This window comes from Mus caroli, unplaced genomic scaffold (genome assembly GCF_978045245.1).
Source record: "Mus caroli unplaced genomic scaffold, Mus_caroli_1 scaffold_10, whole genome shotgun sequence".
Classification (NCBI taxonomy): Eukaryota; Metazoa; Chordata; class Mammalia; order Rodentia; family Muridae; genus Mus; species Mus caroli.
In genome coordinates, this window is record NW_028227265.1 from 21,918,510 (window position 1) to 22,062,688 (window position 144,179).

Here is a 144,179-nt window from a genome sequence, read left to right on the forward strand (position 1 = left end):
CTCTGATGTAAATAACAATAAAGCCACACAAAATAGAAGAGGGGGAAAAAGCCCACTTTAAAGCCTAGATCTTGATGCTTTCGGTCAGAGGCTGACTGTGCAGAGCACTAAGCAAGGCTCAAACTGGGGGAACTGGAAGCATTGATAATGTGCTGCTACACAGCGTAAGTAAAGGTAATCGGAAGTCAGGAAAGGGAAACCAGACACTGTAGCCCATGCCTGATGTGGTCACGGGTGTGTGGGGCACAGTAAAGAAACTGCTGACGTGACCTCTCCATTAAAGACGATTCGAAAGCATCTGGGAAAGAAATGAAAGCAGATGGGACATGGCCAGAGTTAGGAAGCAGGAGAGCGGGGTGTGTGTGTGTGTGTGTGGAGAGGAGAGGGAGGGGGGGAGGGAGAGGGGAAGGGAGAGAGCGAGCACACCAGAGAGCAGAGACTAGAGAATACTGAGAGCGCGCGCGTCGGGAGGGTTCTATGTATGAAGAGTAGCTGTGGCGAGGGACAGCCTTTGAGGGTGGAACACTCATTTCACAAGTCCCAGAGGTTTTCATTTCTCCACCAGAAGTCATCTGGAGGGCCTGAGACCTAACAATGGGGAGTCGCTGGTGTGGCGACAGGTCTGAATAGCTCCAGTACTGAAAGCAACTGACGGGGACCAAAATGGCTGAGGAACCAAAGAGTGTTGGGGACAGACCATTTGTGTGTCTGAATTTGAACATTTTACATTTTTAAAACAAAAGTGTGCTTGTGTGTGTGTGTGTGTGTGTGTATATGTGTGTGCGCGCGTGCATGCTATCCCAGTGGTTGGGACAGAGCAAGAAGATCAAGGCCCCAGCTGTGCTTCATGGCAAGAACGGTCTCAAAACCTAACAAACCCTCCGTGCACACCAATCTAGCTTCCAGGAGTGTCTCCTAGGGGCCCGCCTGAGGTCATAGGACAAAGCTACGCAGACACTGGCAAGCGGCTGGACCATCCGTGCGCAGCTCACCTCGGGAATGCAATGGGCCTGCTACAGAACGTTCACGGTATGAATGACACATGACAGTGAAGGAGTGAAACCCATGGTGACCAACATGAGAAGTGCCACCCACATCTCATTAATGAAAAAAGTCACTCAACAGCTTGGCACAACAGACGCAGAAGCAGGCAGCATGCTGTGGAGTTTGGCACTACCCTGGTCTATATAGTGAGTTCCCAGACAGCCAGGGCTATATAGTGTGACCCTATCTCAAGAAAACAAAACAACACAAACTTTACTATGAAACTTTTGTGTATCAGTGAAAGTTCCTCATAATTTTATCAAAATATAATGTTTCCTCAGCAAGTGGGAAAAAACCCTTTGGAAGGGCAAAGAGCTAGGTTTTGTATACTTAGCAAGAACACAGACCTGTTTTTAAGTCCTCACACCCCAAAATAAGACAGGGGTGAGGGAATGAGAAAGGGAGAAGGCTTTGGAACTGACAGAGGTGAACTGGTCAGTAAAACTGCAAGGCAGCCAGCCTCTGCCTCCTGGAATCAACACAGAACATGGGAGTCATTTGACATCTAGGCATCCGATGGTGATCTAGCCCATGCATGTTTGGCTTTAAAAAATTCTTTTGATACAAGTATGTTTTGTCTGCATGTATGTATGTGTACCGTGTGTGTGTGTGTGTGTCTGGTGCCTGTAGAGATCAAAAGAGGGCCATATAACCCCTCGAACTTCAGTAATAGATGGTGAGCGCTATGTAGATGCTGAGAACTTAGCCAGGGTCCTCTGCAAGACATAAACACTCTTTACTGCGCCCTATCTACTCCCTTCTGTCTTTTGTATTTATTTATTGAGGCAGGGGCATTCTGTATAGCCTAGCCTCAAACCTGAAGCAGTCCTCCCACCTCAGCTTTCTAAATGCTAGGATTGTAAGCATGAGTTACCATACCCAGCTCCATCTTTGAAGCCTTACCAGTCAAAACAATTGAGTGATAAGAAAGGTATGACCCTGAATTCTGCATCAGGGAACCCCTTGTCATGGGCTCATGCAACCTGAGCCATTTCCTGAATGGATGGTAGCCCTACCCAAATCTCAGCTCTCCTGCTCCAAAATGAACAACAGGTATACAGAAAGTATGACACAGTGACCAGAGGTCACTCGCCTCAGCTAGAAGGACTACCATCTATTCCAGAAGTCAGGCTACCTTGGTTACTGGTACTCAAACTCGCAAAGGCAGCAAGGCTGGAGCACTATTGTTGTGGAGACTCTCTTGGTCTGGAGATTCTAGAGGACCTGTGGGAATGGAAGTCTCTTTCTTCTTGCAACAGAATATGCATAAACAGCTACACTGACACCACCCATGGCTGCTGATTCTTTATTGCACAAGAAACTAGCAATACCGGAGGCAGAGCAAGCATCACAAAACAATCTGTCAACCAACTTGGTGCTAGCTAGCACAGGCCTCTCTGTACACACTTCTGCTACACACACATGCGCACACACACCCCTGTGAGCCTGATGCTTCCATACCTTGCTGGCATCTGGTCCCACACCCAGCCATGGAGCAGCCTTTGTGATGTATGTCGGGAGTCCTGAGGTGACTGCATGGGAGAGGAAGGGGTGTGCGACAGTGAACAGAGCCACTCAGATCAGCATGTGCAATGTGCCAGGGTCACAGGCTGTACCAGGGAAGGACAAAGGTAGGATGGGACTGTCCTCAGAAGGCCCCATGACTAGTTTGAGAGCATGCCTGGGGTGTCCCAGAGCTAGTGTATCTCGGGAAGCCCGGCTGAGGAGTGTGCTGCTATAACCACTCTGGTACCCGAGAGGGGCTGGGCGCCTACTTGGGTCGCTGTCAGGAGCTCCCCAAATGAAGCCACGCTAATGAGGCAGCTCAGGCCCTTCTGCTGGCTCTTAGTGTCTTCTTCCACAGTCAGATAAAGCCTCATGCTCACATAGCACAAACACTTGGCCAGGCAAGATGCTCTCCATTTTAAGCCACCATGAGCTGCAGAGGCCCTAACTGGGGGAGTCTAGCAAAGGAGTCTCGTCAGCATCTGAGCATAGCGGAGATGCATTGGACCACAGAGGCAGGCCTCTGAGCTGGCGCAAGTGTTAAGCAGGCTCCTGAGAGGAGCAGCTGCTTGGGAAGCTACTAGATCAAGAGGGCTGAGCCCTCCACTACCCAGGGCACCAGGTCCTTGACAGGTGAGAAGAGCATGCCTACAACACAACAGGAAGGAGCCCTATGCATGGATGTGGATGTGTCTTTATGTTTCTGTCAAAGGGCAAAGCCTGAGCTCTGCTGTCTCCTTCCCACTGACACGCAGGTGATGGCTTCTTTAACCCTTTGCTTGCTAGGAAGAGACGAGCTGGTGGCATTGGGTGCCTGCTGCTCAGTCCCCTTGGCTGCAGCCTGCCAGGAAGTAAAGCAAAGCCGGTTTTGATGCTCAGTTGTTCCCTTAGGTCTGTTCCATGGACTCCAGGGAAGGTCTACAAAAGTGAAGTCTCTTCCACTGGCAGAGAGCCTTGGCTTTCTGGGTTTAGTCAGCCAGCCATTCCACAAGGCCTAGATCCTCATGGGACATATGAGGCCCAGCTTCAGTGGCAGCCCTCTAAGGCAGGGCATGTTCCCTCACACTCTCACACACACCCAGACTCAGTTCTAGTGAGGGGGCAGTTTTGCAGAGGAGGGCAGCCCTCTGGCTTTGCAACAGGTAATAGAGTCAAAGGTGACAGTGCTTTATTCCAGACTGCCATCATCAGAGAGAAAAAAAGGGTCCCCAAGGCCTCTTGGGGTCAGACTCTTCAGTCACCGAAATGATCAAAGCACAGTCTCGTGCAGGGCCACTATCCAAAGGGGCCTTGCGAGGGCTGTACAGCCGGTGGCATCTCCGGCAGGAAGGACTCAGGACTACATGTGCTAGAGGGTGTGAGAGAGCAGCCCCAGCTACTCCTGTCCGAACCCCTCAGTCTCCTCGATGGCGTACAGCAGCTTCTCTTTCAGCTGCTCGTAGCTCTTATAGGGAGGCAGGTCCAGACGGTTGAAGCTGTGACAGAGAGAGAGGAGTAGCCCCGGGAGGAGGCCAGGGCTCTGGTGCCCTGCCCCCACCAGCCTACAGCTCTAGCCTGCCAGCTCCCGGCAAACTCACCACGTATGGCTCCTGGGCAGCCAGGTTTCCTTGCCAACTCTGTCGATGCAGAACTTCTGCGGGCCATTGCTCCCTGTCATTCAAGGCAACGTGTACTTTGTGTCAACACAGATGGCCTTTCCCAAAGTAACCAAGTGCCACAGCTCTTTCCCTCCCAGCTCCAGCTGCACTTGCCCCATGCTGTCCCTCCCCCAGGGAGGGCCCCAGAAGGGCAGAAGGAAACGCACCGATGAGCTCGGCAAATCCCCCAACAGGCAGGCGGCAGGTTCCCGTGACAAACTGCAGTAGCCGGATCCTCTTCTCATTGTCCATCTCCTTGACAACCTGGAGGTCCACAAGACAGACAGACATCCCCAGTCAGACTAATCGGACCTTTCCAGGCCAACCCGACACACACAGACACCAATCCGGGACCTTCAAAGATGCTTTCTCTAAGGATATTTGTAGAACATTTCACAAGGGTCCCATGGGATACCTGGGTCTGTCATCCCACCACTCCCTGTCCCCACTTCTGCTTTTAAAGACACTTAACTAAGGCTGGGAGTGGCTGTTTGGTGGACACCCACCAAAGGGCTTTTTTCTTGGGGAGATAAACTGTCCTGGAGGTGGCCAATGCTGCTGGTTGCACATTACAACAAAGGAGCTAAAGTCACTGACTGAACATCTTAAAATACCTGAGGTGATAAATCGCCTCAGAAATCCACTTGCCTCTGCCTCCCAAGTGCTGAGATCAAAGGTGTGCGCCACCACTGCCCAGCTTCTTCTCAAAAGTTTTACCTACAAAACTTTTACGTACACACACACACACACACACACACACACACACACACACGCCCCACAGGATATCTGTAGCTGCACACTCTCCTTGTTAACAGCTGTAATAAAGGAACCAGGTCATTCAGAGGATGGTGAGCTCGCTGCGTCTCCCTGGACCTTCTCTCTCACCCCATCTGACTGGAGGAGACCACACAGCCAACTGCAGCTCAACTTCCTGGACACAGGCCCCTTGGCTCCCAGCAATCAGGCCCAGACCAACTACTGACAACCTCTGTCACACAAGCTGGTGACAATTAGTCACAACAACCTCTATTCTGTCCAGAGGTATGTTTATTGCAGACTTCTCCACGTTGGGGAGGAGAGGAATGTGTCAAAGATGAAGGGCCTTGAGTTTGGGGTGTAGATAGGTCTCATGTCCCGTGGGTAACTGATAACCTGCAAGACTCTTGCCCCAAGCCCAGCAGGGGAGCTGGGACCCCAGACGCACCTGCCAGAACCACTGGATCTGCTTGCTGCTCTTGGTGTAGTGCCGATAGATGGCGTTCTTCTGCCAGTCGCTCATGTCTATCTCCTGCATGCCGCAGAGCATGAGCTGCAGGAAGGGACGTGTCAGCAAGCCCACATCACGCCCTCCCCATGGCACTGCCTTGTGCCCATGAAGAACTGCCTCTCTCACCATCAGACTCCCAAACTTTCTCAACCTGCTATTGTGCCAGGACATTTAAGGGCCCTGCCCTCTAAGCATAGGGAAATTTGGGCTGAGGACCCAGGTGATAGTTCCCATCCTGCTGCATTTAGCTGCCAAAATGTGGGACTTGGTGTGCGAGTTCTGTAGGTATGTATCGTGGAGCTGGGGCACCCTAAAAGCATTGAGGTCAAGGGCCCCCAATCTTTGGCACCCACCTCCAGCTCTTTTTCATCAAAATATCTCAACCACTCCAGAGGGGCCACCTCATTGAAGCCATCCAGGAAAGCTTTGGTCTGCTCTTCCACGCCTCGGGTGAATCGCCAGTCAGTCAGCAGCCTAAAACCAAAGATGGAGCCGGGGACATCATGCCTTTTAACTGCTGGACCTCAGACACCCAGGTAAGGTTTAATGGACTAGACCAAGAGGCCTAAAGAACCCGAGTGGGGTTGGGGTTGTATATCAGCATTAGAGAGCCCGAAGGCTGAAACACACTGGACAAAAAGAGGTCAGGAGAGATGGCAGTATCCAGGCCTTGTATTTCTTTACAAAGTTACCTGGAGCTGGGAAGCCTCTTGAATGCAGGAGCCCAACCGAGACTAGCACCCAAGGCCAGAGGCTCCACATCCCATAGCTCAAGTCATTACGGACCAACCAAGGCAGACAGGCCTGGGATATACCTGTAGTCTGTGGGGACTTTGGGAGCCTGGTTACACGCACACTGTACACACACAAGGGTAGATAGATTCCTTTCCTCTGTAATACGCTCCCTTCCCCAGGCAGAGGCTCACATGATATACTCCTCCTTGTTCTCCTCGGTAACTCGGATGTTCTCACCGCCCTCCTTCAGCTCATGGGTTGTCACCTTGCCCAGAATCTCCATGTCCTGGATGAAAAACAGCTCCAGACCACACTCTTCCAGGTTGTTCTCTCTAGGACACAGGAGGCCAGAGGGAAATGTCCATCTTACCAAGGTCTGTCCCGACTGGCCTGACTTCTCACTGCCCCCCCCCCCCCCCGAGAGGCACTAGGAGCTCACAGGTGACCAGGAACCCTGACCTTGGCACATTTTCTGCTGCAGGGAGAGAATTCTAGATCTGTCTGTCCTACAGGACAACTAGAAGCTCTATAGGCCTTAGAGAGGCTATGTAGGTACCTAGGAAACCAAGGCCAGGGGTGCCAACTGGCCCACGAGAGCCCCGCTCCATCAGCACAGGGCAAGCCAGGACTCACTTGATCCAGACAATGGAGTTGTAAAACTCAGGGTCAATAGACTCCAGGTCCTTCAGAGTCGGTCTCTTGTTGAGCATCCGCTTGTAGAAAGGGAGAGTAAAGCCTGTGTCGATGAACTTCCCATGGTACAGAGCCTGGACAAGGAGGAGACGGAGCAAAGGGCTTGCTTCACTTTCCTGGGACGGCAGCAGAGGAGGACTTAGGTGCCTTTCTGCTGATGGCTGCCCTCCTCCCTGAGAGCCAGCTGGCCTAGCTAAAGGGAGACCTGGGAAACACCACTTTCTACTTTTCTTTTTTTCTTTTGACTTTTTTAAAACTTGACACAGGGACAGATTCATCCCACACCAAAAACCACAGGGAAGGGCAACGTCGGCCCACTGTCTGCCTAGCACACCAGCCAGGCCACTCCTGCTTCTAGCAAAGGCCTATCCCCATTTCCAGAGAAAACTTGTTCATAACAGCTCCAGGTGGCAGCCCTGGCTCTCTGGCACTCTGAGAGGGTGGCACAAGGGGCCAAAAATAATGCAGACACTGAGGCTGGCGCTAGCTGGCCGCCAGCAGTGAGTAACAGTCTGGGACTTTCACTGTTCTGTCCTTGCTGGATGCTAGGCCAGGTAGGTCTCAGACCCAGGAAGAATGTGCCCACTTCTGGAGCCATTGCAAGCACTTAGTTAAGGCCTTTCAGATGATAAGAATGGCCATATTTAGTGACAAAGCTGTAGGTCCCTTAGCAATCCAGAGATGGAAGTGTGAGAAGACTTGGGACCTCGACTTAGAAAAGCTGGCACTGGAGCACAGTAGGACCAGAGCTTCGCAGGAGCACAATAGGACCACAGCTTCGCAGGCTCCCTGCTCATGTGGATCATAGAGGACATGGCAGGACTGCCCCACTGCCGACTGAATCGGTTGAGCCTATATTTCTAGATGACTCCCCTGGCTGTGTACCAGCCAGTTCACTGTGGCTCTCATCTAAGCCCATGCCGATATCTCTCTCTCTCCTCTCTCTCTTTCTCTCTCTCTCTCTCTCTTGAGAAGGCCCAGGGTCTCAGTCAGACATCCCCAAAAGTTCCTTCCCTACCGGTAGGGCTTTGCTTGGCTCAGTTCCATCTTTGAAGTTCCTACAGACTCAGGTGAAGTCCCTGAGCTTCTATGCAGTAAGTTCTACACAAAATGAGAAATGCTGTGATAGGCCTAGGCTGTCAGCCACTGTGAAATCTCTCAGTCCTCCACAGCCAGCCAGCTTGGGGTTTGGTTTGGTTTGTTTAAATTTCCAGGTTAGGAATGATGTGAGGAGAGAAGAGTCACAGTGAGTCCTGGGCAGGGGGCAGGACCCTGGTCCACGAGGGCTGCTGTTCATGTCACTGCTGACTAGACTGTGACTAGAGCCAGCCTCCTCTGGGGCTGCCCTTCCCAAGGTCTCAAAAGAGGAAGAGAAGAAGGGAGGCATCCCTGGGGGTTACCATGGCGATGAATCTGCCGATAAAGCGGAAGTAGGTGAGGTGGTCAGGGTTGATGGAAGAGGCCGGGTTGATCTGCAGGCAGTAATTGTTCTTCCCAGCATATTCAAACAAACAGTACATAGGGTTGAGCACCTCATGGGACAGGAGGAAAAACCACTCTCTGTGAGGGAAGAGAGGACAGGACAATGGGACCCTCTGCACAGCAGCTGGGGTTCTGCTGGGACAGACCACCTGAATGCACGGGCCCTGGGGGGTCAGTGAGCCAGCTTATCCCAGGTCTTGGGTGAAGAGGACAGCACCTGAAGTTCGTGCTCAGGAAAGCCCGTGTGTGTGCCTGTCAGCCCCCTGGGCACAGTTATGCTACAATATCTAGAGCATTGGATGGCAAAGTGGCTCCTCACACCCAGGGCTACCATGCATCACTGTGCGGACTGTGCACCATATACAAAGTTAATATTTTAAAGCACTGTAGGCTGTATTGGCAAGAAGGCTCAGCAGGTAAAGGCTCTTGCTTCCAAGCCTGACAACCCAAGTGTAATCCCTAGAACCCACTTGACATAAGATGAGAACTGAATCCCAGGAGTTGTCCTCTGACCTCCACACATGGTATACGATCCATGAGAACCCCTAAACACCTATGCCCCCAAATAGATAGATAGATAAATGTACTACAACAACATTTCTGCTCTATGACAGTAAGCGCCCTGCTCCACCCCATTTGGTATGCAGTGCAATGTAAAGAATACACAGTAGCATTTTCCCAAAAGCTGAACCTTCAAAGTTCTGTGACTCATTTGGCCTCGACACCTCATCCCTTCAGGGTACCCCATAGGTACCTCACTTGCAGGTTTCCCTCCCTTCACCCTAGAACCCATCAGCATACCCTAACCCAAATTTGGACCCATTCATCTCAACCAACACCCACCCAATAGATGCCTTAGCATCTATCTGCACCCTACATATAAGCCTCAAGCCAGAATTCAGGGTCCTTCAGAGCTTGAGCTAAACAATTGGGGAACAATCGGGGAATCGTAGTCAAGGGGGCCAGCCCCTGGCTGCTGGGCTTTGTGGCTGTGTAGATGGAGTCCTTCGATGCAGAGGGTGCTCCAGTACCCTGTCCGTGGTTCTACCCTGTGGTAGAACAGCATGACGTAACCTACCATAGGGTAAAACCACTGGCAGGACACAGAGAGAGACACACAGGGCGGGAGCCACACCAGATGCCCACCAAGCACAGCCTGGAGAGGTCACCACCGAAAACAGAACAACTCATCTGCAGGATGGGATGAACACAGAAGACTGCACCACCAGCAAGCAGGGTCAACACAGAAGACTGCACCACCAGCAAGAAGGGTCAACACAGAAGACTACACCACCAGCAAAGCAGGGTCAGAGGCGGGGAGCCCAACCAAGCCAGATGATAGCCCCACACCACAAGGTCAGCAGGATGAGAGGTCACCACAGCCAAGAAGCCCCTTCCCACTGCTAGGACTCTCTGCCTGTTGTCCACGGCAATGCTTTTCCAAAGAGCCTGTTAACTTTTGTAGGGTGAAGGTAACACAGTGCTCTGGGTTCTTTTAGGGTTTATACCAACTGTTTTAATGTTGTTGACTGGTACACATGACATGCAGCAGGAGTGGCAATGCTTAGACATACCAGATGTGCTCTGAGAAATCTGACTTAACCTACTCTGGCTGCATCAAATAGAAGGAAAGCCAGGGGCTGATTTTAAGGGACACTTGCAGACCTTAAAAGCTAGCCTCTGCCCACTGATACAACGCCAAGTTGTTTTTAACTATAGAAAAATGGCATGTAGGCTGGCATAGAACCACACACCATGCCCAAGTCTCTTGCATCCCCATAATCTAATAATGGAAAGGGCTGAGGCCTGGCCCTGATTCGTAGCTTACTGATATTAGCCAGAGAAATTTATGAATGGATTTTCTTCTTTGTTTTTGGGAACAGGGTCTCCTGAGACTCATGATGGCATCAAACTCACCACGTAGCCAAGGACAACCCTGAACTCCTATCCTTCTGCTTCTGTTTCTCAAGTGCTACAGCTACAGGTGTGAACTACTGTGCCTGGTTTATGTGGTGCTGGAGAACAAACCCAGAGCCTGCAGGGTAAAATAAAAAAGCCTGTCTTAACTGAGCTACACTCACAGCCCAAGAGATTCCTGTGAGTACCATGCCAGTGCCCTTCCTGTTGATACAGGAGAACTCAGGGAAAGAACAGCATCGAGGAGGGAGCTTTCTCAACGTGGGCCCTGAAGCCAGGGGACATGGGTTAGAGTACAGCGCTTTGGGCACCCTGGCTCACCTGGCGATGCCGCCGTAGTCCAGGCCCTCCTCACCACGCATGATGATGTAGAGCCGGCGGCGCAGGTCGTAAGGTTTCATGTTCATAATCTGGGGAGACAGGGCATCCGGCCATCCTGCCCCTGACCCCAGCACAGAAGGCAGGGATGTGGGGGCAGGGGACTCTATCTAAGGCTTACTGTCTAACAGATATTGTCACCAACGCTTATGCCATGAGACAGGATTTTGGGTGATGGACGGAAGCCTGCCCAGGATCCTGGCATCAGGAATATTCTCTAACCTGTTGGAAAGAATCCTCAAAGAGTGTCTGCCTGGAAACGCTGATCTTCACATGGCTGGGTAGGGCATTTGACTGAAAAGGAAAGGAAAATTTTTAACTGGGGCTTCCCAAGGGTGCCCACTCCAAGGGCTCTTCCATCCGCGATGACACAGCCCCATCCCCCAGGGTTAGAAGCCTACTCCTTCAAGACAACCAGCTCAGAGTGGGACAAGCATCTTGCTCCTACCTAAGGCACCCCCCAAAACAGTGGGTTGGGAGACCAACCCGACAGCAATTACCAGCCCTATTCACTCCCACAGAAGCCGCCAAACCAGAACTCACATGGCAGAGGAAACGGAACTGGTGATACTTCCACCGGAAACTGCGGTCATAAGCGCCAGGTGAGCCTTGCTTTGTCCTGGCGAGAGCAAAGGATATGTAGGAACCGACTGATTTCTTAGAAAATATACAGTCCATTTCTGAGAGCCCTAGGGAAAGTGGATGCTCTGCTCCATGAATTTAAAGAGGAGTATATTAGAGCAAGACACAGGAAAGGACTGACACTGAGACTCAAAGACGTGGGAACAATGCCCTGGGCCCATCACTTAGTGGTGACACATCGTATCAGTTACTAGAGGGCAGTGGTTAGAACACACACACATAAAGATCCCTCTTCCCCAGGTAGCTTAACAGGACGACTGGGGATGCACTAGGGGACAAGGCTGTGGTTGTAAAGGTCCTTACCCTGATTCGAACCCTGGGCGAGGATCCTTAAAGGTAGTGGTGCGGGTATTGTGGTCCACAAAGTACCGCACGCCCTCGCTGGTGTATTTCATCTCCCACCCTGGGGGCAGGGCAGGCTCCTGTATCATCCTGAAAACAGAAGAGGGGTTATTGGCCCTGGGCTTGGAGGCTGGGTTCTCTGCAGAGCCTTCCATCGGGGAAGGGACACCCTAAGGATATGTACCTGGTGAGAACCACGCTGTGAGAATATGGGGCTAGAATGCCAGTCCTGGGTGGGTAGCATCAGCCTCAGTGTTCACTAGCAATTCCAAGACTTCACATGTCCCTGTCCTTCTTCTGAGGGGCAAGAATGCCCTCAATGTTTGACAGTCAAGTTCTCAGTACCTACCTGTGCTAGCCTTCCATGCCCCCCCCCCCCGCCCCCACTAGGAAGGTATGGTACCTTCTTGTGTCCTGAGGCTCTTGAGGTATTAAGCACATTTATGGCCTAAAGGTCCCCTAATGTTAGCACTCTGAGGCAAATGTAAAAGCCATTTGGCCACAGCTGGAGTTAGACTGCACAGAGCCCTTAGCCCATCCCTCACAGCCCTCTGCCTTAGTTCTCACCCCTGGGTCCGTGGGTCCTCCCATTGGGTAGTGCGTGTGTTGTGGTTCACGTAATACACCCGTCCATTGTCCTGCCTCTTCTCTGCCACAGGAGAAGAGAGAGAGAACGCAATCAGATTCAAACAATCTATCCCTTGCTCTGCTGCCTGTGTGATGGGTTAGCATTTCTGTCCCCATCACCAACCTGCTCCAGAAGGTTAGGAGGAGAGAGCTTGGCCCACTCACACTTGCCAAAGAGCCTTTCCCCTGTTGAAGCACAGGGGAAGGGGTCACCCCTTCCCAACTCTGGTTGCTTGGCCTGTCAGAAGGAAGGTGGCACTGCGTTCTATATTTCCTGCTGCGCCAGGGATGTAGCTACATCCCTGGGTGTAGTACGGCTACCCTGACAGCTTCTTCTCAGCCTCAGAGAGTGGAATGGAGAGTGACCTACCAGCTCTAGGTGAGTAGAAAAGCCAGAGGTGAGCTCCAACAAGACCGCCTTGCCAGGCAGTTCCTGGGCCTCAAAGCAGTTTCTGTCCTGGCAGTAAGCAATACTAACAACTCTTGCTCTTTTATATTGACACAGTAAAATTAAAGAAGAACAATAATTAGGAGCTGGAAGAACCTACAAACTGAAAAGGTTAAGGAATGCAGAGCGAGCCACCAGCCCCTGCTCCCTTCCAGAACCACTCAGAGTAGTTCCCATGTCTAAGGTCTGCTCTGTGGCTCTGCCTTACCTGCTGTCTACACAATTGAGACTTTATATATAGACTTTGTCAACCAAACCCTCACAAAGCCAGAAAAACAAATAAAAGAAAGGACAGGAGGTGGCTAGAACCTCCTGAAGACTTTCAATGCCTAGCTAGTGGGTATGTCTGGTCTTGGAAACATTCCCACCCCGGGCCTCCCCCTGAGGTTTTTGAGGGGCTGGCTGCCCCAGCTCAGGAGCCACTGTTGTAAACTGCATCCTTCATGGGGGCGAGCCAGGGGACAAAGCCAAGACCAATAACAAAGCAGGGAGATCTGTGCAGTGGTCTGAGCCGCTGGCCATTTTGCTTCGCTTTATAGCTACAGTGTGGAGGCCTACGTACCCACCGGAAGCCTTCAAAGAACAGCTTTGTCGTTGAATGGGAGCCGTTTGTGAACATAGCGGCACCAGAGTTTAGGGGCCAACAGACTTGTAAACATTTGTCACATCTGTCACATGTTAAGGCTGTTCAGGATGTGTCCCCCCTGAAACCGTAGTTAGGGACAGCCATGAGGGCTCCTTGGAAGAATACATCAGCGCCTGAGACCTCACGCCAAATGAAGACCAGCAGGCTCAGCATTGCAAGATCTCTCTTCTGGCCTTGCTTTTCCACTCCACTCACCATTCTGGAGGAAGAAGCCCCTGCTACAGCCCTGAGACCCCAACCCGGAACCCCAGACACTGTGTTCTCATCACAGGATTGTCTTCCAACTCTTGCATTCGCTCTTCCTACCCCAGTCTCACTGTGCTGCAAGTACAGGCAAGTGCTGCCATGCCCAGCCAAAACTGTTCTCCCTCACTCTCGGAGTGTGTCTGCTTTTCTGACGCCACACAAATAGCACTGACCCGAGCAGGCCTCCTCTCCTGCCTCACATGCTCACACACTTCACCCCTGTGGACTATCTTCCAGTTTCCACAGCTCTCTCCATGGCGACTGTCATTTAGCAAGACAGCTGCAGAAGGAAGTGCAGTTGATGGAGCTGCACTGACCACCTGTGCACAGCTAAAACCACCCAGGTCCAGACTCCAGACTCCAGTGCTGTATGCGGGAGCGCAGACTCCGGCTTAGCTTGATGTGCTCTCCCCGTTCATGTCGGGATCCCAAGTTCTGCTCTCACGCTTGACCTGCTAATCCTTGAGGTGCCAGTAACCTTGCACTGGGGGCCAGAGAGCCAGCCAAGTCATCTGTGTGGATGAGGATTTCCTAGCTAAAGTCAAGAATCCATAGGCTTTTACTAACCAATGTTTCCTGCTAGGAGAGGGGAGCCTCTTGGCTCTGGAATGTACCAGGAGCTCACTGATACTCTAGGGGAGTTGACAGGACCTCTTAAATTACTGTCAGGGAGCAGCTGCCTGCATTGAGATCTAGCCCCAAAGTAGTACATCCTGGAGATGCGCTTGATATCACAGTATCCCAGAGGCACTGCACACCCACGTAATAGCATCTGTGAGCACCACCATGCCAGCACTTACCATCTTCTGATACCCCAGCCAAGAAATGAAACCCAGCAACCCGTTTGCTCCTGTGAAAGCTGCTGCTCCCTTTGGTATAAGGGACAAAATCCTGCCCAGCTCAGAAAGCTGCAGAATTTCTAATGACACTTTCTTTTGTATGGTACTGCTTCCTAAAATAACCATGAAGCCCTACAATCTCTCCAAGTCATGGCTGTCTCGCCCTTAATGGATGCCCAGGTCTTAACTCTCGGAAAGTCATACTAAGAGTCTGGGGTGGGTGAGGAGCGGCTGCTGATGACAAGGGATGTCCAGTCACTCCCAGGACTGCCAACCAGTGTGCAACTCTGTTCACAATGGGGCCATGAGCAAAAGTGGTTGACACTACTCAAAATCAGGCTGGTGTCCATCCTCCTATGTCTGAACTGCAAAGAAGAAAACCTGTTACGACGACCTCAATCGGCAACAAACAGAAAGCATGGGCATGAGACAGACATGCCAAAATACCTGGGATTTGGTAGATTCCCGAGTCACTACCCTGAGACTCAGGACTCAGACAAAACAGTAGCTTGGAACTCTTTCTTGGGGTTACATAGCTTCCTGTGTTAGCTGTGGCGGGTGACTGCTGCACAGGCGAACCCCACTGGCTTTACCACTGCCATCATTCCAACTGCGTTTTCTCAGCACATGTTTAAGTGCAACGGAAACTCAAGGGATAGCACATGCAGGAGATGGGGACAGAATGGCATGACTGCCAAACAGAAGGCCAACGACGTAATACTTACCCCAGCCAGGTGGGAGGGGGCCCAGGGGATCATGGTCAGTCGAAGCACTCGAAGACTAAACACAAGAAACACAGAACACAGACGTTTAAAAAAAAAAAAAAAAAAGACAACTCTAGTTAAAAATAATCGAACCAATAGAAGTCAAAAAGCCAAAGACTCACTTCCACATTTTAGCCTTAGCAGAGAATGTAGCGGAACCTCAGACAGCATCTGCTCCTTTAAAGTCTTTGTTTAAGAAAAGCCAGAAAAAGAATTCTATGCACACCGAGAAGACTAGGGACAGGGAGAGCAAGTGGGGTTGGAGGTGCCCTGAGGATGGTGGGCAAGAGCTCCAGGCAGAAGTCAGGTCTGAGCATGGCAGGAAGGCTCAGAGCAACCTCCCCGCCAGCTCACCACCGACCTCTGCTCAGCTCCTGCTCCCGCCCAGCGGCCAAGGCAACTGAAATCCTCACCACCTCCAACTTTCTCCAAGAACCACACACAGGAGGGGAAAAAATACCGCAGGCCTTTCCAATGAAATCATTCCCACAAGCCCTGCCCACGCCCAGGGCTTCCTGGCTGGGGCCCGGCCCTCCTCCCACCACCTCCCTCCTGGGTGTGCAGCATCCACCCAGACTGAGGGCACTTTCATGCCCAAGCCCCTCACCTCCCCCAGAAATGTTTTCCTTTCCCTTCACAAAGCACCTTTATTCTTCCCTGCCTGAACCTGCAGTTAGTTGCTCAGTGTTCTGTGTTTGCCTGTCTGGGGAGTTGGTGCTGGGGCTGGTGAAAGGGAAGGGGGAAGGGGCTCTGGGCCATCAGGGTCACTATTTACACTGCCCCTTCAGCCTATTATTGCCTCAAGGTCCCAGGGGAAGGGCTGCAATAGATGGAGAGAGAGTCCTCATAGCCTTCGGGATGCAGGGGGTGCACTGTCAAAAACTTTTCATAGTTAAATAAAACGACGATTGTTTGACTCTGTTCTCTTCCCCACTCAAGCATTTTTATTTCACTTACTAGAATTTAATCATCGTATTAGGGGATCAAGTTCTGAATGCAGACTTTAGGCTGCAGACCTGGCTGGCTCCATCTGGGGATGACAGAGCCGCACACAGCAGCAGGACGATGAATGGGGCTCAGTCCAGCCTTGCGCAAATACCGGTGGTGCTCCACTGCCAGCCAAGCCCACTGCAGCCCTCCCGCTACCCCCAACTGAAGGGACAGAGAAACTTTCTTCCCAAGGTGGCAACACAGGCTCCTCTTCCAAGTAATTCCAACAGTAAGTCTTGAAACCATAGGTTCCTTGATGGGATAGGGCCCCTTTCACAAAGGAAGCCTGCAAAGTTGGAGGAGCTGGCCTTGGCTTGATGCCCATTACCAACACCATCCCAGCTCAGATCTGCCTCAGGACTGAAGCCCAATTCACACTGGGCTGCTGGGTGTGTCTAGGTATGGGAAGGGCGGGCGTCAGTGAGACTCAGCGCCTCAGAAGACCCCTGCTCCACTTGCTAGTTAAGGGTGTAAGAGCCTTCATGAAAGCACTTAGCAGCCGAAAGTTGAAGAACGAATAGGTAACACGTGCACCCATCAGATCCCAGGCAAACCAAAGGCAGTGGTCAGTGCTGAGCGACAGGCATGCCTGCAGCTTTCGGGAACCAGACCCTGGGGACTCACACGTACTAGGTCACTGATAAGAATGCTCTTATCACGGAGCACTTGCCCAGCCTACAACTGAAACAAGCTAGGTGTGGCGGCACACACCTTTAAGCGCAACACTTGGAATGGGTCTCTGTGAGTTCAAGGATAGCCTGGTCTACATAGCAAGCTCCAGGCCGTCCAGGCTATGTAGAGAAAACCTGCCTCAAAACAACAAAAGAAAACTACAAAGAAAGAAAAAGAGGAGGCAACTGGCTTCAGACTCTTTGGAATGTGTAGCTAATGTATAAAGTACCCCAGGTTTTAGTAGGGACGGACTCAGCCAGCTTCTACTCACCTTATACTTCACTCTGCAACCAGGTCAAAGGTTACTGACGACACAGAACTTGGAACCAAACTATTCATCAGTCTCTTTTTTTTTCTTGAAACGAAATCTCTCTATATAGTTCAGGCTGGGTTCAAACTCAGGCTCAAGTGAGCTCCTTAACTCAACTTCCCAACCGTGGGATTCCAGGTGTGGATGCTGTGCCCAGCTAACACTTTTTGCTTGGCCTTGCTCTTTAGTTTGGTTTTGTTGTTTCTATCCCAAACATCATGACGTTGGCTCTCCCTCACTAAGTGGCCCTCCAGCTGTTCCCCTATAGCTCCACTCATCACACATACCCTCAGCCTGCAGAAAGGACAGAGAAGAAAGACAGAAGGAAGGAAGGGACGGAGGGAAGGAGGGAGGGACAGACGAGACTGAAGAGCCCAACAGAAGCACTCAGGACCCTTGGACTCCTATGGTGATTTTACTGTTATAGCTAAAGTGGATCCCATGACTTTTGGGGGGTAGTTTTTCCTGTCAGATACATCTTACAACTCAAATCTAAGAAAAGAAAGGGTGGGCTGGAGAGATGGCTCAGCTGTTAAAGGCTAGGCTCACAACAAAAAAATATAAGAGTTCAGTCCCCAGCACTCACAGCTGTCTCTCCAGCCATAAAAAAAGAAAAGAAGAGAAGAGAAGAGAAGAGAAGAGAAGAGGAGAGAAAAGACACAGAAGTGAGGGAAAAACAATAAATGAAAGCTTTGCATCATGGCCAGAAAACCCTAAGCAAGTCCTCCAGTGGGTAAGCAAGTGCCCCTTCTCCTCCTGTCCCACAGGCTGAAGTGTGCTCTACAGAGAAGAGATGGAAAGGCACACACAGGACAAGGGGACTGACTGATGCCAGAAGGGAGCTCCTGGATGAAGGTTACCTCTGAGAGACAAGGTCCTCCATAGTCAGAAACACAAATGTGACTGCTGAGCCACCTCCCTGGGGAATATCCAGGGCTGGAGGCGCAGGGTGCAGCCGTGAGCCAGAAAGCTCATGTGAGTTCAACTCCCTCTGGGATTAAGCACAGAGTCCCAGGAATATTTTGAGATACAAACTCAGAAATAAAGAATGTCTAGCAAGCACAGCCAAGGGCAGGAAAGACTCTGGGAAGGTCAGAGAGTGCAGAGAAGAAGGCGGGCATCATGTTTGCAGGGTGGACCTGATGGGCCAGAGCAAACTCCAGGTGTCTGAGGATGTGGCCCGCGGGCTGAGGGAAGGACAGAGCAGCCTGCTTCTGAGCAGTCCAATCTGAGTATTCAAAGCAGGAAGCCCGGAACAACCTGGACTGCGCTGTAGACCCTGGCTTCCTCCACGCCATCAGAGGAGGACATGGTGGAATGAGGACAGAGGTGCCGTATAAACAGTAGCCCATGGGTCGAGCTGGGTGCTGGTGCAGTGACACATGTGTAGACTGCTGGTGTCCTCAGACCACAGCAGAAACACAACAGTACAAAGCAAACAAAAACATAGGCATGCTAACTCAGAGCAACTGAGGGCCTTAGGCAGTTAAAAGAAACCACCAGGACTACAGTGAACAGTAACCCAGGGAGCTTGGCAAAGGCGCACGTGCACACAGGCAGGCCCAGGAAGGGAAGGCAGGCGCTCCGCATGTCCTGACTCCCGTTTAAAACTGTATTTCATGCTCTTCAAAGTTCAGCAAAGAACAAGATCTCAGTTTAAGCCCAGCAAGAGAGGGAACGGGATGGGGGTACTGCTAGCACTCTATCAGTTCTTACTCTTCCTAGTCAAACCCTGGGCCAAGGCCAAACCCCAGAATAACTGTATGAAAGAAGCCTTCTTACTTGTAACCAGGACGTGGCACCATAGCAAACAAGAGGGGAAACCAAAAGCAGGAGAAAACCAACAGAGACATTTAGAGAAGACCAAAAAAAAAGGGGGGGGGGTTCCACTATGTCTTTTTTCAGTACAAGACATCTTCTATTTCACAGAAACAGGTGACTTCCCCAGTCCATGCAGAGCCTCCACATCTGCAGCTAAGTCACTTCTAAAAGAAAACTGTTTTGAATTTAAATTGTACCTCTCAAGATGCTCCCCTCCCAAGTCAAACATCTACCCCGAGCTCTTGCTAAAATGAGAGAGATGGGCAAAAAGAAAACCTGCCAAAAGACCAAGCGCAAGTGAACCAGAACGCCTCCAGTCCCACGTAGACAGCGTGTAAGAGCCTGAAGTCTGTCTGGGCCAGCAGAGAAGATCATCACTTGCAGTGATCTTTAACAATTAGAGAAGTTAGATAAAGACTGAGGTGGTGAGGGATGCTGCCACAGGCCTTCCTGGTTTGGGAGCCAAGACTACTCATGACAAGAACGACATCAAATCCAGCTTCAGACAAATGGTGCACTGACCAGAGGCAGGACAAGGAGTTACTAAGTTACAAACTTGAGGAATCTCACTGTGATGAGTGAAGTCTGTTGTGTGCAAGCTCTGGCCCTTTTCTCCTGCTCAGCAAGCCGTCTACACTGTGTGTGCGGCTGCAAACACTACAGTTCAGGAGTCACCCTGCTCTTGGCAGGCTCTCCCCTCTCACCTGGTAGAGGAATCTTTGGCTGAAGTGCTGCATGGCCCCCTGCAGCTGGTTCCGCTGGGACTGCCACTGCTCATAGTTGCGCACATACTCAGCAGTTGGGCGCTGCCAGGTGGTTGTCCGGGTGTTGTGGTCCACGTAGTAAAACCTCCCTCGGGGGTCCGTGCGTTTTTCCCACCTGGAAACAAGGAGCTCATACTGAGTACAGTGACCTCACCATCCTTGCTGCTCCCCCTCCCCCGAAATTCTAAAACTGTTCTCAGGGTGTCTTACAAGGCGTTGAATTGCTTTGGCCACAGTGAGCACAGGACCTAGGACCTATGCTGGGACAATCAAAGTGAATCTCAGAATATCTGCTTAGAATTTGAGGAGAGAAAAACAGTTTTCACCTTTTCTGAATGCATGAGAAAGCACATACCCAAAAGCCACTTGTTCAACTACACAAGGTGTCCCGGTAGATAGCAGACAGAAAGATAGAAGAAAAGCTGGCACTTGAATCATAGTACTGAGACACAAGATCTCGGTCACTAGATATCAGGGCATCACATGAGCCGAAAACTCCTTGTAAACGCTTAAGTCAGAGTGGGTATTGGTTTGTTGATTTTTGAGAAAGGGTCTCACCGTGTAGTCTGGGCTAGTGTGAAACTCACTCTAGATTCATGCTGGCCTTAACCTCAGACATCTTCCTGCCTCTGGTTCTTGAGTGCTGCGTTTAAAGGTATATGCCACCATGCCCAACTTTGGATACCAATTTTTGTGCTGTATTTCTCTAAAAGGATGGGTGACTTCTCGGTGTCATTGATGTCTTGGGCATCCCTCTAAAGTGGACAGTTGCATGTCACAACACTCTGCTCTGCATTGTTGCTCCAAGTCATCTTACCCTTTCTTCCCCACAGGACTTCCAGAGTGTGCGGTGAGCTGCACCCATCCTTTCTTCTGGGCTGGCTTGCTCTCAGATGGGGAAATAAATCACACAGTACTTTCTGAGTAAAGGCTCCAAAGTCAAGTTTCTGAAACCCAGCGTGTCTGAGGACACCTTTATTCCATCCTCCACAGTAGAATGTTAATGCAACAGGAAGGCATTTTCCATCCTTAATGGGATGGCCCACTCTACAGCTGCCGTGGCATTCCTAACTTCCAATCCTTTCTGTGTACCCCATTTTCTCCCTCTGGAAACTTCTAACATCTTTTCTTGGCACCCTGAAATTCCATTAGATGTGGCTTGGGTGGGTCATTCTTCATTTTCCAGGCTGAACCCTGTTAATCTGCATACTACCCATTTCCATTTTGGTGGTCCTTTCCTTTCCTTTTTTCCTTTTCCTTTTTTTTTTTTTAAGACGGAGTCTCACTATGTAGCTATGGCTGTCCTGGAACTCATTATGACGTCTGCTTCTGCTTCTGCCTCTCGAGTGCTGGGATTAAAGGTATGCACCACAATGTCCAGCTCTTATTTTTTTTTTCCTTTAAAAGTTTTTACGCCAGGTGTGGTGGCACACGCCTTTAATCCCAGCACTTGGGAGGCAGAGGCAGGCGGATTTCTGAGTTCAAGGCCAGCCTGGTCTACAAAGTGAGTTCCAGGACAGCCAAACCCTGTCTCAAAAAAAAAAATTTTAATTACATTTTATTTAAAGTGTGTGTGTGCGCGCACACGCATGCGTGAGCATGCACATGTGCATGTATGGTAGTCAGAGGATATATCTCAGGAATCAGTAGGTTCCAGGGACTGAACTAAGGTCCAGTGGCTGGCACTTCCCCCATCTTGCTGCCCCCAGTTTAGGTCGTTTTCTATTTTTGTTGGAACAGTCACTTCGTTGTCTCTCCCTTGCTAGGACTCATACTTGGGAACCAGGTTCCCTACACTCATCTTCTAATTTTCATGTCTCCAAACATTCTAATGCATTGGGGTTTTCTTTCTTTCCTTTTTTTTCTGTTTATTTGTTTGTTTGTTTGGTTGGTGGTTGCTGTCTGTTTTCTGACATGGTCTCATGCAGTTCAGGCCGGCTTCCAGCTCATCATGTAGCTGAGGATGGCCTTGAAAGCTGATCCTCCTGCCTCTGCTTCTCACAAGCTGAGATTATGGGGCTGGACTGTTGATTCGTAACTGGTTAAGACCTCGTTGTTCAGGTTCAAGTCCAACACTCACATGGCAACTCGCCATGTCTGTATCTCCAGTCTTGGGGATCTGACGCCTTCACAGGCAAAACACTCACACACGTGCAAGTACAAAGAACTGAGATCACAAGTGTGACCCACTGAGCTGGGCTTTGATTTTCTTCTCTCTGCCTATGTTACCTTTCACAGACTCTTGCTTAGGGCGTGGTTTATTTCATGATCCTCGGTTCATATACCCAGGCTGTATTTTAATTTTTCCCTCAAACCTTTGAGGATATTAATTAAAATTTAGAAGTTGGGCATGGTGGGCCATGCCTGTAATCCCAGTATTCAGGAAACAAAGACAGGAGAACCATTATGAATTCAAGGCTAATACTGATAACCATATCAACAACAACAATTTAGTTTTTCTTTTTCTCCTTTGGGGTGTGGGGGGTGTTCCCTGTGTTGTTAATATTGAGTCCCTCCACACCCCATCTGCTGCTCTTGCATTGTGCAGCTGCATCTGTAACCAGGAGCAGGCTGAGTATTCTGGTGGGAGCTGCAGGCATGCTTTTCTTCACTGATGTAGAGGCTTAATTAGCTGGGCCACGTCAAGGTCCTCAAATGTCACAGTCAGCAGTTCTCCTCCTGCAGGCTGGCCAGTTTCTCCAGCAAAAAATCTTCCAGTTTTCATCCAAAGGCATGGTTTCTTCAGTCTACTGCTATAGTTATGGCTGTGCCCAAGACTGGTCCAGTTCTCTGAGAAACTTTTCAAGGTCATTAACAGCCACAGGGCTGTATGAGTGTGTGTGTGCGTGTGTGTATGTGCATACGCACGCGTGGCAGGAAGTATGTGCTCAGACGTGCATGGGAGGCAGCAGAATGGGGGTGATGACTGACAACCTGAGACTTGCACAGCTCTTACAAAAGCACCAACAGCAAAGCCATTAGGTTTCCAGCCCAGCCCACACCCTCCTTAGGGTCATTGGAGCTCTGTGCTGCAAAACAAACATTATTCGAGCTGCGGGCTTCCTCAGTTCTACCATTACCTATCAGCAAAGACACTCTGCTCAACATCTCCTTGTGTGTAGTCTGTCTGTCTCCCTCTTCCTCTAGTCCCTCCATTCTTCTTGTGAACTTCTCTCTGACATCTTGGTCTCCAGCTCCTAGGCTAGCACCACAGGAATGTGCTACCATGCCAGGCTAGCTCCTATTTTTGACCATTTATACTTTTCCTAAAATAAACTTACTGCCATTAGCAGGTTTTCAGGAAGAATGAGATAAATACATGCCTAATCTACCTATTTACCTAGAAGTCTTCCACTATCCTGAATTTCAAACTTCCTTTTTAAGGGGTGTGTGTGTGTATGTATGTATGTGTGTGTGTATGTGTGTGTCTGTGTGTGTGCACATGTATGTGCTGCATACATATGAGTGCTCTTGGAGGCCAGCAGAGGGATGCCCTGGAGCTGGAGTTACAGTAAGCCACCTGACACAGGTGCTTGGACCTGAGCTCAGTGCTTCTGACACACCCTCAGCTGCACCATCTCTCTAGTTCCAAAACTCCAAGCTCTTAAGTTGGATGACTCCACAATTCATTCCCCACAAAACCTTGTATAGGAGTCATGATCATTAAGAACACAGCCGCGTCTGAGGGCCCAGTCAGCCCGTTCACTTCGGCTCCGCTGGGCACACCCGGAACATAGGGTTTTATTCAAGCCTTCCCCTCCTTGTACATTCCCTATACACTATTCATATATCCACCTGTATATCCTCAAAATAGCAGTGCTAGGGACATTGTTCTACACAGAAGGACTTTGGCCAGGCAAACAGGATTGTTACCAGGTAAATAAGCCTAAAGGTTTCCGTTTACTATAAGAGCAGATCTTTTATGGTTCTTTCACCAAGAACCTTCAAGTAGAAACTTAAACACTACAGATGATAAGTGGGGAGCACCACTCACAGGCAAGCAAGGAAGAAAAAGGAAAACCCAGCGCTCTACTGAAAACTGGAGCAATAGCAGCATGTGTACAATCTGTGGAGCCAGACGGTGGGATTTGTCTGGCACGCACCTGACAGCTGAACTTAACAAACACAGAGGCTCTTCCCAGAGCGCACACAAGCCACAAGCCACCATCCTTTCTCTGGGCAAACTAGGAGGACAATGTTCACAATGTTCATATTTAAACAGAAGCTTTTCGTGGCTACACTGGGGGTGGGTGGGGTGGTTAAAGGCATTCTCATATTCTCTCTCTCTCTCTCTTGGTTTTTTTCAAGACGGGGTTTCTCTGTGTAGCCCTGGCTGTCCTGGAACTCACTCTGTAGACCAGGCTAGCCTCGAACTCAGAAATCCACCTGCCTCTGCCTCCCAAGTGCTGGGATCAAAGGTGTGTGCCACCACTGCCTGGCAAGGGCATTCTTGAGAGCAAAATGCATTCCCTTTTGTAAGCTCTCAAGACCAGGAGAGAAAGACCTTTCTGTCCCTGCAGACAGGAAATCAAACCCCCTTTTTCCTTGAACTTGGACAAGTCTCCCCCACTTGGAAGTCTCTGTTGGCCTTGGGTTTTGGAGAACTCTACTGTGTTCTCACCAAGCACAGAAGAATTAGGAACATCCCACTTTTCAGGAAATGCAGCAACTCTCTTTTTCTCTGTACATGCATACATGCTGCATTTGTATACATGTTCGTGTGTATGTGTACAGATGTGTGTATATGTACACAGGTATGAAGGGCAGACGGTGACTTTGATGTCTTTCCCTCTATTGCCCTCCATGTTGTTTTTGGAAGCAGGGTATTTACTGAACCTGGACCTGGACTCAGCTAGATCAGCTGGCCAGTGAGCCCCAGGGATCCTCCTGTCTCTGTCTCTGTCTCTGTCTCTGTGGTGTTGGGATGACAGACGCATACTGCACCTGGCTCTCAGATGGGTGCTGGAATCAGAACTCAGCTCTCATGCTTGCAGAGCAAGGACTCTTCCAACTGCTCCACCTCCCCAGCTACTCGCCCCGGCCCTCTGTCTTTTTTTTTCTTTTCTTCCTTCCTTCTTTCCTTTCTTTAAGAATTGTACTTATGTTCATATGTATGTGTGTGGTTATGTGCATATGTGTGGCTGCCCTCAGAATCTAGAAGAGGAAATCAGATACTCCAGAGCTGGAGTCACAGGTGGTTATGGGCCACCTGACATGGGTGCTAGAAACTGAAGTCTCTTTTTTTGTTTTATTTTTATTTTTCGAGACAAGGTTTCTCTGTATAGCCCTGGCTGTCCTCACTCCGTAGACCAGGCTGGCCTCGAACTCCCAAGTACTGGGATTAAAGGTGTGTGCCACCACTGCCCACCCATGAAGCCAGGTTTCTGGAAGAACAGTCAGTGCTCTTAACCTCTGAGCATCTCCCAGCTTCCAATCCTTTTTCTTAATCACCCTGTACCTACTAAACTCCAACACATTATAGTACCTGCAACACATTACAGTACATTCCAAGAAGGAGGGCTGAATTAAGATGACTGGAGAGGAAAACTCATCAAGAGACCCAGGGTAACTGTCTGCTGCCTCTGGAGAAAGAAACTGAATTGCCAATCCACAGGAGTTAGAGAGCTAACTAAGGCTCAAGGCCCAGGAGGCTTCTTCAGCCCTCCAGGCTCCAGGATCAGTGTTCTGTCAGCACCAAGTATCACACAGTAAGAGAGCCCCTGCCCATGAGTTAGTGACAATGCAAAGCATGTGGACGAAAAAGGACAGGCTGGAGTTGGGGAGACTGGGAGGAAGGGAAAGCCAGCAAAAGAAAACAGGGTAAGATCAAGACAACGTTCTGGAGTGGTGGAGATGCCTATGGGAGAGTCCTGGTACCCATTAGCCATTCTAGAGTCTCAAGTCTTACCCTGGAGGAAGAGGCCGCTCCCAGGTGGTGGTCTTGGTGTTGTGATCAACATAATAGACACGCCCATTGGGCAGCTCTCTCTGTTCCCATCTGGAAAATAAAAAACCAAGGGGAGGCATGACATTTCAGTTGAAAGGTACAGGCCCAGTTATGAAGGGAGTCCTTCACCATGGATGGGCTCAAAAGAAAAAAGCCAAAGATGAGGACATTCAAGGTCAGCCCAGTGTCACACCAGCTCTGTGCTGCTGCTAGAACCGTTTTGACAAACTACAGTAGTGTCCCTTTATAGCAGATATTATTATAAATCCTCCCGAAGCACCTGCCTGTATGGCCTGAGTTTTTCTTTCTTAAAGATTAATCTTTAATTATGAGTGTGTGCATGTGTGTCTGTGTAAGGGTGTATGCATGTGAGTGTATATGCACGTGAGTGCAAGTGTCCGAGAAAGCCACACTGGATCCCCTGGGGCTAAGGCTGCAGGCAGTGGCGAGCCACCCAACCTGGGAATGACACTAAGGTCCTCTGAAAGAGCACTGTGTGTTCTTCACCACTGACAGGCCATCTCTCCAACTGCTCTGTGGTTTTTTTTTTTGTTGTTGTTGTTTTTTTTAAAGATTTTATTTATTTATTTTATGTATATGAGTACACTATATCTGTCTTCAGACACCAGAAGAGGGTAACAGATCCCATTACAGATGGTTGTGAGCCACCATGTGGTTGCTGGGAATTGAACTCAGGACCTCCGGAAGAGCAGTCAGTATTCTTAACTGCTGAGCTATCTCTCCAGCCTCTGCTCTGTGGGTTTTTCAAGTAAGTTCTTCTTGAGTGGTCTATGATCAAAGATCCCTAAAGAATATGATGGAGGTTGAGGCTGTTTTCCTTCTAAAATGAACTTCTAACAAAAATTTGCATGCAATTTCTGAGTTTCATAGACTTCTCTAAAAGTTTACTGCCTTTTAAGCTACCACAATCTGCTTAAAAAAAAAAAAAAAAGAAAAGAAAAGAACAAGCCGGGTGTGGTGGCGCACGCCTTTAATCCCAGCACTTGGGAGGCAGAGGCAGGTGGATTTCTGAGTTCGACGCCAGCCTGGTCTACAGAGTGAGTTCCAGGACAGCCAGGACTATACAGAGAAACCCTGTTTCAAAAAACAAACAAACAACCCCCCCCCAAAAAAAAAAAAACAAAAGAAAGAAAGAGAGAGAGAGAGAGAGAGAGAGAGAGAGAGAGAGAGAGGGAGGACAGGACAGAACAGAACAATTATCATGGGGCTGAGGGCTGACTCTGTAGTTAAAATCACTAGCTGCTCTTCCAGAGGAGCGGGGTTTGAGTCCCAGCCCTCGCCCACATGGCTTGCACCCATCTGTAACTCCAGTACCAGGGTACCTGACGCCCTCTCCTAGCCTCTGGGCATGCTGCATGTGTGAGGTGCACACACTTACAATCAGGTGAAAAAAATGCTCAAAGACAAAAAAAATAAAATAAAATCTCAACAGGCCAGACCCCCCAGAGCTCCCAGGGACTGGACCACCAACTAAGGAATACACATGGAGCGACCCTTGGAGCTGGCCACATATGTGGCAGAGGATGCCCTTGTTGGACATCAGTGGGAGGAGAGGCCCTCAAGCCTGAGGGTGTTCAATGACCCAGTGTAGGGAATGCCAGGGTGGGAGGATGCCAGTGGGTGGGTGGGGAAGCCCTCTCATAGAGGCAGGGGGAGAGATGATGGGATAAGGGGTTTCTGAAGGGGAGACCTGGGAAAGGGAAAACATTTGAAATGGAAAAATAAAATAAAAATACAAAGCTCTAAAAAAATAAAATAACTTGGGAGGCAGAGGCAGGCGGATTTCTGAGTTTGAGGCCAGCCTGATCTACAGAGTGAGTTCTAGGACAGCCAGGGCTACACAGTGAAACCCTGTAGCCACAAAACCAAAAAATAATAAATAAATAAATAAATAAAATCTCAAAAATATTATGCCACTAGTTCTGTTCCTTTAGCACTGTATATATTTGTGATGAAATCTTATTGATTTATCTATATTGAGACAGGGTCTCACTATGTAGCCAGTGATATTTATTTTTAAACTGTAGGATTCATTAGCCGAGAATCTTTTGAATAGATTTACACAATCCAGGAACATAGTACACTGTCATCTGACAACCAGGGTTCAGTCTGTGTAAGTTAATATGAGACTGGGGTACTGAGGGTGGCTCCTGTGTGCAATGGGAAAGACAAGGCAATAGGTGACTCAGAGTCAACCAACTCAGGCACCATACATACAGCTAAGGACCACTATCCAGCCCTGCTGTTACTCAGAGATAGCTGGCAATGACCATACTTATCCAGAACACAGAGACCTATAAAGGATGCCAAGGTTGCCCAGCGCTGCTTCCTGAAGGCTGTGCACAGTTCCCTGGGTTACCTGGTGTCAGTTACATCTACTGCGGGTACTGCCTGCCTGGGATTTTAGGAGGACACTCACCAGAGTTTATTCTGACAAAAAGCTTGTTTTTAAAATGTTATGCTTGTTGTGTGCCTGCTTATGTGTCTAACACATATGTGCAGATGTATGTTCGCCACCGCACGCACATGAAGTCAGCAGACAACTTAACTGACTTGGTTCTCTCCTCCCACCTTCCCATGGGACCTGGGGATTGAACTCAGGTCATCAGGCATGTGAGGCAAGTGCTTTCATGCTGCTATCTCACTGGCTCTGCAATGCTTGTTTGAAGATAGAAATTTGTTTCAATGTAACCAGTACCTGAGAGAAAGAAGGTGTCCTTACCCCACTTTTTGAAACAGGGTTTTCTTTTGTTGTTTTTGTTTTTTTTTTTGGGGGGGGGGGTTTGAGACAGGGTTTCTCTGTATAGCCCTGGCTGTCCTGGAACTCACTTTGTAGACCAGGCTGGCCTTGAATTAAAAAATCTGCCTGCCTCAGCCTCCTGAGTGCTGGGATTAAAGGCTTGCGCCACCACGCCCAGCGAAACAGGGTCTTTTTATGCAGCCTTGCTGGCTTCAAACTCAGCATCCTCCTGCTTCAGCCTCTTGTATGCTGGGATTTATAGTCATGTATTACCAAACCCAGCCTGGAATACACTTCCTTAAAAGATAAAATATCTGTTGTAGAAATTGGAGACTTAAAAAACAAACAAAACCCATGGACACATTTTTCTTTCAGTATATAACTCATCTTGCACAGTTTCCATTTAACTTTCATTCCAATTTTCATTTGAAACAAGGAAAACGGCTTTATTATACCCTGCCTAATATTTTAATTTGAAGATAGGCAATTCCAAGCAATGGATGCCTTTAACCCACACAGTGGTATTGAACTACCAAGATACAAAATTGTGTTAACCCCCTTCCCTGCAGCCTGCTACAGTTCTAGCAGCTCTTTTAGCCCACAGGCCTAGGAGCTCTGCCCTCCCATCTTTGATCACAGCTGATCCTAGGAATGAAAGTCTCTCTTTCAGGGACTGCTATTGTCCAGCCCTGCTCCGTATCCTTATGAACCCTCTCACCAGACTCAGCTAGCAAAACAGTGGAGGAACAAGACCTTCCTTCCACCGCCTTGTTAAGATCTACATTTTTCCTTTTCAAATTGGACTCCTGCTCAGACTAAATGACTGTGTGGGTCTTCCCTGACCCCTGACCTGGCTTGCCTCCCTTTCTTTGAAAACTCTCACTCTTCCCTTACCTGCACAGCTATTCATAAGTCACACAGATCCCTTCCTCATTCATTCAGCACAGTGGGTCACTTCTGTCAGCAGCCACACGAGCCTCCTGCTTCTGCTGACCCACATAGATTAAGCCTCCCGACTATCTTGGCTTGGTCTCCTCGTGCCAAGAAAATGATACTGCCTTTGACTTTTTGTCAGCATATCCCTGCCAGGGGTTAAGTTTCTGTCCCTTCGAAGCATCTTCCTCACACTGAGATGAAAAGCCTTTTCAATCCACTGCCGTGGGTCTCGATCGGCTGCATCCGGGTCGAGTAGGTTCTATCTACCCCACTGAATAGCTGTCTTTGATGCTCTCAGAAACGGTGTTCAAAGCAGCGAGTTTGTTTCAGGTCACTACCCAACACATTGCTCCTCAGCCCTCAGTGAAAGACACCTGGCGGAACGTGGGCAACAATGGGTCTTGTTTTTGAAAAGATTTAAGACGTAATCTCCAATTTCATTCAGTCTTAAGGTAATTTTCTTCTCCCTAAACTACCTTCATTCCTTTACTCTGATGTGTATCGTTCAAACTCTACTCAGCTATCTAAAAAATCACTGTCAGCTTGGTGTGGTGCACAGTCTCAGCACTTGGGAGGTAAAGACAGAAGGATTAGGCCATCAAGACAGCCCGAGCTAGAGAAAGTATCAAAACTCTTCAGTTAGTAGTTGGCTTAGTTAGCGTGCAGAAAATTTCCCCCGAAGTGATTCTCCATTAAAAATCCCCAGGACTGAGTGATCCTCTAACTGCAAATGCAGGCTATAGTCAGACATCCTAGGTTTGGACAGAATCTCAGTCTCACCAAAAATAGGAGAAAGCTAATGGTAAAGAGTTCAAGTTAGTGTCAGGGTTCTTCCTAAATAACCTTTATAAAATTATATGGTTAAATGTTCAAAATCCAGTCTGAGAAAAAGTACTGACTACCTGTAGTCACTAATGGCCCTCTCCGTTAAAGAAAACCTGCTTTTCCCATTAGAAGACAAAGCCACTGAGAAGGTGGTGGGGTAGGAACACGAGGCAGAGTAGAAAGAGTTAACACTAGATGGATATGAGCAAACATATTACGTAAATTATATGAAATTTTCAAAAATAACTTAAAAAGCAATTAATAAAAATTAAACAAAATCATAAGACTGAGATGGTGATATACACATATTTATAATTTCCACATTCCAAAGGCTAAAACAGGGAGATCCTGAGTTGAAAACCAACCCAGATTACCTAGTCCAGTGGTTCTCAACCTTCCTAATGCTGCGACCTTTTAATACAGTTTCTCATGTGTGGTGACCTCCAGCCATAAAATTATTTTTGTGGCTACTTGGTAACTGTAATTTTGCTACTGTTAGGAATCCTAATGTAAAATTAATGTAGGGCCCAGTCACCTTCATATTGGTGCCTGACTTCAGTGGTTTTTTTCCTCAACAGAGTAGGGACTGTGTACAGCTTCATCCTTCTCCTGGGGCCTTTTCTGAATTCTGAACTAGAACTTCAGTCTAAGCATACTAATTTCCTTTTAATAACTACCAACAGCATTTTATGTCCCCTAAGCTCAGGATGTCAGAGTAGCAGCTACTGAGTTTCCTGAATTAAGTCTGTTTTCTTTTCCTCTTCAACCATCCCGTTGGAAAGCCCCAAGTGAAGTCTGGCAACATTCAAATATAAGAAAATCAAGACAAGTCTCAGAAATGGTCTCTGTCTCACACACACACACACACACACACCATACACACACACACACACACACACACTCACACACTTTTCAAATGGAAGGTTGGCAACATAGGTAGATAATCTGAAAAGATTGGATGAGAACAAAAGTATTTTTTTTCTAAAGGCAATTTGGCAACTTGTTCAATACCCTTTCTATACGAATGCCCTAAAAGTTAGCATGCTTTCCTCTAGAACAGAGCCCAAGGAAACAATTATGCATCAGAGGTGGAGCTATAAGAGCACCTATCATATCATGGCTCATCAATCACAGCCTGGCAGAAACCCTGCTGTGATGGCCCCCGATGGTGCAATGAGCAAGGCTATTTCTGTATTGGGAGGATTCCACTCTCAAAACAAACTGGAAACAAAGTTATTCAGATGTTGCAACATATTGGATGGAAAAGCTAGTTAACAGACAACATGCTCGATAAAGCCAAACCTGAGCTTAAATGGTAGAGCCTGGGAAGATTAGTAGGGACCCTTACCGCTGGGCTTCAGTTTGATCCTGGGACCCACACAGCAGGACAGAACCAACGCTCTGAAGTAGTCTCTCACCTCCACACACTCACAAAACAAATGTAATGAAATTGAATTATATAAACATACTGGTTTTAGTTAAGTCCAAATTGGCCCTGTATGATTAACATCCTTTTTTTTTTAAATATTGCTTTTTTTTTTTAAGATTTATTTATTTATTTTATGTATATGAGTATACTGTGGCTGTCTTCAGACACAGCAGAAGAGGGCATCAGATCTCATTACAGATGGTTTTGAGCCACCATGTGGTTGCTGGGAATTGAACTCAGGACCTTTGGAAGAGCAGTCAGTGCTCTTACCCACTGAGCCATCTCTCCAGCCCATGATTAACATTCTAAGACACTGTCAGGTAAACAATGTTATGTACTGACTTTAAAGACGATAAAATATCAAACTGAATGTGGATCTACAATGGGGGCTGGAGAGATGGCTCAGTGGATAAGAACATTCCCTGCTCTTCCTAAAGACACTTGGTTCCCAGCGTCCCTGTCAGGTGGCTCACTGCCACTCCAGTTCCAGGAAATCCAAAGTTTCTGGCTCCTTAGGGCACCTCACTCAGGAGCGCATATACACATATACACATAATTAAAAATAAAAATGAAATCTTTTTTTTTTAAATCAACAAAATGAACTATCTGTATGTGTGTAAGAATAGCATACCTGTGCATATCTCCTGGGACTGGAGTTAGGGTGGAGTTAGGATCTCTGCTGCTCCATTTTTTTTAAAGGCATTATACATGGTAGAAAGACAAGCTGTAGCCTGGGGAAAAGTATTGGATATATATATATATATATATCCAATATATATATAATTGGATTACCTAGCACATATTAGGAATCATGAAAAAATAAGCTACGTGGTGGTGGCGCACACCTTTATCCCAGCACTCAGGAGGGAGAGGCAGGGGGATCTCTGAGTTCCATGCTAGCATGGCCTACAAACAAACAAACAAACAAACAACAACAATAAAATCCATGAAGCCACAGTACTCAAGAGGCAGAGACAGGAGGATAGAGTCCCAGTCAGACTCCTAGGCTACAGAATAAGTTCAAGGCCATCCTAAGCTATATGAGATCCTATCATAAGTAAACAAATCCTGCAGATTACATACCTGCATACATACACACATAATTACATGCATGCATATACACATACATACATATATACAAAAAGAAACACAAATAGCCAAATAGAAAAGTGGAACAAAAATTAAATAAAGTAATTCATAAAGAAGCAAAATACTAAAGTTTCAATAGTTCTTAAAGAAATTAAAATGCAAACCACAAAAAGATGTCAGTTGGGCTGAAGAGATGGTTCAGCAGTTAAGAGCACTGACTGCTCTTCTGGAGGTCCTGAGTTCAATTCCCAGCAACCACATGGTGGCTCACAACCATCTGTAACAAGACCTGATGCCCTCTTCTGGTGTCTGAAGACAGCTACAGTATACTTAGATATAATAATAAATAAATCTTAAAAAAAAAAAGATGTCAATCATATTCCTTAGATTGGCCCAATGAAAAGGAGCTGACAATGATTTTTAGCAAGACTGCACAATGGCTGCCCAATGAAGAGTGCCCCACAAGCCAACCAGAGGAAGCAGTGTGAGGGCTCCCACTGACACTGATGGTCTATGGTGCAGGAATTCCACTTCCAGAAGAACAGTTTGCTTTTCTTGTTGTTTTGCTTTTTGTTTGTTTTTATGGATGAGATAGAATCTCACTCCAGGTTGTCCCCAACCTTGTTGTATTGACCAAGCTAGCCCCATATTTAAGATCCTCTTGGATCTGTTTCCTGAGTGCTAGTTCTTCCTCTATGTAAAGTATGCAATCACATGTAGTCCTTAGTCCAGTTTTACTATACAGTGCCTGGCAAACTACTAGTTGGGCATTACTTCCCTGCCTCCAACCTCTTCTCTTTTTTTTTTTTTTTTTTTTTTTTTTTACATTTATTTATTTATTTATTATATGTAAGTACACTGTAGCTGTCTTCAGACACACCAGAAGAGGGCATCAGATCTCATTACCGGTGGATGTGAACCACCATGTGGTTGCTGGGATTTGAACTTTGGACCTTTGGAAGAGCAGTCGGGTGCTCTTATCCACTGAGCCATCTCACCAGCCCTCCAACCTCTTCTCTTTTTTTTTTTTTTTTTTTAAAGATTTATTTATTTATTATATGTAAGTACACTGCAGCTGTCTTCAGACACTCCAGAAGAGGGTGCCAGATCTCGTTACGGATGGTTGTGAGCCACCATGTGGTTGCTGGGATTTGAACTCTGGACCTTCGGAAGAGCAGTCGGGTGCTCTTACCCACTGAGCCATCTCACCAGCCCCCAACCTCTTCTCTTAAGACTGTGCTGGGTCAAGCCCAGAGCATTATGTATGTCACACAAGCACTTTACCACTATGCTGCAGGCCCAACCAGTCCCAGGACAGTCAGTTCCTGCAGAAACAAGCATACATACAAAAAGGCATGCACACGAGAAGTCCTCACTGCAGCCCAGTTGCAATCGTAGAGAAATGAGAGGTTGCACAAGCTTCTACTATTCACACAACAGAAAACCGCACGGTCCTGATGTGGATGTGAAAGAAGACAGAACATGTACATTTTGAGTTATCTAAGCATGTAATAATTTTTTTTTGAGGAGGTCAAGAACAAAACCATATACCACAATAACGCAAGGTGTGAAAAGGGCACAGTCTCCCAATACAGCCCTTTAGTTGCAAGCTACTCAAAATGTGGTCCATGGTACAAACTGTTACAGTCCTGGGCCCAGAAGTAGGTTCCTTAGCTTAGCTTTTAGAAACCTCCATCCTTTGACTTGGCCTCAGCATCTAGACTCCCTGAACAGAAGATAAACAAATGTAAACAAGCATCGTAGGCTGACAATTTCGAAGTGAATGGGTAGCAACCCTCCCAATGGCGTTTTCTTCATTTATAGTTTGGGTGGCACTATAAAATGCTCTGAGTGAGAAGCACTTTGGTTAAAGCCAAAATCAAGTTTGGAGTGAGATTCGGTGGAACAGGCTGGCTTGTAACTCAGCAGACCTCCAAATTCCCCCATCTTTTTGAGTGTCTATACAAAACACGGGGAACTCTCCAAGGCTGACTCAAGGTCCTCAAAGCCCACCTAATGAAGCTAGGGGGTCTCCAGCACAGGGAGGGGGACAGGACAGATGGCAAATGTGAAAGGGCTAGAAAACGCCACTCCATTAATTTCACTCTGAGGCAGGAAACAGAACAGCCAATGACTTGGGGAGAAGAGGGATGGTGTGAAATGGAATTGAGGTAAGCCGGCAGTCCAAACACAACGTCCTCTCTTATGTAAGAAACCACAGCCGTGTGCTAGCTGCCAGGGTAAAATAATGTGCCTCTGTGTGAGGGACTCAGAGCTGAAAAACTGGGTCATAATGGGGGTTTGTCAAAGCCATGCACACATGGGCGGTTCATGAGTATTCCGTCTCCAAAGTGAGCTCTGACACTGAGAAAAACCAGACACAGGGCCAACTGACCAAAGTGGCCACATTGTCTACCCTGCCTGGACCACTACCTCACGTGTGTCCAACACCCCTCCTTTCAATACACACTTACAACTTGGAAACTCTACACCCTTCCAGTAGCTTCTTTGGGGCTAATTAAGTTAAAAACTTTAGGTGGGGAGGACTTCAGACAGGGGGAGAGAAATGGACCAAGGAATGCTGTATTTGGCCTTAGGCAGCTTAGGTTTTAGAACTTCCTCAGTCTGGAAGCACACAGATGTGTGCAACCAGTCTTTCCTGCTATAAATTTCAGAAGACCAATGTGGCAATTCTTGGAATCCCCGTGAACCTTTTCCATCCCTCAGCAAAGGAGATGGAAGATCTGAGAAGATAAAGTTGGTAAGAGTCACCCAAGGCCCAAGCAAGCAATCTAGTTTGTTCAGAAATACTTCACTCAAACAGCATCCAGTGACTAGGAGGACTAGGAGCCTTTGTAAATGAGGATCGGTGTTCTGGCCTGTGACAGACACAGCCGAACCCAAAGCCAGCCAACCTAGAGATGAAGGAAAATGTAATATTCTGTCACAGATGTTCTCTCTTTAAAGCCTCAGAAGCAGAGAAATTCATCCAGGTGAAAAGGAAGAGAGAAATGGAGAGGGACAATAACATTTAGACACACACATTACAAATGTGTCCTGAGCCTATTCTGTGCCACGCTCCTAGACACCTACAGCCCGCTATGACAGAGGGAATTGATCAAGCGATTCTAAGTATGAGAAAAGACATGCATACATATCTTACATATATCCATCCATCCATCCATTCATCCATGTCTACAGGGATCAGAAAGGCTGATTCTGTCCTGAGAATTGTCATTAACCTGAAACTTAAGCAATTAAAAGTCAAGACGTTGAGGAAGTTTTGAAAGAAACCATCATGGGGGAGGATCCTCAGTCAGGAGAGATGGTAGTTCATGGCTCAAACTAATTCACTAGGACTGGAGCTTAGAGTGTAGGACAGTGGCTTCCACGGAGGCCGATAGGTAGATGGAGCCCCATTTGTCAGAGATTTCCAGCTTACTTAAGGATTTGACAAATTATCCTGAGAGACAATAGGAAGAAATGTGACATTTCAAGCAGGAAAGTTCATCTTAGAGTTTTATATTAAATGATTAATGTAGGAGCTGGAGAGATGGCTCAGCGGTTAAGAGCACTGACTGTTCTTCCAGAGGTCCCGAATTCAAATCCCAGCAACCACATGGTGGCTCACAACCATCTGTAATAAGATCTGATGCCCTCTTCTGGTGTGTCTAAAGACAGCTACAGTGTAGTCATATACATAAAATAAATAAATCTTTAAAAAAAAAAAGATTAATGTAAAGAAAGACAATGGTCTGGTGGTCTCCTGGGCCAATGGTAGACTATATTCAGGACAGGGTTGGATAGATAGATCAGAGGATGGTTCTGGTGTAGACTGAGTTAAGGTACACAGCTAGTACAGTGGGCCCAAGATAGAGAAATAAGAGCTGGCATCAAGTTCTCAAGGACACCTGAGCACACACCATTTCTCACTTAGCTCTACATTTGCCAAGCCCAGTCCTGGACTTGCCATCTCTTAAACAGTAATGGACAAACGCAGGCCAGTGAGATAGCTCAGTAGGTAAGACACTTGCCACCAAGTACGCAACCTGAGTTTGACTCTCAGAACCCACAGGCTAGAAGGACAAACTCTCTAAAAGTTGTCCTCTAGCTTCTCTGTGTGTTTATATACACACACCTATACAAACTTTTTAAAAAACACGTAACTAAAAACTTCTAAATAAAGAAATATGCATCATGTCAAGGCAATGGCCTGTACTTTGGACACTGGCAGAAGCTCCGTTTACATGCCTAGTTTATACATTTTCATAAAAGATAAAGGTATTCTGTGATTTCTCCAAGTGCCCTCTTGAATAGCATTTCAGGTTTACAAATTGGGAGGGTCAATATAGAAACTATGTCCTTTCTGGGTTCCAATACCAAAGAGCCAACCCAAAAGTCTGCTGTCCCCACTACTGTGAGCTCACCAGTGCTGGTGGCTGGCTTCAGTCAAACGCGGCAAACTCTGAGCTCTGATGTGGTCCTCCAGATACTGAGTGAAGTACTAAGTACCCCTGGAAAACTGGGGGTTCCATACTCTTCTCTGGAACATCCTACACATAAAAGTGGGCAACAGCACCTCCTCACCCCGTCCATCCCACACACTCATGAGCCTTGTCACATTCTAAATGCTCTAAGAAAAAGACACTGTCCAAACTCCACCTCAGAAAAGTGTTTAGCCTCTGGCCAAGAGAGGAAAGGGGTGGGGCAGGCTTCCCTGGGCTGCTGAATAAAGAACATTCTCAGAGCCTGGAGTTTTCCAACTGCTAGGAAACAGGAAGTGCCCAATCCCAGAGAACAGTAACCCTCACACACGCCTGCATAAAGACATGTTGAGCCATTAGCCCTAATTGCCTGTGACTGACACAGAAGTGAGGCCGGCCTTCCAGGCATTTGCTCAGGAAAGAAAACAAACAGCTCACTGGGGACATAGGCAGCCATTTTCTCTCCTTTTTGCCAAAATGATTCTACTCTGTTTCTCTCAAATTACAGCACACAAATTTGAAAATAAGAACAATACAAAATCTCCCACTTAGAAAATAGAAAATAAAATCTCTACAGGGATACACAAGCATTTGGTTAATAATCTTCTTTCAAAATCAAACACATTATCCCCAAATAATAATAATAAAAATAAATGGCCTTTTCAAAGTTCCCTCTCACCACTCCAGTTTTCTTCAGGTTTGAGATAATAAGAATTATCACTTGATCAGCACATTATCAGGAGAAAGGAGTTTCATGAATGCTTAGTATAAACAGCAAAAATCACACACACTTTCTGATAGAGGATTTTTAACAACTGAGAGTTCAGAAATGAAGCAGGTGACATCTTTCCAATGTCTGTGCGAATTATCACCACTGAAGGAATCCACACCGTCCTCAAGCCTGCCTCATCAGGTCACTAGTGCTGAGCAGGACAGACACGGGCTCCTGTCTGTGTCTGTGTGGGATGTGCCCACAGAGCGCGATGGAAAACCACGGGGGTGGCTCAGCCCTCTCCTCCACGCAGGGACTGGGACTGCGCAGGCACTTAGACTGGATAGTAAGTACCTTCACCTGCTAAGCCGTGCACCAGCCCCAAAACACTTTTTTTTTACAACAGCATTTCTTGGGGTAGGGGATGTGCCACTGGGCAAGTGTGAAAGCTAGAGGACAAGCTGCAGGAGTCAGCTCTCTCTCTCCACTCAGGGGGTGAGGCTTGGTGACAAGCACCTTATACTAAGCCATCTTGCCAGCATGGGACATTGGTTTATTTGGTACCATACTGATGACCAGGGTGGACAGTGGGACCAGTCCTGGCCACAGTCTTAACTGAATGAAATAAGACCGTTTCCCAGGTCAGAAGCAGTCTCCCCCCTTGTGTCTCCTTCAAAACTACTTCAAAGCAATCCTCGCATGTCTCTCAGCAGGTTTCACACACACCATTTACTGGAGTCCCTCCACAAGGATGCTCGCTATCAGCACATAACCAACATGTAAACCACACAGCAGGCCACAAGGGAGAGGGAGAGGAATGGATTCAACTGCTGATGTGATTTATTCTGTCCCTTGGCGGGGGGACACGTCCCATGTTCTTTTCACGGTGTGTGTGTGTGTGTGTGTTGTCAAAGGACATAAACTCTGGCTTGGTAGCAAGTGCCTTTATCCACTGAACCATCTGGTCAGTTCCCAGAATCCATGGTCCTAATCTCCACTCACTACATAGTCAAAAATGAGCTTTCCTTTGTCTTGCTGGAGTTGCCATCTGGGTTGAGATCTTTGCTACACAAAGAGAACAAGAAGACGAGTACCCAACTTAACACTGGCCACAGCTGAGGAAATAACACAGTCACAGCAACTGAGCACCTAAAGCCTGAATCCTTTGTGGACTGCCAAGGCCAAGCTCAGGAGGGAAAAAACTAGTCAGTAGTCAGACATCCTCCCACAACCCACGAAGGCAATGAGCTCCTTGTTCCACTTAAGTCCTAGCATAAAGCAGCACTGGCCAGCATGGGTGGTTCAGGTGCTCCGTGAGATATACACAGAGCAAGCACTTTGACACCACTCTTGCTTCTATACATGGCAGCTTTGCCAGAGACCCCTGGGCACTGGGCAACAACCACAGTGTTTCTAACCTGGTGAGGAGAGTTCCATGATGGAACACAAGACTACTCACCCAGCAGGAAGAGCATCAGGGGCCTGGGCGGCAGCAGGGAGCTGCTGGGTCCCGGAAGTGCTGGGCTCCTCTCCCTCTGCTGGTGAGGACTGTGCAGGGAGAGATGTTGTGTTGGGATTTGAGGACACACTCAAGGCTGCTGCAGGCAGGGATGTCACACCAACAACCGACAGTTCTTCAGGTTCACTGGCTGGAGTAGGTTCCTCACTCACTGCGAATGCATAGACCAGACTTAAAGATAGCAGGAATAAGAGTTTTTACTTTTACTAGGTCTCACATGTCAGACAAAAACACTGTGTCTAACTAGCCTACTCAGATTAGACAACAACTGTGAGCTTTATAAAACCAGGCCTAGTACACACTGGTTCTGGCACTCAGAAGGTGGAAGAAGCTTGCTCACTGGCCTTTTTGCACATCCTTCAGTGTGAATGAAGGTTATACATAACTGAGTAATAGCCAGATTCACGTGGCTAATGCTAGTTGTCAGCTGAAACCAACATGTCTTCCTAGGATGTCGCCAAGCTGGACTTTTGAGGCATGGGACTCACTGGTTGAGACCCTTGGGTTTTGTTTACTTATTTTGCAGTGCTAAGGATCAAACCCAGAGTCTTGCATAGGCGGAGCAAGCGCACCTTCACCCAGCTGAGCTAGCTTCTCAGCCCCAGTCAGGTCTGCCTGCCTTCTTTTTTTTTCTTCTTTTTCTTATTTTATTTATTTTTTTATTAGATATTTTCTTTATATACATTTCAAATGCTATCCCAAAAGTTCCCTGTACCCTCCCTCTGCCCTCCTCCCCTACCAACCCACTCCTGCTTCTTGGCCCTGGTGTTCTCCTGCACTGGGGCATATAAAGTTTGCAAGACCAATGGGCCTCACTTCCCAGTGATGGCCAACTAGGCCATCTTCTGCTACATATGCAGCTAGAGACACGTGCTCTGGGGGTACTGGTTAGTTCATATTGTTGTTGTTCCACCTATAGGGTTGCAGAATCCTTCAGCTCCTTGGGTGTTTTCTCTAGCTTCTCCATTGGGGGTCCTGTGTTCCATTTTATAGATGACTGTGAGCATCCACTTCTGTATTTGCCAGGCACTGGCATAGCTTCATACAAGACATCTATAACAGGGTCCCTTCAGCAATATCTTTCTGGCATATGCAATAGTGTCTGGGTTTGGTGGCTGATTATGGAATGGATCCCCGGGTGGGGCAGTCTCTGGATAGTCCATCCTTTCATCTTAGCTCCAAACTTTGTCTCTGTAACTTCTTTCATGGGTATTTTGTTCCCTATTCTAAGGAGGAATGAAGTATCCACCCCTTGGTCTTCCCTCTTCTTGATTTTCTTGTATTTTGCAAATTGTATCTTGGGTGTTCTATGTTTCTGGGCTAATATCCACTTATCAGTGAGTGCATATCTGCCTGCCTTCTTGTCCATGTTAACATTACTTGGTAAAGAGGCTAGATAGGTTGTTTAATAACTAAATCTGTATAAGAAATGGCTTCCCTACATAAATGCAAAATTTTCTATTTATATTCAATCCAAGCCAAGCTGGTGCACAAAGCAGACAGCAGTACTCTTTATGCAAAGCTGAAAACTTGATGCAACTCCAATCTTAAAAAACAAAACAAAACAAAACACCAAGCCTAAGATAAAGTCACTCTAAAATTTATAAAGAAAACCTAAGTCTGTAAGAATAGAGATGAAAGACTCCAAAAGAGTGCTGGGTTTTAGCCAGGCATGGTGGCGCACGCCTTTAATCCCAACACTTGGGATGGGAGGCAGAGGCAGGCGGATTTTTGAGTTTGAGGCCAGCCTGGTCTACAGCATGAGTTCCAGGACAGCCAGGGCTACACAGAGAAACCCTGTCTTGGAAAAAAACAAAAACAAAAACAAACAACAGAATGCACACTGCTCTTCTAGAGTGCCTGACTTCAATTTTCAGTATCTCCATATGATGGCACACAGCCACCAGGAACCTGTCCCTAGGGATCTGATGCCTCTGGCTAACTTCATCACCTTGACTCTTCTGCACACCTGCACACACACACACACCTGCACACACGCACACACACACACACACACACACACGCACACACCTGCACACACACACACGCAACACACCTGCACACACGCACACGCGCACACGCGCGCACACACACACATACACACATACACACACACACACACACGCACACACACACACACCTGCACACACGCGCGCACACACACACATACACACACGCACACACCTGCACACACGCGCGCACACACACACGCACACTCGCACACACACATACACACACACACACACGCACACACACACAACTACAAATAAAACTTTAAAAAAATGTTGTAGAAGATAAACAAAACACAAAAGTATTGGATTTATAAATTTCAATCCATGTGTTAACGCCCTTTATTTATAGTAAAACTTCCCCATATTAGGATGAGGTTAGTGGAGGACAATGCTCTTAATATTGGACTTTAAGTTCTATAGAAAAATTCTAAGATAATTAAGTGGGAAATTGCCAAACAGTGCATACAGTGCATATATATGTGTGTGTATGTATTATGTATGACACACACACATACATGTACTATTATCATCTGTGTGTGCTTGGACATGTGTGGTTTTCCCCTCAGACAACACACATGCATACAATTGTTTACTTAAAGAATGTCTTTGTGGTGCTGGAGAGATGGCTTAGTGGTTAAGAACACTGACTGCTGAGTTCAATTCCCAGCAACCACATGGTGGTTCACAACCAACCATCTGTAATGGGATCCAATGGCCTCTTCTGGTGTGTCTGAAGACAGTTACAGTGTACTCATATACATAAAATAAATAAATGAATCTTTCAAAAAAAAAAGACTGTCTTTGTAGGTGTATTAGTTAGGGTTTTACTGCTGTGAACAGACACTATGACCAAGGCAAGTCTTATAAAAAAAACCCAAAATTTAATTGGGGCTGGCTTACAGGTTCAGAGGTTCAGTCCATTATCATCAAGGTGGGAGCATGGCAGTATCCAGGCAGGCATGGTGCTGGAGGAGCTGAGAGTTCTATGTCTTCATCCAAAGGCTGCTAGTGGAAGACTGACTTCCAGGCAACTAGGGTGAGGATCTTATACCCACACCCACAGTGACACACCCATTCCAACCAGGTCACACCTATTCCAACAAGGCCACACCTTCAAATGGTGCCACTCCCTGGTCCAAGGATATACAAACCATCACATTCACAGTAGGAATCACAAGAAACACAATAGCCACGGCATGTTTAAGCTGTACTTTCACCCCACCCCTTTCAGTTTTTCGAGACAGGGTTTCTCTGTGTAGCCCTGGCTGTCTTGGAACTCACTCTGTAGACCAGGCTGGCCTCAAACTCACATATCTGCCTTGCCTTTTCTTTTTTTTCTTTTTTTTTTTTTAAAGATTTATTTATTTATGTAAGTACACTGTAGCTGTCTTCAGACACTCCAGAAGAGGGCGCCAGATCTCGTTGGGGATGGTTGTGAGCCACCATGTGGTTGCTGGGATTTGAACTCTGGACCTTCGGAAGAGCAGTCGGGTGCTCTTACCCACTGAGCCATCTCACCAGCCCCTGCCTTGCCTTTTCAAGCCAGCACTCTGGAGACAGAGGTAGTTAGACCTCTGAGGTCAAAGCCAAATCTGGCCTACACAGAGTTCTAGGCCAGCCAGGGCTACCCAGTGAGACCATCTCAATAATAGTAGTAGTAGTAGCAGCAGTAGCAGCAACAGCAGCAGCAGCAGCAGTAGCAGCAGTGATCCAGTTTTACTTCAATGGAAGTCTGAAAATGACTTAGGCTGTCTGTGCCCTTGGTACTTACTATTAATCCTTCCTTTTTTAAAAGACAACATAGCCAAAGCTAACCTTGAACTTCTGATCCTCCTGTCTTCACGGTCCGGAGTGCTGGGATTACACTATGCCCTGTGCATGCAGTGCTGGGGACTGAACCTTGAGCTTGTGCAGGCTACATAAGCACTCGACTGCCTGTGTAACATCCCTGCCAACACTTTACTTTCTACCCTATGTTCTTGCCAATCTCTTTCACAGCCCTGTCCCCAGATGGTGTCCACTCCACTGCTGTCCAGACTGGCCATTGCTTGTACAGATTCCACAGTGCCTGTGGCCTCATTGTGCAACCCAGAGCTGATGTGTTAACATCACTTGGGACTTGGCTGAGGTTGTTTTCAACTCTTTTTGTTTTGGTTTGGTGTTTGGTTTTTGAGAGAGGGTTTCTCTGTGTAGACTGGCTGTCCTGGAACTCACTCTGTGGACCAGGACAGCCTCAAGCCTGCAGAGATCCCCCTGTCTCTGGCTCCAGAGTGTTGGATTGAAGGCACATACCACCCCTCGAGTTTCCAACTTTTACTGAAGGAGATCAGAAGGCGGAGCTGTGTCTTGGCTTCTACTTTACACTGTCCAGGAAACAGTTTGATAAATACTTGTTCAATACATATGCACTCGCCAAATCTAAAATTTAAAAAAGACTGCAGAAATAAGTCACCTGATACTTGTATAACATTACCACTTAAAAATAGGTCTTTAAAAAATATCTGGGTGAGCCAGGCATGGTGGTGCATGCCTTTAATCCCAGCACTTGGGAGGCAGAGGCAGGCAGATTTCTGAGTTTGAGGCCAGCCTGGTCTACAAAGTGAGTGCCAGGACAGCCAGGGCTATACAGAGAAACCCTGTCTCGAAAAAAAACAAACAAAAAAACAAAAACAAAAAAAAAAAAAAACAAAAATAAAACAAAAACCTGGGTGTAGGGGAGGGTATAGGGGACTTTCGGGATAGCATTTGAAATGTATTTATTTATTATCTGTAAGTACACTGTAGCTGTCTTCTGACACTCCAGATGAGGGAGTCAGATCTCATTACAGATGGTTGTGAGCCACCATGTGGTTGCTGAGATTTGAACTCAGGACCTTCGGAAGAGCAGTCAGTGTTCTTAACCGCTGAGCCATCTCTCTAGCCCCCAGTATTTGAAATGTAAATGAAGAAAATACCTAATAAAAAATTGGAAAAAAAAGTATCTGGGTCTAGCTGGGTAGTGGTGGTGTACACCTTTAATCCCAGCACTTGGGAGGCAGAGGCAGGCAGATTTCTGAGTTTGAGGCCAGCCTGGTCTACAAAGTGAGTTCCAGGACAGCCAGGGCTACACAGAGAAACCCTGTCTCAGTAAAAAAAAAAAAAAAAAATCTGGGTGTGCTCTGTTGTTATTTAGCTTTTGTTTGTTCACTGTTTGAGATGGCGTAGAACCTATGTAGCCAAACTCGCCTGAACTCATGATCTTCCTGCTTCAGCCTGCATGTGAGTGCTGTATGCATCTTTATAAAAAAGATGGCAGGATGGTGGGTCCTTACCCCATGTTTCCTAGTATTACTCTTTTATATAACCATGGCACATTTGACAAATTAAAAAAAAAAAAAAAAAAAGGAAAAAAATCTGTCCAGTACTATTAACTAAACTCCAGATTTATTTGAATCTCACTAGCATTTCCACTAAGTCGCTTTTTCTGTTCTAGGATCCAATCCAGGATCCCTCATTGCCTTTAGCAAGTACACTTTTATTAGTTCATTTATCATTCCAACAGCCCATGAGGAAAATGTTATTCTCACTTCACCAAGCAGTAAGCAGCAGAACTGCTGTTCAAACCCAGAGTATTGTGAGGAGGAAATAATAGAAAGAAGGAAATAAAGAGCGCTTGGATTTCTCCTGGATGAAGGAGGAGTAGAGGAGCCAGGGCAGTGGGGTGAGGGAGGTACCAAGGCAGGGGGGTGGGTGAGGTACCAGGGCAGGGGGGTGGGTGAGGTACCAGGGCAGGGGGGTGGGTGAGGTACCAGGGCAGGGGGGTGGGGGAGGTACCCGGGCAGGGGGGTGGGGGAGGTACCAGGGCAGGGGTGTGGGGGAGGTACCAGGGCAGGGGGGTGGGGGAGGTACCTGGGCAGGGGTGGTGAGGGAGGCACCTGGGCAGGGGGGTGGGGGAGGTACCAGGGCAGGGGGTGGGGGAGGTGCCAGGGCAGGAGGGTTAGGGAGGTACCAGGGCAGGGGGGTAGGGGAGGTACCCGGGCAGGGGTGGTGGGGGAGGTACCAGGGCAGGGGGATGAGGGAGGTACCCGGGCAGGGGTGGTGAGGGAGGCACCTGGGCAGGGGGGTGGGGGAGGTACCAGGGCAGGGGGTGGGGGAGGTGCCAGGGCAGGGGGATGAGGGAGGTACCCGGGCAGGGGTGGTGAGGGAGGCACCTGGGCAGGGGGGTGGGGGAGGTACCAGGGCAGGGGGTGGGGGAGGTGCCAGGGCAGGAGGGTTAGGGAGGTACCAGGGCAGGGGGGTAGGGGAGGTACCAGGGCAGGGGTGTGGGGGAGGTACCAGGGCAGGGGGATGAGGGAGGTACCCGGGCAGGGGTGGTGAGGGAGGCACCTGGGCAGGGGGGTGGGGGAGGTACCAGGGCAGGGGGTGGGGGAGGTGCCAGGGCAGGAGGGTTAGGGAGGTACCAGGGCAGGGGGTGGGGGGTGAGGGGTGGGGGAGGTACCAGGGCAGGGGGTGAGGGAGGCACCAGGGCAGTTGAACAGCCACTGGTTTCTGTAACGGTGAGTGTTTCAGAAGGCTCCTCTGAAATGATGATGTTGGTTAAACACTTCAGTTTTATGAATCACATTTATTCAAGGATAGGAAACCCTTTGGCCAAGAAAAAGATCAGGAATTGGACATCTTTTTCTTAATCCCAGGCAAGCCAGCCTACCAATTGATGAGCTCCAAGTTCAAAGAGAAAAGGAGGGAGATCTTGATTCAGAATAAGGTGAAGAGCAACTGAAGAGCATGCTCAACACCGATGTCTGGCCTATACACAAAGGCACATGCACTTACACACATGCATTTACCTGTACACACCTTGAACACATACATGAAATCACACATACATATGCACAGAATTTTGTTTTAAAGTAGGGGCTAGAGAAGACCTGAGTTTTGTTCCCAGCACCTACATCAGATGCCTCCGGCACATCCCCACACATAGATACATGATTAAAAATGATAAAAATAGATGGGGTGGTGGGACAGGCCTGTAACTGCATCACTTGGGAGGCACAGTGAGTCTCTCTGGGTTTGAGGCCAGCCTGGTCTACATATTGTGTTCCGGGCTAGCCAGAGGGTATCATAGTGATACCCTCTCTTAAAAACAACAACAATGGATCTTTAAGCAAAAAGAAACACAGTAAGGTTGCATGAGCTAAAGGGGAACGGGTGGTAAAGGTATTATCCCTCAGTTCCTGGCTGACGGTAAGATTAGATCTTAATTAGATGAAGGAGATTAATAGAACTCCCACTTCTAGCATGCCTCTAAAAATTTAAAGTCCAGAGATTGTTTTGAGAAATCTATGAATTTTCAAGGAGAACAAGTGACAAGGCAGAGCTAGCCCTTTTAGACTTCAGGAAAGATACTATGCTAGGGCTGGAGAGATGGCTCAGCAGTTAAGAGCACTGGCAGCCCTCCCAGAGAACCTGGGTTCAATTGTCAGCACACACATGGCAGCTCACAGCCATCTAACTCCAGTTCCAAGGCTTCTGACTGTCTGTAAAGAGGGCATCAGGCAGCCACGGGGTGAGAGACACATGCAGGCAAAGCATCTAAATATATAAGATAAAGCTTTTAAAAACACAATCCCAATAATCAAAATATGTGGGACTCACTCAAAACAAATTCTCATGGTATAGAAGAAAGCAGTACGTGCTAAATTAAGTAAAAGTCACTGTGAAAACTGCTCAATGACCTCTCAGTGAGAACAGGATTCCAATGCAGAGAAAGAGTAACTTAGGCTGGTGTGCAACTCACTGGTCAGTATGAGCATGAGGTCAAGAGTTCAATCCCCAACACCCAAACAAAAGAAAATAAAAAACAGACAGTAAGAATAGACCATTAGGTAGAACTTATTAATATTGATAGCCTTAAAAACTAGAACAGAACAGTATTAACAAGGTTAGAGAAAAAAATCTCATATGCTGCTTTGTGAAATTTATATGCAGCTTTGGCCATATAAGCAATCTTTTTTAAAGGAAATTTATTTCCTTTTTATTGACTCCAGAATTGCACTTAAGAGCTATGAATAGTGGCCTGTGCATACAGAGTCAGCTACTCAGGAGAAGGGCCCAGTAGGAGAACTACAGCCTAGGCATTCAAGGCCAGCTAAGACAACACAGCAACAACTGTTCCTTCAAAAATATGCTTCTATTTTTCCCCAGAACAAATCTGTATGCAAGGAAGAAAGCACGCCAGCAGAGGTCCATGACTGTAACTGCAACATTTTCAAGACAGAGCAGGGAACATGCTCTATGTTCAAGGCCAGCCTGGTGATACAGTCTTCCGAGCTAGCTAGGGCTACACAACACCACTCATGTCTCAAACAAAGCAACACAAAAACAGGGAACTACATAAGAGTTGAGGAAGAATAGTTAAATGATGGGTGTCTGTTAACTACTCTACAATTTATCATTTTAATTTGATTTCAGTTGGGATCTCATAGTCCTGGCTTCCCCTGAACTCAGTTTATGAGGGGCTCATGCACACTAGGCAAGCACTCTACCAACTGTAGACAAGCTACACTCCAATCATGGAAACGGTTTAAAGTAGACAAGGGCTGGAGAAGAGAGAATGGCTTAGTAGTAAGAGCTTTGTTTTTCTCCCTAGCGTCTTTTATGTGCGTACATATAACAAACCAATAGGAAACTATTACATTGATTTTGCATGCCTGTGCAAACTCCATCAGGAGGCACAGCTGCATACTCTTCAGAGGACTAGAGTTCAGTTCCTAGCATCCACAGAGGACTCACAATCTCACAATCACCAGTAACCCTTGGTCCAGGGGACCTGACACACCTTTCTGGACTGCTTGGGGTACATATGCATATACAGATAAATGCACATGCCTTTAATAAAAATAAATCTTTGCTTGTTTGTTTGGGGTTTTTTGTTTTTTTGTTTTTTTGAGACACAGTTTCTCTGTGTAGTCCTGGCTGTCCTGAAACTTTCTTTTTAGTCCAAACTGGCCATGAACTCAAGAGATCTACCTCCCTCTGCCTCCCAAGTGCTGGGATTAAAGGGGTGTGCCACCACCACTGCCTAATAAAAATAAACGTTCTTAAAAGTAGATAAGAAGACACACAGATAAATGGAAGCATGGATTAAGTGAAACAAAAACAAATATGCATGCCTCATAATTAAATTACTCATACATATAAAAGCTATGTGCTGGGTGCCACCTTCACACTGGGTGCCCCTCCCAGCCCTTCATATGTTTTATATAGCTTATTCCTTAAAACAGCTTACAGTACACACTCTGGCCCTAATTTACAAACAAGGAAATAAAGTGCTAGCCTGTAAGTCACTGCATCTTAAACAGGAGTGCAGAGCCCAGCACAGCCTGTATAACACTGTGCATGAAAATCACATTGAAAGGAGCTGTAGCAGATGGAAATCTGGGGTGAAATTGTCAATGAAAACTAGACAGTAAATCACAGTGCACACATCCCAGTGAGGCGTGGAACCATCAGTCTATTTCTCAGACCACCACTCCTAAAACTTAGAAACATGGCATTGATACAGACAGGCTGCCATTCACTCTCATTTTATAAAAATGATACTCTACAGTTATAATAACATAAAAAGCCAGCTAGATCTGGGCTCTGGTTTTCCCCTAAAGTCTTTTACATGCATAAGTACAATATACAGCCAATAGAAAGCTGTCCTATTAATCTCTATGCCTGTGAAATCTCTATCAGGGGCACAGCTCCTACACTGCCATCCTAGAAGTGGTCCTCACAGGCCTACCAAGGAGGGCTGGAGGCATCCTCACTCACACTCTGCCAAGGAGAGCCTCTGTCTGCCCACCCCGGAACAGCTCTAGCTTTCTGCTTTTATACAGTCCAGGCTGACAGTGAGCTTACGATGAACTGTCATCATTGCAGAAAGAGGAGAGAAAAGAGACAGAGGCAGAGATGAAAGGGAGAGGACTGAGAGAAAAAGGACAGAGTGGCCTCCCCTTTAGAGCTAGAGGAAAAACAGAGGGAGACAGAGGCCAAGCAGAGGGGAGGCAGAAGAAAAGCAGAGGACAGGAGAGGCATGGGTCTTTGTGTTTTAGCAGGCAGAAGCTGCCTTGAAACTGGGTTTTAGGAATGGTTTAGGCATTCAGACACACTACCATAAAACATGTCCAAAGCAGTCTGGAGTTAAACATGTGCTTTTTTTAAAAGCATGGCTGGCACCTACTTCATAAGCTAGAACAAGATTTTCTGGAGATAAAGACAAGAAACAAAGGTCCCTAAAACTAAACATAAGCCAATAAAGGTTTGCTGATAGCCCAGAAGGCTGGAGAGGTGACTCAGTGGTTAAAACTCATACTGTTCTTGCAGAGAACCTGGGTTCAGTTCCCAGCACCCACACCAGGAGACTTAAAATCAATTGTAACTCTACCTTCTGGGGGGATCCAGTGCCCCTGAGCTCTTTCTATAAAAGCAGAGAGGGTGGAGGTTAACCTGGCTATTCACAGTGTACAAGAGATTTCAGGGTGTCCAGCAGGCTTCTCTACAAAAAACTTGCCTTCTAAGAAAAGTACGTTTGCTGCTACTCAGAAAGCTACATGTGGTTCTATGCAGCGGTCCTCAGGCACCTGCCTGCCGTTCCTTCGTGCAGATTAGAAGGATCCCAGCACAGGGGATTAGTTATGCCCTGAGCACTGGGTAGGCAGAGAAAGTGGCCTCTGAGACCTCACATCTGCTGTCACTTTCACCCAGGAGGTTCAATGGGAGCTGGTTCATTTTTCCTTCAGGCGGGTCCCCAACGCCAAGCAGGACGCTAAGGGACACCCCAGGCTCACACCTCCCCCCCGCCATTCCTTGTACACAGTGAGGTAACTAGGCTACATAAGCTACAGAAGAAGGCTCTCAAGCCCCACACACTGTTTCCCGAGACCTGAAATCCACGACACAGCAAACCAAGTAGAGTGCCACTCAGTCAGTCTGTCACAGGCAAATAACAGTCACAGCAACAAGACTATGCGCAGTGTCTTCATGTCACAGGACTGCAATCACAAACAGGCATCCATAACAACCATCTCCATGTCACTCCCAACTGGAATTATACTCACCTATCTACATCTGGGGAAGCAAATGCCCACATCTCCTCCCACTGGCCCCAAAGTAAAGAGACAAATGAGCAAATGACCCGTTGTCACTAAAGACTTAACAGGCCTCAAAACCTTTAGAAAGTGAATGCTTGCCTGGCACCATCTCAGTGAAACAGCAATAAGATGAAAATGATCTACTTTGTAACAGGCCTTCCCTTCCTGAGTACCAGGAAACAGAGCCAAGTGCAGATAAATCCCTGGGTGTGGATAGGACCGAGTGTCTCCTTTCTCGTGGTGTCCATGCTGGAATGGTGACAGCAGTATCTAGTGGGGACATAACACTGTCAGGATCTCCGCCCTTGGAATGCTGTTGCCTTTTCTCACTCAGGTCTTGGGGCAAACACAGTCTTTTCTTTTTCCCCAGTTGACATACTCCCTAAACTGGGTTGTTGTTTTTGTTTTTCCAAATTGGTCATTCGTAAATAAGACACCTAAGGTTGGATGTGGCAGCCTTGGGGGAGTGGTAGGCATATCCCTATGAGCTGAGTTTCATCTGGTCTACATAGTGTCTTCCAGGCCTGCCAGTGCTACAGAGTGAGACCCTGCCTCAAACAAACAAACAAACAAACCAACAACACAAGGGGACTAGAGGCACAGCTCAGTGGTTAAGCATCTCCCAGAGGATCTGGGTTTGGTTCTCAGCACCCACACTGGATGGCTCCTAAGTGCTTTAACTCTAGTTTGAGGAGCTATAACCCCCTCTCCTGGTCTCCAAGAGCACCTGTATGTGTGTAGTGCACATAAATGCCCTCAGGCACACACATACAAACTAAATGAAATGTCTCTAGTTTAATCCAAATGAAATCCAATATTGATAAGAAATTAATTTTAGCCGGGCGTGGTGGCACACGCCTTTAATCCCAGCACTAGGGAGGCAGAGGCAGGCGGATTTCTGAGTTCGAGGCCAGCCTGGTCTACAAAGTGAGTGCCAGGACAGCCAGGGCTACACAGAGAAACCCTGTCTCGAAAAACCAAAAAAAAAAAAAAAAAGAAATTAATTTTAAAAAAGCATACTTAAAATTTTTTTTCTGTACAAAGGAATATTTTGTTTTTCAGTTCTATTTTCTGAAACAGAATTTCATGTATCCCAGGCTGCCTTTGAACTTGTCATATGGCCAGGATGACCTTTGACTTCTGTTCCTCCTACCTCCTTCTCCCTCTGAGTGTTGGGATTATGGGCACGCATCCCTAAGCCAGTTTTATGAGGTGCTAAAGACTAAAGCCACAGTCTATCTCAGGCATGCTACCCAAACACTCTACCAACTGAGCTAAATCCCCAGACCCAAAAGACTATTTTAGGCATGCAAGGGAACATGGAGAATAACCTTAGCTGTCCAGAATAAGCCAAAGAGGCCAAAGAAGATGGGTCAATGGAATAAGCAGTGGACTCAAATGCACACAAGTGCTGGTGGCTTCTCTCAGTCCACTATATTGTGGCACAGAAGGCAATGTCCCAAGTGCAAACAGGACAGCAAGAGCATCCTGCTTTAGTGCAGGCTGCTGCTGTGTCATCACTCACCTGTGCCATTGGCTAAGCCACTGCTGCTAGGGTTCTTCCCAGGCTGGCGGTGGCGGTTCCTAGCGCCAGGGCTTTGTTCACTGGCTGCTGTGGCTGTCCTGGCTGAGCCACCTGAGTGTCTGTGCGTCCTGGGGGTGCAGAGTAGAAATCAAACCGACATAAGTCACTGTGAGAAAGAAAGACGCTTCCCCTCTCTTGCTATTTATTAGAAACGGGACCTGTAGCCACTCCAGCTTTTCACTTAATAGGAGCTGGCTCTGAGCAGAGACCCACGGAAGCTTCCTTCTTGGTAAAAACCAAAAAGGCAGCTTTGTGCAAACTTTTCCACTTGAAGTAAACAAATCTGGAGCAAATCACCCCCACATTTGAAATAACTGGCAAATACCCTGTGACCATCACATTATTTTTATTGGGCCTAAGTGTTAGAAATAAACAAAAATCTCTGCACAGATGGTTGATGAAATATTTCTCCTACTAGGTAAAAGGGCCCCCAAACTTCTGCAAATCAACTTTCTCTGTCACTGGAAGGATAATTAGGTGGTGAGAAGTAATGCATATGGCGGCGGCACAGCATACCTAGAGAAGCCACTCAGCAGCCCTGCAGAGTGAGAGACAGCACAGAAGCGGACCTAACCACAGAGGTGGGAGGACCCAGCAGAAACCTAGCTGACCTCTGCTCAGAGCACAGAGCAGGGAGGATAAGGTATTCTTGGGCTTGCTTTATAGATTGCCTTCATTCCACTCTGTGAAAACTCCTAACTTCTAAGTTTCTCTGCTTGTCGGTTTGGCTCTTTCATTAACAGACATTCTCTCTCAGTATGCCCACAGTCATTGCATCTGCAATGACCAGACGGCTTAAATGCCACTGAATGAAGACAAGTCTGCTTCTTTCCAGGAAAGGAAAGAAAGGTTGAAAAACAGCCTACACCACAGGGCGCAAGGCGGAAGAACCATCGACAACAGACTGGATCACAGTGACCCCAGAGGAAAACCATATGCACTAAGTTACACCCCATGACCTGGGCCCTGCACTTTAAGGTACCATTTCCCTCAGCACAGCCACTCTGACAGGGGCTCTATTGCCTTCATTTACAGATACATACACAAACAACAGGAAGTTCTACAGAGGGAAGCTTGGACAGCCCCCCCTCCAGCCCCTCCCCACCCGGGAGAAGGGCAATGGATTGGGGGGCAGTAGATGGGGGGAGGGGGTCTGTTGACTCTCTCTGGAGCTACTTTCTCCCAATAATGGGCAAGTGGCAAGCTGTGACTTCTTACAGAGTTCAATGCTGGGAGAAACAGCCACCAGAGTCCCCTGTTGCTGAGTACTCTCCAGCCGGCTGGGACTGACAGACCAGTGGCACAGAGAGCAGCCAGCTTTGCAGGTTAGGAACCATCCCACCACACACTTGCTCAGGAAAAGATCCTTTTCAGCTTCTTGCTTTTTTCATGTCAGGGTTTCTCCATGTGGTGCTGGCTGTCCTGGAACTTGCTCTGTAGGCCAGGCTGGCCTCGAACTCAAGAGCTCCGCCTGCCTCTGCCTACTGAGTGCTGGGATTAAAGGCGTTCAGCAGCAGCACCACCACTACGCTGCCGTCCCCTCTACCCCTGCCCCAGATTTCCATAAAGGATTCTTGTGACTAGCTGGACATAAACCAAACTACGAACGGTGATTGCCTTGGGAGCTGTGTAGGGGTGCTGTGCTTTCGGTTTTGGTATTCTTAATTTTTCTTGGAGCTTGTATACTTCTGATAAGGAAAAGAACCCATAAAAGGTTTTATTTTATTTTATTTTTTTAAGAGAAAGAACAGTTGTCCTTGGAGTAGTGAGTGTGTGTATGTGGTTGTGTGCGTGCGTGCGTGCAGAGGCAAATGTGGTGGCACACATCTGTTACGCTAGCACACAGGAACCTGAGTCAGAAGGATTGCTGACGGTTTGAGAACAGCTTGGGTCACACAGCAAGTACCAGACCAAGAGCTACAAAATGAAATTTTATCTTTTAAAAACAAAGTTGGTAATGGTGTCACACACCTTTAAGCCCAGCACGGAGGAGGCTGATCTACAAAGGGAGCTCCAGGCAAGCCAAGGCCATGGGGCAAAACCTTGTCTCAAAACCAAACAAATACAGTGAAAGTGAGTAAGAACAGAGACAGAAAGACAGACAGACTTCAAGACCCAGCAAACTCTGAATCCACACTACGTAAAGCCAGTGTGGTCATCAGAAGCTGAAGAGAGGACACAACTCAGCCATTAAGGTAAGGGCTCAGTTCAGACTTCCTTCCTGTTCCATCTTATTTCTCCTCACACTAATTTCACAAATCAAAAAACTGCCAGCCATACCTCAAAGAATTTCAAAGCCCCATTGGTGGGAAGAAATGTTAGTACTAAGCACTTCGCAAAAACAGAAATTGTACCCAGCAGTTGTGCGGGAAAGGCGTCTGCAGCAACTGTCCAGGGTGGCTCAGTGTGCACGGTTGAGGGCAGAGAGCTTGAGAGAGAGATGAAGCTAGCTAGTGAAGGTTTATTCCAGCCAAGATTCCTCTTCCACAGACAACAGAAGACCTTCCTGGGAGGTCCCTCAGGGAGTAGAGGCAGCAAGGCCGCTGTCAGACACACAGGCCATGACAAACCCGATTATTTTCCTTGCCGTCTTCGTAGAGCAGTGGGGGAATATGGCTAACAGGGTGGGGCTCATGGCTCTCCTGGCTCCTCCCCTCCCCTCTTCCACGAAAGGGCATGTGGTCAGAGTCGACAGAGAATACTTTCAGAAATGTTTAACCACTAATGATAGCAGCTTACCCTGAATGACAGGCTGGAGCAGGGCCGGGATTAGCCCATAAATCAGGGGCAGCTGGGACCACTTTGCATGAATTGCTGCCTCCCAGCTGAGCCAACTGCCACTATCACCCCCGCCCCCAGACACCACACCAAACTAACTCTAACTCTCTATTTCTCTCTCTCTGTCTCTCTCTCTGTATCTCTCTACCTCTCTCCCCCTCCCTCTTCTTGCCCTCGCATTACCCTAAAACAAGACCATCACAGAGAAGACAAAGCCTTACCAATTGAGGAAAATCTCTTCAGCAGTTTTCTCTCCTGGGTTGCTCACTCAACCCTTAAAAGATGCGATTGTGTTGTGATTACAAACTGGCTCACTCACCGAAACCACAAACCACAGGCCAAAATAGCACTAGGACAAACTCGAGGCAACGGAGAGGAGATGAGCTGGCCTCTGCCACAGACATCCTGGCTTCAGCTCTGCAATGACTTCAACCTTGGCTTTATCCCCCTCCACACTGTAGGGGCAAGAAGTCTCTATGAAGCCCCCTCTCCTACATACACACACACACACACACACACACACACACACACCAGGCAATGAGGAGACAGCTTAACCACCATGCCAGTCAGGCCAAACTCCACAATGGTTTCAAGTTGCCCAGTTACGGAAACTTAGCTGTTTCTGTCAAATCCTTCTTCAAATGTTGGAAATACCCTTACCTCAGTTCCTCCATCAGGAACTGAAGGCACCAAGCAACGCCAATCAAGGCCAGAGCCTGGGATTCTCTCCACACTCCTCAAAATGGTCCTGAAGCAGAGGAGGTCTCAGGCAACTCTTGACTCTCATCTCAGTCCTGAAACTTCATCTGTATCCTGACAACCACAGCCTTAGATGTCTTGAGACATCTTGTCTCATCCTTCTTGTGAATCACTGAATTGTTACTCAACTGTCACCTCTGACTGCCAGTCCCTGACCCCAGGGAGCCGACAACACAGTGAAATACACTGCCCTGCAGGCTTGCTCCAACACACGTGCATTGCAGGATATTTGATCACTCTCTGTACCCCGAAATTGTGTTATTTATGGAAAACAAACTGTTTCTAGTTGTGGTGTGGCTCAGCCCTTAGCACACACCTTTAAACCCTCTGGCCTTAGTACACACCTTTAAATTCCAAAACAATGAAGGTAAAGTTAGTTTGTAGAAGGAATCCCCCATGTTTGAAAGTGATGGCAGAGAAAGGGACAAATCAGAGAAAGATTTAACAGAACAGGATCTGCCTAACCCACGAGAAGAGCGAGAGACCCAGGAGAGGGCAGTGCAGAGGGAGGGGCAGCTTTATCAGGATAGGGGTATAAAGACGGGTTGCAGAGAGAAAGAGAGCAAGCTAGACACAGATGAAGACAGAACGAGCTAGAGAACAAGGAGACAGAAGATTAGAACACATTGCCAAAGTTAGTATGAGGCCAAGCAGCAATTCAGTCAGAAACTGAGAGAAGCCAGATTGAATCAGTCAGTGTGGAGAGGAGTTTGAACCAGCCAGCTTTCAGCAAGAGCTAGAAAGGGTGAGCTTATTCAGCAGTAAGTCTCAGAAGCTGAAAACAGTCTATGTTAATAAGATTGTACGGAGGCTAGAAGCTTCCAGGACTAGGCCTGCATTAGCAGACGGAGGCAGTAAGTCTTGGAGATGACAATCACATCAAGTGAATAAAAGATACTTTTATAGACTCATGTGTCCATAATGCTGCTGTGACAAACTGTTCTTTCAAAGACACCATCAAGAATGAGGGGTCCTGAGCATTAGATGATCTTAGGTGCCTTGGTTTCTCAGTGACTAAGAGCACTAGATGCTCTTCCTGATACCCAGGTTCAGTTCCCAGCACCTGATTCAGTCTGCTCACTCATGTATCTAACTCCAGCTCCGAGGAGCCCTGAGGCCTCTGTCCTTAACCAGAGTCAGCACTCACTACTGTGCACACATGCACGTGTAAATACGCACACCTACACATAATTAAAAATAAGTCTTAAGACATTAAATTAAAAACCAATGAAAAGACAGTCCGTGGACTGCAAGTACAGAACATCAAAAGGATTTTTCTCTAGAACACACAATGTCTCAAACTTAACAGCAAGTTAATTGAGTATTTTAGAAGTAAAAGGTGTGAACAGACTCTTCATCAAAGGCCTGCCGACAGGAAAGAAACACAAAAGCATCACCAGCAAGCACCCTGAGTTCTTAGGGAAATGTAAGCTAAAACGGATAATGAGGTATTTTTGTTTTCTTGTTGTGATTTGTTTTTATTTTGAGACAGAGTCTCACTTTGTAGACTAGGCTGGCCTCACACACAAAGACCCAGCCACCTCTGCCTCTCTAGTACTGGGATTAAAGGTAAGTCTGTCTTATTTCATAACTTAAAAATAATAGTGGTGGGCCGGGCAGTGGTGGCGCACACCTTTAATCTCAGCACTTGGGAGGCAGAGGCAGGCAGATTTCTGAGTTCAAGGCCAGCCTGGTCTACAGAGTGAGTTCCAGCACAGTCAGGGCTATACAGAAAAACCCTGTCTCAAAACAAACAAACAAACAAATAAATAAATAGCGAAGGGCTCAGCGGTTAAGAGCACTGGCTGCTCTTCCAGAGGTCCTGAGTTCAATTCCCAGCAACCACATGGTATATCATAAACATCTATAACGGGATCTGATGCCCTCTTTTGGTGTGTCTGAAGACAGCTACAGTGTACTTACATATAATAATAAATAAATCTTTGAGCTAGAGCGAGCAGGGCCAGAGCAAGCAAGGCTGGAGTTCAATTCCCAACAACTACATGATGGCTCACAACCATCTGTACAGGTACAGTGTACTCGTATACATAAAATAAATTGTTTAAAAAATAATAACAATAATATTTAAAAAACAAACAAAAACAAAAATAATAGTGGTAATAGTTTGTATATTTCAGTCACAATAGAACTATCTCACTAACAGAGAAAAAATAAAAGTTGTAAACGGCAGGTAACTTGCAGAGAAGGAATAGCACAGGTATACAGGAGGCACTTTGATGGGACTGTGACTTAAGTCAAGCCTAAGACCCTACAAACATCTCTGTTGGTGAATGTGGCGATTCCTTAAAGCTGAGCGCTGGCTGAATCCCAGATACCAAGCATGCTGCTCTCTCTCAGTGATAGACCTGGGACATGGAGTTCTTTGACCTTAGGTCTGCCCATTGGTGCAGGAAAGAGAAGTTTAAGGAGTTAACAACTGATGATTTTCCTTTCATTCAATCAAACAAGCAGACATTAAACCAGCCTAATACATGTGTCCCATCTGTGTGACCTAATACATGTGTCCCATCTGTGTGACCTAATACATGTGTCCCATCTGTGTGACCTAATACATGTGTTCATCTGTGTGACCTAATACATGTGTTCATCTGTGTGACCTAATACATGTGTCCCATCTGTGTGACCTAATACATGTGTCCCGTCTGTGTGACCAGAAGCAACCCCACTTGCCTGGGCACTAGAATCCAGAGGGTACCTGCCCACCATACTCTCCTCGCCTCAGACTCTTAGCTGGTCACTGTCTATTAATAGCAGCATGGGAAAAAAAGTTAAATGGAGCTGGGCCAGTTTCCAGTAAGAATCAGCAAGAAATGGGCATTTAAAATAGAAGTAGAGAAGAGACAAAAAGGGGTGGGGGGTGGGGAGAGAGGTTTGAGGCAAGTGGTGACAGGAAAAGGAGCTCCTCTCCCATTCCAATAGGCAAGCCTACCCTACCCTACCCTCGCCTTCTCAGAGCTCCTCACTCAAACACAGCTTTAAAAAGAGGAAGAAAGAAAGAAAGAAAGAAAGGAAGGAAGGAAGGAAGGAAGAAAGAAAGAAAGAAAGAAAGAAAGAAAGAAAGAAAGAAAGAAAGAAAGAAAGAGAGGTGAACAGGCTGGTGAGGCAAGGAAGGCCCAATTAGCGCTAAAACGAGAGCATGAGTCACCCCCAGAGTAATTACGGCCCCACTCTGCACACTACCTCTAAGCTGCAGGCCTCAGAAATGACAGGGAAAGAAGACACAGCACTGCTCCAAGTCCATTTTAACTCCAGTAAGACAAATGATCGGCTTCTGCTCAGCCTGGAGGAGACAGCAATGCTCTCAATGGCTGCTACTGTGCTGGACCAAGGTCTCCCTAAGAAAGAATTAATTGTCCCTTGTGAACTCCTACTTCAGGTCGCATGCTGAGCTTCGATGATTGGAAAACCCCACTCTGCCAAACTCACAAGGCAGCTCAAGTTCAGAATGGAGGAAATGAGCCAGCACAGCACTGGAAGATGTAAGAAAGGCCCCAGGACAGAGGCAGCAACATGAAAGACTGTCAGAACCAGCACTAAAGGACATGGGACCCTCACACAGGAATCTGTCCTGTGGGCCATCAACCTCCATTAACACACAAGAGGAATCTGCAGAAAGTTGGAACACCAAGCTGTCTGTCCAACCTCTCTTCCTACTGGCACTTACCCTGGCCTCCCACTGCCTCCCTGGCTGACAGTTCTAATCCTGAAGGAACTGACTACTGAGCGGGCTCTAGTGTCCGGCCCTAGTATACGCCCTAGTATAGCGGGGGGTTCTCTACCTCCACAGATTCAATCAACTGGGGATCAAAAAGAACTGGGGGGAGCATACATAATGAAGACAGACTTTATTTTCTGATATTATTCCTTAAACTATTTGCATGGCCTTTAAAGGGTTTATAGAGAGTGACTTAATGCATATGGGAAGATTTAGGTAAGTTACATGGTCACGCCACCTTACCTGTGAGACCTGAGTGTCTATGAATTTTAGTCTAGGGAGGATCAGGAAATCAGTCCCCAGGGCTAGTGAGAGGCAACTGTACTGGGGACACAGTGAGTTATTTCTAACTGTTCTGACGTGACAAGTCACAAAGGCAGACATGCAGCAGGAGGGAGGGAAGAAAGGAATGGCATTCCCTAGCTGCTGCTGTGCCCTCCTACCCGAAAGCTACAGGTCTCCGCTCATCTGCTCACCTGCACACTTTTCCTTGGATGCTCAACCCACCTGGACGGAAAGCCAAATCCTAGGTCTTAGCATGTGTGCTTCATCTAGTGCAAATCCGCTCTCAGCTGCAATGTGGCTGTGTCCTAAGTCCTCATCATTTCCCTATGGAACTCTGACTTCAAATTTGTATTTGTTTTTGCTTCTGTTAGTTTAACATCTGTCTTCAATAAGGTCCATGAAAGAGGAACCATGTCTGGTTTTGTGACTCTCCATAGGCAGCACCTAATTTGACTTCATTGGAGGCAGTTAAGAAACAGTGGTCTGATGAATGAGAAAGGCAAGCCTGGTCCAGAAGCACGCTCAAGCCTGTAATCTGTCTACTTGTAGATGCTGTCACTCACCCCCTCCGCGCCCCCAACTCTTCCAATCCTGAAATCAACCCACAAGGCACATATCGCTACTAGGAAGATCACTGTGCCCATGAGTCAGACTAGTAAAATTCTAATGAGACAGACAGACACACAGACAGAGATAGGGATAGCCTCTCTGCCAAAGGCTAGAATTCCCCACTGCTAGTGTTTGGTATTGTTCTCCACAAAGGCTGACCCTAAACAGCACATGAAACGATCAAGCATCAGAACTCACTTCATTAGACGCATACGAACGGCTTCCACATCAGCTCCTAGCTCTGGTTTCATTTTGCAGGTTATTCTCTAACTGTAATTTTCTTTTTTTAAAGGCTTCCTTATTTTATGTATATGAACACTCTGTTTTCATGCACAGCAGGAGAAAGAATCAGATTACACTACAGACGGTGAACTCAGGACCTCTGGAAGAGCAGCCAGTGCTCTTTACCACTGAGCCATCATCCCTCCAGCCCCTTCTCTTCTAACAGTAATTTTCAAGCAAAGCCTAGCACACAATCACAGGCAAGAGCTAAGTGACTCACTGTGGTAAGCACGATTCTGAGTGATCTCTCTTCCTCCCCCCTCCTCCCTTCCCCTCCTCCTCCCTTCTTCTCCTCCCCCCTCCTCCTTTCTCCCCCTCCCCTTCTTTCCTCCCCTCTCCTTCCTCGCCTCTCCTCTCCTCTCCCCTCCAATATACCTTTACCCTGATGCCTAAAACCTGTGAGTGTGGCATTACCCACTGTGAGCAAACTATACCAGAAACACAGACACGTTTACATCTTTCCACAATGTCAGCTGTGTCGGTTCTGCCAGCTGCATTTCACCAAGCATTTCTTAATTTCACTTGATATTGTGGCCATTCACAACCACCGGCTATTTATTTTATTACAATCTTATTTACAAATATTAACTCTCCAATCACACATTACCTTTTCACAGTTTTCTCTTTCATTCTCCCTATCTCCTCTCTCTCTCTCTTTGTCCTTTCTGTTTCTGTCTGTCTGAATGGAAGTTCCATCCTCTCTGGTGACACTAGCTTATGTCAGGCTGATATATTACTAGTCATACAGATGAGAAGGATGCAGCAATCTACCCAGATCTCTGGCTAACTTTGATTTTCACAGTGCTAATACTTTGTGGAAGTTATCAGCCTTTGCCTCACAGATATTAGCTGTTTCTTATACAGACACTATATAGAGCCATTTCACCTTAGTTTTTTGACTCAAAAAATGGAGCAAATTGTTCTTTTATAAAATAAAGAAACACAATGCCCCATCTCTAAGAGAAGTGCTTTCTCCAGCATGTGGCAGAAGAGAAGAATTAAGACTCAGTGCTCCAGGGAGCGGCCCCACCGTTCCTGGCCTAAGGAACTAAAGAGACAAGTAGAAAGATGCAAAGGTACTAATTCTCAAACACACAGCTGTGTGGTGACATCAGTGCAGTCCTTGCATGGTGCCCCATCTCACCCGAGGTCCCAGGACCTCTTCCATTAAGGCCTCTCTTTGGAATCCCTGCCCATCGCCAGGGGACAACAGTACAGGAACTGGCTCCTTTGTGAGGCGCATGCTTTCAAGGCCCAATAAGCACTCGAGAATTTGGGCAACTACCTATGAGACTTGACTGGTCTTCAAAGGTTAGAAATATTCTTTTCTGGTAGATTCAGAGAACTGCCTTTATACATTCTTTCCTGAAACAAGACTTGGTTACCTGGCAACTCATCTGTGGGTTAGGGTCAGCCTTATAAAAGCTGTAAGGATCTGAAAAAAAGAGTCTATGAAAATGTTCAATATGGAAAATATCAAGCATGGAGAGAAAGGCACCAGATGGAACATGAGAAACGGGCTAAGCTGTGAGATCTCCACTTGTGAAAGGGACTCAATGTCTGGGAAAAGGCCAGGGAGTTTAAAAAACACAAAGTCCCCTCCACCCATGCTCCTGTACCGTGCTCTCTCTCACACCTCAGAGCAAGGGTGCAAAGGAATGTAAACCAGTAGGCAAGACCCACCCTCAAGTCCTGGCAAATGACCCACAGAAACACAAGGCTCTTTCAGCTCAGCAAACACCAAGCGAGTTGAGCGAGTTGCGGCTACGTGCAGCAAGGCACTACCCTGGGCTCCACCTGGGATACAAAGACAAATGGGGTGCTCGCAGCCCACCCACGCCCGAGATACTCATCCTGGAGTCTCAGTCCACTCTCCCTGCATTCCTCCTCCTGCAAGAAAACCAACAAACTACGGAAGACGAAGAAATTCCTAATGACTCTCTCGTCCATCGTTCTCTAAGTGTAAAGTGTTATGATTTAACTGAAAGCCCTAGAACCTATATTGGTGGAAGGAGAAAACGGACTTCTGCAAATTGTCTGACCTCCACATGTAAACACACACACACACACACACTGAAAGCCATTTTCTTTTTAAAGGAGACACAAAAATAAGTATTTGTACCCTATCCTACTTTGGGTCTTCACTAATTTCTTTTTTTCCTCCCTGTTATAAACACAGTTCCCCTTCAAGGGCCATTTGTAAGGACATGCCATAGATCCAATGCATAGAAATGCTAGCAGTCATCAAAACATCCAACAGAAAGTGTGCACACAGGGAGTGCACGGGCACTTCGAGCCTCTCCACACAGCCAGTCTCAGAATGTGACAATCAGTCATAAAGTGAGTTGGAAACACCCTCCACTCACCAAGATTCTTGTTTGTTTGTTTGTTTGTTTGTTTGTTTTGGAGGCTTCTTTTGAGAAAGTTCTCTCTCTCTTTTCTTTTTTATTGAAATGGGTTCTCGCTATGAAAGACAGACTGGACTGGCTTGAAGTTCACCATCCTCCTATTTGGGTCCCCTAAAAGTAAGAATTACAGGGCACTCCCTCACACTCCTGCACCCATCTTAGACTAAATGTTCAGGAAAATCAAACAGGCAGGACAGACAGACAGACTTTATGAAGCATAATGATGGAAATGAGTTCAAACAAACCATGAATCACATGAAAGATAAACAGGCCAACTGACAGTGCAAAACTACAAATGATCATGACTGGGTTTCTTTTGCTTAAAAATCAGTAAATGCTGGCATAAGAAACAGCACCTAGAGTATAAAGACCCTCGGAAAAGGCTGACCTTAACTGGACGGGGGCATAAATACCACACAGGGTCAGTGAGACAGCTCTGGAGGTGAAGGTGCCTGCTGCCTTGCTGGAGGACCTCAGTTTGTTCCCTAGAGCCTACATGGTAGAACAAGAAACTAAGCAAAAATACACACAATCAATCAATCAATCAATGTATAAAGACAAAACAAAACAAAATCATCTTTTTTTAATATAAAGAGAACAATGCCAAGTAGATCAATGAGCAGCCAGACGTAGGCAGCTTCACTAATATTAAACTAAAGGATTTCTTATACAATTTTTAAAATTAGAAGCAGGAGAAAGGGCTCAGCAGTTAAGAGCATTAGAGATTTTAATTTAGTTTCCAGTACTCAGTACCCACATCAGACCACCTTCAAACCCAAGGAGATCCAAGGTGCATGCACACTGTGGTACACAGACACTATAAACAGAAAGGCAGAGATATCGCATCTTCTCTGCAGGCATGCTAGACGAGCTGTAACTCCTGGACCTGACTGCCACTGCAGCCGACACGGAGCATCGGAGCATCGAGCATCGCATCTCCTAGAACTGGAGTCCCAGACAGAGGTGAGCCTAACACTCAGGCTAAATAACTGAAAGAAGTGGCTGGGGATGCAGCTCAGTGGTAGACAGCTTCCCAGCATGCAAGAGGGCCTGGCTTCATCCCCAGCACCCACACCCCACCCACCAACCCCGATACACCCATGCTTTCGCTCACTCCTTCAATGTTCAATCCCTTGCCCTAAGCCTCCTATATCACCTTTCCATGATGCCTCTCTTGAATACTTTGTTCCACTTTTATGGAATACATTTGTAATTCTTTGCATAAATCAAACTATCGAGAAGAGGCAATAAGACAAGGTCTGCTAGGTAGTCAAGCTGGCCTTACCTCCATCTCTGGATTACAGGCATATGCCACCACTTCTTTAAATAATAAATTTGAATGAAATTAGAAGAAAAAGGAACACTCTGAGACTCCCATAGAATGTGAGGCGCAGAACGTCTAGGACTAGGTCACAGTATTAAACCTACAGGTGGCACGAGAGGGTTTTTGGGTGGCTGTAATGATGACAGAATGCTGGAAACAGATTCCAGAGTGAGGGGAACTAATGAGGAACTAGAAAGATGGGAGGCACAAAGAATGTTGAAACCAGTATCTTCATTTAATTTCTAATAAGGTATAATAACTTAATGAAACCATAAAATAATATAATATTTATGTTTTAATTCTATGACAAAACGGGGGGAGCCTCAAATATAGAATTGTTTTAGCATTTGAAAGGAGCCATTCCTTTTATGCCATTAAGTTGGCTGTCACAAAGACAGTCACTAAGCCAAACCCCAATTACCACCTCCAGTAACTATGGTATCTTCCAGAGAGCTACGCCACTCCAGAGAACCTGAAGGAAAAGTCAGACCTCATCACACCAAGCACTGCCAGGAACAAGCACTCCAGCTTGTGCGCCTGCGTCTTCCCACCCATGTCTGCTCAGAGCATTAGCAGTCGGCTCTGCTCGCATCTTTCCACACACACACACCAAGCTGCCCATGTTTTGACTAAGGAGCCATTCCTCCAAGACCCACGTTCTCCTCACTGGCTTCTCTCTAGACCTTTGCCTTTTAGCCACAGATGTCTTGAGCTGACAAGTCCTATACTATCAGTCCTGCATTCTAACTTGTGGCCACATGTATCTCGGCCTTGTTGCCCATACCTGTGTCTCTGAGGTGAGGATGATGTTTCCCACAGCCAAGCCAACACTGCAGGGGATGTGACACACACCCTTCCCTGAGGTTCCTTTCTCTGTAGACACCACCACACTTTGTGAGTCTGAGATACCCTCTATTTCTCATCCTCCAGTCTCCTCCATGACTACATCTAGGTAGTTTCAAGTATTTTTTCGGTCTCCTCTCTATTCTACCAGTGCTCAAGGGTGGTCCTCGCTGATTCTTTCAGTTTCTCTGTGTAGACCAGGCTGGCCTGGAACTCAGAGATCCGCCTGTCTCTGCTTCCCAGGTGCTGGGATTAAAGGCGTGCGCCATGACTGCTGGGTATCCTCACTGATCATTTAAACAAGCAAACAAGCAAAGCCAATACAGACTCGAGAACAGGAAGCCAGCAGTTGAAATTATGATGTCCAAATGATCTAAACTAGGTTTATTCTTTAGTCGGGATGGCCTGTTTTCATATGGAGACTTGCTTTGGTCCAGACTGTGGAGACTTAAAAGTATTAAGAGTCAGCCAGGCCCAACACATAGCATCCTGTGTGGCACTGCAGGGTCACCTACACAGGACCAAGGTCTGTGTGGGAACTGTCCCCAGCCAGGTGGCTCCTGATGCATTCCTGCACTCTACCCTGATGGCCCTGGCCTCTGATGCTGCTGGTTTGGGGGACAGAGTAGGTTTCACCACAGGGTGGCATGGGAGCTATGCTATGGAACCTGCTGGCCACAGACTGACAAGGGGCAGACTGGCAGGGAAGGGGCATGACTCAAAGGGCTTTGTCACAGATACTAAAGTTCCCAAGACCAAAAAAAAAAAAAAAAAAAAAAAAGTCAGCCAGGTGGTGGCATGTGCCTTTAATTCTGGCACTTGCGAGACAGAGGGCAGGTAAGCAGAGCTTTGAGCCAGCCTGGTCTATATAGTGAATTTCAGGACAGCCAGAGCTACACACGTGAGACCCTGTCTTAGGAGGGAAAAGTGTACATTTCTTTGAGGACCAGAAATCCTATCAGTTGGTTTCTGATTTTAGTCTTAAATGTACAGTGCCGGGCATTCCCACATAGCTCCCCTCTCTCAGGCACCAGAGGACTCCCAGCCTCCCTTTCGGGAAAGTTCTGTGAATATAGGCTGCACTGCTGAGAAGCCAATGCTAACTGCAGCTTTATTCATAGTTAGCAAAACTTAGGATCAACTAAGGTCTGCTTCAGTAAGTGAGTAGATAAATCAAACATGCCGGATGCAAACACTGGACTACTCCTCAGTATTCAACGGAAATCAACTGTACTCTGAGTCAATGAAACCAGTGTGAAAGTGGCCACGGTGCACAGAATTCCAGGAAAGGAAAACTATAACGAGATGAAAGGACCAGTGCCAGAGCCAGGGAGAGCAAGGAGGGCTGACTAAATGAAACACATGGCAAAAGCTGCCCTACATGAGGCTGTAACAGTGGACACACACCATGAATTCGTCAAAACCCTCAGAATGGACACCACCAAGCAAGAGCCCTAGCATAAACAATTGCCTCTGAGTGAGAACAGTGTGTCACCAGCCTCCCTCAAACATAGGCTGATCAAGGGCTGCAAAGGTGAATGAGGACTTCTGTGCTCCTGCCAATTCTGCTGGGAACGTAAAATGGCTCTTATAAAAACAAACCAGACGACAGCAGAGGCTTTTGGGTTCGGGCTTTTGGGTTAGGGCTGCTACAGCAATCACCCCCATGGAGTATGACCAAAGGACTCCCTCCTGTCCCTGAGTAAGCCAAGCTCTCTTATTTTCCCTATCTTTGTCCATGCAGAGCACTCTGCTTAGAGGACATCCCTATCCCCCACTTCACTAGATCAGCAAACTCAAAGTATCTTTAAATGTTCCGCTCTTGGCTGTATACACACTGGCACATCAATAGTCCTGGTGTGTACACACTGGCACTTGGGTGTGTACACACTAGCACTTGTGGTTGTTGCCCAGTGTCTTGCTACAGCGTTCTTGGTATCAGGTATTGTGCCTTTCTATATTTTTGTAGCCATGACTTACTTCTGTGAGTCTGGTTTTCCTTACCCTCAGTCCTACTCAGCTTTCTGGGCCACACCACCTCTCCCTTGGCTCCTTTCCTACAGAGGAAATGTCAAATAGCTAGTTCTAAAATAAACAGATATAAATAAGTAAATGTACAGTGTCACTTTTACTAAGAGATAAGCGGTGCATCAATGTGCATATTTAGATGGTACCAATCTTCATAATTACTTTTGAAACTGCCCCAAATGCTTGTCCATGATCTCAACAGCTCAGAAGACAGCCTGAAGACTCCCTGGGAGCAGGGACTGTGTCTGTCACCACTGAATGATGAAATGCATGTACACGGATTTCTTTCTTCTTTCCAGCATCACTAATGAGAATGAGACTATAGCCAGATTTTAAGGGGAAGCATAAAGGTGCTAAACTCTATTTCATTTCAGACTGACAAGGGAACGTCTCCAGGTCAGCTTTGGTCAGCTCCATGGAAGAAGGAGTGGCAGTAGCCAGCAGAGACTGGAGAATGGCTCAGGTCCCAAAGCGCCTCTCTCCCTGTCAGCTTTGCTTCCCCATTCTCCCTTAGCCCCCCCCACTCCCCCCTCCCCCCCGGCTTCCCAGCAGACTCACACCCGTCTGAGTTTATTTGTCTTTCCTTTCTGGGATCCGCTGTCTGCAGACACAGCCCATGAGCTATTCAGAGCTCACCAGAGGCTCTGGGCTGTACAGGCTTCCCAGAATACAGCTCTTTCCAGTCTTGGGGGAGGGGGGTTACTAATGCCAAGTCAAGGGAGCTAATAAATCTAAGAGGTTTTCATCATAGCAGGACAAAAAAGAAGGGTCACAGAGGGAGACAGAAAACCACTACCAGGATGTCCTAAAACGGCCATAGTTAGAATGTCACTGGGAAGAACATGTTCAATTGCTATCTGGAGGGCCCTGAGGAAATCCAAGGCCTTAGGACCTTTATCTCTCACGCATGCACAACACATATGAAGTGCTGAGAGTATAGCTTATAGCTAGAGTGCCCCCTGGCATGGTCAAGGCTCTAGGTTCAGCTCCCAGCATCAGAAAGCATTCACATCCACTACATTCAAAATAAACTGATACAGACATGACAAAGGAAAACATGCTGAGCCCCACACCCAGCTTCCTAACCACGATCCCTTGCAGAGACCTTCTAATGAAAAGCTCCACCAGGCCTGGTGACACAGGCCTGTAAATTCAACTATTCAGGAGGCTGAGACAGGAGATCACAAGTTCAAGACCACCCCGGGTAGAAGAGTGAATTGAAGGCCAACCTAGACAAGTCAGGTGACTGGGGTACATACAGACCAAGAGCACAGCACCTGCCTAGAGTATGTCCAACATTTAATTCCATCCCTGACACTAGGGGGAAACCAACAATTTCATGAAACTAAAAGGAAATAAATGGGTGGGTAGGGGGTCGGGGGGAGGGTAGGGGGGACTTTAGGGATAGCATTGGAAATGTAAATGAGGAAAATAAAAATAAATAAATAAATAGGAAATAAACACTCGATTCTTTTATGATGACTCATTTCCTTATCTAGGAACCTTCCCAGAGGTTCACATCCAAGGCCCCACAAGGTTGGGCTGAGAGGGAAAAGGGCCCACATGGACAGTACACTGGCTGAGAGGGAAAAGGGCCCACACAGACAGTACACTGACTGGGTTCCCTCCCACCACTCACCTCACACAACACAGAAGAAGAAAGAAGAGAGAGGATCACAGGTGATCCAGAAACAGCACACCACAAAGGAACCCAGACATCCTTGGCTTTCCTATTACAGCCTAGAGTTTCGAGACCATTTCTAACCTCTAGGAGACCTTAAGGAAGGCTGCAGCACTGGGGTCACCCCTTCTACTCAGTCCCTCTTCCCTCTGTGCACATTCCACTGGGTCTCCTTAGCGCCTAGGATCAGTGGCACTGTCCTGAACATGTGGACAAAGGAAACCCTCCTAGTCCACTCTGCTCACTGCCCTGCCATGCTGGCTTCCTCTCCTGCATGTGTCTGCCGGCTCCATGAGCACACATCACTAAGACTGAACTCACTATAGAGAGAGGAGACCCTGCATGATGGTGCATGCACAGTACCAAGGACATGGGAGCCCTTCCCAACCAGAACTGACAAGTGTCCAAAGCCAGCCTTGTTCCAGCAACAGAAACAAACCATGAATGTCCTACTATGCTCTCCCCAGGCCTTCACCATATACCAGCTCCTCCACGGGCATGAAACGCTGCATATATATACAGTGCATGCCAATGCATATACAGTGCATGCCAATGTGCACAAGCCTGGGGGCAACTCATACTTGTTTCTTCCCTAATCAAATATGAAATGGCTTGTGACAAGCCCTCTCAGGCCACCAAGATTAAGGATGTTACCTGGAGGGGGCAGGCTTTCACCTGGACCCTAAGTCCCACAGGGTGTCCTAACAGGCCAGCATGGAGCACCCCCTAGAACCACCCTACCCGATTACACATGTAAACCAGGCAGAAAAGACGTAAGCAGCTATTACAGAACCTAGAATCTGTCCTCTAGAACCCAGCACCCCTGCAGCCCAGCACGTAATGAACAGAGCATGGCCTTAGACTTCTGTAGCCTTTCATTAGTAACCCTGTCTCCTCCTCCAAAGTCAACAGTTCTTCTGATTTCACGATTATTTGTTCCCATCCATTTTATTTTATTTGTTTTGTTTTGTTTTTATTGGAACATAGTCTCCCTGTATTTCTCAGGCTAGCCTCATAGCTCTAGTGATCCTCCTGCCTTAGCCTTCCACAGTAACAAGGGTTAACAAGTACGTGTCATAGAATCCCACTTTTCTTAATCAATTTTTTCTATTTTTATCTATAAAGGTATCAATTAAAAAGGTATTTGTCAGGCTTGGTGAGATGGCTCAGCAAGTTAAGGCCCTGAGTGGGATGCCCAGGACCGATACCTTGGGATCCAGAGAATAATCCTCTGACCTCCACAGGAGAACTAGGCACTCACATACATACACAAAATATACAGAGAAACAAATAAATATGTGGTTTTTATTAAAAAATATTGTTGGGCTGGAGAGATGGCTCAGTGGTTAAGAGCACTGATTGATCTTCCAGAGGTCCTGAGTTCAATTCCCAGCAACCACATGGTGGCTCACAACTATCTGTAATGAGATCTGGCGCCCTCTTCTGCTGTGTCCAAAGAAAGCTATAATGTACTCATACACAAAGTAAATTAATTTTTTTTTTCAAGACAGGGTTTCTTTGTGTAGTCCTGGCTATCCTGGAACTCACTTTGTAGACCAGGCTGGCCTCGAACTCAGAAATGTACCTGCCTCTGCCTCCCGAGTGCTGGGATTAAAGGCATGCGCCACCACGCCCAGCTAATTAATCTTTAAAAGAAAAAAAGATATTGTTAATCCAGATGTGGTGAACACATGTGTACAGTTTCAGCAGCTGGGAGGTAAAAGGATGAGGAGTTTAAGGCCAGCCTGTCTCAAAAGAAAGGAGAGATTACAGAATCTAATAAAATATCACACACACACGCGCGCACACACACACACACACACACGCAGGTACATATGTATGATAGCCAGAGAATAACTTTCAATGTCTTCTCCAGGAATGCTTTCTGCCCCCTTTAAAACAGTCTTCCATCTGGGTGTGGTAGCTCACGCCTTAAATCCCAGCACTTGGGAGGCAGAGGCAGGCGGATTTCGAGTTCAAGGCCAGCCTGGTCTACAGAGTGAGTTCCAGGACAGAGAACCCCTGTCTCGAAAAACCAGACCAAACCAAACCAAAACCAACCAAACCAAACCAAAAAAACAAACAAACAAACAAAAACCAAAACAGAGTCTTCCACTGACGCCCATCAGGTGGGCTAGGCTGGCTGGTCAGCATGCCCAGAGACCTCCTGCAGCAGCTCGTCCTCCACTGCCACCACCATCACTGAGATTACAAGGATTTTTATGAGGGTGCTAAGTTTGAACTTGATTGAGTCATCCTTTGAGCCTCAAATTAAGTGGTATCAGTATGTTAGACCCAAAGTTGCCAAGTGCAGCTAAGAAAGCCACGGAAGTAGTTATGAAGCACTAGTGCAGAGAAGGCCTGTTTGTAAGGAGAGCTGCCGAGGCTCCCAGCTTGAGCCGGCTCCCCTGAGGAGATTGTGTCCCCTCTGCTCTGGACTACTCGTTTACTGATGTGACACTTGCCAAGCATATGGCAGGGCCTGATCCTGCAGGACCTAACTGTATCCTATATCCTACAAGCCACCTAGCACAGCGAGTCACAGGTGTGACTGGTCTTCAGTGTGAGGAGATCCTTTTGTACACACTCAAAAGAAGTGAGGCCAGGGAGACAGACAGACCTCAGCTTCTAGTGAAACCGGGGTCTCAAAGGGCAAATGCCCAAACATCCACTTGCTCTTGCAGTCAATAAGCTCTGGTCACCTTAAAACCATAAACAAACCAATTCAGAAGCTGATTTCTGCTCTCAAGGGGATCTGTCAGATGCTGGGTACTGGTTAGAACACAACTCTATTTCCCAAAAGCATTATTCTGTCCCCTCTGGGACTTACCTGGGGAGATTTCTAACAAAAATCTGCCCATTGTAAGAAGATAATTTTTATAAGTACACTCATATAATTCCCTTCCTGAAAATGTCTGTGAATTTTATACATTGTAATAAACACCAAACACATCATCTTCTTCCTCTTCCTCCTCCTTTCCTTCCCCCCCCCCCTCCACCATCTCTCAAAGACATTTAAAACTATTCTCTTGCCTAGGAATTCAGTTGCCATGGAAATGAGCTTAGAGCACTAATACAGGTTATAAGGAGAAATAATACGCAGAATGACATCATCCCCAATAGGCATAACAAGTATGAATGAGCTCAGACTCTCAGCATAGAAAATGTTAACCAATATGCCAAAGGAAACCATCAGCCACCCCTAGAAAGAAACACAGTCAGAAAATCCTATATCCAAAGAAGCATGTACACCAGGCATCGTGACCGCCAGAGTCCCTAACCGATAAGAGGTCACGGTCTGTTCAATAGGTCTCCCTCACCCACAAGGCTGACCCACCAGCCCCCAGTCACTGTCAGTGTACTGCTGCCTCTCCTAAGAATGCGAGTGCTGTGCTCCCTCCAAAACACCTTAGCAGTCTGGAGCAGGAAAAGGAAATTTCCAAGTTTCTGAATGAACAGTTCCCTGCCACTAGCTAGTGTATTTTCCGTAACTTCAGGGCCGTCTCACCAACAAGGGCTACTTACCGGGATCTGCCACCAAAGCAGTTTGTACTGGGGGGCTGGTGCCGGGTCTCTGGAGCTATAGCAGTCCCACTGGATTCTCTTGAAGGTGGCTGTGATCCTGGAGAATGGATCAATCACAAGAAAGGATAGAAATGCTGAGAGAATTGGCCCTTGTTTGAGAGCTACCCACCAGGCAGAGAATTCCCTCTGTGTTTTAGGAGTTACCCACCATGATGGGACAGGTACAACTTGGCAGCTGTAGCCACTGGTACAAAGAATAGGAATTATCATCTGAGATCACACAGTTGGAACTCAAACTTGGGAAACAGTGCCTCTTCTCCAAGACATTTAAGAACATCCCAGATGCTAACACACAGCCCTCCCTGCCTTATCCATCAGATGAACTTCAGCCTCTCAAAGGTAGGGGCCAAGTGAATGCATGGAATGAGAAAATTTTCACAATGCAAACAGAGCTTGTAAAGTAGATCAAGTCACTCTTTATCTAAAAGGCCCTGCAAACAGCTAGGTAAGGCTAAGACAAGATATCACAGTAAGGCAGTTTGGGTGACAGTGAGATCAAGGCCCATCTGAGCTATACAATAAGATCTTATCTCAAGAAAAAATTATGCAGATATGGAACTGGCAAGATAATTCAGTGGTTAAAAGCAATTGCTGCTTACAGAGGACCAGAGTTCTGATCCCAACACCCAAATGAAGTAAGAGGCTCACAACCATCTGTAATCCAAGCTCCAGAGTTCTTCCTTCTGGACACTGGGGACACCCACATATACACCACAAAATAATTAAAGTAAGTCTTTAAAAATTATGTATATTTGTATAACATAAAGGCAGAAGTGAAAGTCTGAAAACCAAAAGAACTAACTAGAAAAATGATAAGGAGAAGGTGAAGGAGCCCAGGTTGAACATGCACACAGTACATCAGACATGCTTATACGATGGCCTATGTAACCAGTGCTGTGAACACACACACACACACAAAGATGGTGCTGCCACAGTTACGGCACTCAGCACCAAGCCTGACAACCTGGATCCAATCCCCAGATCCCTCAGAGACAATCAATTCCCAAAGTTGTCCTCTGACCTCCACACATTTGCCATACACAATAAATGTTTTATGTAATAACAAAAGTTTAAAAGAAAGAGGACAGCCAGGGCTGTTACACAGAGAAACTGTCTTTTCAAAACAAACAAACAAAACAAACAAACAAACAAAAAAACCCAAAAGTACTCTAATCAAAGCAAAGCCTGGTACAAGGCCCTTTTCTTTGGTGAGACTTTATTTATTTATTTATTTGTCTGCATGTAATGCTTGTGTACCGTGTGTGCCTAGTGTGGTGGAGGTAAGAAGAAGGTGTCAGATTCCCTGAAATTAGAGATACAGATGGTTATGAGCTGCCATGTAGATGGTGGGAACCAAACACAAGTTCTCTGCAAGAACAACCAGCGCTTTAACTGCTGGGCTATCTCCAGACCCAGAGCAGAAATGTCTCAACAGCTAAGTTCTTCCCCACCGCTGAAACTGCACCCTGCCTTTGAATTAAGAGCGCACACATCACCCCTGATGCTACAGAAAAGTGTACTTAGCCTGAGGAGCTCCACCTTACGCCACACCTAACAAAACACTTAATGAGGAAAAGGAGAGAGAAGCAACCCAGTTCAGACCTTAGACTCCATGAAATAATTTCCTGCTAGATCCAGAAGTGACTAATTTCAGACTAGATCGAATGGAACAAACTAGCAAGACTCCCAACCCTCAGGTGGGACAGAGCAGGAGGCACTATCCACTGCTTCAGCCTGCCCCGCTTTGCTGGTTCATGTCTCCACAGGGATACGCAATCCCTACCCAGCCAACTGCATCTCAAAGGAGCACACTCAAGCTCCCCAGGGGATTTAACTAGAAGCACGTTTGTTAGAGGGGTTAATTTTCAAGGCCCATATGGGGTGAAGAGATGCTTTTCTCTGCCTTCAGTTCAAACAATCACACACAGAGCTGTGACATTTATCTTGGTCCTTGAGAACCATGTTATGTTTTCATCTGGGAGACTAAGAGGAGGCAGGGCTAACACTAAGGCAGGGCCACTAAAGAGGCTCTAACCAAGATACCTAGCAGAGAACCAAGCCCCTAGCATGGCTGTCCACCCACCCTATCCTGGCACAGCCTGGGGAGCAGGGCGGCACTCACCGTCTGTCACTGCACTGCCATTAGGCACACTTCCCAGATCAACAGTTGGCCCATCCAGGAAAATTGTCAGCTCTCCTCCCGAGACAACACTGCCTTTGTTCTCTGTCTGCAGGTTCAGGGTCAGTTGTGTGTTCTCCACTGTTGGATACAAAATGCAACATGGACAGATTGAGTCAAATGCACAAGTTAGGAGTCTTTAAATCAGCGGCCCTGGCTTCCCGGCAGGGCTTCCCTGCCCTTTCTAATGTGCCTTGTGAAATAAAAAGCAGAGTGGGGTGGGTGTGCTAAATGGTAATGCTCTGCATGTTGTACAGGTAGGAAACCCACAGTCTCTCAAGACATTTTATATGAGACATTAGCTACAACATCTTTACATTATTGATTTGTGTTCCCTTGTTCCAAGGGAACAAGGCTACTGATGGGGCATAGAAAAAACTGGGGTCACGCTACTACACATAGGATGAACAAAACAAGAAACATCCTGCACACACCCCAGTTCTAGCTGCCCTGAGTCTGGGTACACTCATAGCTTCCAATCAGGTAAGTATCTACCTACAATGAACACTAATTCTCCTCAGTTTGGTCCAGTCAGGAACTGGAACCTCCATCTTACAGTCTTTCAATAGTTACACAGAGAGAACTAGCAGGCAGATGATCACAGGTTGAAAAGGATCTAGTCCTATGCTAGATTCTCCTTCCTCACCTGCCCTGCACCCAACTCAGCACTCCATTTCATGTGTTAATGGTGGGTACCATATTGTAATCTATCAGTGGTTCTCAACCTGCCTAATATGACCCTTTAACACAGATCCTCATGTTGTGTGATCCCTGACCATAAAATTATTTTCATTACTACTTACTTCATAGCTGTAATTTTGCTGTTATGAATCATGATATGAATATCTGTTTTCTGATTGTCTTAGGTGACCCCCTATGAAAGGGTCATTCAGACCCTGCCAGTCCCCAGCTCCAGAGGTCGCAACGCAGAGGTTGAGATCCACTGCTCTCAATCAAGGTAGTCCATGGATAAAGAGTTTCCACAAACACTAAGGTAAATTTGAGCACTTACTGGTGATCCTTCTCCTCCCAGGAGGGAGAGAAGTAAAAGCCAGCTTCCAATCTAAGACAGACACAGCCTTTACGAACTTAACAGTAGGGCTGGAGAGAGTCCAACAGTTAGGAGCATGGACTACTTGTACATACAACCTGAGTTCCTCTCCTACCAGTCACATCTGGCCACTCTAAGCTCCAGCTTCAGGGGATCGGACACTCTCTCCTGGTCTCCAAGGGCAACCAACACCCACACCCAGTCACAAATATATACACATAATTTCAAAGAAAACCAAACATGGGGCTGGAGAGATGCTCAGAGGTTAAGAGCCCTGGCTGCTCATCTAGAGGATCTGGGCTCAGTTCAGCGCACCCACATGATAACTCATAACTCCAGTTTCAGGGAATGTGACCGACTCCATGTTTAAGAGCACTGGCTGATCTCCACAGGCCCTGGGTTCAATTCCCAGCACCCACATGGCAACTTACAACCTTCTATAACTTCAGTCCCATGGGATCCAATGCCCCCCTCTGGTGTGCAAAAATACATGCAAAGAAAATACTCATAGGGCCTAACCAAAAAGACAAGCAATCCCAGGGTCTTTGAAGTAAGACAGGGAGCAGTGTTTTGGATTTCCAGGCCCATTGTACTGGCTAGTTTTGTGTGTCAACTTGATACAGGCTGGAGTTATCACAGAGAAAGGAGCTTCAGTTGGGGAACTGCCTCCATGAGATCCAACTGTGGGGCATTTTCTCAATTAGTGATCAAGGGGGAGAGGCCCTTTGTGGGTGGTGCCATCTCTGGGCTGGTAGTCTTGGTTCTATAAGAGAGCAGGCTGAGCAAGCCAGGGGAAGCAAGCCAGTAAAGAACATCCCTCCATGGCCTCTGCTCAGCTCCTGCTTCCTGACCTGCTTGAGTTCCAGTCCTGACTTCCTTTGGTGATGAACAACAGTATGGAAGTGTAAGCCGAATAAACCCTTTCCTCCCCAACTTGCTTCTTGGTCATGATGTTTGTGCAGGAATAGAAACCCTGACTAAGACACCCACCAAGGCATCTCTCTCCCCACTAAATCTCTGTGCCCTGTGCTGGGTCTTTGCATCTGTCTCTATTTTTGGTTAGTCTCATTGAGAAATTTATTGAATTCTCCTTGTGGAGAATAGCAGTGGGAATTTAGAAACTCTGAGAGCCTAGGGAAGTCTTTGACCTCCTAGGCCTATTTCAGGCCCATGAGTATACATACCACCTGAGAGCGGACCGTCAGCCTCAGTAAAGCCCTTCATGACAACAGCCCAACAAGTATGGAGCCTTGAGACGTCCCCAACCATGCTGCTCCTAAATCCTGACCCACTGACACTGTGACGTAAGCAGGCATGGTGGCACACACACTAATCCCAGCACTCAAGGCAGAGACAGGCAGGGTCTCCAATTTTGAGAAACACCTACAGAGCAAGTCTCAGGACAGCCAGGGCTACACAAAGAAACCCTGCCTTGAAAACCCAGTAAAGGAAAGGAAAGGAAAGGAAGGGGAAAAGGGAAGGGAACAGAAGGAACAGAACCATGAATGACACACGGTTTTGCTTTGGTTTGTTTTTGGGGGTTGCTGTTTTCTGTGTGGTTGATTTAAATATCTCCAAAAGGCAGCATGGTGGCTGAGCAGGCTGCTGTAGTCATGCACTCTGGACTCTATCTCAGTACTCCTGCCAAAGGACCGACTCTGCAAGTCACAAGTTACTTAACTTCTGCACTGGTTCCCTCTGTGGCAAAACAGAGGAATCGCTGCACATTCTTCGGGGGACACGTGTGAAGACTGCGCCTAGGAAGTTCCTAAGCTACCATTTTTGCTGCCCACCTTGACCTTCATGTCTAGAAGCTAAAGTGTTCAGCTTTCCCCTGGCCTAGCCCATCATTAGCTGTCCTGTAGTCACTGGACCTTTCTCTAGGACTTCTTTAGGTTGCAGCAGCAAACTCCTCAAAACCTTCCAAGTCCTACAACCATTACAAGGGACCGAAGGGCGCAAAGACAGCAGCCAAGCAAGGCTAGGCGGGAGCCACCATGGCCAGCGCCTATGAGAACACACTTGGGAGATGTATAACAGACTGTGAGACTATCTGCAGGGATTATCAGGTGGTTTTTATAGGAGAATAGACTGCAATTTCCCAGAAAAAAAAAAAAGTCCTAATAACTTCAAATTACCTTTAAACAATTCAGACAAAGAAATGCACACAGGAAGATGGGAGATGGCTGAGCAGGTAAGAACATTTTCTGCATAAGCATGATTCCCCACACCCTCCAAAATAAAAAAAAACAATAAAATAAAGCAGCTGGGCGTGGTGGCGCACGCCTTTAATCCCAGCACTCTGGGGGCAGAGGCAGGCGGATTTCTGAGTTCAAGGCCAGCCTGGTCTACAAAGTGAGTTCTAGGACAGCCAGGGCTATACAGAGAAACCCTGTCTTGAAAAACCAAAAAAATAAATAAATAAAAATAAAAAAAATTTAAAAAGTCAGATCTGTGGGCTTAGTGGCTTAAGGAGTACTGGCTGTTCTTGCAGAGGACCCGGGTTCAATTCTCAGCACCTTCATGCCAGCTCACAACTGTCTGTAACTCCAATTCCAGTGGTCCCAACACCCTCTTCTGCTCTCCAAGAGCACCAGGCACTCACATGGTACACACACTTACATCCAGGCAAAATACTCAAACACACAAACAAAAATAGTAAGATTAAAAGAAGAAAACTTCCTAGGCCCTGGTATGGCTGCACACCTGTCACCCCAGTGCTGCCCGGTGTGGATGTAAGTGGATAACTCGGGTTTGCTGTCCACCAGCCTAGCTCCAGACTCAGTGAAACACCCGACGCCCCCCTCTGCCTTCCACCCACACATCTGCACATGCACCCTGTACAGGCACATCGCACACAAATGCACCACGCATGTGCATACTGCACAAACAGAAGATGAAACATCACTGTGACGTCAGGTGGAGGGCGCTGGGTGACTCCTCACCCTTCGGATTCTGCACATTTGTGAATTTCATAATGAACAGTTGGAAATTTTTGTTTCTTTTTTTTTAATTGGCAAAGCTATTAAAAATTTAAACTTGTGAGAACAGAACACCTATTATTTTCTAAAAAAAAAAAAAAAGACCTGAGCTGTGGAGACTTACAATGTATAATGGGACTAAAGAAACCATTAGCTAACTGAGTGACAGACTGGAGCACACATAGAGGCTGAAAGGCTCAAGTGTGGCTGAAAACCATATGCTGGAATCTTAATTATAAATAGCAGCCTCAGCCCCTCACCTCTCAGCCCTCTGGCTTCCTTGCAACCACACTCAGGACTCGACAAAGGCTCTTTCTCTTCCAATAAGTCTTTCTACTACCATGGGAGGCATTGCCTAATAATCAAAACCTAATCGGGACTAGTTCACTCTGGAGCTTGGGGCAGGAGGACTGGCGTGAGTTCAAGGCCACATGGTCAGCACAGTGAGTTCCAGGTCAGCCTGGACTACAGTAGGAAGAAAAGAAGCGGGAGAGATGGTTAGGTGGATAGGAGTACTCTTTACTCTTGCAGACAACCTGGATTCGAGTCCCAGCACCCATGTGGCAGCTCACAACATCTGTAACTCTCCTCTCCCCTCCCCTCCCCTACTCTCCCCCCTCTCTCTTTCTCTCTCACATGATAGGAAAGATCCCTAAGAGCATAACCACAAGGCTGCAGTCTTCAGAAATCCAAGCTTTAGAGAAAGAGCAGGAACTACAATCAGGGACTAATTGAGAACATGGGTTGGCAGAAATCAGATTCAATTAGGGCAAAATGGAACATATAATAATAAAAATACTTCTCTGGCAAGAGGCATCAGTTCTAGTAAAAAAGCCAAAGCCGTGAGCTCAAGCCAGCTTCAGCAAATATACTTGTCACACATGGCCATGGTCTTCTGTTTGAAGTCCCAACCAGTCACCAAAATTTTGTGATGCTCCTTTATAGAAGTGGACAGACAGCAATGGGGTGGCTTCTAGGATCTGAGGAAAAGCAACGAGACTGCAGGAGAATCTTCTACTAGCCAGCAAAGATGTCCACCACACAGCCACACAGAGAACAAGGCCATCAGCCTGAGGAGAGCTAGTGAGTTCACTCATAAGTTTGCAGCAACACGGGACAGATGGAAACAGTGAACTACCTCAGGGATACGGCAGCCAGATCCAAATGTGGGGAACTGGTCAAGGGGAACCACCAGCAGGAAAAGAAGAGAGAACCTTGGGATAAGGATGCTCAGCAGACATGGTGTTCTTGCTCCCCACATTCTCATTCAAATAAGCCAAATGCAGAAGACAAACTTGTCAGCCGGCAAGGCGTGGCTGTGAGCATCTGTAATCCCAGCACTTGGGAGGCAGCAGCAGGGTGATGGATGTTGAGTTTGAGGCCTAACTGAGCTAAAAGTGAGACCTTATCTTAAAAGCACACAGCCCAGTGTAACAGCACACTAAGGAGCCAGCAGAAGTTTCAAGTGCACCCTCGGGTCTATGACAGGTTTGGGCCAGAATGGGCCACGTTAGACTCTGTTCCAAAACATAAGCTCTTCCACTACAACAAACGTAACCTGCCTGAGCAGCTGACGGGATTAAGTGATTACCACCAATGCGCTTTTTAGGTATAAAAATGACACCAAGAGCTACTGTGTCTTTCAGTGCTAGAGAGCAGATGTGGGCCTGTGCATCCACACAAGTGCTTTCCCTTGAGCTAGACAACAGCCTGTGATCATGGCTTTTAAGAGCCCTTGTCTTCAAATCAGGCATGGAGGTACAGTCCCAGCCCTGGAAGGTGGAAGCAAGAGAATGAAAAGTCAAGGTGGTCCTTGGCTACACCACAAGTCTGGGATCAGCCTGGGGGACTCTGCTGCAAAAAAAAAAAAAAAAACCCAAAAACCAAATGACTAAGTAAGTCATTGTCTCTTACAGTTGTTTATAGGAGCACTCACAGATGAGAAATGTCTACAATTTAATTAGACAGACAGGAGGTGAGATCAAATGAGACAGAAATGAACATTTGTAGATACGACACTCTCTTCTAAGATCTTCAGGCACCAAGCACAGACTCATACACATTAAAACTAAATCTAGAAAATATCTATTTCTATGTTTGAAGGGAGATGTATATGCACAAGAGTATAAAAAGGACCTGCCAGAAGAGGGTACTGGGTCCTCTGCGGCTAGAGTAATCGTGTGTGAGCTACTCAGTGTGGGCTCTGGGAACTAAACCAGGGTCCTCTGGGAGAAAAGCAACCCTCTCAAAAAAAAAAAAAAAAAAAGGGTTATTTTATGTATGTGAGTACACTGTCTTCAGACACACCAGAAGAGGGCATCAGATCCCATTACAGATGGTTATGAGCCACCATGTGGTTGCTTAGAATTGAGCTCAGGACCTCTGGATGAGCAGCCAGTGCTGTTAATTAACCACCGAGCCATCTCTCCAGCCCCCCTCTTTAAAAAAAAAAAAAGGTGCATGAGTGTTGTGTGTATTTGAATGTCTGTGCACTGTGTGCATGCCTGGTCCCCACAGAGTTAAAAAGAGAACATCAGATCCCTTGGCACTGGAGCTAGAGATGGTTATGAGCTACCATGTGGGTGCTGGGAACTGAACCTCTGGAAGAGCAGTCAGTGCTCTTATCCACTGAGCTGTCCTTTCTCCAGCCCTGTCATTTTTCTTACAGGGAAAACATCTGTAACTTTTATTAACAGTTATAGCTCACAGAAAAGGCTGGCTGATATCAGGAGCCTTGCTTGTACCACCAAGGAAGAGCTTGTCAGACTTTGCTTAGATTGACCAAAGCAGAACAGCACTGAAGCTAGGCGCCTTTCAGTCAAACTCTCAACAGACCACTTTTCCAGAATGAAAGAAATACACTGCAACTAATTTTAGAGGGGACTTGGCTGTTCTCCCCATCCTTGTGTGTGTGTGTTTGTGTGTGTGTGTGTGTACGCACATATGTGCTTAGAGCCCCAGTGAGGCACGCATGTAGTCAGTTCTCTCCTTGCCCCTGTACATGGGTTCCAGGGATCAAGCCTGGGACATGTGGCTGCACAGAGAGCCTGTCTACTCACCGAGCCATCCCACCAGCCCCTCGCTATTCTTTATACTTCTGTGGTTTTGCTGTGCTTCACTAGTTTTCAATCTTCCAATTAGATTAGCATAGTAAGATGCAGGGCATCTATAAGTTAACCAAGACCACAACCTTACATACATACACTTTTTTAAAGGCCCAGAGTACACCAATTACGCAGTAAGAGGACTCTCTTCCTCTTCTTTCTCCTAACTAGAGTCAGGTCATTAGTGGCTGTGAGCCGCCAATTCCCGACTGCAAAGAACCGGTGCTAAGTTACTTTCCCCCTTTCTAGCCTTGGATTCTCCCACATGCTATTTGAATATGCACTAATAAGTACGATGGGTACATACAGGGTGGAAGCTGCCTTCCTTATGCCAACAAAGGGAGAACTGGATAAAGTGGAACCGTCATGGCAAGCTGAAAGAATATGATCCCATTACAAAGTCCAGAGCTCTGGCAGACACACCTTCCCAGGAGTACTGTCACTGTCACAGATCACTATCACACATATCTCTGTGAATCCCAGTGGCTAGCACAGAGTCCTCTATCACCACTCTCTGACAAGTCGAAGTGTATGGCCAGGGAGAGATGACTTGGCAGTTTAGAGCACACACTGCTCTTGTGAAGGACCCAGGTTCCATTCCTAGCATCCACATGATGGCTCGCAGCTATCTATAACATTCCCCCTTCTGGACTTCTTAGACACCAGGCAGCATTTGAGTACGTACATACAGGTATCGGCCCTAGTGCTGGAGAGAGAAGCCAGGGCCTCTTGCCTAAGATGCTAAGAGTACACTAACAATGAGCCCTGGACACACAGAGCTTTCAAAAGGAAAAAAAAAAAGGTTTCTTTTTTTATCCTAATGGGGAATGCAGATGTAAGAATATACCTGGAAATCTGGAGAGAGAGAGAGAGAGAGAGAGAGAGAGAGAGAGAGAGAGAGAGAGAGAGAGAGAGAGAACACCAAGGTAGGGTAGTTCTAGGGTAGACCAAATGTTTGAGGCTAATAAAGAAGGGCTGGATTTGGCCTTAGCAGAGCTGCTGGGTGGGGCCAGCCACCTTGTCTCCCTCTGTCCCAAATGCCGCAGGCCCAGCAGAGAAAGTGAAAACAAGAGAGCATTCATTAGCAGGCTAGTGTTCATGCTGCATGGCACTGTGAGATGCTGTGTACAGAGAAACTGAACCAGGGCAAGTTCCAGACGGGCAGAGTCAATGGTCTTTCGCAGCTCCTCATAACTCAGACACACGTGGGCTGGCAGCTCCCCACTGAAAGAGAGGACTCTTTCACATCCCCTTCACAGCACAGGAAGCCAGGGGCTTCCTGGGTTTACCGTTATGAGGTTTCTCTGGCTCGCAACTGTAACGGTACCTAACAAATGAAGTCTCTCCCACCTCACTGGAATTAGGCTGTAAACACCAGAACTCTTGTGAAGAATACCTAGGTTGATTCTGCTTCACCCCCTACTCCCTGGGCCCCCAGCAGTCAAACCTCGTGTGTCCTCCTGGGAGGAAGAGAGGCTCCAGCTTGGCCCAGACGCCTCCTTTGTGTAGCTGCTGCAGGGAGTCTAGCCTCCTCACAGCTAACTGCAATCCTGGTCTGCTGAGGGCTTCAGGAACTCTCTTATGGAAACGGGACTCACTGTACAAAACCAACTTAGACATGTTTCTTTTCTTCTTTTCTTTTCCTTTCAATAGGGTTTCATGTAGAGCAGGGTGGCCAAGGCCTCACTACATAGCTGAGAACCTTAACCTCTAATTTTATGACCCAGTTTTATGCAGTCCTGAGGACAGAACCCAGGGCTTCAAGCATGCCAGACAAGCACTACCACGGCCCCTTAACTTGTTCGTTTTCTCCTTCTTACTCACTTATTCATGAAGCAGATACAGGGTACTAGGTATGTGTCAGACCCTGCTAGAAGCTAGGAGCTTGCTTATGCTAGAGAAAGAAAACAGACCCAGCCCCTCCCTCTAGGGCCTCCCCTTTGTAAGCTTCTGGAAGAAAAGCCAATGACAACAGCAAGGAGATGGAGAGTGGCTTCTGTGTGACAAGGTTTCGTGCATGGTTGTGTACAGTGTCACAGATCGCATGTTACTTGGCCTGGTGAGAACATCAGGAAAAGCACAGGACAACAGCTCAATCCCATGATGACCTGAGGTTTCACACAGCAGGTCGGGTGGCAGTGGGTATGAGGAAGATGTGCAAAGGCCCTGGGGCACAATGACCGAGACACATTCAAGGAGTTAGCAGAGGTGAATGGGGCTGGACTGGTATGTGATCCAAATGAGGCAAAGTGACAGTCAGAGCCAAACCCTGCAGCGCACTGTGGGCCAGCCTTCTAATAGGTCTGGTTTGGGTTTTGGTTTTCACTATCTTAAGTACGACAGAATGGTACTTATAGGAATTATAATTTGTATCTTCAAAACTCATTCTGGTTGCAGTGCAATAAACAAGCTAGAGGGAAGAAGGCAGAGGAGAAAGGTCACATAAAAACAATCCCAGCACAAGGCAGAGGCACAAAAGATCGGAGTTCAAGGTTATTCTCCGCTACTTAACTAAAATTGGGCCAAGTCTGAGCTAAAGGAGAGCCTTTAAAAAAAAGAAAAAAGAGGTGGGCAGCAGCTAGAGATGGCTTAGTAGTTAAGAACATTCACAATTCTTCCAGAGGACCCAAGTTCAATTCCTAGCACCCACTTCAAGAAGCTCACAACAGCTTGTAACTTTGGCTCCAAGGGATCCAACACCCTCTTCTGGCCTCCTCCATATGTACAAATCCATATATATATATATATATATATATATATATATATATATATATATACACATCGTTTATAAAATGATAATAAAATAAAGGAAAACTTTAAAAGTGGTTGAGCCTGCCAAGGTAAATACCAAGAGAACTGTGAAACAGATTACTAAGTGGAGTTAGCAAGAGGGGGCAGGGTTCCCGAGCCCACACCTAGGCCTCACTGACTTATGGTGATCTAGACCTTGGAACATGGAACACTAAGGGAGTCCCACTCAGGAGGAGGCAGGAAAGTTAGATTGGGACATTATGGTGGCCATGTCAAGGTGTTCTGACATCCACAAGAACTACTGAGTCCTCAAATAAGGGTGTGGTGCTCAGGGCAGAGGCAGAGGCTGGAAACTGAAATCTGTGGGTCACCTGCACATGGTGGGCACAGAGAGAAGGGTTCTAAATGGACATGTGACCACTGCAGAGGATTGAATGAAATGAACCTTCACATTTAATAGTCAAAGGCTGTCACAGGACAGATGGAGCAAGCAGTGAGGAGTCCTGGCAGGACAGAAACCACAGTCCAAAGCAAGGAAGAGGGGCTATCCTTAAAGTCCATGCAGACTCATACTATCTGCCCCCCAACCCCACTGTCCCCATGTATGCCCCCATGTCCCCAGAACTACTTGGTCATCACAGCCCTCCATCTAACAAGGCACGAACAGTTTCCTGAAGCAGAAGGTCCCCTTAAAACACAGCCTTCACCTGTCCCAGCGAATGTGTCAAGTCACAGCACATTTTACGTATTGGTAGAGATTTAGGGGATGGACACAGGCTGGGAAAGCAGGGAAGCCAGGTATTTAGAATGAGCTGCTCCATCAGTTACTGCAGCTGCCTCCCAGGCTCCTCCGCCCCTAGGGAGGGAAAGTCCTCCTCACACCATTAATCTCCACGCAGCCTGGACTGGTTCTCACAGATCATCCATTCCCCGTGCCCTCAGGGAACCTCAGCCATCACCTCCTCTCCCGGCTCCCCAGGCAGGACCAAAGCCATGTTTATACACACAGGACTGAGGCAGGCTTGCTTTGAACAAAAATCCTTAAAAAGGTTCAAAGCATAGCAAAAGCAAGGTACTTCCTTAAAAAAAAAAATTATGGTTAATATTCTACTGTTGAAACATTTTCCTTCTTAAAAGCTGAGTTTTTAAAAATTACAATTTCCAAAGCATAAAACCTTGTGCTCCGGGCATTAGGTCTTGGATTCATGAGTGTAAAGGTGCACACAACAAGGACACGCCATGAAAACATCAATACTTAGAGAAGAAAGTCACAGAATGACTCCATTATTCCTGCCGTGTAAAAGCAAGTATTTTCAGGGGGAAAGAACAGCTCATTTCCAACAATGGTCTTACTCCCTGTCACCAATGCAGGGTCACCGTCCGAAGAGCTTGTCAGGTGAGGTGTAGGCACCAGGCTAAGGTCTCTGTGATTCAGGCCTGGGACACCCTGTGCTTTCTCCCACATGGAAAGGCTTATACCATGAGTCAGCAAGGCTCCAGCTTCTTCTTTAGACCCTTAAATCCAGGAGGAGTGCAGTGTATTCTGCCTCCTTCATCGTTCATCCTTTGAACGCTACAGTCTAGCTCAGCACTCAGAGGAAGGTGTCCCGAGAATAGTAGTAAACACACTTCCCAGCCTTGCATCTCCAGGTAAGCCTCATGAGCCTCAGAAAGCACCCTGCAAAGGACACTTTCTCACACGCCAAGGTCCAACCCCGAGGGCTCTCTTAAGCCTAAGAAAGAAAAGAAGGAAAACATCGTGTTTCTTACATTTGAGACAGGATCTCAATATATAGCTTCCACTGGCCTAAAGACCAGGAACCTGACCAGGAGACCAGGCTAGCCTCAAATTTATCATCCTTCCTCTGTTCCCACACTCAGCCTGGAGGAAACAGCTTAGCCACCGACTACAGTACACTCATGTGTTCATGCCAAAGCCACCCTACACCTGCAAAGAGAGGGACAGAGAAGCCACCTTGACTAGCATTCAGTTCATCCACTCCAGAAGTGGAAAAGCCCTTTGCCACATCCACGTTCCCTTGGGGCCAACAGATCCCAGTGCCCACTGCCTCACGGAACACTGAGCAGCAGCCGGCAGCAGTACTGAGACCCCGCCCAGCACAGGATGCTGATGCTGAACAGAAGGCTTTTTCTTCTTCCCTCAGATGAGGCTCCACAAAGCAGCCTCTCAGCCAGTGACATTGAAAGCAGGTTTGTTTGAACAACGTTTGCAGGGCCTGTGTTTACTTTTTAAGACTCTCGTTAAAAGGACTTTTCTTTCCAACAGCTCATGGTTGACACCAAAGCCACAAAACAGACCCAGCCTGGACTTGAGAGGATTGGGGTGAGGGATGCCACAGGGAGGGAGCCGCTTTTGGCTTCTCTGGGAATTCCTTGAGGTTCTGGCTTGGGCATATCTGCCTGAGGTGCAGGAGGGTGGAAGGCAACACACAGGGAGCTTTTCAGAGACCATTAACAGTCGGTTAAGACCCCAGAGCCCGGCATCTGGTGCCAATCAAGAGAAAGTAGACACTGAAGGCAATGCAACTGGATAGGGGAGAAATGAAACAAAGGCTTCCATTTGGGGTTGAGGGTACAATTCACCTATGGTCCCAGGGTGGGCATGAGCACTGAAGTCCTGACTCTCTGCTTCACGGGTGTGTGTGTGTGTGTGTGTGTGTGTGTGCGCGCGCACGCGTACATGTGTGGTAGGTAGCATAGGGTAACCACAGCAAACAAGGTAAATAAAACACAAAATGCATACCCCTAAGGATCTGACCCGGGGTCGCCATGGGAAGCAGAGGCAGGCTCCCCATGAAATCTCTACAAGCTCAAGACCAGCCTGGTCTATGAAGTGAGTTCCATGCCAGCCAAGGGCTGTATGTATAGTGAGACTGTGTCTCAAAATAGAAATAAATAAATAAAAGCATTGAGTTGTATTCTTTTGTTTTTTCATTAATTATTTCTGTATTTTTTTAGGTATATGGGTGCTTTCCCTCATGCATGTCAGTGCCCCCCCCCCGCCCCCCAATGCATGCCTGGTGCCTGCATGGGTCAGAGGAGGATGTTAGAAGCCCTAGAACTAGAGTTAAGATGGTTGCTAGCCAACCTCTATATACTGGGAACTGAACCCAGGTTCTCTCTCTCTCTCTCTCTCTCTCTCTCTCTCTCTCTCTCTCTGTTTGTTTGCTTGTCTTGCTTTTTAAGCTAAGGTAGTCCGTGGCTGACCTGGAACTGACTGTGTAGAGCAGTTTGTTCTGAAAGCTGTGGTGTCCCCTGTGCTAGGTAACAGGCATGCCATACTCCAGCAGAGCTGCGTGCTTGTTGACACCTCATGGGGCTAATTAGGAATAAACACTGTTTAGTGCTGTCGTGAGGAGACACACAGACTACAAGTCATAGACACACAGAAGGAATTTAAAGCCACAAGGCCATGTGATCTCATGAAAGGAAGGGTGCAGAAAGGGACATGGGACTAAGCGAACTTGGAATATCTTAGTGTCTCAAGACCAACCAGGAGACTTAGCAAAGGTCTGTGAGTCAGAGTGCTCTCTACCAAGCTGAGTGACACACACAGAGGATTCAATGAGTAGTGTCCATTTGTGAGACAAGTGAGCTGAGCTTGAGAGCTGCCTTCTGGGTCTAGCAGTGTGGAAGCCACTAGCAACTGTGATGCAGCAACCCCAGCAGAATAACCATGGAAGGAACCAACAGGACACTCCTAAGAAGAAAAGGCAGGGCTGGGGCTGCAGCACAAGGCCCTGGTGACATCCCCAGCACAAGACATACAAGAGAAGGAGGAAAAGAAAAAGTGCCATGGCTGCACACCCCACTCATCCCAGGGATCAGGAACTGAAGGTCTGCATGGCTATGCAGCAGCTTGAAGTCAACCTGAGCTACATGAGGCCCTAACAGACACCAAAACCCAAGTCACTGTGGATTAACAGAGCAGCCAGATTAAACAGCTGACAATACCCCGTCAGTTAAGTCAGAAGAAAAGAGACAAATGTGTACACTCACAAGTGCGCATACAAATGAGCCCAGACCTGACAGCAGACCCTGAGAGCTGGAACCAAAGGACATGAACCACACCTGCCTGAGACCCAGCAATCACATGCCTAGGGATTCATCCCTTAAATAAAAACAGATAGGAGTACAAAGATAATTTTGAAAGAATTTAACTACCACAGCAAAAGTCCATTCAAGCCATGGTTAAACTGTAGATGCATGCATACAGAACAAAACAAAAAGCCCTAAACCAGGTGAGTCTGTCACTCAAGAGGCAGAAACAGAAAAAACACTGCAACTTTGAGTCAACCTGGTCTACAAATCAAATCCTGACTAGTTACACAGTGAGATCCTGCCTCGAAAACACAAAACCAAACTGCTATTACAAGTATTTCAACTTATCTCATTCCACTGGGGACGGGAGGGGAAGGGTAGGAAGGGTGGTGTGCTGGAGAGATAGCTCAGCTGTTAAAAGCACTTACTGTTCTGCTACAGGAAGACCTGAGTTAATGTCAGGCACAACTACCTGTAACTCCAGCTCCAGGGGATATAATGCTCTCTGCTGGCCTCCATTGGCACTACTAGCATATACATCACACACACACACACACACACACACACACACACAGAGAGAGAGAGAGAGAGAGAGAGAGAGAGAGAGAGAGAGAGAGAGAGAGAGCACTTTACATAATGAAGCTATGCTCCAGATTTTGGGCCTGATCCCTTTCCCTGACTAGTGAGATGCAGTACAGTCTACTCCCTCTACAACTGTTGAGTTGGGGAAGGGAAACCACAGCTGCCAAGCAGCAGGCTGTGGGCTGTGCTTATGTGCTAGGATGCTCAATGGGTTTGGGGCATTAAATTCAAGTTCAGTTTAAAAAATTCTTAGCCCGAGAAAGGTTTACCCTGGCATTATCTCTTAAGTTGAAGAGTAACTGTATATGGATCCACTTATAGCTACAATTTCTAAATAATATAAACAGAATTCAAAACAATATCTAACACATTGAATTAAGCTTTCATGATTACAACATAATGAGAAGATAAATGAATACTTTTAATTTTGAAGCCTATATTGCTTTCTTTCAATTTTTTCCCTCTTGCTAATTTTTTTCCTTGTATGTGTTTGAATGTTTTGCTGCCATGGCTATGTGTATACTGCACACACACCTGGTGTCTGCCGAGGATGAAAAAGGATGTTAGATCCCCTACAACTGGAGCTGCAGATGGTTGTGAGCTGCCATGTGGGTGCTGAGAACAAAGCTCGAGTCCTCTGGAAGAGCAGCACTGTAACTACCCATCACACTAGGCCATGTTTTTCATTTTTAATCTTGGAAAGACCCACATACATCACACATTTTATGCTGCTTTTGTGAACCGGAGGACTGTTGGTGACACCTAATCCCAGGAGCAGGAGAAAAAGCCTCTGGATCTAGTATTACCATGAACTTTCCATGAGTTAGAAACACTTGGTCTCAGTGGCTTACCAGGTTCACAACTATAACTAACTGGTTGTGCAGGACTGTTTATCTGTCTCTACCATGAGGCCTGCTCAAAGCACAGCAGCTCACAGCTTAGTGCCCTGGGCACTGCCTCTCCCAGCTCAGCACACCCCACAGTCCCTTTCACCCCCTCCTTGTCAGATAAAAGAACTGAACGGTTTTACAATGTTAAATTTAAAACTGTGTAACTGAATGGCAACCTTTCACATTTCTCCTCCTCCTCATCCCAGTCAGCCTTCAAGGTTCAGGAGTTTGATTTACCTTTAAGTTGGAAGTGGGGGAAAACAGCAGTCTGTTTACTTTACAATAAATGCACGCACTGTCTGCTGGGCACCACAGCCCACCCACTAGAAGCCTCCATGCTCGGAAGCCTGGGAGGAGGCTAACTTCTGACTGGCTACTCTGTTCTCTGGAGGTAAAGCCTGGTGACAACCTTCTGCTTATATGATGTTTAAATAAACAGGGAGCTGTTTGCTTTCTTTCTTTCTTTCTTTCTTTCTTTCTTTCTTTCTTTCTTTCTTTCTTTTTTTTCTTTTTTTTCTGATCTGAGAAACACACATGGGGGAAAGAAAAGAGCTACACATAAGTGGGCAAGAGCAAGGAGCTTTACAAACAAAGCTCACTTCAGCACGCGCTGCAGAATGAGTGTGGCAAGTCTCAAGCTGCCTCCTCCGCATTATAGATCCAAGGGAATGAACAAGCCGCACAGAGGATGCTGAGAGCCAGCCTTCTTCTCTGGAGAGGAGGAGTGTTACAAAGAAGCCTGTCAGCCCCAACTGGAGTTAGAGGCCCATTCAGTGCGAATTCATGGTGCTTAGTAATAGAAGCACGGAGATGGTGCACATCTGTACACACATATTCACATATAGAAACCCCATCAGAGATCTGGGGAGATAGTTCACTGGATAAAAGTGCTTGCCACTCAAGGTATAAACCAAAGTTCAAATACCCAGAACCCACACAAAAGCCAGACGTGTACACAAGCATCTGTACTCTCTGCATTCCTATGGAGAGATGGGAGGATCCCCAGAAACTAATGGGCCTGCTAACCTGGGATATGCAGCAAAATAACAGAGCCCCTGTTTCAAACAAGGTGGAAGGTAAGGACAGACACCTAAGGTTGTCATCTGACCTTGTGTACACACTGGCATGCTTGCATTCTATGCACACACAAAGGGATATTTTTTGGTTTCCGTTTGAGAGAGTTTCACTATGTAGACCAGGCTGACCTCAAACTCACAGAGATCCAACAGTCTCAGCCTCCTAAATTCTGTGTAAAGGTGTGTACCACTACACTAGCTAATTTTTTAAGACTATAGGCTTGGGCGTAGTGGCACACGCCTTTAATCCTAGCACTCGGGAGGCAGAGGCAGGCAGATTTCTGAGTTCGAGGCCAGCCTGGTCTACAAAGTGAGTCCCAGGACAGCCAGGGCTATACAGAGAAACCCTGTCTCGGAAAAAAAAGAAAAAAGACTATTTATTACTTAAAGAACAAAAGAAGCCTGCCAGAACCAGGCATGATGGCATGAAGCATAACAGGCTTTCACCTTAGCTACTTGGGAGACTGAGGAAGGTCACCAAGTTCAAGCCCTGCCTGGGTTACAATGCAAATCCAAGGCCAACCTGAACAACTTAAACTCAGATCTTGCTTCCAGATGGCAACCTAAGGAAGGGCTGGGCTGTAGCACAGAGGTAAGTCCTTCAGAGACTACCCTTGTATATGTGAGGCCCGAGAATTAATCCTGTTCCTGGGAAGAAGGGGAAGAGAGCACTAGCAGGATGATGGCTCAGCAGATAAAGACACTGCCACTCCTGAGGATGTGAGTGACCTTAGTCCCTCAGACACACACAGCGAGAGGAGAAAGCACAATCCTGAAGATGCCCTCTAACTTCCACACACATCCACATGAACATCCACACAGAGGAGATAGACAGACAAGTAAATAAATGCTCTTTTTTTTTTTAAATAAGAAAGGAAGAGAGAGAGAGGAAGAAAAGGGGAAAAGTTCGTGTTTGGGAGATGGCTCAGTGGTTAAGAGCACTGACTGCTCTTCCAGAGGTCCTGAGTTCAATTCCCAGCAACCACATGGTGGCTCACGATCATCGGATCTGATGCACTCTTCTGTTATGCTCATGCAGATATATATGTAGACAGAGCACTCACATGCATAAAACACATAAATAATTTAAAACAAAACAAAACAGGTCCTTCCAGAGAACCTGAGAGTTCAGTTCCCAGAACCTAAGTCAGGCAACTTACAGCTGCTTGTTAACTCCAGCTCCGAGGGACCCAACGTCCTCTTCTGACCTGAGGGAACCCACACAAGTAGCATACACTTACATAGACACAGACACACATACGCACATAGGTAAAATAGTAAAAATAATCTTAGAAGAAAGTAAAGCCTGTTTGGACATGGTGGCACGCGCCTTCAATCCCAGCACTCAGGAAGGAGAGGCAGGAGGATCACTGCGAGCCTGAAGCTAACCTGCTCCCCAGAGTGAGTTCCAGGACAGCCAGGAGACCCTGTCTCAAAAACAAAACAACAACAACAAAAAAAAAAAAATTAAAGAGAAAAAACCACTGAGGAACCAAAGAAGTTCTTGAGAACTCTGAGACAGCCATGTCCAGTCTGGGCCCGACCCTGCGTCTGATAAAAGCTCAGAGACGCAGGGGACCCAGAGAGGACCACCACGGCTGGGGCTGCCCCAGAACAAACTCCACTGGGTAACAAACCCACTGCACAAGGTGCTCTGAGGTCAGGGACTGACATTATTTTCACAACTAGTTAGCAGGTCTCAAAGTGGAGCTTAGAGCCAAACCTGGCTTCTTAAACCCAGGACCACGAGATACCACTCCCAGTTCTGATTCTGCAGTCTGATGACCTGAGGATTCCCTTTTTTAATAGGACGTCCTGGTCCCAGGAGCATGCTTTAAAAACCTCTGGGTTGAGCCTGGTGGCACACACCTATCATCCCAGCACTTGAAAAGATGAGGTCAAAGGATCGATCATACAAATTCCAAACCAACCCAGGCTACACAGTGAGTTCACAGCCAGCCTAAACTAATGAGTAAAGATGTCTGAAAAACCAACTAACCAACAAACAGGAGCTGCCTGGACCTACTAGTACATACCTGTTATTCACCCTGGAGGAAGGAGCAACAGAAAAGAAAGTGTTTAAAGCCACCATGGGCTAAGAGATGCTCGTCAGAACAACAAGAGGAAGAAAGAAACAAGGGCTGGGTGGAGTTCAGGGCCAAAGTACTGGCCTAGTGTGTACAAAGCCCTGGACTCCAACCTCAGCCCAGGAACAAAGCAGGGGCTACTGATCCAATGCCATTTCTTTCCTGGCGTTTATTTATCTGCCCAGTTACTCAGACAGAGAACTTGCTATGAAGCCAAGGCGTGACCGCAGGCCACTTTATGAGGTGCTAGAGATTGAACCCACATGTGTCAGGTAAACACTACCAACTAAGCTACATACTAGCCTCTGTTCTGATTTTAATTTTTGATTTAAAAAATTTTTTTTTACTTTATATGTATATGTTTTGCTGTATATATATCTGTGTGCTGCATGTATAAAATGTGCAGGGAGTCCAGAAAAGTGTGACAGACACCCTGAGATTGCAGCTAGAGAAAGTTGTGAGCTACCACACTGGTGCTGGGAACTGAACCCAGGTCCTCTGCAAGAGGAGCCAGTGCTCCTAACCACTGAGCCAGTTCTCCTGCTCTGTCTTTTCTGATTTTAAAGAAATCAGCTTCATCATAAACTGGATGTTATTGTTTCTGGATGACTGTGAGTTTTTTGTTCTATTTGTTTTCGCTTTTTGAGTTAGGCTCTCATTGTGTAACCTTGGCTGGCCTAGAATGTACTTTGTAGACCAAGATCAAACTTGAAGTGATCCTCCTGCCTCTGTCTCCATTGTGCCATAATTACAGGCATGTGGCACCACGCCTGACCCACGATTATATATAAGCAAATATATGGGGTGGGGCTGTGCTCACAGGGCATCAGAGGGGCCTGGAAACACCTCAGCAGGTAAAGGACTTGCCACCCAAGCTAGAGGGCAATCCCTGAAGCCCAGGAGGTGGAAGAAGAGAAACAACTCCCTTCAATTGTCTGCTGATCGGCACAGATTCTCTGTGACCAGACTGCATGGATACACTTACAAACATGCACACAAGAAGAGGAAATAAATTTAGGGGGGCTAGAGAGATGACTCAGTGGCTAAGAACACTAACTGCTCTTCCAGAGGTCCTGAGTTCAATTCCCAGCAACCGCATGGTGGTTCACAACCATCTGTAATGAGATCCGACACTCTCTTCTGGTGTGTCTGAAGATAGCAACAGTGTACTTACATATAACAATAAATAAGTCTTTAAAATTTTTAAGGGGTAAAAATGCATGCTAGGTTCATAGATCAGTGTTAGATGCTTACTTAGCAAGCTTAAGGCCAAGAGGTCTATCTCCAGTACTGAGAAGAACTGGGGGGACTCCAATATGCAATATGCAAGCCAAGTATAACCCCACCCTGTAATCGCTGGTTATATTATCAGTATCACCCATCACAGATAGGAAATAACCCAGTTTAAAGCAGAAGGATCAGCTCAAGTCATCCTCAGCTATGTAACAAGTTCAAGGACAGCCTAGGCTATATGAGACCCTATCTCAAGAAAAACAAAACAAGGAGTTGAGGATTTAGCTCAGTGCTTACTTAGCAAAGTGCTGAGCTCAGTCCCAGCACTGGGGGTAGGGTGGCAGTTGGGGATCAATATGCAAGCTTAGGCACAAGCTTCTAGACTAGAGATAGCCTTAGGAGTCAAACAAGCCCCTTCGGCCAGGTCCTTTCCACAGCTACAGCCAGGCCAAAGTCCCTATGCAAGCCTGACCACACAAAACCACAGGTCTTGAGGAAAAAACCCTCCATCACAGCATCCCTTACCAAGGGAAGGCATAAAACTGCCAGTTGAGTTTCCTGGGTCAGCTTGCAAGTTCACCTAGGGAAAACGGAGTGAGTGGAAAAACTCACCTACAGAGCAAAGGAAAACTAAGTAGGGCAATCACTGCCCATCAGGTCCTTCCTTTCCTGAGAAAACCTATTACAGAAAGGCCAGGCAAGAAGGAGGGATAAGCTAACGTACTGTGACCCACTTACCTTACATAGCCACATTCATACTTAGGCACTGTTTTGCAAGCACCTCCAGCCTGCAGCTCCAGTGTGGGGGGAGCTGCTGACAAAATGGCGCATGGCCAGAACAGCACTCAGAAACCACATTCTCCAAAGCTTTGGCAGTTATCCTCCTCAGGCGACCCCAGGACTGTCTTCCATTCAATCAAGAAGCCTCCACAGGAAGAAACAGGTTTCCCAAAGCTCCTCATCTCTGGGAAGAATGTGTCAGTTAAGACAGCCACTAGAACGAACCAATGCTTACTGAGATCTGACCTGTGAGGGCGCCAGTGTGAGCAAGCATTTAACCCAGGTAAGGAACAAGCACGTGGGGGTTAGTGTCCAATGCCATAGAGCTGGTGGAAGTGGAATTCAAATTGTTAGTTTGGCTTCAAGACCTTCATGCTAGTAATCACTTCTCTGTATAATGTATGCCAGAAGAGCCTTGTTGAAAGCCTCATGAAACATGACCAGAATGTCGTGCAAACATACCCTGCTGCTGTCACTCAAGAGGCCTTGTTTCTCTAAGAAGAGGTGGCCGCTGCCCTGTCATGACCCACATTTCCTGACTGTGTCTCTTCTGATGGGCTCACTGCCCACCCAGCCACACACGCGATGTGCTACAGCTCATGCCACAACAAGCAATGGTGACAAGACCTGAAGTCAATGCCCAGCATGCACGAGACCCTGGGTTTGATCCAACACCAAGAAAAAATAAAGAAGGGAAAGGGAGGGGAGGGGAAGGTTGGAGATGAAAAATGCAGTAGCACACATTTGAAAAAATATAAGACTGCTGTTTAAAATCTTTATACTAGTAAGTAGTAAGATTTCATGATTTGATTTTTTCAGAAAAAAAAATGAATTAATAAAACTGACTTAAGATGAATCAGGAAAGTTGAATAAACCAGTAATTGCAGGGGGACATGCAGACTAAAGAAGTCATCAAAGAATTATTCAAATGAAGAAGCCAGGCCTTATTGGTTTTATGGCTGGGCTCTTTCCTGCACTTCTGGAACAGAAAATTCCCATGGTGCCATCTGTTCCCAGGGTTGGAAACTGCTTCATTCACTTTAGAAAATTAGCCTCAAAGCCAGGCACTGGGAGCTCATGCCTCTAACCCCAGCCCTCGGGGGACTGGGGCAAAGGGACTGCTGCAATCCTAAGACCAGCCCGGGTTACAGAATAAGTTGAGTCTCAGTGAGAAACCTTGTTTTAAACAACAATTAATAAAAATAATTTTTAAAATACTTTAGCTTAGCCGGGCGTGGTGGCGCATGCCTTTAATCCCAGCACTCAGGAGGCAGAGGCAGGCAGATTTCTGTGTTCAAGGCCAGCCTGGTCTACAAAGTGAGTTCCAGGACAGCCAGGGCTATACAGAGAAACCTTGTCTCAAAAAAACAAACAAACAAACAAAAAACACTTAGCTTTTAAAACAAACAAACAAACAAACAAAACCAGAACAGAACCATAGATGTTACAAGTATATTATGGGAAATTCCTAAACAGACTGTTAATAAGGGAATCAAATGGACATACCTACAATGCCTACACAGGAGAGGCAGAAACAGGAGGATCTCGGGGCCTGCTGGCCAGCAGCCTAACATCCTTGGTGAACTCTAGGTCTTAAAACAAAAACATAGACGATGGCACCTGAGAAATGACACTTGTGATTGACCTCTGGCGACCACAAGTATTCATACACATGAGCACACACATACATTCACACACATATACACACACATACACATACATTAAAAACACCAACTCAAGCCGGGGGTGGTGGCACACACCTTTAATCCCAGCACTTGGGAGGCAGAGACAGGTGGATTTCTGAGTTCGAGGCCAACCTGGTCTACAAAGTGAGTTCCAGGACAGCCAGGGCTTCACAGAGAAACCCTGTCTCAAAAAGCAAAACAAAACAAAACCACCAACTCAAATGACAAAACAACTAAGACAGAGGCATGTCCCTGGTTCTAAACAATCCTCCACCAGGCTGCTCTATGTCCAGCAGAAAGGAGCAGGGCATAGGAGGAGCTAACCTTCCCAGGCAGCCCAGCCAGAAGGATGGGCTCCCAAGGGAAAGCCTCAAGCTGTACGGAAGCCTCAACACTCCCCACCCCGGTCTCACTTAGGCTAAGTCCACTTTCAAAAAATATTTCTACACAGTAGGAGAAAAAGGAGCCTTTCTTTCCACGGCAGTTGGCTGCCACATATGGTACTGCTCTGAATAGAGGCTTTATGAGGAAGGGTCTACAGCCCGCAGGCGTGGGCTATGCCACTGGCCACAAACAGCAAGGAACAGGCCTCAGGATTTATATGTCCGGCCAGCAGAGGTGCCTGAGATAATTCAGATGGAGCTGCTGTCACATCCCTAGGAGACACAGGGCACCTTCTGTATTCCTATCCCAAACCCAGAACTCACACACTCACACGCACACAGCTCCTTTGTTCTGTTCCAGGGCTGAGACAAGAAAAGCACTGATTTCAGCTGGAGGTATGTCTCCTGAGTGAGAGAGTGGGTAGGACAGCCTCCATCCCTGAAGAAGAACTAGGGCACACGGTCCTGCATCCTACAGCCCTGGACCAAGCATGCTGAAGTCAGCCTTCCTCAAACTCCACAGATGGTCTCTAAGGGGCAGAGGCACTGTGGCCAGGCCCAGGACTGGGTGCATACCCTCCCTGACTAGAGGTGAATCATACATACTTTTGCCGCCATTGTTCTTCAGGACATTGGAGAGGTTGACAGAGGCAGTGCCCAGTAGTTCATTCCTCAAGGTATGACAGCTCCAGACCTTCAGATCCAAATGACTCTGGGCTGTGACATTCCTGGAAAACAAGTGAGTGACTCATCACAGCCTTGCCGATGAGCAGCCCCCTCTAACATGAACAGGCTGCTGAAAGCTACACTGCTGCTATCTCACAGGGGACAAAACAGGAAGACAGTCACATACACACCTCACACGCTGACCTGGAACCCCTAGCTAATAATGAGTGCTCTGTGAGCTCAATGACATACAGACACCTAAAGAGGAGCACCATGGGGACCAAGGGCAGCGGAGTCTGCACCCCAGCCCCCCTCCCCGCCTCCTGCATTCCACCAGTGACAGCCTTACAGAACGATGATTTCATTCCAGAGCAGCTCAGAGCTCCCGATGCGCTTCCCTGTTTTCTTGGTCTCGCTGGGGAGTCCATCTACTGCCACCTCCACGTAGGAGTTGATTCTGGGCTGGCGGTTGTGCACCTTGGGCTTTGCTGACACCACTGATGGCACAGAAAGGAAAGGCAGAGGAGTTAAAGGGTCCCATGCATCCCTTGGGGCAGGGGCTCCTTTTGGTTATTTCCCTTTGAAAAGATTTTTTCTTTGTTTGGTTTGGTTTGCTTTGTCCTCTTTAAAAAAAATAAATAAAACTTTTGAAAACTGACATGGTGAAAGCTCTGTCAGGACGCTGTTTGCTGTGCATGCCTGACAACCTAATTTTCATCCCCAGCTCCCACACAAAAGGCCAGTGCCTCAGGAATGACACCCAAGGTTGACCACTGACCAAAATATCATGTGCACACAAACACATATGTACAAAATGAATGTTTTAGAACAAGAAATAAAAAGGGGTATAAACTAAACAAAGAAGCAAAAAGCATGTGTATACAAAAGAGTCTGAACTATGAAGGGAGAAAGATCGTTCCCAACCCAAAAGCACATGAGATAGCAAAGTGCTTTGCCCACTGGCCTGTTCCCCAGTTCCCACAAATCAACTTTTAAATGACTGTCACAAAGTCCGCTGCATGGCTGTGCTAACTTTTTACACTGCTGAGATGACTGCTTACAGTCCTTTGCTCTGGGACAGTCAGCACAAGCGTGGCTCCTCAGAGCAGCTGAGCCTCCTTTAAGGTTTGGGAGCGTCCGTCGTCGCCAGTCAGGGTTCTGGACGCCCTCAGGGACGCCCTGCACTGCCCCTGAGCATCTCCATTTGGCCACACTGCAAAGTGCAGTGCTGCTTCCTCGCTTTTGGCAAACCATTTTTTTAGAAATAAAATCAATCACTAAGACTCAATCAAGAGTTACCGTGGACGCTGCAAGGCACACACCATATGGAGCCCCCAACTCATGAAGCAGGAATATTCCGTCTCCCTGACTGTACCCAGGAGGAAACAAGGCTGGGATGGGGACATACGCCTGCAATCCCAGCAGCAGAGGAAGAACAGGAGTGCTGCAGGTTCAAGGCCGGCCTGGTCTACACAAGGTGTTCCAGGCCGGACAGAGCTAGTCACAAAAATCAAAACAAAAAAGCCAGGCAAAGTCCCTCATGTCTGTAATCGCACTGACTGGAGAGATTGGAATAAAAGGATCATCTGACTACAGAGAGTTCTAGGTCAGCCTGGCCAGAGTGTATGGGGGAGGGAGGCTCACGCCAGTTATACAGAGGGAGCTATGCCCCAGCATGTGCCCCAGCAACCTGAATCCATCCCAGCTGTATACTATTCCTGGGCTCTGCTTATATGCTCTGCGGCTCTTCTTCATGTAGCAGTAAGGCTGAACACACTCTATGGTGGTCAGCCACTCTACTGCCTGTTCTGTGTACAGCCCTCATGTGTGTCTGTCTGTGGGTCTGCCTGTCTGCCTGTCTGTCTCTCTGTCTCTGTCTGTCTCTCCTGCCCTCCCTCCCTCTTTCTTTCTTTCTTTCTTTCTTCCTTCCTTCCTTTCTTTCTTTCTCTCTCTGTCTCTCCCTCTGCTCTCGTTTTGGTTTGGTTTGGTTTCTTTCCTGGTTGTAAATAGCAGCACCTCACTGTACCGCACAGGCTGACTTGAACCTACTACTCAGCCATAAATGGCCTCTGTCTCCCCGGCACTGAGATTACAGACATACGTCACTATTCCTAGCACATAGCAGCACTTGTCATAGTCATTTATCACCAACAGACTGGTACAAATCCATGGAACGTAAAGGCAACAAACTTCATCTTCCATGGGACACCTATCCCATAGCATTCATGACCCACAGTGGGAAATGCAGGTCTATCAGAGGGAACACATCTACATGTCCACCCTGTGCCCAAGGCAGAGGCTATAACTGATGTTCCTCACCCCCAGTAACAAGCCTAACCTCCCCTGCAGTCTCTTCTATTGAGGAAGTAAAGCCCCTTCCCAGATCCTTTGAGAAGGTGACAAGTCCTACAAAGGTCTAGTCACCCCCTGGGTTCTATGAAGCAGTAACTACTCCAAAACCGAAAAGCTACAGTAGGGAGAAATCAAGAAACAAAACAAAAAACATTTAGGGCTAACAGGCAACAGGGATGGGGCTGAGAATAGAGGTTTGTCACAGACATGAGACCTAAGTGGAAAATGTACTGCTTTGCATGTACATCAAGGCTAGCTGACGCCATCTTGTGGTGAGATAGGAGCACTGCATATCTTAACTTTTAAAAACAGGAACATGTTTCATTCAGTCCTAGAAAAATCTCCCTAAAATCAACAAGTTCCTGCCAGGCCTGGTAGTCTACACCTTTAGTTCTGGAACACAGGAGGCAGAGCCATGTGGATTTCTGTGAGTTCAAAGCCAGTCTAGTCTACACAGTGAGTTTCAGGCTACCTCGGCAGGACTACACAATGAGACCCTGTAGATGGCTCAGGGGTTATGAACACATCACTCTCGCAAAGGACCTGAATCCAGCCCCCAACACCCACAAAGCAGCTTACAGCCATCTGTAGTTCCAGTTCCAGGGAACTGATGCTGTCTTCCAGTCCCCACAGGTACCATTCATGCATGTAGTAAACATACAGATATGCAGGAAAACACACATACCTATAAAATACAAAGAAATCTTGGGGGGTGGGGGGTGGAGAGATGCCTCAGCGGTTAAGAGCACTGACTGCTCTTCTGAAGGTCCTGAGTTCAAATCCCAGCAACCACATGATGGCTTGCAACCATCCATAATGAGATCTGACACCCTTTTCTGGGGTGTCTGGGGACAGCTGCAGTGTACTTACATAAAATAAATAAATAAATAAAATCTTAAAAAAAAAAAAAAGAAATCTTGGGGAGAAAATGAAATTCAATTTCTTTACTTCACAGCTGGGCCATCTAAGTTCAGGGAACCGAATTAACTTCCCTGCAATCCAAGTTAGTGAAAAGCAGGTCTGAGGCAGGAACCAACTCTCCCCAAGTCAATGCTCTCAGCTCTCTCCAGACAGGCTTTTCCTCTTGTCCTGATTTTGGTTTTAGTTCGGGTTTTTGTACTCTAGCTTTTTCCCTGGTTTGGTTTGGTTTAGTTTGGTTGGTTTGGTTTGGTTTGGTTTGGTTGGTTTGTTGGTTGGTACGGTTTGGTTTGAGACAGGGTCTCACATATCCCAAGCTGGCCTCCAACTGTCTATGTAGCTAAGGATGACTTTGAACTTCTAATCTGCCTCCAGCTCTGGAGTTCTGGGATTATGGGCACACACCACAGCACCCAGTTTATTCAGGAGCACTGAGCCCAGTCCTACTGCGTGCATGCTAGGCAAACTCTAACAACTAAGCTACATTCCCCAAGTCAAACTGGCAAGACTCTGAGGCCTTAGGCTCATTCCCCAAGTACCTTTAATAGAAGTACACAGATGTTGAGCAATGACAACCTTAAAGAAAAGAATAAACTGGGGGAGACAGATGTGAGGAACTTAGTGGGGAAGGCCTCACTGAAGGGTGACTTCTGTGTAAAGAACAAAGCAAGCTAAAAGCATTTCACTCAGATGGCCAGGGCAATGGCCCAGAGTCAGCGTGTAGGGAGGCCAGAACGGCGCAGGTGACACGAATGCAGAGGGACGAGGACATGCATGAGAAAACAGTGCTCATCAGCATTGCGCTGAAATGCAGAGATGAGGCTTACACTTTAACAAGGCTACTGGTTGCTGTGCAACCACAGCACCAAGGAAAGAAGACAAAGGGCAGAATCAGAAAGGCAGGTCTAGGACCTTACTCCAGAACAGAGTGCTACCGGCTAGGGCGGACAACAGGACTGGGGAGGAGTGCTAAACACTAGGTGCTGGCTTCACTGCCAGGCCAACATGAGCGATGAGAAGAAGGCAGAAGCACGGTTCCAGACCTGGACACTTTCTGTGAATACTGGGAGTTTCAGGAAAGGTCTAGGCTACAGACACCAATCTGAGAGTGACCTTTTACTGAAGGCATTTAAAGCTATGAGGCTGGATGGGATCACCTAGAGCATTAATGTACAGAGGGGGAGCCCTAGACACAAAGGAATCAACCATCTCGGAGCATTTTAGCCAAAAGGTCTACGTTCCCCACAGCCTCATTATTTGCCTTCTTTTCCAAGAACTCTAGTTATAGCGTGGTAATCTTCTGAGACAAATGCTAATTTCCTGAATTGTTTCAGAACACCTGACTCTCCAGACAGCTGTGCCTCAAATACTTCATGCAATGACGCTCACCTTTCAGGGTAAGCTGAGACTTCTCAAAAGGCAGGGCCACTCCTGCCCGGCTGGAGCTGGCAGATGCCATGTCATCACAATGGAACTGCAAAGGAAGCAGAGTGGCAGGGTTAGTCAGCAGCTGAGGAGGAAACTGAAGAGCCCAACCCAAAGAGCTGGGGAAATGGCTCAGTGCTTAAGAACGCTTGTGATCCTTGCAGAGGACCTGGGTTCAACTCCCAGCACCCACACAGCACTTCTCAACCATCTGTAACTCCAGTTCTAAGGAGCCTGATGCCTTCTTCTCAGCTCCAAGGGCATCAGGCATGCACATGGAATGCAGACATAGATGCAAGCAAAATACTCACACACATAAAATTAAATAAATAAATATTAAAAATTTAAAAGGAGGCCTCAATCCCAGGACAGGTATGATGATCCATGCCTGCAATCTGTATGACCGCACAAGTTTATAATCCCAGGGCTTGAAAGGTGGAGGCCATAGACGGGCAAGGTCATTCTCAGTTGTAGAGTGAGTTCAAGGCCAGCACAGTCTACATAGTAAGTTCCAGAACAGCCAGGACTACATATAGACATCTTGTCTCCAAAAATATAAATAAATAAATAAACAAAGAGACAGACAACTAAGCCAGTTTTTTTATGGGTCACTGAACCTAAAGACCTGACTGAACACCTCTCCAGTGATGCCAAATGGCTAATAAAGCCATGCAAAGTTGTCTGATAGCACCTGACAGGTGTCTGCCACTCATGTGGTTAAATGCAGAAGTTCACCTAAAACAGAATTCTTATACTCAAATGTGATCCTTGGAACATCATCGGGTTTCATTTAGAAAATATTGGTTCCTTGAGCTGTTTGGATATTCTAAACCTTAACACATTTCATTATACAACTTTAAAAAATCACATTTGTCAATGTGCTCGGTGATCTCATCAGACAGGCCTCCAAACAGCAGAAAGCTGTCAAGCTTGTCGTGGTAGAGTGGCCCAAAATTCTAATTTTCTTGTAAGAACGATTTTGTTACTGGAAACAGTAACTGTCAGTCATTTTCCTCAGAGTGTCAGGTTTGCTTCGCTCAGTTTGAAGAAAATGTCCGCCAACTTCACAAATCTAATAACTCCAACGTGTTTCTCAGTTGTTTTCTAAAGGAAAAATCATATTTCACGGGGGAAAAAGCAACAATTCTGCTCTAGATTCAAGAAGTGCTCACGTACTTGTCTTCAGCATGTGGCACGTGCACACTCCAAAGGTGAGAATATGAAAAGACAATCTCAAGAGTCAGATGGGCTGGCAAGATGTAGCTATGACACATGTCACACAAGCCTGGAGACCTGAGTTCAATCTATAGAGCCGAACACACACAGGGGAAGGAGAAAACCGGCTCCACAGAGATGTCCCCTGGCCTCTGATGACCACAAACACTATGGCACTTGCATCTCCCTACCCCCTACACACACCACACACACCACACACACACACACACACACACACACAGTAAGTACATAGGGACAATAATAATAACTAGGAGCTGAAGATGGCTCAGCTGTTCAGAGCATATTCTACTCCTTCCGAGGACCTGAATTTAGTGCCCACACAAATGTCAAGCAACTCACAACTCCTTATTACTCCAACTCCAGGGGATCCAACGCTCTGCAGGCACCTGCAAACATGCATAGACATGCACATGAATGCAAACTTGTAAAATATAAAAATACAGCAAGTTCTCAGTTGTCTTGTTTGTTTTCTGAGACACAGTCTCACTATGTAGCTCTGGCTTTCCTGACACACTCTTGTAGACCAGACTGGCCTCTAACTCACAGAGATCCTCCTGTCTCAGCCTCCTGAGTGCTGGGACCAAGTTGTGCACCACACAGGCAGCTCCTTCAAGGATTGTGAACTGAAGTGTTCTCCCAAGACTGTGTGTGACAGCCCTTGTGGCCGCAGCACCAATGGTGTCTTGGCTGCAGCACCTTCAATGCAAGCGTGACCACAGTGAGACGTGAGTGACAGGTGGGTGTTGCTATCTGTGAAACTGCTGCCATTAAAGCAGCACGCGGCTGAGCGCTGTGGTATGCATATATCATCCTAGAGCTTGAAAGACAGGAGGAACACTGTGAGTTCAAGGTCAGTGTGGGCTACACAGTAGGACTCAGCCTCTAAAACACTGTAAGGGCTGCATGTCGTAGCACACACCTAGAATTCCAGCAGCACTCCAGAGGTGACAAGTTCAAAGCTAGTCTAGATTACAAAAACAAAATAAAACAAACCATCAACCCAGAGCTGTATTCAGGACGGGCAAGCCCTCTGCCAGAACTATACCTCTAACCCTAGATACTTTAACTCTGGTGGAAACCTCCAGAATGCTCCTTAGATTAAAACAAAACAAAACAAAAACTAAGCCGGGCAGTGGTGGTACACGCCTTTAATCCCAGCACTTGGAAGGCAAAGGCAGGAGGATTTCTGAGTTCGAGGCCAGCCTGGTCTACAAAGTGAGTTCCAGAACAGCCAGGACTACACAGAGAAACCCTGTCTCAAAAAAAACAAAAACAAAAAAACAAAAAAAAAAAACAGTACAGTATTCTATAGCTCAAGATCCCCAGAATCCTGTTACCACCTCCAACAGTGATTTTCAGTCCCCTCCCCATGACTGAGCAGACAACACTGGACCCGACATGAGCTCTCATGCCTTAAGTGCTAGCTTCTAGAACCCACAACTCTCTGGGGGCCTTTCTGCTTTTTAAGTTGTTTCTAAAATGGGGCTACACCACCCTGGAAAGATGAGGATCCAAATCACATTCACTATTCCTGAACAGGGGCAGGGGGAGGAGAGGAGGAGGGGCGTGCAGCCTAGGCACAGTGAACCTGTGAGCTTTGTCACAGGGGACATACAGTGTAAGGAAACATGGCGGCATGGAGAGGACAGAGTCACTGACACTAAACCATAAGGTCCCTCCGCCACAACAGGAACTGAAACAGAGACTGAGAAACTCTAACTGTGTGAGCAACATTTATCTTTTAATGCTTTAGACATTTTTAGATTTTTATGTTATGTGTATGAGTGTTTTGCCTGTGTGCATGTATGTGAACCGTTTTGCATGTCTGGTGCCCACAGAAGCCAGGAAAAGGCTTGCGTTGAATCCTGGACCTGGAGTTATGAATGGGCGTGACTCACCGTGTGGGTGTTGGAAACAGAACCTGGGTCATCCAGAACAACCAGCAGTGGTCTTAACCACTGCGTCACCCTGCAGACCCACGCCAGAGCTCTCAGGAGAGTTATCTCCACCTCTGAGCCATCCGTAAGCCTGAGCATGTTTTCTAAATGAACTACAGTTTTAAGGGGAAATGACAGCATATCGAATGCCCTGGGGTCAGTGCATGAACTGAGGCTTAGGCTGGCAGAGCTGGAAACCCACTATTTATAGACTTTAAAATCTTGATGTCGGGTTCGGACACTCCCTTCCCTAAGGCAACTGCAGTAAGGGTAGGTTCTGAAGCAGCTTGCTCTCCTGACCTTTGGCCTTTGGTCCAAAGGTCCAGACAATGAAACCTGGAGCTTCCACATGGATTTGTTAAGGAGAAAAACAAAGTACCTTGATCTACAACTAATGCCCAAAACAAAAGCAAAGACAAGTGCAAAAAGAAAGCTCACAAGGAAGTGTAAATAAATAAAATATCCAATAAAAAGGAGAAGGAGAGAGAGGGAGAGGGAGGAGAAGAAGAAGGATGGGGAGGGGGAAGGATGAGAGGGGAGGTGGAGGGGGGAAGGAGAAGGAGAAGAAACAAAAGGAAAGAAGTCAGAAAAAAAAAAAAAAAAAAAAAAAGAAAAGAAAAGCGAGCAAGCTCAGGGAGAGCAAGGCCAGCTGAGAATTAGGAGAAATGGGCCCCAAAACTCCACCAACACCATCTCTCTCCAGTCCTTCATAATTACAGCCCGCCATTTATGAACACTGATGTGAGCTTTGTCTGCCATTCCAGATCCAATTAGCCAGATACCACCTGACCATTGCAAGGGAAGCTATGTGAACTGTAAAACCCTCCTATGTGCCCGTAAAGAAAATGAACCACACAACTAGAGGGTGAAGACAGTGTGCCGGGTGTGTCCATACGCATCAGTGAACACCAGACAGGAGGTCTAGATAGATGCCAGAGTCTGGGGCTAGCAATGGGCTGTACCGCAAGACTAAAGGGAGCTTATAAAACCTGAACACAGAGTGTGTTCCAATGTGACTCAGAAACGCAGAGGACTAGTAACTCTTTCCAGCTAGTAATGAGGACATGTTTACATGTGCCTCTGAAAGACAGAGTAGGGGAGAGTAAACAGGAAGGAGGGAGAAGAGAAGAAAGAAAAGAAAGTCAGAAAAATGGCTTATGTGCCCGAGACAGGCAGGGGAGAAAGGAGACCAAGGGCTAGATATACAGACTTCACCTCTGCAGACAGTACTCGGCCATTGAAAGGTGGGGAAGACAGCAAAACTCCTGTCCTTTTCCAATGTAAGTCGATTCACACAATTTCTAAATAAATAAAATGGCATTTTACCTCTGAGCTTAACTATCCACGCAAGGCTTGACAGGCAGCTTTGTTTTAAGTTGTTTTTTTTTTTTTTTTAACCTGTGTGTGTAAGCACACGTACTTATGTGCATTGGAGGCCAGAAAGGGATGCTGCTGTGTCATCCTCTATCACTCTCCTTACTCCTGTGAGGCAAGGTCTCTTCTTGAAGCTGGGACTCAAGTTTCATTGGCTAAACTGGAAGGTAGCAGCTCCCAGTAATGCTCCTGTCTCAGTGCTGCACCAGGATAGGGTTCAAGCATGCCAGGAACAGCAGCTGTTACCCAGGTGCTGGATCCATGCTTCAGTCCTTCCCACTCCATGCTAGTGCTCCTAACTCCTGAGCTCCTTCTGCAGCCCCACATTTTGTTTTTGTTTTTTTTAAAGATTTATTTATTATTATATCTAAGTACACTGTAGCTGTCTTCAGACACACTAGAAGAGGGCATCAGATCTTATTAAGGATGGTTGTGAGCCACCATGTGGTTGCTGGGATTTGAACTCATGACCTTTGGAAGAGCAGTCAGTGCTCTTACCCGCTGAGCCATCTCTCCAGACCCACATTTTGTTTTTTAAGACATCGTCTCCTATAGCCCATGATGGCCTTGAACTCATCAACCTTTATTTAAACTCAGAAGGCAGAGGCAAGTAGACCTCTGAGTTTGAGGCCAGCCTGGTCTACAAAGAAAGTTCCAGGATAGCAGGGCCACACAGAAACCAGCGTCAAAAATAAATAAATAAAAGACTGAAAAAAAAAAAAAAAAGAAAAAGAAATAAAAGACTACATGGGAAGCAGGGAGCACTGGCTGCTCCAAGTCCCCTGCCTGTTTGTTTGTTTGTTTGTTTGTTGGTTTGTTTTCGAGACAGGGTTTCTCTGTGTAGTCCTGGCTGTCCTGGAACTCACTGTGTAGACCAGGCTGGCCTCGAACTCAGAAATCCACCTGCCTCTGCCTCCCAAGTGCTGGGGTTAAAGGCGTGCGCCACCACGCCCAGCTCTGAACCACTTTCTTCACTGAGGTCCTAGCACACAGACCATCAGCCTGTTGGTACCTCACACTTAGTAATGCTGGGATGTGGCTTGGCACAGCACAGCAAGGCCCTGGGTTCAAGCTCCAGTACAGAAAACTTTTCATGTGCCCAGCTGGAAACAAAGGGAAGTTCAATGACACAAGGTAAGAGATGGAGTTTGGCTACAAGAATCCTTCTTTTCCTTGTATCTTTTCTGCAGAGCATCAAGCCCAGAACCTCAGGCTTACCAGTTAAGTATCCTTGTATCTTTTCTGCAGAGCATCAAGCCCAGAACCTCAGGCTTACCAGTTAAGTATTCTAATACTAAGCTACACCCCAGACCTTGCACTATCTCAGAATCATGACTCGGCCTGCCAGACACAGAGGGTGCATTTGAAACAAGAGTGAGCCATCTCTAATTATTATTCCTGAACCATAATTCATATGCCATAAATTTATTCTCCTTTTTTTGTTGTTGTTTTGTTTTGTTTTGTTTTGTTTTTGAGACAGGGTTTCTTTGTGTAACCCTGGCTACTGTGAACATGCTCTGTAGACCAGACTGGCCTCAAACTCAGACATCCACCTGCCTCTGCCTCCAAGTGCTGGGGGCTAAGGGCATGCATTACCATATCCAGCTTACTGTCCTCTTTTTAAAAAATAAATTCTCTTAAATGAGTGTAGTAATGCACACCTTTAATCACAGCACTCAGGAGACAGAAGCAGGCAGACCTCTGTGAGTTCAAGGCCAGTCTAATCTATATAGTGAATTCCAGGACAGCCTGAGCTACATTGAGAGACCCTGTCTTGAAAGAAAAAAAAAAAGACAAATACTCTTTAGCCAAGATTGATTTCAGACTTACTATGTAACCTTAAACTTCAGATCCTCTTGCCTCCGTAGGCAAGACAGACACACACCATCAAACCTGGTTTGTGAGAAGCTGGAGACAGAACCCAGGGCTTTCCTCGAACACACTATGCTCCATCCCTCACTCCAAACTCATCCTTTTAAGGCACATATTGTAGTGGGTTTTTATTAGCATTGGAGCTGAGCTGCCATCAGCTCCGATTCCAGACCATTTCATCACTCCCAAATAAACCCTGTCAATACTAGCCCACCTCCCCTCCCCCAGCTCCAGGCAAACATCAGCCTATTTTTGTCATGGTGGATTTGCTTACTCCAGACAATTCATACAAATGCAGTCACGCGACCTGTGTGTAGTCTTGTAACTGCTTTCTTTCATGGAGTGTTTCAGGTCACTGTAATGCGTATGTTCCCTTTTGTGGCTGAATGTTGCTCCATTAAACAGCTCTACCCTCTACTTATCCATTTGTCTGTCGTGGACACTGGGCTGTAAAGACTGGTTGATTCACTGTTTTCTTTCCTTGTTTGTTTAGGTTTTTTAATAATTACTTATTAATTTGCTTTTAATTTACTTGTATGCATACCTACATGAGTTCTTATGTGCACCAAGGGCGTGTAGCTGCCCAGAGAGGCCCATGGGTGTTGGATGCCCTAGAAGTGGAACTGCATGCAGTTGTGAGCCACTGTGTGGATCCTGAACTTGGGTACTCTGGATGGCAAGTGAGCCATGCCTCCAGATCCACCTTCTTCTTCTCGGTGCTCAGGATGTAAGGAGCCCAGGCCTGACCACGCCAAGAAAGCCCTGCCACTCTACACACAGCACACATGCCACACCGTCAGTCTGCACTCACCACTCAGCTTTACTTCTGTTTTGCTTTTAACTTTCCTCTTTGGTTCTAACAAAATCTGCTCCAACTCTTCATAGAACTGAGGATGGCCTTGAACTCCTGATCCTCCTACCTCTAGGAGAGAGTTCTGGGTTATTCTTGGCTATGTGTTATAATGAGGTTCCAGGCCAACCTAGACTAACTAAGAGAGAGAGTAAGAGGACAACACTTTAAGCTGAGCACTCAGGAGGTAGGGAAAGAAGGATCCGGATTTTAAGGCCAGTTTTACTTACATGGAAAATTTGAGGCCACCTTGGGCTACATGGAACCCTGCTTCAAAATAAATAAATAAATAAATAAATAAATAAATAAATAAGAAGACTCCTTTAATGCCAGCACTCACAAGGCAGAGGTGGGAGCAAAGCTCATGACTGGCACTGGTTTAATACCCGGTATTTCCTAAACAACCCATACACACAAAATAAGCAGAAGAGGAAGAGGAAGAAGAGAAGGAAGAAGAGAAGTGGAGCCAGCCTGGCCTAGTGGCATAGGTTTGTAACCTTGAGCTGAGGCAGAAGAATCCCAAGGGCCAGCCTATGCTACAACAGTGTTCAAAGCCAATCTGAGTATCCGACTGAGACCATCTTAAGAGAAAAAGGGAGGCAGGGCAGCACTGGACCTCAGAGATGCTGTGCTTTCTAATCTGTACAAGGCCTGGGTTCAATCCCTAGCATCCACATCCTAAACGAGAGAGAAACAGGCAGGGTGTATTTGTTAGGAAAGACCATCCCTGGATCCTCTTCTAAAAGATGTGGAAGAGTCTGTCCCACAGATCTCTCCTTCCCTTCCCACCCTCAAGCCAGATTTTTCCAACACACGCCTGCTTCTTTCCTGGCCTCTTTCCAGCATCCAGCACTGAATTGTCCTCCATTCACCAGAGGCCCAAAGTGAAAAACAATCACATTTCAAAAACTTTGCCAAACAGCATGTAAAAACTGGAAGGGAGCTTTCTGCTGGAAAGAGGCCACCAGCCACCTCCACCTCACAGCCCAAGTTCAACCCTAAGGAGACCAAAGTGGTGTGCCTGAGGTACACTGGAGGTGAGAGCAAAGTGGTGTGCCTGAGGTACACTGGAGGTGAGAGCAAAGTGGTGTGCCTGAGGTACACTGGAGGTGAGACCAAAGTGGTGTGCCTGAGGTACACTGGAGGGGAGACCAAAGTGGTGTGCCTGAGGTACACTGGAGGGGAGACCAAAGTGGTGTGCCTGAGGTACACTGGAGGTGAGACCAAAGTGGTGTGCCTGAGGTACACTGGAGGGGAGACCAAAGTGGTGTGCCTGAGGTACACTGGAGGGGAGACCAAAGTGGTGTGCCTGAGGTACACTGGAGGGGAGACCAAAGTGGTGTGCCTGAGGTACACTGGAGGTGGGACCAGCACCACATCACCCTGGCCCCCGAGATGGGCAACTGGTGATGGGAAGGTAATGGTGAAACTGACTACTCAGAGCAGACAGGCTGGACTAAGGTTACAGGCTCTGCCTCTGCTCATCATCAAAGGCTTCAAGAAGCCACCAAGAGACAGAAAAAGGAAAAAAAAAGTAAACACAGTGGAAATCTCACTTGTGATGAGACTGTCTACACCACCCCCACTGACAAGACTCCAGTCATTAGCTAGGGAACTTTCTGGAACCATTAAGGAGATCCTAGGTATTGTACAGCCTGTGGGCTGCCATGTGGATGGTGGCTGTGCTCATGACATCACAGATGATGTCAGCAGCTATGCAGTGGAATACCCAGCTAGTTAGAAAGCAACAGGAGAAAATATTTCATCTGATCAATGTGTGTGTGTGTGTGTATATGTATATATATGTATGTGTATATATATATATATATATGTATACACACACATATACATACATACATACATACACACACACATATGTCATGGAAGGTAATAATAATAGAGATGGCAAAACAGACCTCAGGACAAACCCCACAGAGAATGCATGAGTAACCAGAGGAAGAGGCCCGCCCTGAGTCAAGAGACTTGGCACTACCTAGAAGGGACTGCCACCCAAATCACTGTTTCTAAACCAAGGGCAATGAGGAGAACAGGGATCCACAACCTTCTAAACAGGTTCTAGCTAGAATCAAAGGAATGAGATCTTTCCTGAGAACAGGATGTCAGCTCTTGTAGAATCCGGCACAGTCCTAAATTATACAGGGACTCTAATGCTCTCTTAAGCCAGCCTGGCTCCAGGGAAAAGGTGTTTGCTGGCAATGCTGAGGATCTGAATCCACCCCACATGGTAGAAGGGAAGAACAACTCCTGAACGTTGTCCTCTGACCTCCATGTGTGTGCCCTAACCTGATCACAATCTGTCTTGATGTTCATGAATCCACTGTCTTCCTGATAAGAACTTCAGATCCCAAGACCAAGATTGAAATCCAAGGGTCACCCACTGTCTTAGGCAACCCTTAAAAAGGACAAAACATTTAATTGGGCTGGCTTACAGTTTCAGAGGTTTAGTCCATTATCATCACCATGGGAAGCATGGCAGCATGTAGGCAAATATGGTGCAGGAGGAGCCCAGGGTTCTACATCTTGATGCAAAGGCAGCCAGGAGGAGAATGGATGTGTTTCACACTGGGCGTAGGGTGAGCATTTAAGGCCTCAAAGCCCCGCCTCCACAGTGACACACCTCCTCTAACAAGGCCACACCTCCTCATAGTGCTACTCTCCATGGGTCAAGAATTCAAGCACATGAGACTATGGGGGCCAAACCTATTCAAACCACCACACTCACCCACTACAAGGTTCCATTTGTGTTAAATCTATGAGATAGCAGGCTGGGGATGGGGGCAGAGGAGGGGAATGCACTATGCTCAACATGTATTTGGTAAAGCTGGTATTTTAAACTTTAAAAACCCAATTACTGTCCTGCCTGCATTTCTCTTTCCATCCTTGGATGCTCATAAACTGACCGCCAACCCAGAAAGCCAAAACTCCTAAACCTGGCACTTGAGCTGATTTCAGAAGTACTACAAGATAGGAGTTGGAAAAACAACCTTCTCAACTAGAGCAAAAGAAACCCATCAGTTTGTTGTTTTCAAAAGGGCCTTTCTGTAATACTAGCACTTGGGAGGCAGAGGCAGGAAGATCCCTTGAGTTCAAGGCCAGCCTGGTCTACATAGTGAATTGTAGGACAGGGCTACATATTAAGATCTTGTCTTGAATAAAAAACAAACAGAAGGGCTAGAGAGATGGCTCAGCAATTATAAGAACACTGACTGCTCTTCCAGAGGTCCTGAGTTCAAATCCCAGCAACCACATGGTGGCTCACAGCCATCTGTAATGGGGATCTGATGCTCTCCACTGGTGTATCTGAAGACAGTGACAGTGTACTCACATACATGAAATTAAATAAATAAATCTTTAAAAAACAAACAAACAAACAAACAAACAGAAAAAAGAGGGGTCTTAGCTGAGAGGTGGCGGCATACAACATTAATCCCAGAACTCGGGAGGCAAAGGCAGGTGGATCTCTGAGTTCAAAGCCAGATGGATGGCCAGGGATACATGGTGAGACCCTGTCTTGGGGGAAAAAAAGTGTGTGTGTGTGTGTGTGTGTGTGTGTTGGGGGAGGGGTGCCTTTAAATGAAAAAGAAGAGACCCAACTTCCCTGCAGTAGTTAGGTGGTCTTCAGACATGGCCCAGTGTCAACTGAGATTTACCTACAAGTTCAAACTCAACAGCAACATTCTTCTTGGACGTACATTCACACTCCTCTCTGGGTGACCTTGTCCAGTCTCGACTCCAGGCTACACAATAACAGCTCCCATGTACATACCTCCTGCCCCTGCTTGCCACCTGACATCCTCATTGAATTGCCCCAGCATTTTCTCTCGGGTTGATACTAGGCCTTGTTCAATCAATGTGAACAAAACTGAACCTAAGCCCTGACTGCCCTATAGTCTCTCCCTATGTTTTTGTTTCCTGAGACAGGGTCTTATGTAGCCCAGGCTGGATTCCAAAGGATGATCCCACTGACTGACCTCTAACCCTCCTCCAGCCTCCACCCCGAGTGCTGGGATTACAGATATGTGCCACCACATCCCGTTTATGCTGTGCTGGGGAGAGGTCAGATCCCAGGCTTTATGCACTAGGCAAATACTCTACCAACTGGGCCACATCTCCAGCTCTTCTCCCCCACTTAATGATAACTCCATTTCTCCCTGTTCATACCCAAACCTTGGGAGTCACCTTTGCCTGCTCTTGTCCTCTCACATTCCATACCCAAGTCTCCTTATCCACAGATCCTACTGGCTGAGCTTCAGAATAGATCCCCGTCCTCCTCACATCTTTTTGATTCTACCCTGGCTCCTTCCTCCTCCTCACAGAAATCGCCGTTTGCCTGTCGAAGGGCAGGACAGTATCCACTCTCAGCTCAAATGCTTCACTCATCCTGTGAAAACCAGCATTCACACAAAGGCCCACAAGGCCTTCCCTGGCCTGCCCAGTGTTTCCTCCCACACCCCAAACCCCAGTGAACTCATTCTCTCTGCTCACTTAGCCTTCTCCAGCCATGCTGGGTTCCTGGCTGATCCCCAAACCTGTCAAGGTGTTTCTCCCTCCAGCCATTTGATCCCCTTTTTCCCGTCACCTGGACTGTGGTACCCTCACTCGGTTCTGTGCTCCATGCCTTCTCCCCTTTGGGACTTCAGACAAGAGGCAGCACACCTGTGATCCTGGCACCCAAGAGGCTAAGGCAGAAGGAGTGTCCATTTAAAGCTAGCCTGAGCTACAACATAAATTCCAGAAAGTCTGAACACTGAGCAAGTGTGAGACCTGCTCCTACCACCCCCAAAACAGGACTGCTAAGATTACAGGCATGAGTCACTACATACACCCTGCTGAAACTCATTTAATTATATTGTCTTTAACACAGTAAATATAAAATATTACCACTTATAGATTACATTTATATGATTTTACTAGAATATAAAAACATCAGTTGGAGCCAGCACATGCCTTTAATCCCGGCACTCCAGAGACCAAGGCAGGAAGATCATTGTGGGTTTGAGGCCAGCCCAATCTACAGAGTGAGTTCCAGGGCAGCCAGAGCTACAGAGAAATCCTGTCACAAAACCAAACAAATAAACAAACAAGCAAACAAAAATCAATGCAACATTGCAGTTTTCGTGTTGAATCTCCAAATTCTGATGTATTTGACATTCATAGGCTGTACCAGGCTTTGACAGCTATGTGATCAGCGGCCTCCATACTGAACAGCCAAACTCCAGAACAAGGCCTGTAATAAAGTAGAGGTGTACAACCATCCACTGAGGGAAGAATATTTTCCTTGGAAAAGACAACTGTGGCAGAAGCTATGGTTTGAATGGGTCCCCAAAGTGTATGTGTTGCACCCTAGTGCAACAGGTTGGGAGGAGGGACTAAGAAATGAGGTCCTGAGAGGCCTGGTGCTCACAGAACACTACCAGGGCCCCTAGTCCTGTGCATAAGCTTGTTCTCTTGCCTTCTACCATGGAATAACTTAGCAGAAAGGCCCTCCAAGAGTAGAGCCTCTGTCTTGGTTAGGGATGTACTGCTGCTGTGAGCAGACACGAAGACCGAGGCAAGTCTTATAAAGGTCAACCTTTAATTGGGGCTGGATTATTGGTTCAGAGGTTCAGCCCATTATTATCAAGGTGGGAGCATGGCAGTATTTAGGCTGCAGGCAGAGCTGAGAGTTCTACATATTCATCTTAAGGCTGCTAGTGGAAGACTGGCTTCCAGGCAGCTAAGATAAGGGTCTTACAGCTCATGCCAACAGTGACACACCTACTCCAACAAGGCCACACCTCCTAACAGTGCCACTCCCTGGGCCAAGCATATACAAACCATCACACGCTCCACCTCAGACTTCCCAGCCTCCATTCCCAAGACCAACTTCTTCAGCTTATAAATTACCCTGCAATGGAATGAGACTGCACACAAGTATAGAGCAAGCAGGGTTTTCTCAGCATTATCAGTTACACTGTACAATTATGATTTTTTCTCTTATCCTATTCTGTTTTTTTTTCTACATGTCTTTCTTCCTTCCTTCCTTCCTCCCTTTTTCTTTCTTTCTTTCCTTCCTTCATTTCTTTCTTTCTTTCTTCCTCTTTTCGTAACCCAAGATATAGCTGAATATTTGAACTCCCAGCAATCCTCCTGCCTCTGCCTCCCAAGTGTTTAGATTACAGGCACTTATACCCAACCTAATAGCATATTTTTAAAAATATTTTAAAATGGAACTTTTTATCGCTTCTATGAATTAAAAGTAATAGGTCTAGGAAGAACAGAACTAGGTTGTAGAGAAGGTGGCTCATTGGGTAAAGGTGTTTGCCAGCAAGCCTGACAACTAGAGCTCAGTTCCCAGGACCCATAGAGGGAGAGAGCCAACTCTTGCATTTATTTACTGGTTCTAGAATCTAACATCAGGACTTCAGTAAGCCTCGGTTTCTTCATCTGTGAATGAAGCAATGCAACCTTCAGAGATCTGGAACTGGATGAGAAGAGACGCTGAGCCAAGCACAATGGTGAATGAAGGCCCGAGACCCCAGGTCTTAGAAGGTAGAGACAAGAGAATCTATCATAAGTTCCTCCGCAACATAACCTGTTTGAGGCCAGCCTGGGCTAAAACCTACCTTCTATCAAAAAGCTAAAAGACCCTGTCTCAGAGAGAGAGGGAGGGGGAGGGGGGAGAAGGGAGGGGAGGGGACCGGCCAGGACTGGACGGGACCAGACAGGGAGAGAAGTTGAGCATAGTGAATAGCGCACAGCTTTTTTTTTTTTTTTTTTTTTTTTTTTTTTTTTTTTGGTTTTTCGAGACAGGGTTTCTCTGTGTAGCCTTGGCTGTCCTGGAACTCACTTTGTAGACCAAGCTGGCCTCGAACTCAGAAATCTGCCTGCCTCTGCCTCCCGAGTGCTGGGATTAAAGGCGTTTGGCACCACGCCCGGCTAATAGCACACAGCTTTAATCCCAGCACTTGGTAGGCAGAAGCAGCTGATCTTTATGAGTTCTAGGCCAGCCAGGTCTACGCAATAAAACTTTTGTCTCAAATAAATAACCAAAATAAAAATAATGAGAATCTGGTATCAGTTCTTTGCAGATGGGGATGTAGTCACTAAATGAAAGACTAAGATAGACCTGGTTAGACCTGGTGGTACTGGCCTCAAATCCTAACTACTGTTGTGTTGGAGGCAGAAGGATCACAAGTTCAAGGCTTGCCTGAGCTACAGGAGTTTGAGGCCACCCCAGGCAACTTACTGAGAGCCTGTCTCAAAAGGAAAAAATAAAATAAAAAATTACAAAAAGAAGGGAAGTGGGAAGGTACAATGTTCAACAACAACAACAAAAAAAGTAAGAGACTGACAACTGAAGCCTTTTTCTTATGCTTCTGGTTTTCCCATAGACCAGTAACACTAAACAGAGAAAGGGACAGGAAACTTACACTCTAACCCCTTGTTCTCCACATACACCGAGCAGTGTGACCTTTAAAAACTCATTGACTTCTCAAACCCTGACCAAGTACTCCTAACATCCCAGGCCTGGGGCTAGTAGCCAAAGAAGTCATGTAAAATCGGATCATTGCCCTTGAATGATTTACAGTCCTAGCAGGAAGAAGACAGTAAACAAGGAAGAAAAACAAGGATGTCAGCCAGGTTCGGACTAAAGAGATGCAGGCGGAAGCACTCACTGCCCTTCCACAGGACCAAAGGTCAGTTCCCAGCATGTAAATCCAGAGGCTCACAACCACCTGTATCTCTAGCTCCAAAGGACCCAATGCTCTCATCTGTCCTCGGTGGGCACATACACACAGGAACACACACACAAAAATATATCTTTTATTTTAAGTCAATTCTCTTAGCTTGTTATCTATAAAGTGTGAATGACTTCTCGAGACTGCTACAAAAATTAACTTTTAAATGCTTGTAATATACCCCCAAGTCTTCAACTCCTAATATATTAATGCAAAGTGCTTTTTTTCCCCCTAGCGACCTGTGATTCTGGCTCCTGTCAATGTCCCATTTGAACCCTGACCTTCATTGTATTCATAAACTTTGCTTCACTTCTGCAAACCTTAACAAAAGTGAAGGGAAAAGAGGGTGGCCTGTTTGTTTCTAAGTCTTACAGGGTAGCCCAGGCTGGCTTGGAACTTGGAGCCATCTTTATGCCTCGGCCTAGAGGATGAAGAATCTTAAGATGGGTATTTTAACCTCAAAAACTACGATCTAGGTCACAGTTCTAAGGAACACAAGAGAAACTTCTCAGTCACCCCACCTAGTCACAGCTGGTCAAGATAAGCAGTCACATGGTAAAGGAAGCTGCATAATTTAAGCTTAAGAGGTAACGTCTCAAATCGGTTTGGGTAGACTTTCAACTGTCCAAGACTTCAGCAGTCAATGCGTTGCTGAAGTAACGCCGGCCCAGGTCGCTGACAACAGTGTAGGTTAAAAGTCTTGTTATGATCACAGCAAAGCACCTACACGTCTTTAATTTTTTTTTTTTTTTTTTTTTTTGGTGGCCTCCAAGATGACCCGATCCGGGAGCATCTCAAAGAAAGACGATCTGATGGGCAAGGCTCCCAACAAGTGGAAACCCTACCCAAACTGGGCAAAGTGGGTGTGACCAGAGTCAGACGATCAAGACTCAGGGATCCCTCCTGAAGTTTAAAGAACTGAACAGGACCGGTATCAAAGTCTCCGGTCGCCATCCTCTTTAAAGAGGACAGAAGGAAAAAGACTCTCGGAATGGGGTCCAGGCCGCATCGTCCAGATTTTTTTCTCCCTGTCCCTACAAGCCAGACGCCCACTCCCAGGCAGCCCCTTCCAGGGAGCAAACGAGTCTCCCCGGCTGAGGTCGGGCCCCCTTCCCAGTCAGACGCGGCTCCTCCGCACCGCAGGCACCCGGGGCTGGGGGGTCTCCTTCCGGAAGCGCCACCAGCGGGCGACTCCCGCCGGGCCCCGCGCCCACCCCGCCCGGGCGCGAGCCGGGACATCCCTCCTCGGAGGCCGGAACCGCGCGCCAGGCCCCTCCCACAGGAAGCCGCCGCCCCCCGGCGCCCGCCCCGCGCCGCCCCCGGCCCCTCGCGCCGCCCGCCGCCCCCTGGCTGCCCCGCGCCGCCCGCTCGCTGCCGAGTCCCCCAGTGCCCCCGCGCCACCTACCTGCCGCGGCCACACCAGCGGCGCCTAACTCCGCTCCACTTCCGCCTTCCAGCGCCCGCACTCGGGCCGGGTCACGTGGGCGCGCGCGGTCACCTGACCCGGAAGAGGCTGGCCGGGGCGCGCAGGTGCGGACCACCTAAGACCCGGGCGGCGAGCGTTTGACCCGCTCAGGGCCGGGATTGCAAGGATCACCCGGGCTGTGCCCGAGCAGACGTATAAAATGAGGGCTCACCGGGCCCCAGGGGCTTTATGTATGCCTTTGGAAGCAGGTAGAGTTGTTTTCCCGCCATGGTACAGGTGGGAGAAGACCATCCGATCAGTTAAGTCAACAAGTCTTGCAGGAGTTGCTGGATAAAAAACAGTGCTCTCCCCCCCCCCCTTAAACTTGAGTGTCAGATAAACCGTGTAACTCTAAGCATGTCCCCAAATTTGCAAAGGATGTTTTGACACCACAGATGTATACTGATCAAACTTGAGCATCCCATGTAATGTCGTTAGCTTGTGCCAACTCTGTGTAAGGCCTTGTTCTCAGTTCTAGAAGTATAAATGCCCTGGCCTTTGTAAGGCATCTGCTGTTGTTCCAAGAAGCAAAACTGGAAAGAGGGACGGAAGTGGAGCATGGGACTTGACACACGACGACCTGACACCCTTTCAAAACTTTTCCCCGAGTCCCTACGTGTCTTCCCCATAGGGACCAACTCCTACCCCCCCTCCAGCCCCCAGCCCCCGCCCCTATGAAGTAAACTGAACCTTATGAATTAACAAACGGAATCTATGTAAGTAACCTGGCTGACCTGGAACCCAGCACTGTTCTTGGCCACCTGATTCCTGGCATTGTAGACATACCTCACCGTAGCCTGGACAACAGAAACTTTCTGGGTTTTGCAAGATTGACAGTTGAACGTGACTAATCCAGGGCGTCACAAGTGACCTATGTTCCCAGCCATTTTGCTTCCTTTCTGGTTTTTATTTGGAACCAGATTTGGAACCAGGGTCTTATTTAAAATGCTCCAACTAGCCAAGAACTTTTAATTCTATTGCCTTAGCCTCTGAGAAGTTAGGATTACCAGTTTATACCATTGGGGTGGAGGGTTAGGGGTGAGAGAGGAGACAGGTGGGGCAAGATTTTATGTAACCTAAGCTGGCATCCACCACCGAGTTAATTGTTCTGATTACCTGGATTTTTGTTGGGTTTGTTTTTGCTAACTGAAATATTACGTTTTCATTAGTATTTTATTACATAGCTGTTTCTCTTGAAGTGCATCTGTGTACCACCTGCGTGTCGGGTGCCTTTGCTGTGGGGTATCTACCAAGAGAAAGTCTTTATTAGCCACCCTGTGACTACACTGGGTGTTGAGGATTCCTGTGTAGTATCTAGCCTTTCTCTGGGCGAGGTTTTAAGCGCAAAATTCACGTTCTGGGTCGAAATGCTCCAGTTAGCAGAAACAGATAGCAGCAGAACTACAGAAGCCAAAAGGTGAGGTGAATACATCTAGAGACTTTCCCAGAACTGGGGACTTTGGTGGATTAGATCTCTGTCTTCTTTCTTTCTTTAAGATTTTTGTTTATTTATTATTATAAGTACACTGTAGCTGTCTTCAGACACACCAGAAGAGGGCGCCAGATTCCATTATGGGTGTTTGTGAGCCACCATGTGGTTGCTAGAATTTGAACTCAGGACCTTCGGAAGAGCAGTCAGTGCTCTTACCCGTTGAGCCATCTCACCTGCCCCCCCCCCCCCACCACCACCACCAGGTCTCTGTTTTCATGTTGGCAGGTGGTGCTGTCTGTGTGCTGAGTTTTATGGCCAAAGTGGTACTTCCATCATGGAGTCAGTCCGTAGTGAATGAGTCAAGTCATGGATTCACCCTGCTCTAAAGAGGTGTAATTGGGCCAGACAGTGGTGTATACCTTCAGTCCTAGCACTCAGGAGGCAGAAGCAAAAGAATTTATGTGAATTGAAGGCCCGCCTGGTCTACATACAGAGCAAGTTCCAGGACAGCCAGGGCTACATAGAAAAACTCTGTTTCAAAAAGATAAAGAAAGAAGTGTAGTTGGTCCTAAGGACCATTAATTTACTGGACAGATACACTGATAGGTAACCGGCCACATAGTTTAAGATGCACAGCCCTATCATTCAGCCAATGAGAATGAGAATTAAAGATCCAATGAGAATGAGAATTAAAGATCCATCCAGCGCTGATAACAGAGTAGTTAGCCAGGGCACCAAGAAGATAGAGACAGGTACTTTTTGATTTATGTCTTCATCTGTTTTTCTTTTTGAAGTTTTCCTCTACCATGACAAGACTTTTTTCCTAATTACTCTTGATCAATTACCATAAAAATGGCAGGTCTCCCCCCCCCAAGTCATACATAGTTTCCTTTATCTCCTGAGAAGTATGTCCAATTCTCTCCAATTTTATATGAGCATTCCTTCAAGGGAATCCAACTGTTGTTTTAATTCAGAAATGGAAATTTTTTTAATACCTCTAGATCCTAATCAACCTGTTTACTCAGCTTGGAAAACATCAGAAAAGGCACATTTCATCAAACCATTAGTACATGGCCACCAGGTAGGCACAGAGCTCCAATAATATTGCTGTTGTCCGGGCTGGTGAGATGGCTCAGTGGGTAAGAGCATCCGACTGCTCTTCCGAAGGTCCAGAGTTCAAATCCCAGCAACCACATGGTGGCTCACAACCATCCGCAACGAGATCTGGCGCCCTCTTCTGGAGTGTCTGAAGACAGCTACAGTGTACTTACATATAATAAATAAATAAATCTTTAAAAAAAAAATATTGCTGTTGTCCAGGTGAGTTAACCCACAAGGCAGAATAGCAGAATAAGGGGAAGTGCCTTGATGAAAGGTTTAGGATATTAGACAAGTTCCTGTCCCTTGTACGTCCTTTAACATTACTCTGAGCTTACCCCATCCCACTTTCATCAGTCAGTGGGCTGACAGTCTGATTTCTGGCTGGGGATGATGGCCTCTATCCCAGGATCCTTTCCTGTGGCATAGAGTCAGATTCCCCAGGTCTTCCCTGTTTTTCAAAGGTCAGAATCTTTCTTAAGGGATTTTTCAGGAAGCCTCAGTTTCACAACTCTTGATTTTTGCAGTGGGGGGCTGGAGAGATGGCTCAGTGGTTAAGAGCACTGGCTGCTCTTGCAGAGGTCCTGAGTTCAATTCCCAGCAACCACATGGTGGCTCATAACCATCTGTAATGGGGATCTGATGCTCTCTTCTGGTGTGTCTGAAGATAGCTACAGTATAATCATATAAATAAAACAAGTAAATCTTTTTTTTAAAAAAAAAAACTTTTTTTTCTTTTTTTGCAATGGAAACTCCCTTATTCCTGGCAAGTAGGGGGCCTGGCCACAGGGCATGTATAGAATTGTAAACTCTGGATTCCTATCTCAAAAGAGAAATTCCCACGTCTTTCCTCTCCTCAGCACAACCAGACTTTTAAAGTAGGCATCACTAAGTAAACAAAATGGAATAAGGCTTACTGGTCTGTAGCCACTTTAGCTATCACCTCTCCTGTATCTGCCTTTTTCAGTTCCCAGAACCAGGCATGAAGGCAGTGGGGGTTGGACCATGACCAACTCTATATGCACAATGAAGTTTTCTATCTATGTCTGATTATTAATTAGAAGGTTTTCAGCTATGAAAGCCAGGCCATAGCTAGGGGAGGCTATAGCCGGGGACCAACTCCTGGAGGGGCTTTTACCTGCTATTTGAGCAATTTCAGTCTGGGTGGGGGATGCTTCTATTCATCTGAAAAAATATCTATAAAAACGAGCAAGGACTTGTATCTTCCCCTGGCAGGTCGATCACAGGGAAGTCAATTTTCCCAGAGTTTGCCAGGGTGTTGGTCTCTCATTCAGACCCCTTTCTGGAAAAGGGATCTCTGTTTAGGATTTATTGAGCACAAGTCTGGCATCTAGCTGAGACATCTTGTGCCAGGCTGCCTGAGCCATTCAGAAAGTTTTATGAGGCTATCCCAGATGAGTGGCCTGGTGAAGGTCAGTTACCAGCGCCCTGCCAGTTGTTTCTGTGAGAATGATCTTTCCCTCTGGTGTCCTCCATCTGTCTGTGGGTTTGAGCTGTCCATGTCTTCTTTATCATGGAGGTATCAGGCCCCGCTGGTCTTAGGACCATTTGTCGGATAGCTAGGTCAACAGCTGGCAGTGGAGAACAGCAATTCATAGGGGAGGCCAGATAGGCTTTAGGAGGGCCAAGATTTTCCAAGGTCTTTTTTTTTTTCCCCCAGCAGCGAGAAGCCCTCTTCGCTATAGATCATACTGTAGACATGCCCAGGAGTAAAAGCATCATGACAGGCCATGAACATGAAAGGTAGAGACTTTCCTTTCCCCTCGTGAGAGCCTGGGTCAGATCAATCGGTTCTGCTCTCTAGGCTGAGGTGCCTGGCTTGAGCCCAAATCGTTTTCAGTTAAAGTACAGCTCTCGTATACCTGGTTTCATCTTTCATCTTGTGACAGCCAGGGACAATCACCTTCTTTATCAGGCAAGAGGGTGATAAAGATTCATACCCCAAATTGATGGCCGTGGATTCTCACTTGAGGGTAGGCCAGGAGTAGGGCCCACACAGGCATTAGACAGCCAGCATTCTGGTGTTCCTCAAAGGAGGGTCTCAACCATATGCGGTCCCGTGAGTTATAAGATCCTGACCCAGAGTTAACGTGTTAGTAACTAGCAGTCGCTGCCATGGCTCTTAGGTAGGCCATCCTGAGACTACAAACAGGGTCCAGCCGTTGGAAAGGTTTGTCACAGGGTTTCCACAACCCCAAAGTTTGGGTTAAAATCCCTCTTGTCTTTTGTTTCATGGACAAACAGATGAAAAGGTTTTGAGATATCTGTAAGTGCTAAAGCTGGAGCCGACGTCAGAGCTGTGTTTAAACTTCAAACGCTCTTGTTTAGTCTCAGTCCAGATTAGGAGCCTTGTGTGGGTATAGAGAGTCCTGCTATTTCCACAAACTCTGGTATCCAGAGACAGCGCTACTTAGCTGAACTCTCAAATCTGTCTCTAATGGGATCTGAAGGATGGCTGAAATCCTACTCTGAGACAGACTCCTTCTGCCTCCCTCGGCTGGTAGCTAAAATAAGTAGCCTCTGATGCACAAAGTGTGGCTTTCTTAGCTGACATTTTATAGCCCAAGGTCTGTATAGTTCCTCAGTGGCCCTTTTATAACCTGTCTTCCTGGGAAACCTCGAACAGAAGGGCAGGAGGTCAGCAGTTATTGTCTCATCAAACAGAATTGGAGGATTTTTAAATCTTTGGAGCAGCCTAGTCCACGTAAGTAACCTCCCTCTGGATCTGTCCGGTTTTTTTTTTTTTTTTTTTTTTTGTTTTTCAAGACAGGGTTTCTCTGTGTAGCTCTGGCTGTCCTAGAACTCACTTTGTAGACCAGGCTGGCCTCGAACTCAGAAATCCGCCTGCCTCTGCCTCCCTGGATTAAAGGCATGCGCCACCACACCCGGCGATCTGTCCGTTTAAAAGCAAAGATGAATTGACTCGCCTCGCCAATGGGAGGCTGAAGAGTGTACGGTTCAGATCCAAGTGTGACTTTTCCTCTGGAAGAATCAGACTCAGGAGAACCAGAGGTCCCAGGTTTCTTCATGAGCAGAAGAGGTGTATACCAGGATGACGACGGATGGGGCACCAGGATGCATGCCTCCCAAGCCAGCAATGGAGACCGCTATTTCCCTTTTAGTTTCCAGGACCATTGGGTATTGTTTAATCTGGTCAGGGGTAGCTGAACTAATTAGTTGAACAATTAATTATAGGAACTTGCTGTTGGGCCACTCCTGAGGGGGTTGGTTTCTGCCCATACCCCTATGAATCTGTATGACGGATAAGTCCCACTATATCTTTTGATTGGAGGCAAAACTCTCAGCTAGGAAATATTCTTCTGACAAAGGGTGAGACACCAAAATTTTGCTGGGTATCTGTAACTCTACGTCTCATCATGAGAGAAGGTGAGGGTGGCTTTCAGTTCATGCAAAAGGTCCTGTCCCATTCAGTTCTCTGTTGTTAAACACACGAAGCTACCTCCATGTGATGGCTATTCGTGGTTGTCAACTTGACTGGATCTGGAAGGAACTCCAATCCAGAAATGGGAGAGGCACATCTGTGGTCAGGATCCCGAGGAAGAATGACACACGCCTTTAATCCAGGTCTGTGTGGCTAAAAGACACACCTTCAGTCTGGGCCATACCTGCTGCTGGAAGCCGATGTAAGGACATCGAAGGAGGAAGCTTACTGGCCCTGGAGCCTACACCTTCAGGATTTCAGTTTATATGGAGGACCAGCTGAGACACCCAGCCTCCTAGGACAGATGCTTGAACTCTCCCTTTACAGAGAGTAATTGTTAGGTTAATTGGATTGCAGCCTGTATACCATTGACAGACAGAGAGAGAGAGAGAGGGAGGGAGGGAGGGAGAGAGAGAGATTCCATAAGTCCTGCTGAAAGACTCCGAGAGGAGCCCCTCGCTCAGGCCTCAGGACAATAGCAGACACCCAAGAACTCATGAGAGACCAAGCTCATGTGGTGCAAACCACATGAGGCTTTATTAGGGGAAAGCCAGAGCTCTGGGGACGACTCATATCCCATGCAGGGGTAGACAAGTCGACCTCGAGGGGAAACGGGTCCCAGTTTTTATAGGCCCTCAGGGGGGAAAGGAGAAGGGGGGAGTGGGGGATTTCCATATCTAAACAATGTCTATTCTAAAATGATTGATTCCTCAAGAAATGGGTATGGGAGGGAAACAAGGAAGGAGTCTAATGAAGGTGCAGCAACTCCGGATTGGCCCCGACTGTGGTTGCTCGGGAGATTTTCTGACTCTTTCCCAGCAACCAATATCACAAACACCTGGCAGTGAGGTGCAGCAATGGGCACACACCTGGTCAGAACATTGTCAGACACACAGGTTCAAGGAGCAGCCAGAGCATTGTGCACCTCTATTTTTCTAAATCAGTGAAGCTAGTTCTACTAACAATGAAATCTATTTTGCCAATTTCAGGGCTTCTGTGACCTTTTACATTCTGTCAGGATCTTTCAGTGACAGAGCAGGTGGCTTCCTAATTTGCTTCCTTTTGGGGTTGGGGTGTCAGACTCCTATGAAGTGTTAGACAGTGATTGATCAAAGGGAGACTTGGAATTCAGGTGTGCACCCTCTAGGACTTCCCTGACTACCATACTCTTACCCACTCCTAGAGGTTCTGGGACCCCCAGTGTCTTAAGGTCAGGTCTCTGGGAACTTTTGTGGGATCTCCAGATATGTGGGGGGTCTGAGACATGGGTTTAAGCCAATAGAAAGTTTTGATTTGCTAGCCTGTGACTACACTGGGTGTTCAAGATCCCAGTGTAGCCCCAAGCTTTTCTCAGGATGAGGTTTCAAGCACAAAAGCCATGTCCCGGGTTGACACACTTCAGTTACCAAGAACAGTTACCCAGAAGCAGAACTACAGAAGCCAAAAGGCGAGGTCAGTACATTTAGAGACTTTCCCAGAACTATAGACTTCGGTGGGTTAGGTCTCTGTTTTCATTTTGGCCGGTGGTGCTGTCTGTGTGCTGGCTGAGTTTTATAGCCTGAGTGGTACTTCCATCATGGAGTCAGTTATGCTAAGGTCTGGAGCCCAGTTACACCTGTGGGAGCCAGGAAAGAGTATCAGATCCTCAGAGACTGGAGTTATAAACTATCATGAGTTGCCATGTGGGTGCTGGGAACTGAGCTCTCCAGTCCTTTGAAATAGCAGCCAGTGCTCTTAATGACTGAGCCATCTCTCCAGTCCAGCTTCATTATATATCAGGCCTGAAATTTGATAAGCAGCCCTCCAGCCTCTGCCTCCCTAGTACTGGGGTTGAGATTGAAGTTGCAGCACCATCTCCCAATTTTTTGGTTGTTTTGTTTTGTTTTGTTTTGTATTTGTGCATGGGTGGGGCTGGGGGAGGGTTGTTTTGTTTTGTTATTCTTCTTCTAAGACAGGGACTCATTATGTAGCCCTGGCTGTCCTAGAACTCACTGTGTAGACCAAGCTGGCCTCCTGAGTGAGACTGGGATTAAAGGTGTGTGCCACCACTGCCCAACTAGTTTTATTTTTTAAAGTCAGGATCTCTCTCTAGCCCCAGCTAACCTGGAAGTCACCGTGTAGTCCAGGCTCACAGTGACCCTCCCACCTGGCACTTACTTCTGATTGACAACATCACAAGCGTACTGTGCGTGAACAGCCACACCCAGCCTTGTCCTTTTATGTTTTCTTTGAGTTAGGGTCCCAGGTAGCCCAGGCAGGCCTTAAACTCTATGTAATAGGTGATTTTAGATCCCCTGGGCCACCAGAAATGTCACTTTTCAGGTCCTGCCTACACCTGCCATGTCAGAAACTGAGACCCAGTGAGCTCATTTGTACAAGCTCGCCAGGGGGTTCTGATGCACACGAGTTTCAGCATCACTGACCCACATCAGATTCTTCTGTGTCATTTATCTGAGACAGAATCACTTGTAGCCCAGGCTCGCCTTAAACTAGATATGTAAGTAAGAGTGACCCTGAACTCTCAATCTCCCTCCCTGTCAGTGATCCTGTCTTCAAGCCAAAGTGATGGGGCTGTCTGCATGAGCCACCAGGACTAGCTTTAGGTCAGTTTTTCTTCTAGGGATGAAACCCCAGAATCTTTCATCAACTTGTGTAAATCTCTTTATTAGACTCTGGTTCCTGGATCTTCACTCACTGTTTAGGTCAATGTGGAAAGTCCATTGCAGATAGAGAAATCTGAGAAAGAGATAAAAACTTGATATAGAAAAATGAAGCCAGGCGTGGTGGCACATGCCTTTAATCCCAGCACTTGGGAGGCAGAGGCAGGCAGATTTCTGAGTTCGAGGCCAGCCTGGTCTACAGTGTGAGTTCCAAGACAGCCAGGGCTATACAGAGAAACCCTGTCTTGAAAAACCAGAAAAAAGAGAGAGAGAGAGAGAGAGAGAGAGAGAGAGAGAGAGAGAGCAGAGGTGGAAGGGTGCGGACAAACATCTCGAATTGATGTTGACATTCTGTAGTGCAATGAACATTGGTTGTTGGTGGGGGGAGGAAGGAGGATGGCTCAGAAATTCCTACCTTGAATGCTTTTGTTGGTAATGCCTTAAAAAATAAAGTAAAATAAAATAGGAATAGGAAGTGGTAGCATATGCCTGTAATATCAGCACTGAAGCAGAACTCTTTAGTTTAAGTCCATCAGAGATATATAGAAAGACTCTAAGATAATAATTATTGGAGCTCTAACAAGTGTAGATGCTAGGAAATTTCAGATGGAGCTTCCTAGAAAGAGTGGACTTGGGACAAGGATTGCACATAAATGCTTTTTTTTTTTTTTTTTTTTTTTGTACAGAATAGGTTTTATTCAGGGCTTGGGGAGGGAAGTTGAGGAAGTAGAGACAGAGAAAGAAAGGAAGAGAGAGAGGGAGAGGAGTAGAGGCCGGCCATGAGCACGTGGAGGGAGGGGGGGGAGGGAAATGGGAAGAGAGGGGGAGCAGGAGCAAGAGGACAGAGCAAGAGCGACATAAATGCTTCGAGAGAGCCCTTTAGGGCTGGACAGATTCTTGACCAGCAAGAACGACGCTGCAACAGGATCCTTCTGCACACATTTATTGGGAGAGCTTGATTGTAGAGGCAAAAAGACCCTGAGCCCAGCCCTGGTGCTGCTTTATATAGGCCTAGGAGAGGCGTGTCTCACACCCGGATTGTGTTGTGTTTGGTTGATGCTTACTACCTCATTTGCATTCCTGCATCTGATTGGTTACTTTCTCTCTTATCTGATTGGTTACTTTCTCTCTCTTCTGATTGGTCAATTTCTCTCTCTTCTGATTGGTCAATTTTGGTCAATTCTCAAAACCTCATCTTGGCAAAAAACTTTCCTGCCTATGTATGCGTGGTGGCCAGCAGAAGCCTGTGCCACTCTGCAACGGCACATGTGGCTTCCCACAACAGATAGCTTAAGTTTTAACCTGTTAAAAGCAGACCAGAAAGAATTAGATTACCACCACTTAGATTAGGTGAATCACAAGTGCCTGTTACTCCAGCCCACGGGGAATGGCACACACACACACACACACACACATGCACAGACACACACACATGCACACACACAGACACACACAACACACACAGACACACACACTCACAGACACACACATACACACAACACACACTCACACACACAGACACATACACATGCACACACACACATACACACACACATACACACACAGAGATTTAAAACTCACACATATACATGATTAGAGTTTGTATACTGTGGCCATTAATACCTGGCAGATAGGTGCTATTGCTGAAGAAAAGAACTTGAATTGATTAAGGTGCAAAAAGTTAGGAAGAAGGTACTGTGTTTGCAAGGCAAAAAGGAGAGAATCAGATGAAGAGTGAGAAGGCAGGGAGATTAGGGTGGCAAAGAATCACCAAAACTAGGTAAATCCTGAAAGAAGCTACAGTAGGCAGTGTCAGCTCCTGCAGAGAAGTGGAGCTAGCTGAGAAAGGATTCCAAAATACTGAAAAAATAGTCCATAAAGTTGGATAGTCTTCAACTGGGGTCTTATTTCAGAACAGGCAGCACCGGGAAGCTGGAGACTGGAGCGACTGAGGGGTAAGAAGATTGGTGATATAAAATATTTGGGGATTAAGTTTGGTGGTCACAACTTTAATCCCAGAGCAAGAGAGGTAGAAGTAGGCAGATCTCTGAGTTCAAGGACAGCCAGAGCTACAAAATGAGAGCCTTTGGGGATGAAGAGGCAGCAAGTTGCACCTTTTCCTGCCAAGCCTGAGAATCTCTATTCCATCCCTAGCAGTCTCTTAGCAGAAGGAGATAACTGACTCCCATGGTTGCCTTCCAGCCCCCACAGGAGCACCTGGAATGCCCCACCACCACCACCATGTAATTTAAGGTGTTTGGGGATGCAGAAAATATTTGAGTCAGACGAAGGTACCATCCGGGCACTGAAGGGTTTTTGATACGGGACAGATGAGTAAATGAAAGCAGTTGCTAAAGGCTCAGATCAGCATTGCCAGCATGTAGTAGCCCAGATCTCCTAATCCCAGAATTGAAAGGAAAATTGGAAGTCATTACTAGTCACTACTACCCCTTCTGTTCAATTTTCTAGAAAAGCACGTGCCTTGCTTAGGGAGATGGGGCAAAGGTATTAAGTAATACAGCCGTTGTCCCACCCAAGATGTTCAAATAAAGTAGGATTGCATGGCTGTATAACACAACGGATTTTAAAAAGTGGTTTCAAGTCAGTTCGGAGGTTATCTGGCTAAGTCAGCTTGGCTTCCTTGCTTGTAAAATCGAATATACCCTACGGATTTGTTGTGATTTGTTGTTTCTAGCTACTGACTTTCAACCATGCGCCATATCTACAGGTTTTTCCTTTATTTATTTTTTTAAAGATTTGTTTATTTATTATATGTAAATACACTGTAGCTGTTTTCAGACACCCCAGAAGAGGGCATCAGATCTCCTTATGGATGGTTGTGAGCCATCATGTGGTTGCTGGGATTTGAACTCATGACCTTCAGAAGAGCAGTCGGCGCTCTTAACTGCTGAGCCATCTCTCCAGCCCCAGATTTTTCCTTTAAAAGTAAAGAAAGTTCTACGAATTCCAAGGCCGATTACTTAATTAAGGAGTCCCTCAACTTTAATCATGCACATAGCCCCCCTGGCAGGGCAAGCGGCGCGGCTGTGTATGCGCGCAGTCCTGAAGGGGTGGCCGGTGGCCGCTAGGGGGCGCCGCGAAACCGCAGCAGCTGTTCCTCCGGTCTGGGGAGGACTACGGTGTAAACCCTGGAACGGCGCAGGCTCCATACGCATGCGCGGTCTGTCCTTGACAGCCAACATGGCGCCGGTGGAGCACGTTGTGGCTGACGCCGGAGCTTTCTTGAGGGACGCGCCTCTGCAGGTACTGGGGATCCCGCCGCGGGGCCTGGGCTTGAGGCCCTCCAGGGATGCGTGTGGGGTCAGGCGAGCGGGATAACTTGGCCGGTCTGTCCACAGGACATCGGGAAGAACATCTACACCATCCGGGAGGTGGTGCGAGAGATTCGCGACAAGGCCACGCGCAGGCGGCTGGCAGTGCTGCCCTACCAGCTTCGGTTCAAGGAGCCTCTCCCGGAGTACGTGCGGCTGGGTGAGTGCCCCGGCCCAGCCTTGGCAGACAGACCCGCCCCGGTCGGTACCAGCCAGCGTTTGTTTTAGAGACAGTCGGTTCAGCCTGGCTTAATAGTGCCAGCCGTGCGCGCCACCGTATCGCAGGCTTTAAGCTTTATCGTGAAAATAGTAATAATATCTGCCTTTCCTCCGCGAGGACTGTAGACCATGCGGATATACCTCTTGGAGAAGTGTGTAGCAAATTGGAAACATGAGGTAAAGTTGTGTAGACTCCTAAGACTCAGTGCGAGAGCACTCGACAAGTATACAGAAGGCGCTGGGTGAATTACAAATAAAGAACTTAGATCAGTGGTCCTGTGTGTAGGGTGATTATAGTTTCCAATGGAGGCAACCTCAACTCAGAAAAAGGCATGCAGGCTAGACGTGGTGGCGCACACCTTTAACTCCAGCACTTGGGAAGCAGAGGCAGGCGGATTTCTGAGTTCGAGGCCAGCCTGGTCTACAGAGTGAGTTCCAGGACAGCCAGGGCTACACAGAGAAACCCTGTCTCGAAAAACAAAAATAAAGAAAGAAAGAAAGGAAAAAGGCACACAATATAGACAGTGGTGCAGTCTCATGGGTCCCAGGCCAGCCTAAGCTAGGCAGTGAGACTGTCATATTAAAAATAGAGCCGGGCGTGGTGGCGCACGCCTTTAATCCCAGCACTTGGGAGGCAGAGGCAGGCGGATTTCTGAGTTAGAGGCCAGCCTGGTCTACAAAGTGAGTTCCAGGACAGCCAGGGCTACACAGAGAAACCCTGTCTCGAAAAACCAAAAAAAAAAAAAAAAAAAATTAAAAAAAAATAATAAAAAAAAATAAATAAAAAATAAATAAATAAAAGGGGGCCAGGCGTAGTGGCTCACACCTTTAATCCCAGCACTCGGGAGGCAGAGGCAGGTGGATTTCTGAGTTCAAGGCCAGCCAGAGTGAGTTCCAGGACAGCCAGGGCTACACAGAGAAACCCTGTCTCGAAAAACCAAAATAAATAAATAAATAAAAAATAAAAGGGGGTTGGGCCCAGTGTGGTGTCACATGTTTTTAGTCCAAGCCCTCTGGAGTCAGAGGTTCCAAGCAAGCCAGGGCTATATATGTAGTGAGAGCTCATCTCAAAAATAACAAATTTTAAAAAGGAAAAGGGATATGTTAAGGACTTGCGTTAGTTCTAGAAGAAAAATAGTGGCTTAGGGGTCATGATCCTCTTCAGGAATCCAGGTTAGTAGGGAGTGGAAGCGTCACGGAGGCAAATGGTGGCCATGGCTCTACCTGCCATGCGATGGTTTCTGTAGCTTTTCCCTCCGACTTGATAGTTACAGGGTCTCTGTCAAGTGGCTTCAACTTTCCAAAATACTAGTAGTACCTCATAGGATATGGTTGGGAGGAAACGGGCCAACATATAATCTACATGCTAACAAAACACTCACATGCATAAAAAAAAGTTTTTTGTTTTGTTTTTTTGAGACAGGGTTTCTCTGTGTAGCCCTGGCTGACCTAGAACTCTGTAGGCCAGGCTATCCTCAAATTCAAACCACCTGCCTCTGTCTCCCCAGTGCTGGGGCCAGAAGCATGCACCACCACTGGCCGGCAAGTAAGTAAACCTTAATACAAATACTGGAAACGTTTGCTGGGTGCCCAAGGAGGCAGAGGCAGAGTCTTACCTCTTTATCTCCAGCTTGCTTGGGACTCCCCATATAGACCAGGCTGGCCTCGAACTCAGAATTGCCTACATCTGCCTCCCACATCCTAGTATTAAAGGAGGTATGTACCATTATGGGACTGGAGAGGTGACTGAGCTCTTCTGAAAAGCAGAGGTTCGCTTCCCTCACCCACATGGCAACTCGGCCATCTGTTAACTCCAGTTCCAGGGCATCTGACACCCTCTTCTGAACTGAGGGCACTAGGCACACATGTGGCGGACAGACTGGCATGCACATCGAGGCCATTCATAAGCATAAAAATAAAGATATGTGCGGCCACGCCCTGCTATTAATACCAATTTTTATAGGAAATGTAGCATTGTGTCTGTTACTTACGCCATTATTATAAGAAGACACTGTTCTGATATGAGAAAATTGTGTGTTTATTGTCAGTGTCTCAAACACTGTAGTAGCCGGTGCCATTCACTGTGGATCAAGTACAGTGTGCTGTTGTTAAAATCGTTAACAAACTGACCGTTAGGGGTTGGGAGTTTAGCTCAGTGGTAGAGTGATCCCTTAGCAAGCCCAAGGCCGTGGGTTCAGTCCTCAGCTCTGAAAAAAAACCCAAAAAAAACAAAAGACTGACCATTAGTACACAGCACCTCTCTCGGTTTCATCAGAGGCTGTGGTTACAGCCCAGTTAAGTTTCTGTTCCATCCTGAACTCAAACCCTCTGTTAATCTGGCTGCTGTACTTAAAAGTAAAGAGCAGAGCTTAGAAGGAAGAAAGGCGTATCCTGATAACCGTGCTTTCCTGAGGACTCTGTCTGTCAGCCTTGTCCTGTCCCCTGACCTCGGGGATGAGAACCTTACCTTAGAGCTACCTCACTCGGGAGGGGCTTGGTGGTGGTGAACGCAGACTTCTCAGTCACTTCTCAGAGGAGAAAGTAGATGGTGCTGTTTTTATGGGATACAGATTCTTATTTCTGTTTGGTTATTTGGCAGTGGTGGTTTCTCGAGACAGGGTTTCTCTGTACAGCTCTGGCTGTCCTGGAACTCACTCAGTAGCCCAGGCTGGCCTCGAACTCAGAAATCCGCCTGCCTCTGCCTCCCAAGTGCTGGAATTAAAGGCGTGCGCCGCCACCACCACCCAGCTGACTTTGAACTTTTATGAGGCTGAAGGTAGCTTTTAATTTCTAGTCTCCATGGAGTACCAGGATTACCATAGGAATGAGCCACCTCCCCCAGATGGAATATTGATTCCAAGTCCTTAGAGAAGAAAACATTTGTGCATGGCACAATTTAGATGAGGTTAGAGGGCAGCCTGATAGGGTGGGTTTTCTCCCTCCACCATGCAGCTCCCAGGACCAAACTCAGGTGGTCGCATTTGCTGCCAGACACCTTTACACCTGTAGTGGCCCATACGGCATTTGTTCTGGTTTGTGGGGGGTGTGTGTGTATGTATCCATGTGTGTTTGTATGTATGTGTGCTATGTATCTGCCTGGTGCTCTCAGGCTGGAAGAGGGTGTTAGATCCTTTGGAATTGGAGTTACAGTTGTGAGCCACCATGAGGATGCTGAGAACTGAGCCCAGGTCCTTTTTCATGCTCTTAACTGATAAGCCATCTCTCCCAGGCCCTACATGTGTTCTTTCCATGCTGTGGTTATCCAAGGACTTGTCAGTTTGCCCTTAACTAAAGATAGAAATCTCTTGTTTGCTTGCAGTAACTGAGTTTTCCAAGAAAACTGGGGACTACCCCAGCCTCTCTGCCACAGATATCCAGGTGCTGGCTCTGACTTACCAGCTGGAAGCAGAATTTGTCGGGGTGTCTCATCTAAAAAAAGAACCAGAGAAGGTAAATGAGGGGGTTGGATTGGTTGGTTGGTTGGTTGGTTTGGTTTTGAAATTTGTGTGTGGCTTTATGCTTTTGGGATAGTGGGGAGGATGCCTGTGGAAGCCAGAAGAGGAGTAGAATTACCGGCTTTTGTTAACCACTGAACCAGCAACACCGGTGCTGGGAGTGGAACCCTAGTCCTCAGGATTGCACACTAAATGCTCTTAGCCACTGAGCCACCTCCAGCCCCAGGTTTCTTTGGTTTTTTAGTGTACTCTTTCTTATAGGAACTGTCAAGTGTGAAAGAAGGAATATTAGCGTGGCCTTGGTGGCCTTTTAAGTCACTTCTACATTACCGTCCACAGTGATCTTTTCGTCATGCAGGGCCACAACCCAGTCTGTTTTCAGCTAGGAGGTCTCTGCTGTTTGCGTGACATGTAGCTTCTCCCGTGTGTCTTTATTACATGCTCTTAATTAAAATAAAGACAAAGCCGGCCGGCTAGAGCCCGTGTAACACAATGACCTATGACTGAGACTATGTGAAAGGGTAGATGCATTGGCTAGAATTGGCAGTTCTAGCGCTCCCATTCTGATGAGAGAGGCAGCAGAATCGGCAGGAAGCAACAGGAGAGACGCTGCCTGAAACAAAGACAAGGCACACGGAGAAAGTGGGTCCCGGAGAGACTGTCCTCTGACCTCCGTGTGGGCGCCTGTGTGCTGTGGCACCGCACTCTACTCTGTCTTCCTCATATACAGGATCAATGCGTCTTTATAGGACAGGGTCTCACTATGTTGTCCAGTTTGGACCTGAACCCTTTTTGTATTCAGACAAGATCTCATATATAGCCTTGCTTGTCCTTGAACTCACAGAGACCTACATCCTTGCATCCCAGAGCAGTGGGATTAAAGGCATGTGCTACCAGGCCCAGCTCCTTGTTTATTTTCTGTATTTCATTTCTTTTGTGCGTGCGTGCGTGTGTGTGTGTGTGTGTGTGTGTGTGTGTACATACCACGGCTTGCTAGAAGGGTCAGAAGCCTATGGGAGTTGGTTTTCTCCCTCAACTGCATGGGTCCTTATACTTAAGCTTAAAAATAACAATAGCCTTGGGCTAGGATGTTGCTTCTTACTAAGTGCTTGTCTCATGCATGAAGCCTGAGTTCAGTCAGCAGCAGTGTTATGTGGAGAGTGGGAGCTCGCTTGTCCTGTATCCCAGTGCTCTGGAGACTCAGAGGTTCTAGGTGGATGCTCTATTTAATGAGTGTAAGTAAGTGAGCCTGAGCTACGTTAGACCCTGCCTCCAACACAGAAATACCTTCAGAGCCATCAGTGTCTTCATATAGGATTAATATGGGCCCCTAATGTTACCAAATAACCAATCAGTAGTCACACTTTTCCATTCTGAGTATTTAATCAACTTGTTTTGGTGAGACTCCAAATGGAAGTGTGTGTGTGTATTCTTTTTTTTTTTTTTTCAAGGTATTTTGAGACAGGCTTTTTCTCTGTATCCCTGGCAGTCCTGGAACTCAGGCTGTGGGCCAGGCAGGCCCTTGAACTCAGCTCTTCCTGCCTCTGCCTCCTGAGTGCTGGATTAAAGGTGTGGGACACCACCGCCCAGCAATGAAGTTTGTATGTTATGTTTACTAAGCTCATCAAATGTATTTGCACTGTGTTTGTTTGTTTGTTTGTTTGTTTGTTTTGAGCAGTTGCTGTAGCCCAGGTTATCCTGGAACTTGCTATATAACCAAGCATGATCTTGAACACTTTGAGGTGTTTTTTTTTTTTTAAGGTCCTTTTAAAAAAGCAAACTGAAAAGTGGCACTTAACGTGTGAGTGTTTTGCCTGCGTGTACGTATGTTCGCCGTGTCTATACCCCGTGTCCAGGGAGTTGAGAAGAAGCTTGTGGAGTCCCTGGGACGGAGGTCAGAGTGGCTCTAAGCAACCCTGTGGGTGCTGGGAAATAACCTTGGGCCCTCTGCAAGAGCAGCAAGTGCTCTTAACTACTCATCCATCCCCAGCCCGACCTGAGTACTTGCTCCCCTGCCTCCGTCCCTAGCTAGGATTATAGTTAGGGATGGCTTCATATGCTTATACTGCTCAGAACTGCTGTCACTCGCTTCTCAGTCATGTTTAGAATCCTCCAATTTAAAAGCCTAAAAACAGACGTGTTTTCCTTCTTTTTTATTTATTTCATTTTTTTTTTTACTTTTGTATCCAAAGCCTTACAACTGGCTGAGGTGGTAGCTCAGTTGGTAGAGTGTGGCCTAGCATGCATGGAGCCTCTCGATTCCATCCCCAGTGCCTCAGAAATAGGCCTGGTGGTGCGCTCTGGTAATCCCTCCCGGCCTTCCGGAGATCAGAGTCATCCACGCTGAGTGAAGACCAGCCTGGGCCCAGTGAGACTGTCTCCAGAAGCTCTAGAGCACTACTTGTGACCAGCTCTGAGGCAGTTAGCCTACAGCTCTCACTGTGGGGTACTTGCAGGGCTCACAGCTACACACCTGCCAGCTTTCTGTAGACAATGTGAAATGTTCAGAATAGACACAAACACCCTGAAAGCACCAATAATGGAGTCAGGATCTCAGAATGTTGTCATTTTGTCTGTGTATTCTTGTGACTTCTAGGTCTTTATATTCAACACCTAGGGAGAGAGATCTTAGGTTGTTGTTTTAGTTAATCGTATTGTATTTTTAAACTTACTGTCCTTTCTCAAAACAGGCTTTATTGGGTTTTTTATTTTTTAGGCTAAAGTGAGCTCTTCAGTTCAGCACCCTGAAACTGCTCTGCACATTTCTGGCTTCCATCTGCCCTCCAAGGTAAATCCTTTTAGGAGCCCCGGTCCTCCGTGGCACAGGTCTTGACAAAGCACATGGACCTGGACCAGGAGTGAGCGTATTTTCTCAGTGCTCCAGACCCAGCTTGCATATGGAATGCTTTCACATTTAAACTGAAAACAGTTTTCATATTTTTCAATTCTTCTGCTTTGTTATATATGTGAAGCACTGGTCTCATCTGCCTACACTAAAATAAAAATGTTTCATTTAATCTCAGTCTAAACCCTTACAAGAAGCAGTGGATCGGGGCCACGCAGCTGATGGGCCCGAGAACCTGGAGTTCAGCTCCTTCATGTTCTGGAGGACCCCACTGCCTAACATTGACCATGAGCTGCAGGAGCTGCTGGTAAGGCCCCGGCTTGCACTCTCTAGGGACGTTGGAGCCTCTGCATGAGAGTCCTGTGGGCTAGGAGTTTGCCTGTTGATGTTTCAGATTGATGGAAGGGAGGAGGAGGAAGAGGAGGAGGAGGAGGAGTGTGAAGACAGTGATGACGATGGTGGTGGGTGGATAACCCCCAGCAACATAAAGCAGATCCAGCAGGAGTTGGAGCAGTGTGACACCCCAGAGGACGTGCAGGTTGGCTGTGTGACCACGGACTTCGCCATGCAGGTGGGTGGTGTAGACTCAAGCCAGCCCTGAGGAGTGACTGATTGTCATATTGTTTGAGGGTAGACCATCACACCAGTGACAGTATGCATTGGGGTTTGGGGGTTTGTTTTTAAGAATATTTAAATTAATTAGTTACTTCTGGTTTTTCAAGACAGGATTTTTCTGTGTAGCCCTGGCTGTCCTAGAACTCAATCTATAGACCAGGCTGGCCTGGAACTCACAGAGATATATCAACTTCTGTCCCAGGAATTTCAGCCCATGGAGGACCAGGGCTTCTAAAAGGATTTACCTTGGAGGGCAGATGGAAACCAGAAATGTGCAGAGCAGTTTCAGGGTGCTGAATTGAAGAGCTCACTTTAACCTAAAAAAATTAAAAAATAATAATAATAATTTTTTAAAAGGCCTGTTTTGAGAAAGGACAATAAGAGTAAGAATAATTTAATTTAGTCTGTTGGGACTAAAGGCATATGCCATCATGGCTTGGCTAAAATATTTAACATTTTAAAAATTATGTTTGTAGCCTGGCAGTGATGGTGCACACCTTTAATCCCAGCACTAGGGAGGCAGAGGCAGGCGGATTTCTGAGTTCGAGGCCAGCCTGGTCTACAAAGTGAGTTCCAGGACAGCCAGAGCTACACAGAGAAACCCTGTCTCGAAAAACAGAAAAGAAAAGGAAAGAAGAAAGGAAGGAAGGAAGGAAGGGAGAGAGAGAGAGAGAGAGAGAGAGAGAGAGAGAGAGAGAGAGAGAGAGAGAGAAAGTCTCGATTGAGGGGCATTGCAATGAGGCCAGGCTCTGTTCTTGGAATTGCCCAGTGAACCGGGTCCCTTTCTTCCCAGCCACGCCTCTATGTTCCTTAACAAAAGCCAGGGATTATAAGCCAAACCAGAACATTGGGACTTGATAACTGAACAAAATTATTGCCAAATTAACAGTAAAGAGGATGATTTCAGTTATTCATGAACTTCTTGTTTGTAGAATGTTCTACTTCAGATGGGGCTGCACGTGCTGGCAGTGAACGGCATGCTGGTCCGAGAGGCCCGGAGCTACATCCTGCGCTGTCATGGCTGTTTCAAGTGCGTGGCTGCAAGTCTTCCTGTCCCTGTCCCTGCTGGTGACTCCCCAGGAGAGCACTCCATTCCACATGTGCTTTCACCTCTCTGCTTCCTTGTGGCCGCTGTCTGTGCCACACTGAGATCCCTGGGGCAGAGGCTGCCGCTGACCCGTCCCTCACACACATGTGTGAGGGGCTTAGAGTTAAGGATGTGCGTTCTGGAGCAGGGGCCAGTCTGATGACATTTACTGGACAGTGTGGATGGAGTCAGGTGACCTGGGAGGATGGAGTGTGGGGGAGAGATGAACTGCGTAGTGAGCTGGCTGATGGGTGCAGGGATTCACTGTTTGCCATGGCTACTCCATGGGTAGAGTTCTCCATCCCAGGCAAAGTAGTCTGAATCTGGAGTGCGTGGGTTTACATCAACACGCCTTGCCTCTGCGAGTATTAAGTTAGTTACCATCTTAATTCTTGAAAGCTGTCATTAAATTGAAAGCTTTGTTGTAAGAACCTGGGTGCATGAGTCAGGGGCGGAGCAGGGTATTTGGCACAGGACAGGCCCACGCCCTGTCTTTTCCTGGCCATGGTCTGGCATCCTCGCCCTCTTCTCTCTGGGGAAGGGAGCTTCCCTTTCCTGCATCTTTCCTTAGCATAAGGCTTTGTTGTTTGGAAGATGGACATAACAAGGCTTAGCTTTTCCTGCATTCATAATCGTTTTCTCTGAGGCTGGAGGTATGGTCTTCTGCCTGTGGAGCTAGTGTGCAGCCTTTCTTTTGCATCCCCTAGGACAACATCGGACATGAACCGAGTGTTCTGTGGACATTGTGGGAACAAGACCCTGAAGAAAGTGTCTGTGACTATCAATGATGATGGAACCTTGCACATGCATTTCTCCCGAAACCCGAAAGTTCTGAACCCACGAGGCCTCCGGGTAGGTAGCATGTATCCTGAACCCCTAACTTGAGAATCAAATGACCATGAGAGAACTGGGCAGAGGGATGATGCCCACTTGGAATCCCAGCACTTGGGTGGAGGCAGGAAGAACAAGAGTTCAAGACCAGCCTTGGCTACTAGAGCCCGTCTCAGAAAAAAGAGCAGAGACCAAGAGAGCCAGCTAGTCAGTCTGCTGGTGGGGCCAGAACCTGTGGACTAGGTACCCAGAGAGGAAGAGTGTGGGTCTAGCCATCTGTGAGAAGCAATTTGGGGAAGGAGTGAGTGACAAGGAAGAGGAGGGAGGAAGGTGGGTGTCCAGCACAGGAGGGCCCTGGGATTGTGTGAAAGATCAAAAAAAAAAAAAAAAAAACCAGCCAGGTATGGTGGTTTACGCCTGTAGTTGTAGCATTCAAGGGGCTCAGACAGAGAAGATCTGTAAGGTGGGAAGCCCACATGGCTACTGAGTACTGCTCTGTCTCTAGAAGATGGGGGGTGGGGGAGGGGTTCTGTTCTGGAGCGATAGCTCCTCAGGTAGAAGCCAGGACAAGGATCAAAGTGTTAGTCAGGCAGCCATTCCCCCTTAGCTCTGTTCCTCAGCCTCCCCGAGTCTCTCTTAAACTGGAGTCATCTCCCAGTCTTGAACTTTCATGACCAGGCCGGGCTCAAACTCAGCAATCCTCCAGCCTCAATCTCCTGAGTGCCAAGATGGCAGGTGTGCACCGCACAGTAGCTTCAGTGTTTTGGTGTGGAAAGCTTGGCAGTGTTGGGTCCTCTGCGCTGTGGTGGAGCGGGGGTGCATCATCCGTGACACTTGTCTCTTGGTTGAGGTGGATCCTGCCTGTAAAGTCACAATTACTCTGAATACGGTTGTCTAGGTCAGGTACAACATTGTTGCTGTCACATAACTGTACTGGTTCTTGCTTGGTTGGTTTTACTTTTGTGTGATTTGTTTACATTTCTCTGGGTAGCCCTGGCTGTCCTAGAACTCAGGGATCTGCCGCCTCTATGGGGATTAAAGGCTGAATCATTGTTTTCTGATATTGTCAGGCTTTCTCTGCTCTGTGTTCTGTTTACAAATATTTACTTTTGTGGTGCTGGGGATGGAACCCCAGCTCCACACTTGCTGACAGGCACTCTGCTGCTGAGATGCCGCCCCACCCTCATTTCTTCCATAATTTGTAGGTGGTGGTAGATACCCGGACAAGGCAGAGATGGGCATCAGGTGTCTTCTTTCTCCTCCTTTCTCTTTTCTTAACATTGTTTGTTGGGTTTGGCCTGGTTTGTTTGTTTGTTTGTGTGTGTTGAGGTGGGTGTCATTGAGTAGCCCTGGCTGTCCTGGAACTCACTGTGTAGACCACATTGGCTTTGAACTCAGAGCGATCCACCTGTCTCTGCCTCCCAAGTGCTAGGATTAAAGGCCCACACCGCATCATATCTGGCCTCCACCTTACTCTCCTGAGACAGGGTGCCCTGGCCCTGGAGCTCACATCTCAGCTGGACCAGGTGACCAATGAGTCCTGGAATCCTGTCTTCTTTTCCTTGCCCCCAGCATGAGGTTTAGGCAAGTGCCACCAACCTGCCTTGTATGTGGGTGCTGGGACCTGGAATTGGGTCCTTAATTTGTACAGTAAACACTGCACCCCTGAGCCATCTACGCACCACTCACCCTTTTTTCAGAGTCCTTGAAAGTTGCGCAGGCTTACCTTGAATTTATAACCCTCCTGCTTCAGCATCCCTAAGTAGCTGGGACTCCAGGCCTATGCTCCTGGCTGCCTTATTCTGTTTGTATATGAACTGTGTCCTAGTCACTCTCCCACTGCTGTGAAGAGACAAGGACTCTGGTCCCTCCTGCCCCTGTCTCCCATGTCACCACCGCCGTCCGACTTCTCTTGTGGGTTTCCATCTTATGCTGTGCTTTGTTTCACTCCTCATTCTGAGGCTCCCGTGGTTCCGTGCTCGGCCAGTGAGAGCCTCGCCAGCTCCCTGCTGCAGCTCTTTGCTTACTCTCCTGACGCAGCAGGATGTGTGAGTGCCCTGTACTAAATGCCCTCAGACCTTCCCGTTCTTGTCCCCGCCCTAGATTAAACCCTTTCTCTTAGGGTGTGTGTGTGTGTGTGTGTGTGTGTGTGTGTGATGGTGTAAGGTACATGGGTGTGTGGTTTGGCTTGGTGTGAAACGGTCTCTTGTTTCTTCCTGCCTCTACTTCCCAAGTGCTGGGAGTTTTGGTTCAATCCCAGCTCCTCTCTCTCTGGAGTTTAAACACTTTTTTTAGGTAAGAGAGTTTTTGCTGGCCTTGAATTTACCATATACCAAGGATGAACTTGAACCCATGATCCTCTTACCTCTGTCATCCAAATGCCAGGAGCTTGAAAGTGTAGCACCATGCCCAGCCAAGCATGCTTTTTGGTGGCAAAGATTACAGCTCTGGATCTGAACCCAGCCCCATGAGAGCACATTTAAGGCTGCCTCACCCCACTCATCAAACCCATGTAATCCTCCTTTTTTTTTTTTTTTTAAACCTCTGTTCAGTCCAGAGCCAGTGTAGCCATTGCAGAGTTGCTCGCTTGCACCTCTGGAAATGGCGTCGGCTTCTTGAAGCTCTGTCCATTTGTCTTGAGCTGAGTGTGCAGACACTCCCTTCAGTTTTTCATCTGTCAACCGAGGGAAGCATGGTTGGGAGATACTTGTCTTGTTGACACACAGTGGGACTGCATGAGGATCTGTGTGAGCTGGCATCCCTGGTCTAACAGTCTTTCCTCTTAATTGCAGTACTCACTACCCACTCCAAAAGGGGGCAAATACGCCATCAACCCCCATCTGACCGAGGATCAGCGCTTCCCCCAGCTGCGACTCTCCCACAAGGCCAGGCAGAAGACCAACGTGTTCGCCCCTGACTACATAGCCGGGGTTTCTCCCTTCGCAGAGAATGACATCTCCAGCCGCTCGGCCATCCTGCAAGTCCGGGACGGCACGTTGGGAGCCGGGAGGAGACGCTTAAATCCCAACGCCTCCAGAAAGAAGTTTGTAAAGAAGAGGTGACACTGCAAGCCCTGCACGCAAAGCAGACTGCAGCTAGCTAAGAGGAGGCTGCAGCATCATCCCTGGTATCTGCTCTGCAAACCATCTAGACAGAAGCAGTAGGCCTGGCTCTCTCAACTGCCTGAGGCTATTGTGCAGCATTGCAGCCTAATGTGACTGCCCTGCCTGTGAATACACAGAGCCAGGACTCCACCGTGGAAAGGGAGCTTGAAAGCAGAAAGGAGGGCGCCTCGGAGCCAGTGTTGAGCATTGAAGTTCAAAGGAAGAAATAGCCAAATCTTTTTCTAATAAACTCAATGGTCAGCTCCTCTGTGTTTAAGTTCTCGTATCCTTGGTGGACACGGACACTAAGAATCAACTATATAGTTGATTTTTTTTTTTTTGCCAGAAATTATAAGTATTCTACAATAAAACTTTAAATTTGTAAATTTTTTTTGGTTTGTTTGGGAAAAACATTGCATCATGCCGGGAAGTCAGTACAGTGAACACAGCTGCAGCCTTTCATCTGAGGGCCGCACACGACTCATCCGACACTTCCGTGATCTAAGTAACTTTAAAAGTCCCACAGTCTTACATATTAAAAGTTCAGTTACTTTAAAATATCCATTATCTTTTAAAATTCAAAGTCTCTTAACTGTGGGCTCCACTAAAATACTTTCTTCCTTCAAGAGGGAAAAATATCAGGGCACAGTCACAATCAAAAGCAAAAATTAAACAACTGTCCTATGTCTGGGATCCAACTCACGATCTTCTGGGCTTCTCCAAGGGCTTAGGTCACTTCTCCAGCCATGCCCTTTGTAGCACACTCATCATCCTCTAGGCTCCAGATTTCCTGTACTCCACTGCTGCTGCTGTTCTTGGTGGTCATTCATGGTCCTGGCATCTCCAAAACA

The 144,179-nt window shown here is 47.1% G+C and overlaps 2 protein-coding genes across 2 annotated transcripts; one reads left to right on the forward strand and one right to left on the reverse strand.

The window, feature by feature from the left end:
- Window positions 1–2,336: 2,336 nt before the first annotated feature.
- On the reverse strand, window positions 2,337–119,213 carry Wwp2 (WW domain containing E3 ubiquitin protein ligase 2). Its single transcript, XM_021171082.3, has 24 exons — window positions 119,128–119,213; window positions 102,676–102,760; window positions 98,366–98,513; window positions 97,957–98,078; window positions 74,629–74,766; window positions 72,447–72,543; window positions 52,129–52,256; window positions 39,413–39,623; window positions 25,679–25,768; window positions 19,711–19,885; window positions 15,175–15,229; window positions 12,211–12,292; window positions 11,605–11,733; window positions 11,203–11,278; window positions 10,882–10,953; window positions 10,603–10,691; window positions 8,283–8,442; window positions 6,823–6,956; window positions 6,381–6,521; window positions 5,808–5,928; window positions 5,392–5,496; window positions 4,355–4,451; window positions 4,128–4,200; window positions 2,337–4,025 (listed from the first exon to the last, which is right to left on the reverse strand). Exons 2-24 carry the CDS (start codon window positions 102,743–102,745, stop codon window positions 3,926–3,928), a joined length of 2,613 nt encoding a protein of 870 aa, XP_021026741.1. The 5' UTR covers window positions 102,746–102,760; window positions 119,128–119,213; the 3' UTR covers window positions 2,337–3,925.
- An 11,801-nt stretch (window positions 119,214–131,014) lies between these two features.
- Nob1 (NIN1 (RPN12) binding protein 1 homolog) lies at window positions 131,015–143,594 on the forward strand. The gene is made up of 9 exons (XM_021170090.2): window positions 131,015–131,104; window positions 131,200–131,332; window positions 134,711–134,841; window positions 137,563–137,634; window positions 137,870–137,998; window positions 138,086–138,262; window positions 139,239–139,336; window positions 140,101–140,245; window positions 143,017–143,594. The coding sequence occupies exons 1-9, from the start codon at window positions 131,015–131,017 to the stop codon at window positions 143,284–143,286; spliced, it is 1,245 nt and encodes a 414-aa protein (XP_021025749.2). The 3' UTR covers window positions 143,287–143,594.
- The last annotated feature ends 585 nt before the right edge of the window (window positions 143,595–144,179 follow it).

Bases quoted from the DNA above. Each gene is read 5' to 3' on its own strand.
- Wwp2 (XM_021171082.3), bottom strand. From the start codon at position 102,745: ATGGCATCTGCCAGCTCCAGCCGGGCAGGAGTGGCCCTGCCTTTTGAG. The intron at 74,767-97,956 runs GTATGTATGATT...TGTATCCAACAG, and splicing joins GAAGAACAATGGCGGCAAAA to TGGAGAACACACAACTGACC. The intron at 19,886-25,678 runs GTAAGACTTGAG...CCTTGTTTCCAG, and splicing joins GAGCGGCCTCTTCCTCCAGG to GTGGGAAAAACGCACGGACC.
- Nob1 (XM_021170090.2), top strand. From the start codon at position 131,015: ATGCGCGGTCTGTCCTTGACAGCCAACATGGCGCCGGTGGAGCACGTT. The intron at 131,333-134,710 runs GTGAGTGCCCCG...GTTTGCTTGCAG, and splicing joins CCCGGAGTACGTGCGGCTGG to TAACTGAGTTTTCCAAGAAA. The intron at 138,263-139,238 runs GTGGGTGGTGTA...TCTTGTTTGTAG, and splicing joins CCACGGACTTCGCCATGCAG to AATGTTCTACTTCAGATGGG.